We start from the raw sequence: 121,896 nt of genomic DNA on the forward strand, positions 1-121,896 counted from the left end.
CTAACGAGCAGGGGATTTTGCGTGATCAGTTTGTGGAGGGTGTGCGAGATGCTGCATTGAGGCGAGAGCTGCGTAAAATAATCAGGGAAAAGCCCTATTTGACCCTTCTTGAGATTCGTAATGAGGCCATTCTTTGGTCCATGGAAGAAAGCAGGCCTACCAGAGTAGCGAACAGTCGAGCGGTCCATTCAGAAGTGTTAAGGGAACCTGAAGGTACTTCTGTCGGGTCTGAGAATCAAAACTCTTCTGTGTTGAATGATATTTTACAGGTAATCTCCCGGCAAGACAAGCGAATAAGTGAGCAAGAGCAGACTATTTCAGAGCTCACTAAGGTAGTCAAAGAATTGACTGTGCAGCGGTCAGTGTCGGCTCTGCAGAATTTTGCGCCTTCATCAAAATCTCCTCCCAGGTTTACAGAAAAGGGAGAACCTATCTGTTTCAGGTGCAACGGGGTTGGGCATATCGCTAGACGCTGCACTGTGAGACGGGGTGGGAGACCTAAAAGTGCTACCCAGACCACTGAAGGTCAAGAAAAACAAGGTCCTTCTGTTGCGATGAGTCAGGCTGCACAAGGGGTAGTTTCTGGTTTACCGCCTGAGGGAACTAGTCGAGACCGTTTCTTGGAACGTGCAGTTGGAACATGCCCCATGGTAGAACTGAAAATCAAGTCTGTTCCAGTGTCATGTTTGCTCGACACTGGTAGTCAGGTCAGTACTATTACTGAGAATTTTTTCCGAGAGAACCTGTTTGGGGATGAGAGTGATGTGTTGTCTACTTCTAGCTGGCTGAAGATCACAGCAGCCAACGGTTTAGATATTCCCTATTTGGGTTACATGGAGCTGGACGTGGAGGTTATGGGGATGACCCTGCCCGAGTGTGGGTTCTTGGTCGTGAAAGAAGCTCCTAGCCATTCGTCTGTGGCTGTGCTCATCGGAATGAACATTATCAGTAAGTGCCGACAGATCGTTCACGCTGAATTTGACACCACGCTGGGTGGTAGGCTGGATTCTGACTGGAGGGCAGTCTTCCAGCAGGCACAATCAGTAGAGTTAGTTGAGCGAGTTTCATCTGCTCGGGTCGTGGGTAAGACTCCTGCTCATGTGCCAGCTTGGTCGGCAGCCACTGTCCTGATTAACGGGATTGAATGCAGTAAAAAGGATGGTTCTGTGTGGTTGGTAGAACCAGCAAATTTCCCCTTACCAGAAGGTTTGGTTGTAGTACCGACCTTGATCACGTCAGAGTTACCTGTGTGTCCAGTGAGAGTACTTAACCTGTCTCAGGAAGACCTTTGGCTTCAACCTAGGGCCCGTTTGGGTTTGCTGTCCCCGGTAGATGGTAACAGTGAGGGTTCGTCCTGCGAAGTAAGGTTTCAGCGAATCTCTGCAGACACAGAACAGGTCACTATGGGTGGAGGTCCTGTTTCTGAGCCTCAGGCCCAGTCAGTCTTGGATTATGTCAACATGGGAGGCACTGCTGAGCAGCAGGTTCAGTTAAAAGCTCTGCTGGGCAAGTATTCAAGTGTGTTTGCCCTGGAGGACGATGATTTGGGTTATACAGATAAGGTTCAGCACGAGATACATCTGACTGATGACATACCAGTGAATCAACCGTACCGACGAATTCCCCCAAATCAGTATCAAGAGGTTAGAGAGCACATAACTAAGTTACTGAAGAAGGGTGTCATTCAAGAGAGTGTGAGTGCTTACGCCTCGCCTGTGGTGCTGGTGCGCAAAACTGATGGGTCGCTACGGTTGTGCGTAGATTATCGCAAACTCAATGCCAAGACAAGGCGTGACGCATTTCCGCTACCCAGAATTGACGAGAGCTTTGATGCCCTCAGGGGAGCGAAGTTTTTCTCAACTGTGGACTTGGCCTCTGGGTATCATCAGATTGCGGTGAGTGGCAGGGATAGGGCCAAAACGGCGTTCACCACGCCTTTTGGTTTATTTGAGTACCGGAGGATGCCGTTTGGGGTCTGTAATGGACCGTCGACTTTTCAGCGGCTTATGCAGGCTGTTATGAGCGACTTGATCTTCCAGGTGTTGATTGTGTACCTAGATGACATTTTGCTGTTTTCACAGACATTTGGGGAACACCTAGAAAGATTAGAGATGGTGCTGAAACGGTTGGCTGAGACTGGTTTAAAGGTCAAGTTGGGCAAGTGCCGGTTTCTCCAAGACTCTGTGCGTTTCCTTGGTCACCAGGTGTCAGCGCAAGGGATTTCTCCTGACCCAGACAAGGTTGCTGCAGTCAGTAATTGGAAGACCCCAGAGACTGTCAAGGAGTTGAGGTCATTTCTAGGGTTTTGCAGCTATTATAGGAAGTTCATCGAGGGTTTTTCAAAGATAGCTGGACCCTTACATGACCTAGTAAATGCTTGTTTGAGTGAAGGCAGGTGTGTAAGGAGTGGTCGTCGCTTTTGCAGTCTGTGGTCTGCTGAATGTGACCATGCTTTCAATCAGTTGAAGAGGAAGCTGACGACAGCACCTGTACTCGGTTTCGCAGACTTCACTTGTCCTTTCATTCTCGAAACCGATGCAAGCCAGAATGGCTTAGGAGCCGTCCTGTACCAGAAACAGGGTGACGAGAAGAGGGTCATTGCGTACGCCAGCCGTAGGTTGCGTAATGCAGAGCGAAATGATCGTAATTACAGTAGCATGAAGCTCGAGCTGCTAGCTCTTAAGTGGGCTGTAGTCGAGAAATTTCGCGGCTACTTACTTGGGTCTTGGTTCGAGGTGATTACTGATAATAATCCGCTCTGTCACTTGCAAACTGCCAAGTTAGGAGCGATCGAACAGAGATGGGTAGCACAGCTGTCGGTATTCAACTTCGAGGTGAAGTATAGACCGGGCAAGAGTAATGCTGCAGCTGATGCTCTGTCTAGGCAGGAGTTTGCAGGGGAGCCTGAACCTGATCCAGACGCTGACTGGGATGAGTGTGTAGCAATTTGCGGTGTGATAAGGCGAGGTACCACCTTGGAACCTGAACTTGCATTGAAGGGTGTTGAATGCAGTAGGTTGAGGCAAATTCGTGCGTTGGAGGCTGGGGAAGAAGACATCACTACTCTCCAAGGTAACACTCATACACTTCCCGGTTACACCAGGGAACAGTTGGTTGAGTTTCAGAAAAGTGACCCTGTTCTGCGAGTGTTTCGAGGTTTCTGGGATAAAAAGAAGAAACCAGTTCACCTGGAAAGACAGTCTCTGTCCAGGTCTGTGAAATGTCTTCTGAAGCAGTGGAGCCTCATAAAAGAACGAAATGGGTTGCTGTATCGAGTTGTAGATGTCCCTTCTGAGGAGAGCTGCTGGCAACTGTTGTTGCCAGGGTGTTTAAAGGAACAAGTGCTGCGAAGTGTGCACGATGATCTGGGGCACCAGGGCATTGAACGGACATTGGGGTTGTTGAAGCAGAGGTGTTTTTGGTCCGGTATGTATGAGGACGTGGAGGAATGGGTAAAGAAATGTCAGCGGTGCATCCTCACAAAGATGCCTCAGCCCAAAGTTCGTGCCCCTGTGAGAGCGTTTTTGGCTTCCAGACCCCTGGAAGTGATTGCGGTGGACTTCACAGTCTTAGAACCCGCTTCGGACGGCCGTGAAAATGTTTTGGTTGTTACCGACGTTTTCACAAAGTTTACACAGGCATTTCCCACAAAAGATCAAAAGGCTGATACCACAGCAAAGGTCTTGTTAAAGGAGTGGTTTATGAAATACGGCGTCCCAGAGAGGTTGCACTCCGATCAAGGTCGAAACTTTGAAAGTGAGGTAATCGCCGAGCTGTGCAGACTCTATGGGGTGAAAAAGACCCGTACAACCCCGTATAGGCCGCAGGGAAATGCTCAATGTGAACGGTACAACCGAACACTTCACAACCTGTTACGTTCATTACCGCCAGAACGTAAGCGCCGTTGGCCTGAGTACTTGCCGGAGTTAGTACATGCGTATAATGTGACTCCGCATGCCACTACAGGGTTTTCCCCTTATTATCTTCTTTTTGGGGTACTACCACATCTGCCCATTGATGCATTGTTAGGTGGTGAGGACGTCTCTGAGCAGAAACAAGACTGGTTGTCTGTGCATCAGGAAAGGCTCAGATATGCCCATGAGAAAGCTAGGGAGTATTCTGAAGAGAAAGCTCTAGAGAGAGTGACACGTCTGAATGAAAAGACCTTTTGTCCCCAGGTCAGTGTGGGCGAGTTGGTATATCTGCGCCAGCGGCCTCCAGGCCGGAACAAAATTCAAGATGCCTGGAGCCCGACTGTGTACCGAGTTGTAGAAATAGTAGGCACAACTTACACTGTGGAACCTTTAGAGGGAGGGCCGTCGAAGAGGGTTCATAGGTCGGAGTTGCGTCCAGGTGCCGTACCCATTCCTAAGCCTAGGAGTAAGGAAAAATCTCAGCCAGATATAAAGCCTATCATCATGAATGAGAATGGGATGTCTGAGCCAGATTTTGTGGTGGTAGAGGAGGTTGTGCAACCCTCTGTGGGGGTGGCCGCAAACAGTCCATTGGACTCGGAAGCATCCGGTACTTCGGGGTTAGGAGGTGAGAGCTCTGAAGATATCCAAGTACGAGCATCAGTGGATACTGGTAGAGACTCTGCAGAATATGATGATATGGTCCCGAGGGCTACTGGTGAACATGGCCAGTTGGAGGAGCTAGAGACTGGTGACATGAGTAACTCTGATTTTAGAGAAGTACCAGTTCCAGCTGTGCGCAGAAGCAAACGGTCAACTGCGGGTGTTCACACAAATCCTTTTCATGCACCCAGGTCTGCTTGTCATGCAGTGAGCGTCAGCACAGATATGGTGTCTCAGGTGTTGACCAGTATTGGCACCGCATTGTTCGAGAAGGCATTACAAGGTGCCATGAATGCCGAAATTTGTGATTGAATGAGTCATCGAGGACGCTGACTTATTGCAGGGGAGAATGTAACCGGGTGGTAAATAACCTTAAAGTTCTTTCTCTCCTTACATGTTAAAAATCTATTATTTTCTGATTCTCATTATTTTCAGTGTATTAAGTTAAGATAAACAGTAGTTGCATGTATTTTCCTGGAGTGGTCAGCAGGTGGCACTGTGTGTGTTGCGTATGAGACAGTGCGCATGCGCTCTCACTCTGAAATATCCTGTTGAGATTGCGAGGTGTGCAAGCAGTGCAAGTATTGCGTGTTCTCTGGAGATTGTGGTCATCTATGGGTAAATATACTGATTTGTGATTAAATTTTAGTTAAATACCCATTTTAGGTGTATATTTTGTTATGTTGATTTGGAGAACTGTCGTATTTGAAACGATATGTCGTATATAATGTCCATGCTGTTATGACGTCATACCATGCGGTTTAGCCCGTTTCATTTAACTTTACTAAAATGTTATGCACTTTATTTTTTTATATGTTGTTGTGTTTTTCATGTGATGTGTATTTAATGTGATTCCTTACACAGTGAACAACATATGTTGGGGATTTTAGCCTTTGTAAAAGGTGAACGTGATGTTATTTAGGAGCTCATCGTTATGTGAGTGTTATTTTCTCTCATTTTACTCAAATGGTGTAAGTGGGTAATATAAAAATGTACTTATGTCATTTTGTTCTTTTTGTACAGTATTCCCACTGCCGTATTGTATTGTATTGTAACATTTTGATTTGTGTTGCATTACTCATAAAGGGTTATATTGTGTTTCACTAATTCTGTTTCACTTTTCGAGATCTTTTTGTGAACTTTCTTCTCCATTAAATTGAGAAGCTGCTTTTGATGGTTAATAATGGTCTCGAAAACACTAAATGAATAAACAACAAAATGAGTAGAACCCCTCAATGTGTTCCTGGTGGTGAATTTAAATCCCCGGTCACATATATTAAATCAATATTTGGTGTTAACACCCTTGGTGTTTAAAACAGCTTTTGTTGAAGGTACACTTACACATTTACAGGCAGCTTTGCAGGTTGCTTTCTTTCTAAGTTTATTCTGTTTCATTTTGTAATCCCAGATCCCTAAATGATGTGATCAAGTGTGGATCACTGACTGTTGTCAGACTCCTTGTGCATACAATTTCACAGGTTTATTACATTTAACAGCAAAAGGAATGTTACGAAATGCAAAAAGTAATATTTCATGCTGATACATTTCAAAAGTTATAAATGGCTTAAATAATATGAATGTGCCTAAGACTTTTAAAAAGTAATTTGCAACAAAAGTACTGGCTCATGCTCATGAAATTATACCACCACACTGGCGGTTTCCTTTCAATTTTTAGAAAAGTAATGTAAATAGTAGTGTAAGTACTGTTGCCAGAAAGTAATAAGTAATTATATTACTTTGAAAGGAGTAAATATTAATGAGTAATACATTTTTTTTTTTTTGAGTAACTAGCCCAACACTGATGCTGCTGCAAGAATAGCATATATAATAACCCTGTAGCAAGTTGGGAAAGGTGGAGGGTGTCAGAGGAAACCTAAAGGAGCAAGCCTATTGGCTGCATATGTAACATGAACCAATCAGCTTGTGCCGAGTAGTTAATGCTGTGAATATTTTCCGATTGTGTTAAGGACCATCAAATCTAGAGTTTAATGACTGAACTGCATATTTAACAGATTGAATCTGTGTAAGTACATATAAATATCAATTTTGACGCAGCATATGAGATTCAAAGATGGATTTTGTTAATACTGATTTCATTTGATAACAGCCTTGTTGTGTCTGGTTATTAAAACTGAATTTATTGGTTATATTTAAAATACTTGGATAAAAGATGACTAAGATTGCCTATTGGAAAAAGTTTATTTCTGTCACTGCCTCATATTTACTAAGACTCAGTAGTTATAGTATTTGACCACTTTCCTGTCTGACAACTAAATGTAAGTCTCTGTTATCTGTTTAGGGTTAATAATGGCATACAATGTATTCATTTTCTCTCATGTCTCTTTAGAATACCATGTACCAATACCAATTACACTTCTACTGGTGATCCTGATTCATATGCTGTGGACATAATTAGGCTCCAGGCTCTATGTGCCTACTGTAAGTATCCAGTAAGTATCGCTTTATACTATAAAGGTTGAAACACTGTGGTCACATGACCTGTTTTAAATGTCTTTACAAGCTTTCTGGGCCTTGAAAAAGGGAGTGCTATAGCTGGCAATGCAGGACTCATTTATTTATTTATGATTTAATGCCATATCAGCAGCAATGGCTTTATTCATGGCAATCAGCAGTATCACTTCAATACATTGTTTACAATAATTTAACAATTTTGTCTTAAAAACAATCCCTATAAAAAATCAGGCATATATACCAATAACAACTACATTAATAATAACAAAAATTAAATAGTCTTTCAATTGAATATTGGGCAGAAATTATAAAATTACTCCAGGAGAAACCTATTTTAAAATGTCCATTAATGTGTTCTCTGTATAAAACCGTTGTCTAATATTACTTAAAAAAGCACATTCAATTAAAATATGTTTTACACTTAAATTCTTACACAAATCACAGACCGGTTTCTCTTCCACCTTCAATAAATATGAATGAGTGAGTCTTGAATGTCCAATTCGACATCTCGTATATACAACCTGGTCGTATCTGTTTTCAAAATAATAACTTATAAGTCCTTGATTTAAAACTGGATTCACCTTATATAATTTGTTATTTACCTATTCGTTCCATTTCATTTGCCATTTATTGTAAATGTACAGGTTCAATAAGGTTTAACGTCTGATGCTGGTATTTTGCTTCCTTTGCTGCTTTATCTGCTTGTTTATTACCAGTCAATCCTATATAGCCTGGTATCCAACAAAAAACAACATTAACATCTTGTTTATTTAAAGAGTCCACTTTTCCTATTATGCTGATAATTATAGGATGTTCAGTTTTCAAAGAATCTAAGTGCTTGTAGGCAGGATTTAGAATCTGTGCAAATTAAAAAATTATGTTGTTGTTCCTTCTCCATTTGTTCAAGAGCTAGAACTAATGCACAAACTTCAGCTGTGGAAATTGAACTATGTCCAGAAATACACTTGCCATAGCGTTTTGACCCAATCACTATTGCGGCAGATACCCGACTGTCTGACTTTGATCCATCTGTGTACACAGGTACATGAGTTGGTAAGCTGTGTCTTACCAATGCAGGCCTCACTGCCTCACCATCAGATTCAATCAACAATATCTTAATTTGTGTTCAGAAGGTCTTACGGCTGTGGAATTACATGAGGGTGAGTAATTAATGACAGAAATTTCATTTTTGGGTGAACTAACCCTTTTATATTCTCCCATTATGATTCCTTGTGCATGTTTATACAAAAATCATAGCGATGTTGAATTATTAATGATTAATGATTTGTGTTTTCACAGGGCAGGAATAATTTGTTCCATAATATCAACATTCATGCACAAAGGAGGACAGCATGCTGTGGCAAATAGAAATCTGGTTATTTAAGACCAGATTAACAGGGCAAATTATCATTAGAGCTTAATTCCATAAACATGCCGATGGGGGAAATTCTGCAAGGCAAGTGATTTACTGACAACACACACATTGTATAACACAGACGCAGATAGATAATTTTCATAATGACCTCCACCTTCTCAGTGCTAGTTCTTCACTGCATTTCTTTAGTAAATCCTGACAGTAGTTTTTAATGGCTAGCTTATGCTGTTAGTAATTCTGGCCCTTAGTTTTAGTAGGTAAAAACAAAAAACAAAAAAACAAAAAAAAATCTCTCTCTCTCTCTATATATATATATATAACCCAATTAGTGTTGATGCATAAAAATGTATTGAAATGATGGATTGTATAAAAGAATACTTTGTATAAGAATGATGTTAATTGCTATTATGTATGCATGCATACTTAACCATGTTGAAGTAGCTTGTATATGGCTGCTTTACTTTACTATGTGTTTGTTAAAAAGAAATATTAAACTGTAGTGTATAGTACGGAATAACAGTTACCTGTACTTAGAGTAGAGAATATTTATGTATTAAATACAAGGAAATTGTAATGCTGTAGATAAGGCATATTTTACAGGCGAAATGAAGACAGACACAAAGAAGAGCCAAGAGGAGAGCTAACAGGAGAAAACACAGGCTACGTCAGAAACACCTTAAAAGAATTGTGGAAGACTTGGCAACTCTCCAGCTGATGACAGAAGAGAATTTAACATCAGCAGTGAACTGTTTGAGTATAAAAGACTGATGAGAAGACTGGCTAGACAGATACTGATTGAGCAGTGTCTCTCGACATTGAAACTTTGCTTTGTTTTGTTAACTTTGTTAGCCATTATTTTTGGTAAATTTTCATTAAAATGATTAAATTGCAAATATTTTTGCAAATTTGTTTTTTATATATAATAATAATGAATGTTTCTTGAGCATCAAATCATCATATATTAATTTCTGAAGGATCATGTGACACTGAAGACTGAAAATTGCTGAAAATTCAGCTTTGATCACAGGAATAAATTACACTTTACTGTATATTGACATAGAAAACAGCTGTTTTAAATAGGAATAATATTTCACAATATTACTGTTTTATCTGTATTTTTATTCAAATAAATGCAGGCTTGGCAAGCAGAAGATACTTCTTTTGAAACATAAAAAAAAAAAAAAAAAATCTTACTGACCCGAAACTTTTGAACGGTATATATATATTGACAGCCATAAGGAAGCATGTCACCTGCAACACCTTGGAGAGCACCAGCAGAGCCACCCAGTGACATTCAGGACCAGGGATAGCTCCAACACAGGTGTACACAGTTTCCCTTTTGGCAGGGGGCCTCAGCTGCGAGCTGTTGGGCCTAATTAGCAGCCACATAAAAAGAGAACAACAAAGTCACAGGGAGAAGAGCAGGGGAGGTGAACAGACACAGTGTGCTGAGTGTGCCCCAGCCCAGGCTTTGGACAAGTACTAACCAGGACGAGCTTGTGGGGGTAGAAGGACGTCACATATGGTGGAGAATGCGGGCATGAGTTGAGCCTCGCATACGATTCAGACAGTGCACTGGGCAGGAAAGAAACAACAAGAAGATGGAGGAGGCCCTGACCGCCATCCTGCAGGCGCAAACCACACTGAATGCAGCCGTCACCGAGCTCTGCCGGAGGACTGAGGCACAGGGTAGGAGACCCCAAGAATATCTGGCCAAAATGACTAGAGACGATGATGTTGAAACCTATCTTGGTCTCTTTGAAAAGACGGCCCAACGAGAAAGGTGGCCTAGGGCAGACTGGGCAAACCTGATTCTCCCTCTGTTAACCGGGGAGGCACAGAAGGCCTGCCGCGACCTAACCGTTCATGAAGCAACCAATTATGAAGTGGTGAAGAGAGCAATCCTCGCCCAATATGGGCTCAGCCTGCCTGCCAAAGGCCAGCGGGTCCATAGCTGGGAATACCATGCAACACTTCCAGCACGAGCCCAAGTAACCACCTTAACCCACATGGTGAGGAGCTGGCTAGAGGAAGGAGATGGGCCACTGGCTGTGGAAAGAGTGGTGATCGATCGATGCATACGGGGCCTCCCTGCAGATGCAAAAAAGTATGTGGCTCAACAAGGACCACAAACCGTAGATGCCTTAATTGCACTTCTGGAAAACCACCAGGTAACTGTGAGCTTGATGAAACATGAGGTAAACAGAACCCCGTCTTGGAAACCGAGGCCAGAGCGAGAGCCTCCTAAGAAGTACCCCGAAGCCGCCCAAACAAGGCCCCTGAGAGCTCAAGGAAACTGGAGAAATGAGGGGCCTTTGCGAAATCCCGTTCCGCTCCGTTGCTTCACATGTGGAAGGGAGGGACACCTGGCTCGGGATTGCCCAGGCCGAGAGGAACTCATGCCCACGGCCAGTGCCTCAGATTCATCAAAGCTCCCCTGCCATTTCCTTACCACCTGCTGGGCCCATGAAGGGGCAGTCGCCCCTAGGGTCCCTTTCAAGATTGGGGGCAGGGACACAGAAGCTCTCATAGACTCAGGGAGTATGGTGACTGATCCGACCAGAGTACGCAGGGCCGATCATGGGGAGAGAGATCTCAGTATCCTGTATTCACAGGGACACCCGGAATTATCAAACTGCAAGAGTCAGCATGGTCACTCCCCGGGGCCAGTTTCAAGTACAAGCAGGCATTGTGGAACACTTGCCAGTCCCTGTCCTGATTGGCAGAGACTGTCAAGCATTTTCTGCCTACTGGACAGGCCCAGCTGCAGACAGGAAGAGTCCTACCCGGCGCAGGCATAGAGATCCTCTATCTGGCCACCGACCTTCTCTGACCACTGAAGAGATCACGGACGCAGAAGCAACCAGCCCTGAGGAACCCCTCAATGTTGATGGAGGTGAGGAGGATCGCTCTGACCCCACAGCCACCGCCTCAGAAGATCCCGAAGGTGTACAGGTACTTGATGACATAGAATCCCATGATGTTTTTTCTGAATTTCCCCCTGCAGAGACCCTCCAGGGAGGGAGGCTGGGTCGGTTCAGCTCTGCTCAACTGCAAGACCCGCTGTTGAGCCAAGCATGGCGGAATGCACAGGTGGTTGAAGGCCAGTTACAAACTGGGGTGAGTAGACTCAGTTATCCACATTTCATGATAAAGAATAAATTGTTGTATAGAATGGATTTGCGCAGGGGTGAAGTCGTGGAACAATTGCTGGTTCCCAAGCCATATACCTCTAAGGTGTTGTACTTAGCCCACACTCACCTGCTGGGAGGCCACTTGGGGCCCAAAAAACCTACGAAAGGATCCTCACAGGTTTCTACTGGCCCGGTGTTAAGAAGGCGGTTGAAGACAATTGTCGTCACTGTCCGGAATGTCAGCTTCATAGCCCCAAGATAACATACCGAAATCCCCTTATTCCTCTGCCGATCATTGAGACCCCTTTCAGCAGGATTGCGCTGGACGTCGTAGGACCCCTGCCAAAATCCAACCGGGGACACCGATACAGTCTGGTCATCCTTGACTACGCCACCCGATTCCCTGAAGCGGTCCCTCTCCGATCAGCCACCTCCAAGGCCGTGGCCAGAGAACTGGTCCAACTCTTCAGCTGGGTGGGGATAGCAGATGAGATCCTTACAGACCAAGGCTCGTGCTTCATGTCGACTGTGATGAAAGAGACCTGCCGACAACTGAAGGTGAAGCAACTCAGAACCTCCATATTTCACCCCCAGACTGACGGGCTTGTAGAGAGGTTTAACAAAACTCTTAAACAAATGTTGAAGAAAGTTATTGATGTTGAGGGAAAAAATTGGGATCAATTGCTACCATATGTCTTGTTCTCTGTTCGAGAAGTCCCACAGAGTTCCACTGGTTTCTCACCCTTTGAACTCCTCTATGGGCGACGACCTCGAGGAATGCTGGATCTCGCCAAGGAGAGCTGGGAACAGCAGCCATCGCCACATCGCAGCATCATTGAGCATGTCGAACAGATGCATGACCGAATGGCAAGAGTCTGGCCAATCGTAAGGGAACACATGCAGCAGGCCCAACAACAGCAGGCCAAGATATACAACCGAGGGGCACAGGTACGAGAGTTCCATCCTGGAACTAAAACTCTTAACATTTAAAAACGTTCAACCTATAGCATGCACTACAGGTTCACAATAATGCAACAAGCTCAAAGGTAATTTAAGAACAGTTCAAAGCCATTTGACTACAGGCAACATGAACAATTTATATAGTTTAATGTACTGTAGGCTGCACCAAAACAATGGGGATATTTCACAATTAAAAGTCTAAAATGGATGTCCAACATAACCAGAACAAAATTCAAGTTAATGTTTTATGCATAAAATATATGTCCGTTTAAATGGAAAGGGGAAAAATAGTACATTATATTAAATGTATGAGGAAGGTCTATTAACACATTATAACAAGCAATGTAATTGAGGTAACAAGGAAAACAGTATGTTTTCTACAGCATTAAGTGAACAAATTAAAGTGCTTTTTACTTTAAGCATGCGTGTGTACGATGAATGTAAGTGTATGTAAATGTTACTATGTTCAGGCCATGAAAAACAGGTACCATGAGTGCTGGTCATAAATCATTTCAGTCACTAAATTATGTCCATGACCCAGACATTGCTTTCTAGGACTTTATTCATTTTTGATCTGAAATCTGGGTAATTGTTGTAGTGCACTGAAAGCATTAGGAAACAGCCACAGGTATGTGCCACTGGTCTTCTCTCAAACCCTTTAAGGTCTGTGAAATCAACTGTTATAGTTTTGCCTAAAAACAAATCTGATCCGGTACAGAATCTCAGAAACAGAGACTGTCATTTTGCATCACACTCCCGCAAGTACGCTGACAAATGCTTTGAAATGTCCTTCTGGTGCGTATTCATTGTTTCGGGGAATTTGAGAGATCTCACGATTTTCCTCACTGTTGGATTTAATGCACTGTACACATCTTTGATTTCCCCAAGGTCCTTGCTCAGAGGTCCAAGTATGCTTGTCCACTGTTCAAGAACATAAGCAGGCTCTTGAATCAAAGTCTTGTGTGCCAGTTCTTGCAAGATTTGTGTGAAGTTTTCTTCAGTGGGTATTCTCCAACAACTGTAGTTGTCCAAGATCTCAAGCAATTCTTCCTGGTCTGCACCACAAAAGTCTGTTCTGCAGCCTTCTAAAACCACACGCTCATTTTCCGCGACATACAACAAAAAGTTGTCAATTAGATCACTTTTTACAGAGCCTTGTATTGCCTGCTCAAAGAAGACGGGTGCAAGTTTGATTGGGAGGTGTTTCTCTTTTTTCCATCCAAAGAGAATTATTCTGGCAACACTTTCCCACTTTTCTTTACCAAAATCATGACGAAGAAAGGGAACTTTAAAACAGTTTCCCAGTGTGCACTGGTCATAAAATTCTTGCCAAAATTCTGACAAGCAATCCCTGAAGACTCCACCGACGTCATGGCCCATCTCAAACTGCCCATTTGGCAGGAGTAACTTCACTTCTACTTCACTTTGTGCATTTTCCAGTGTTTTATCACAGAAATGTGAAAGAAGTTCAGAAAATATCTGTCCACGATGAACAACAAGAATTTTTTTGTAATGGACGGGGGGTTCTGGGCTTAGAGGCAAAGTGTCATCTAAGATTTGTTCATCTAGTTCAGTGAGGTTTCCACTGAATGCTGTCACTACATTGCTTGTGTCCAAATCATCTGGTGAGAACTTTGAAAAGGAACATTCAGATCATCGGAATCCTGCAGATCCTCTGTGGAATGTAAGGGAGACACACTGTATGCACTTTCCACAAAAATTACATCATTGTCTGAAGTCTTGATTGAAGTCAGTCATTTTGCTGGAAGAAGTGGGAAGGCTTTGATCCTGATTTTTATTGTGCAAGTCCTCCGTTGTGTCTGAATCTGATATTTCCACTTCACTTTCCGTTTCAGCTTCCCTGTCCCGCTTTTTTGTTGCGAGATAGAACCTCATCATGGTGAGTTTTGATACATCATACATTTCTACCACTGTGCTTTTTTCGTCTAATGACACTTCCTGATAGTTTGTTAGATCCAACTCGAATTCTGAAAGGCTGCCAAGAGAATTCTTTTCATTTGGGAAAAAGAAACAAATTGCCTCCTCCATCAGTTCTTTTCTTTTCCAATCTTTTGGCACACTCAGCTTCCTTGTTCCTCCTCCTTTTTTTGCTCTCATTTGAACAAAGCCCTGTCCATCATAGTTCATCCACCCAATTTCGACTTTTCTCACAGTGCGCTGAGAAGCTTTTGTTCTAGTTGTTTGGTTTAGGCTTTCAGTTTCCGAATTATTTGTTTTTTGTCTTTTGTTCAGTTTAGATTTGAGACGTTCAAACAGCTTTGACTTTCTGTAGGCTGGCTCTCTTTCTTGTCTTCGACAAAACCCCTTCACTGCCAGTCTATCTCCGTACGAGGGAAAATAGTTTCTCATCTGGTCATCAGTCATTAGCAGGAGGACATTGACATCAATCTGAAAATAAACAAATTGTTTTGTCTTATTATACTGGTTTTCTCATGACAGCACAAACCACATGGAATCTGATCTTTTCAATTCCAAATTTTGTCACTTCCATATGTACTACTAAATCCGATACAGGTGAGATGTTTTGCAATGCAACCACCATCCGAATATGGGGGCATTTTTGTTCCAGAATTCCAAATAGATTAAATAGACCCAAAAATAAACGTAAAGAGATTCATAAAAAAAAAAAAAAAAATTGTATGCACAAATACAAAGAATGAGAGCCACAAATATATGTTAGGACTTTCACAAAAATTTAATTCACCAAAAAAAAAAAAAAAAAAAAAGATATTTGCTAATAAAAAAAACCTTTCACAAATGCACAAATCTTCCTGGCATTAATTTGTGACTCACCACCTGTACACTTGTGAATCACTTTCTCCACCCACTGACTACTCTAGCCATTCAGATCATGGTCACATTACACTGACCAATTACATTTTGTTTTACAACCAGGCTGGAACAGATTCATTTCAAAGAGATTCAAAAGAGGGGTGGTTAGTTGGAATTGAGCTGAAGTACTGTATGTGGTTAAAAACTTTTTTCGTAAACAGACTTTGTATTTAATCTTCCAATTTGTTTTGTACATATTTTAAGGGTTTAAGTATGGTTTGAATCATCTCCCTTTCAAAAGTCTTCGGAATTATACTGATCATGGCAATAATGAACAGTAGAGTGTGCAAATTATTAGTTTTCTTATGGATATAACATTTACAAGTACCTCTCGGAAAAGGCATAAACTTATGCAGATTGTGGAGTTAAAAATTTACATTTCTTGGTTGCTGATGTTGCTGTCATGAAACTCATCAGTAAAATGCTGGCAATTACTCGGACAGGGTCCACAACACAAAAGTTTTTTTTTTTTTTTGGATTTTAATGCTTCTTTATATTGCCTACAGGATCAGTAAATGAGGTTAACATGAATTAAAATCATTCACAGATCCCGACTCCCAAGCTATAACATTCTCTAGCAGATGCGAGCGGCCTGGCGCTATGCAGAAAATAGTAGACATTATTATCATAATAAAAATAAACGGTTTACGTTAATAGGGTCATGTAAATACAGCTTGTTAAGAATGAGTGAGATGCGACACTGGCAGAAGAGAGGACCCATTCTACTCCTGAAATACAGTATTCCACACTTGCACAATACCATAATACCAAGTATTAACCCGAATGACCATCAGTGATGTGTCAGTATGAGACTCAGCATAACTGCAGCGTGTTTATGGTTTTTGTGATTGGATGCAAATAAAATCATTGTAATGCAGAAAAATACATTTTGTATTTATTTTGCATGCTGTAGGTAACTTTTACAATCAAAAACAATTAAGTCAGATTCATTTGAAATATTATTTGTGTAATCATTCAGTGTTTGACTGCTGGAAAATGAAGTGCTAAATGAAATGCATAATCTATTTGGAATTCAACAACCTGTCAAGTTTAAAAACAACCCACGTAGGCCATCTTCTCAACAAACAATGATAACACAACAAACTCAGTGTCACACTCAGTTACTGAGGCCTGTACCATGAAGCGGGATTAGCTGGCTAGCCAGGTAAGTTTCAGATTAGTTTGTGGCAATTCTGGGTTTTAGGTACCATGACAGTGACTAGCAGTGTTCATCGCCATGGTAACTTGCACTCCACAGCTAACCTGCTCCGGGGCAGGTTATGTTCTGGGTTAGAGATCTCAAACTGAAATTGGACAAATCAGATATAAGCTAAGTGACACTGACACACCCAACACAAAGTCACTCCCCCAGTTTCTCTTCCTCCAAATTCATTGTATAGTAAAAACAAATATGTAAGGCTGGAATTGTCTGGTTTTAATGATAATTACAATTATTTTATAATTTATATATGATTTGTATAATTATATGATCTATATTTTTATTTAATCCATTACACACACACACACACACACACACACACACACACACACACACACACACACACACACACACACACACACACACACACACAAGTTTAGTTTAACAGTTGTTATTAAGCACTTCGTTTCAATTGATATACAGTCCAGTCCAAAAGTTTGGAACCACTAAGATTTTTAATGTTTTTAAAAGAAGTTTCGTCTGCTCACCAAGGCTACATTTATTTGATTAAAAATACAGTAAAAAAACAGTAATATTGTGAAATATTACTACAATTTTAAAATAACTGTTTATTTTAATATATTTGACAAAGTAATTTATTCCTGTGATCAAAGCTGAATTTTCAGCATCATTACTCCAGTCTTCAGTGTCACATGATCCTTCAGAAATCATTCTAATATGCTGATCTGCTGCTCAAGAAACATTTATGATTATTTTCAATGTTGAAAACAGTTGTGTACTTTTTTTTCAGGATTCCTTGATGAATAGAAAGTTCAAAAGTACAGCATTTATCTGAAATACAAAGCTTCTGTAGCATTATACACTACCGTTCAAAAGTTTGGGGTCAGTAAGAATTTTTATTTTTATTTTTTTGAAAAGAAATTAAAGAAATGAATACTTTTATTCAGCAAGGATGCATTAAATCAATCAAAAGTGGCAGTAAAGACATTTATAATGTTACAAAAGATTAGATTTCAGATAAACACTGTTCTTTTGAACTTTCTATTCATCAAATAATCCTGAAAAAAAATATTGTACACAAATATTTTGTACAATTGTACACATTAAATGTTTCTTGAGCAGCAGATCATCATATTAGAATGATTTCTGAAGGATCATGTGACACTGAAGACTGGAGTAATGATGCTGAAAATTCAGCTTTGATCACAGGAATAAATTACTTTGTCAATTATATTCAAATAGTAAACAGTTATTTTAAATTGTAATAATATTTCACAATATTACTGTTTTTTACTGTATTTTTAATTAAATAAATGTAGCCTTGGTGAGCAGACGAAACTTCTTTTAAAAACATTAAAAATCTTAGTGGTTCCAAACTTTTGGACTGGACTGTATATTTTATATAAAAGGTGTAAATATACTCTATAAATATGACTACATGACTTTTTATGTTTGAGTCTATATCGCTAAACATCATCAACTATATAAAATAACTTCACAACTTTCAATTGCAATGATAGAGAAAGATCATTTATTTTATTTGTCCTCTTTCACAGACAAGTATTTTCCATTAGTGTAAATGTGTTTAAATTCTTCAAATTCTTCTGTTACAAGGCATGCGGTTGGCTGTTTGTCACTGATGTCACGGATTCATGTGCACACACTCCACAAACTCAGGATCAAAGCCTGAGTTGACAGAGAAAGTTGATGATCAGCATCATGGTACCAACAAAGCCGGAGTGGAGTGGTTTGGTTTTGTCAACTTGAAACTAATCCTATGAGACTGAGTTTGTTCAGCTACCATCATGGTACAGGCCCCTGGAGGGCTGCATAATGCATGTAGATGGGCCTGCATGTTTTAGTTCCTTTCAATTAAGTCTGAAGGACTTGATTAGCTAAATCAGGTGCATTTAATTAGGGCTGGAACTAAACTCTGCAGGGCTGTGGCCCTCCAGGAACTGAGTTTGATAAAATGCTGTTTAAAATGTTTCATTAAATGTTTTAAAAATTATTTAAGCCCCCAATGTTTAACAGCTAGCATGCTGCTCATATTGGTCATTAAAGCCGAGTTCAGACTGCACGATTTTCAAAGTAGTCGGGTCACTGTTCTTTTCACACTGCATGACTATCTTGGCCAGCATTCAGTCGCTGCTGTGTTCAAACTGCACGATGGATTGGCGACAGAAGGTTTCACACTGCATGACTTTACAATAGGAAGAATCGCAGACAACTCTGTCTGGCACGCAAACTACGTTTCACAACCAAACACACTCGAGATGTGACAAGGAAATAACGCAATATCATGCGTGCAGGACCGGAGTTATTATTATTATTAAAAACGGTAGCCTGCAAGAAGCTTGCAATACGAATTGCCTGTGCGCCGATTTGCAGCGAAAACAAGAAAAGAAGAATATGGAGGAGGAAATGGTTGGGGAGACTGTGGATTGTGTGTTCTGCAACAAGAGTTGGAGGTAAATACATAGCTTTTCAATGTGTTGCTGTTGCAGATGGTCAAGCAAATGTTTGTATTTTGTTTCCGTTTGATAGAATTGTAATGTTTATGTGAATGAAGCCATGCTTGCCGATATTGTGATTGTCACTCGCGTGAACGAGCACCGATTTGCCTGTGATTTCGGGCATTTGTCGGCGATTTCTCAACCTGTGGGCGAGCCAAAATCGGGGCTAAAATCGTGCAGTCTGAACTCGGCATAAAATGTTTGACTGATAAACGGAAATGCTGTCGGCTGTTGTGCGATAATCTATTTTCATGATCTATCGTGTTTATCACAAAGTTTAGTCCAGTTAAGTAAATAATTGATGATTTCTGTTCAAGCCAGAATAACGTGACACTTCAATAATGCGTCGGTATGTGATATAGCATTGCTCCCAATAACAGAGAGCACTGTTTCTCTAGCATTTTGCACAAATGGTGCATAAAATATAATACTTTGGCTTGGCCTGACATAGTGTAATGGTCTAACACAGGGGTGGGCAACCTTTTTCCTGGATGGCCGCTGTCCCTGCAGAGTTTTGCTCCAACCCTAATCAAACACACCTGAACCAGCTAATCAAGGTATTGAGGATTACAAGCAGGTGAGTTTTATCAGGGTTGCAGCTAAACTCTGCGGGACAGTGGCCCTCCAGGACGAGTTTGCCCACCCCGATCTAACAAAATCAAAATCTTAAACTTTTTCTTTACCAATGTTTAAGAACCCCATACTTCATATTACAACAAATGCAGGATGAGACCGCCTGAGACTGTAAAGCAAAATGTGATTGACTGTATTGAGAATGTGCTGCGATTGGTCATCGTAATCTGACCGTTATCTGATTGGCTACAGTAGTTAGTGGGTGGAGTCGACCTATTTGTGGGTTTGTCTGCAGCCTTGATGCTGGAATTATTTCAAAATCCATAAACGCACAGAAAGCAATTCACAAGTGTACAGGTGGTGATTTACACATGAATGTAGGCAGAGTTGTGCTTATGATATAAAATCATGTTTTTTTGTTTTTTTTCAAATATAATTTTATTTATTTGTGATTTCAAATAACTTTTGTTCAACTCCTAACATATTTGTGGATATCTTTCTATTTACTTGTGCATACATTTTTTCCCCTTTACATTTATTTGTGGGTCATAATCCATTTATTTGGAATTACAAAACAAGTACCACCCTATTCTAAACAGTCGTATCAAAATTTATTTGACTTGTACATCACTCCAGATCAACATTCATCACAAATCAGTGTTCATGGGAGCCACTTCAAACATTTTACATACCCAGTGCCATCAAGACAGGTATGTGTCAGAACACATCAAGCAAAACATTAGGGATCATAACATAAGTTTCAAAAAACATTTGTCATATCTTTGTCTTTGTTTTTCACTATAAACAATCAAAACTCAATTGCTTAAAACCTGATAATGTTGGTAAATATCAAAATTCTTTACGTTTCTGGACATTCCTTTTGCCATTAATTGTAATAATCCAGTGAGATTTATGTGTACACAAGGAGTCTGACAGCACTTAGTGCTCCACAGAGATCTGATCTCACCATCATCCATCTAAGATTACATCAAGTAACAGAAAAAAATAAAATGCTTGACACTTGAAGAAACTTACATGCAAAGCTACCTGTAAAACTGCACTGGTGTACCTTGGACAAAAGCTTTTTTACCCTCACATTACTGTAATTTTACACAAGTGCCTAAAAATTCACACATTTCAGTTGGTTTGCAGGCAGCTTTCTTTGTCTTGGAGACATTGCTACAGTTGTTCTAGATTTAGTCTGTCTCAGTTTATTTCTGCTTATTCATGCAGTGGTGTGTTGTAACAAAGAAATAATATTTTGTTACAGTCCTTTTAGTATGTTTTGGGAGATTCTGTGCTTCAGTTAAGGTTTATATTTCTGTCAACTTTCACTTTTACTTCACTAGATTTCCTTAGTAAAATGTACTAAAATGTATACATTTTCTCTGAATTACAATCATTACTTACTAGTTGGATAAACAGACTGCAAGAAAGCAGGTTTGATGAATCAGTGGTTTGGCATTTGAAAGTTAGAATCTGCGGATTTGCGCATACACAAACAAGTGCTCGCCTAATCGCGGTTTATTTTATTTTCCACTCAAGTCAAGGCTGAGATGAGCAGTATTGTGTTATTTTAACTATATGTGCAATCTGACATTATCAAGCATATCACAAAAAAAAAAAAAAAAACACCAGAGAGTGTACACATACACTGATTTAGTCTATTAATATGCATTTTTGAATGCCCATAAATTCAAGATAAGAGGAAATGAGGCCTCCGTATATCTTTTATACAACATAATATAGTTGATCTATAAAGAGTGCCGTTTTTCTCAAGATATCAGCATAATCACAAATATAAAATGTAATTAAGTTAGAATTAACTTTTTTTTTTACATTTTAGATACAATATTGCTGCATTTTGGCCACAAAGATAGTTCCAAATGGCACAGCGTTTCCCTTTGGTGAATGAATCCTTTTGAATGAAATGGTTGAATGAATGATTCAGTTCACTCACTCATTAAAACAGTCAAGTGTGTAACTCCGAAATGATTCAACCAATTAAATTAGTCAATTTAATCTCTGTGGCATTGTTTATGCATTTGTAACTGCAGGTTAAATGCATCCATATCCCTCTGATCTGTATTAAAGAGTTAGTTCACCCAAATATGAAATTTCTGTCATTTATTACCCTCATGCCGTTACAGACCATAAGACCTTTGTTAATCTTCTTAACACAAATTAAGATATTTTAGTTGAAATCCGATGGCTCAGTGAGGCCTGCATAGCCAGCAATGACATTTCCTCTCTCAAGATCCATTAATGTACTAAAAACATATTTAAATCAGTTCATGCGAGTACAGTGTTTCAATATTAATATTATAAAGAATAAAGTAAAATATAATAAATAACTTTAGTTATGGCAGATTTCAAAACACTGCTTCATGAAGCTTCGGAGCGTTATGAATCAGCGTATCAAATCATGATTCGGATCGCGTGTCAAACCGCCAAACTGCTGAAATCACGTGACTTTGGCACTCCGAACCGCTGATTCTACATGCTGATTCATTACGCTCCGAAGCTTCCTGAAGCAGTGTTTTGAAATCAGCCATCACTATATAAGTCGTTATTTTTGTTTTTTTGGAGCACCAAAAATATTCTTGTCGCTTTATAATATTAATATTGAACGACTGTACTCACGAGCTGATTTAAAGGTGATAGAGATGATTTTTTCATCGACTGAGAATCCAAAGACTGTTACGGAGTTCAAATGAGCGCATGCGAAAGAACAACCCCCCTCCTTTACAGCTCATTTCAAAGGAACGCCTCCCAAAACTCGTGCACGAGTATTGGAACACGAGTGTTTTCCACCAGCATTCGCTGTGTCGTGTTTTTTGGATTCATTATGTCGGACTCACCGCAGGTAACTCATAATCTGCAGTTGTTACTCCTGTCTCCGGACAAAAACATTGCATGCGGCGCCTGTGGAGTGTGGAAAGTTACTGGAGCGCGCAGCCGCGCTCGTCTCTCACAAGGAACGTCACGGCAGTGATTGACAAGCCAGAGGGCCAATCGTTTACATGATGATCGCGTAAACGATTGGATGATGTTTTTAAGGCCCAACATCGTGCACAGATGATGTATATTAATATTATTACTTTCAGTGCACCTAATAAATAGTCTTTTATCAGTTAGTAAAGACAGTTTCAAGTAATATTGCAAAAATTTATAAAACATCATCTTTAACACCTTTAAATATGTTTTTACTACATTACTGGATCTTGAGAGAGGAAATGTCATTGTTGGCTATGCAGGCCTCACCGAGACATCGGATTTCAACTAAAATATCTTAATTTGTGTTACGAAGATTAACGAAGGTCTTACAGGTGTGGAAAGGCATGAGGGAGAATAATAAATGACAGAACTTTTATTTTTGGGTGAACTAACCCTTTAAACAGTCTGTGCAAATGAATCTAAATGCCTATTCAGATTCCATATTTGCAAAAAATGTTTTCTTATGTACACAATCTTGCTGCTCAAACTGTGTTTAGAGCAATGTTTTATTATTTATTTGCTCCTTTTCTATTTTGAATTGAAAAAAAAAAAACAACTTTTACTAATATTATATTCTAAATATTCTAATATTCTAAACAGTGACTTTAACTTGCACCAAAGTTACTGTTTTAAAGACCTCTGTGTGGAGCACCAGCTGTTGTCAGAAATCTCACTGGATTATTACAATTAATGTCAAAGGGAATGTCTGCAAATGTAAACTGATTTCTAACACACACAACACACACTACAAAAGATATAAATAACTGGCTTAAAACAGTTTAATACTAACATGCCTAAGACAAGCAAAAAAACAAAACTTATATTAAACATATGGAGAAGCCTAACAGTTGTACAAATTAACTCTGGTATATATGGAGCCATATTTGTGTTTGTTGCTGCCGCGTTGTTTGAGCCAGAGCTCCGTCGAGCTGATTCCTAATTGTTTGTTTTTGCCTCGTAAAGTCTAACTTATAATCTATCACTCTTTCTTTTTCAGTGGGGGAACACATCCCCAACATTATTTTATATAAAAAACATTTGGATTACCTTGATATCGCTAGTTTTATCCGACTTCCCGAACTTTCGCTACTAGCTTTAGCCCGTTAGCATTAGCGGCGTGCCACGCCCACGCTACGCTAGCGTTTGTACTCTTCTCTCTCACAATATTATTGTTTCATCTAAGCTACTCTAATGGCGAGTGTATTGGATGTTTCTCTACCTTTGTGTGCAGGTGAGGACACGTTTGAGCTGCATGCGGTGCAGTTGGAACTGGAGGCCGTGGAGCGGCAGATCCGGATCCTTCTCGAGAAGCAGGCCGAGCTACGCGAGCGGCAGACAGCGCTGGAAACTTCTCGCGCTGGCGCTCACCAACCCTCGGTAAGTTTGCAGCGCGATATTAACACTCCTGCTTCCTCTACGCCGTGTGTTTCTCTGCACAGGGCCCGAGCACCAACGCGTTCATCCCAGCCCTCGTTCACTCCGGTGCCGTCACACCAGGGACCTTGGGTGCCTCAGCAGCGGAAGACGCGAGCCAGGCCTCGGACCAGGACCTCTCCTCCTCCGCCGCCCCCGGTCTTCGACGTCTCGACACGGAACCGCTTCTACCCTCTTCGCGAGGCAGAACGCGACGCTGTGGTCATTGGAGACTCCATCGTCCGCCACGTCAACGCTACCACAGCCAAAGGTAAGGTGCGCAGTCACTGTTTTCCTGGTGCTCGTGTTCTCGATGTCCCGCGATCCTCAACGGTGCTGAGACCATCGGAGCTGTAGTGCTGCACGCGGGGGTGAACGACACCAGGCTGCGGCAGACGGAGGTGCTGAAGCAGGACTTCAGAAGCCTGATCGAGACGGTATGAGCCACATCGCCCGCGACGAAGATCATCGTGTCCGGACCGCTTCCGACGTACCGACGAGGACATGAAAGGTTCAGTAGATTATTTGCTCTAAATGAATGGTTGATGTCTTGGTGTAATGAACAGAAGCTGCTCTTTGTAAATAATTGGAATCTTTTCTGGGAGCGTCCTAGGCTTTTCCGTGCTGATGGCCTGCACCCCAGCAGCATCGGAGCTGATCTTCTGTCAGAGAACATCTCCAAGACGCTTCGCACCATATGACTAGTAAGTCAAACCTCAAATCACAGCCTGTGTTCTGCCCACTTCATTGATAGAAATGTGAGTGTAGTACAGTCTATAGAAACTCAGTCTATAGATAGTGTCTATTCCCCGAATAGTGAGGTCTAACAATAAAAATAAAGGATCTAGAAAAAACCTAATCGTGATCAAACCAGATTTTTTGTAAAATTACTGAACAAAAACAATCTCTAAAGCTAGGGCTACTAAACATTAGATCGCTGACACCGAAGGCAGTTATCATAAATGAAATTATCACCGATAATAGTCTTGATGTAATTTGCCTTACTGAAACATGGCTTAAAGCAAATGATTATTTTGGTCTTAATGAGTCTTGTCCACCTGGCTACCGTTATAAAAATAAATACCGCCTGATTGGCCGTGGCGGTGGTGTAGCAACAATCTATAGAGAGATACTTAATGTTACTCAGAGAACAAACTATAGGTTTAATTCATTTGAAATTCTTATGCTAAATGTTACACTCTCAGATATAAGTAAAAAGTCGCTACTATCTCTTGCTTTGGCTACCATTTATAGACCTCCAGGGCCTTATGCTGATTTCCTAAAAGAGTTTGCAGACTTTCTCTCAGACCTTTTGGTCAACGTCGATAAAGCACTGATTGTTGGAGATTTTAACATTCATGTAGACAATATAAATGATGTGTTAGGGGCTGCGTTTACTGATTTACTAAACTCATTTGGGGTCGAACAAAACGTCACTGGACCCACTCACCATCTTAATCATACTCTAGATTTAATTATATCACATGGAATAAATCCTACCGATATAGAAATTCTACCGCAAAGTGATGACGTCTCTGATCACTATCTTGTAACATGCGTACTGCATACTGATGATATTTGTCAAATTGCGCCACGATATCGACTAGGCAGAACAATTCTCCCGACAACTATAGATAAATTCACAAATAATCTGCCTGATCTGTCTCAGCTGCTCATCGTACCCGAACACGCAAATGATCTTGAGGAAATGACTAGCAGCATGTGCACCATTTTTACTTGTACATTAGATACTGTTGCACCGATGAGATTAAAAAAGGTTAGAGAGAAAAATACTGTACCTTGGTACAACGGTATTACTTGCGCTATGAAAAGAGAAACTCGTAATCTAGAACGCAAATGAAGACAAACTCGTTTAGAGGTCTTCAGAATCGCATGGAAAGACAGTTCGTCCCGCTATAGAAAGACTCTAAAAGCAGCCAGGGCCGAGAATCTCCGCAAACTCATAGAAAATAACCAAAACAATCCACGGTTCTTATTTAGTACAGTAGCTAGATTAACAAATAAACAGATATCACCAGAACAAAATGTTTCATTACAGTTTAGTAGTGATGACTTTATGAATTTCTTTAATGAAAAAATCGAAAGTATCAGAAATAAAATTGTAAATGTACAACCTTTGACAGAGTTTTATGATTCAGCCTCATTTATCGCCCCTCAAGAACAGTTGCAGTGCTTTACAACTATAGGACAGGAAGAGCTAAATAAACTTATTACTGCGTCTAAACCAACAACATGTTTATTAGATCCAATACCCACTAAACTACTGAAAGAACTGTTACCTGTAGCAGAAGAGCCTCTTCTCAATATTATCAACTCGTCTTTATCTCTAGGTCACGTCCCACGACCGTTCAAGCTAGCAGTTATTAAGCCTCTCATTAAGAAACCACAATTACATCGAAACGTATTAGCAAATTACAGACCCATTTCAAATCTTCCATTTATGTCTAAAATACTAGAAAAAGTGGTGTCGGTCCAACTGTGCTCCTTCTTGCAAAAAAACCCTATCTATGAAAAATTTCAGTCAGGATTCAGATCTCATCATAGCACAGAAACTGCGCTCGTTAAAATTACAAACGACTTGCTTCTAGCTTCTGACCAAGGCTGTGTCTCAATGCTAGTGTTACTTGATCTCAGTGCTGCGTTTGACACTATAGATCATAAAATACTCCTAGACCGACTACAAAATTACACTGGTATTCAGGGACAGGCATTACGGTGGTTTAAGTCATACCTATCAGACCGTCACAATTTTGTTTATATAAACGGGGAAAAATCTAAGATAACGATAGTAAACTATGGAGTGCCGCAAGGATCTGTGTTAGGACCTCTGCTATTTTCAATCTACATGCTGCCACTCGGCAATATTATAAGAAAACATGGGATTAGTTTCCACTGCTATGCCGATGATACTCAGTTATATATCTCATCATGACCAGATGAAATCTCTAAATTATCCAAACTGACAGAGTGTGTTAAAGAAGTAAAACATTGGATGACTAGTAATTTTCTTCTATTAAATTCAGATAAGACTGAAGTATTACTTATTGGACCAAAAACCTGTACACAGAATCTCTCAGACTACAATCTGCATTTAGAAGGATGTACTGTTACTCCATCCTTGACAGTTAAAGACCTAGGTGTTATATTAGACAGCAACTTGTCCTTTGAAAATCATATTTCATATGTTACAAAAACAGCCTTCTTTCACCTCAGAAACATTGCTAAGATACGGAGTATGTTATCTATTTCTGATGCAGAAAAGTTAGTTCATGCTTTCATGACGTCTCGACTAGATTACTGTAATGCATTATTAGCTGGTTGTCCTGCTTCCTCAATAAACAAGCTACAATTAGTACAAAATGCAGCTGCTAGAGTTCTTACCAGGTCAAGAAAATATGATCATATAACACCAATCTTATCATCTCTACACTGGTTACCCATTAAGTTCCGTATCGATTATAAAGTATTGCTAATGACCTATAAGGCTCTAAATGGTTTAGCTCCTGTGTACTTAACTGATCTTCTATCGCCCTACAATCCTTCACGCTCTTTAAGATCACAAAACTCTGGACTTCTGGTTGTACCTAGGATATCTAAGTCCACTAAAGGAGGGAGAGCGTTTTCACATTTGGCTCCTAAAATCTGGAATAGCCTTCCTGATAATGTTCGGGGCTCAGACTCGCTCACCCAGTTTAAATCTAGATTAAAGACGCATCTCTTTAGCCGAGCATTCACATAACTCATCTCATACCAGATCAACTGCACATGACTATCTTTGCTTAAAGTTATGAACAGCAGCTACGCTAATTGTTCTCCTTTTTGCTTTTCTGTTTTACCTCGGGACACCCGCCCTGAGGTGACTAGAGAGTACATCAGCTTCAGTTTGGATCCAGCCTCTTAAGAAGACCTCAGATGACCATCACCTGTGAAGAGACGGCGCCAGCTCCTGCGAGGACTTCAGGAGACGCAATCATCTAGATCAACATTCACATTGCACAATCTCTATATCCTAATTTATTGTTAATGTAATTCATTTTCCAGGAGCTCATTACTTCTACCTTCAGTTAAACTGCTAACAGTGATTGTAATTACCTAAAGTATATTATTTGCTAACTACATTCTTTAAATTGTAATGTTGACATCCATTTTCTGTAAAGCTGCTTTGAAATGATATGTATCGTGAAAAGCGCTATACAAATAAATTTGAATTGAATTGAATATAATAAACCATGTGTTTGAAAGCAACATATTATTAGTAAATATTTTTCTGCCAGTTAGTGCATATGTTACACCATCTACATAATGCATGTACCACTCGAGATTGGAGGTACTACAACATACAGTAACATGCACTGCAACAATGTCAGTGGCACATGCCAATGAAAACCAGATGTGCCTAGCAGCATGTGCCTATGAATTCTGTGCATCAGATGCCATGCCACTCACTGTTAATAATATTTAAAAAATATTTAATTTTTAATTTTGTTTATTATTATTATAATTCAGTGTGTTTCACATTTTGATTAAATCTTACCTTATCCTCCTCCAGCCTTTCTATCGTTGTATTAGGAATGCTTCTCTCCCTCAAAAATGAGATTAAGTTGTCCATCCTGCAAAAACCCGTTTAATGAAAATTAACAAGAGCAAACACAGGCTGGTAGGCCTATTAGGCCAAGACACGAGTATATAAGCCAGGAAAAAAAATCATCAAAAACAATTTAAGAACTTAATAAAGAATCTCGTCTTGATGCAAACCTCTCTAGGTTTTGGTACAATATTAAACTATAGGATACGACATATATCACTCTCAATACACATAAAGCCAACACTTACACGATATAACATTAGATTACATAAAATTATAAGCACAAAACACTCGGTAAATCGTATACTTGTCAAAAGCATTTTAACACATTCAAACCGAGCAACATTATCAGGCTAAAATATAAACTTTCTTCATACCTTGTCGTCAAGAAACGCCGCAGAAAATAGGAAGGCTACTGCCATGTACTGCAGCTCTCACATAATGGTTTCCTATGATCTATGGTGTCCCACGCAATTCTGACTTTATATCTCAGAATTCTGACTTTATAACTCGCAATTGCGACTTTATATCTCAGAATTCTGACTTTTTATCACGCAATTGCGACTTTATATCTCAGAATTCTGACTTTATAACTCGCAATTGCGACTTTATATCTCAGAATTCTGACTTTATAACTCGCAATTGCGACTTTATATCTCAGAATTCTGACTTTATAACTCGCAATTGCGACTTTATATCTCAGAATTCTGACTTTATAACTCGCAATTGTGACTTTATATCTCAGAATTCTGACTTTATATCACGCAATTGTGACTTTATATCTCAGAATTCTGACTTTATATCACGCAATTGCGACTTTATATCTCAGAATTCTGACTTTATAACTCGCAATTGCGACTTTTTATCTCAGAATTCTGACTTTTTATCACGCAATTGCGACTTTATATCTCAGAATTCTGACTTTTTATCACGCAATTGCAACTTTATATCTCAGAATTCTGATTTTATAACTCGCAATTCTGAGATAAAAAGTCGCAATTAATCTTTTTTTTTTAGTGGCTTTTTTTTTTTTTAAGTGGAATTTTTTTTTTTTTTTTTTCTAGTGGCGGAAACGGGCTTCCATAGTAATTGGACATGCGACAAACTAAACAGTTAAATTATCATTTTAGGCAGCTTTTAATCATGCTAATGTTTGTTAAGTGTTCGTTCTTTATATAAGTTTGTTTTTAGTTATTTATTTGATGCTATAAAAACGCGGGTTTTAACGTCATGATTGACAGCTTCTCTGAGTGAAGTAGTCACTGAAGCACCAATGGACTTTTCTCTGGATCTTTGGGAGGAGATTGGAGCTTTAACTTTAATTTCTAAATTTCCAGAACTGTTTATTTCACACAGATATAATGAGTTGTTCTGCAGTATTTACCAGGACCTTGATATCGCGGCTCCACTTAGCGCTCACTACTGCGCAGACTCGGGCTCTAAGTTCACTATTCACCTTATTTTCGAACGCGGAAGTAAGTGCGATGACGTATTTCCTTTTCAGGTGCACAACATCCGTTTCAGTCGACTGCCGGCAGAAGATAATGGCGTGGGAGCATTCACAAAACTTGATAAAAAACCAATGTGGTAAGGAATTACCACACCTGCGACATATAATCAAGTGGGAGGATGATCTGAAGAAGTGGCCGGATATAACGTATGAAGATATGTTTAATTATTTCGTGTTGTCGCTCGGAGTTGACGGGTCTTCGATGCAAAACTACAAAAGCACAGAGGCATACCAGTACTTGTATAGTGGGAAAGTCGGTCGAGTATTTATTCATGAAACAGACCAAGAATTCGTCTTTTTAAAAGCGGACGTACATCCCAGTCAAAGTGGATCAAATATTCACTCTGCCTGGGTCCTTACCACAAAAAACGGGAGAATCGAGACTGCTGGTTGTTCTTGTATCGCAGGACAGGGCAAGTCCTGTAGTCATGCAGCTGCGATCCTCTGGAAGGTAAGTTTGCTTAATTAACTTACATTCTTAACCACTAAATATACACAGGGAATTTTAACTGCTACTTACATTATAATATAATTATTTGAATAGTGTTTATTTAGTTGTGCTAAATGTTTTATTCATAATCCCCATAAATGTCTGAATTTGTACGATGTTTAATGTTTAGTAGTTACTGTAGTAAAGTAAGTTAGGTAAATGTTTTAGGAGTTTAGCATCCAATTAACTGAAATAACTCATTCTACAATGGACATTTCTTAGACGTTGTGTAGGATGTTGTATCAGTTTGAAATGTTTGAAATGTATGTACATTTTAAAACCTTTTTATAAAAACGACTGTCAATGTTTAACTAACTTTTTTTCTTGTTTTCCTAATTATTAGAATGGTAATTCAACCTAGTCCAGGTAAGTACAAACTTTAATCACGTGTTAAGAGGCATCTTGGTCAAAGGTAAGTAAGCTAATACAAGTAAAAACTAATACTTAATTTTCATGAATTTGTATTATCCTAATATATACAATTAGTTGTATTAATCACATTAAAATTATAGTTAACGCAGCCATGACAATTCAGCCTTTCCACACATGTTGTTTCAAACCCATTTCCTTTTTTCAGTGGAACACAATTTCAACCTCAGTCACAATTTACTTAATTGTAATTGTTATTGTATGACAGTGTTTAACTATTTAATGTACTTTGGAAACAGTTTTTAATAACAGTGATCCATAAAAATGCCGAGTCTGTGAGTCCGCAATGATGATTGCCAGCTGTGACATGTATTATTATTATTAAATTACATGAGAGAAATCTCATTTTTGATGGACTATCATTAAGGTGAGTATAGATAAATGGGTAACACTTTACAATACGGTTCATTAGTTAACTACATTAGTTAACATGAACTAATAATGAACTGCACTTATACAGCATTTATTAATCTTTGTTAATGTCCATTTCAACAATTACTAATACTTTATTAAAGTTTTGTTGTTAACGTTAGGTAATGCACTGTGAACTAACATGAACAAAGATTTATAAATACTGTAACAAATGTATAGCTAATGGTTTGTTCATGTTAGTTAATACATTAACTAATGTTAACTACTAAACCTTATTGTAAAGTGTTGCAGATAAATGAAAAGTAATTGTTAATGAAACCATATCAGTCAAAGACCTGTTAAATAATTTCATGCAAACTGTATTAGTGCTGTTATTAACATGCATATCTATTATATTTACATTTGTTGGCAGGTTCAGAATGCAGTGTCAAAGGGACTGACAGGAAGTTCGTGCACAGACATCCAACGGCACTGGAACTCAGGGACACAGCGCAATTTAGCCCCAAAGAGGCTGACAGAGATCTGTTTTAAGCACCACAAACCTGTGGATGATTTGCCTGAGTTGCCAGCTGCTGTTTTTCCATCACTGCCACCAACACCTGCTTTCAAATCTCACAGTGAGCTGAGGAACGCCTTATCAGGTGTTCATATACCTCTTAGAAGCCTTCTCCACAAATCCATGTGTGCTGAACCAGCATTAATACCAGCAAACACCACAAAGCAGCTGGCATCACATGGTGAGCATGGCCCTGACATGCAATGCCAAAAATGCATGTCATTTTACAACAAATATGTCAACCTTGATGAGGATAGATTAGCCAGGTTGGAAGATGTCACTAAAACACAAAGCTGTAAGGAGCCATGGCTTTCTGCAAGTCCAGATGGCATTTTGAACTCATCAGAGCTGCTAGAAATCAAGTGTCCTTTTCTGAGCAAAAACTGCACACATCTGGCAGAACTGTTCTCTGGCAAGCTCACTGATTTAAAGATGGTGGATGGCGTTCCTAATCTACAACCCAAAGGTTCCCGTGGGTACTACCTCCAAGTGCAACTAGGTATGTTTTGCACTGGCTTAGAGAATTCTAAGCTGCTTGTTTGGGCTTCAACTGAGCAATTTCTTATTGATGTTCCATTTGACTGCCAATTTTGCTTTGATGTAATATCAAAATTGAAATCCTTCTACTTTACCCATATGCTTCCAAGAATTGTAGATGAGTTTGACTGAGTTAGACTTGTGCTTTGTCGTAAATATACAGACATGTGCAGGTAAGTACTGTTAAGTCTAAGATTAAAAAGTAGTCACGGGTCAATTTTCTGTTTGTACACCGATCAGCCATAACATTGACTACCTGCCTAATGCTGTGTAGGCTGTCTTGGTGTTAAAAGGGGGACCTACACAGTATTAGGCAAGTGGTCATAATGTTATGGCTGATCGGTGTATTTTAGTGTCATGAAGTTTACTGTCATTGTTTGCAGACTTTTACATTATTTTAGTTCTGACTCTTGTTGATAGTTTTGAAATAGTAATGAAATTGTTTTATTGTTTATTATCTGGAAGCTGTTTACAATAACTTATATTAAGTAATAAAAATGTTTATGATACTAAGTTTTAAAATAGTAAAAAAATGTTAATTGTGAATATCTAAAAGTTGCTTACAATACTAAGTTTATAAATAGAAATGAAACTGTTTACAATACCAAGTTTTAAAAAAGTAATGATTTTTTTTATTGTGTGTTTACAATACTATTAAGTATATAGAATGTTTACAGTAGTATTAAAAGATTTGTTTAAAATGGGTAACATTTCTGCTTTTTACATAACGCTGTGTTACTTTGTATACATTGTACACTGGATTATTATCAGTGAAAAAAATTTAATAAAATGCATTTTAAAATATTGAGTGTAGGTGTACATTTTTCAACCACTTTTAGGACACTAAGGTCTTTGTATTTACATAATGTACATAAGTTCAGTTAGAACAGGATTGATAGTGAACAAGATAGCACTTTTCATTCTGGATCTTCATGGATGATGTCACCCTGCATATTCACAAGCGCTGCACAGACTCTGAGAATTTTGTCCATTTTGTGTGACATATTAATAGGGACAGTCTGGGAGACAATTTTGAACACCTTGAGCCGTCGAATTACTCTTTCTACATGTATACGAACATTGGCTATCCTCCTTGTGCCTGTAACATCTTCATCAGATAATTGTCCACCTTTGTGAGTAAATGCTGGCATGACCAGGTTTACCCCTTTCTCAAACAGTAAATTACGAATTGTGAAGCCTCTGTCTGCCATCACTTCATCGCCAGGTTGAAGATAGTCCAGGAAGCCAGACTCTTGGGTAATGAACTTGTCACTACATCTCCCTCCAAAAGCGGGGGAGATAAACATAATAAGACCAGAGGGGGCAATAGCAACCAAATACTTGATTGTATTACTTGAATAATAGTGACTGTATGATTCCCCTCTCGAATCAAGATTGTGAGCTTTTTGTAAAATGGTTTCAGAGCAGTCAATAATGCAGGTGGTGTTAGGAATGTTTTCCATAAAGCACTGAGGCATTGTGGCACGGATTGTCTCTTGTGGCAGCCAGGGAATGTACACTTTCATGTGCTCCGCCATTGTGTCAATCCAGTAAGAAAGAATGCAGCTTACCACACCCTGTGACACATTAAAACGTTCAGCAAGGTCTCCCTGAAGTAAGTTCAACTTGAGCTTCATCATGGTCATCATTATTTGATCCATTGTGTGCATCTTAAAATTGGCTGTGTAGAACTGCTGCAGATATTTAACATGCTCTTTAAATACACCAATAGTGAAGCCTGTGTACAACAAAGAGCTAGTGTCATTCTTAAGAATATCAAGGGCTATGGGTTGTTCTTGATAGCACTGTGTTGCTTTGTGAGACACAATCACATTATCATCTGCAGCATAACTGTGGTTTGCTAATTGTCTGATCCTCATACTGAGTGCAGGCGTCCTGCTGTGGTGGAGATAATGTCTGTACAGTGTCGACATCACTTTCGACATAATTGTCACTGTCGACGTCACTTTGCTCAGCATCTGCAAGGTACAACACACGACATTACAAAAAGCTCTGAAAACATAATATTTTAAAAGTGCCTACTTAATTTTTGTCATTGTTTTTTTTTTCATGTTTTTACTTGATGTTGTTTGTCAATAAAAAACACATTAAATTTAGCAAAACATACATGTAGGTGGTTATCATTTATGTATTTGATGCAAATTAATAAAACTGATAAATTCCTATAACTACTAATACAACTAACGTCCTGAATTCATACAAAATTAACTTTTTAATGCACTGTGTGGGTTGAGCCTGTTATCAGAAACAATAGCGTAATGCTAGAATTAAATCATTTATGCCTAATCGATATGCCATGAATAAATGCAGAGATAAAGCTAAAGACAATAGCGATTATAAATGTTCAAGAAATGCTTAACCATGCATTTAATCGAGATGCTGTCCCAGCTAACCAAAATACGTGACTGTTACGTAACTGCAACGTAATTTGGTGACCAAACTTTCGTCGTGGCGACGTAACTAGTTACGTCGTGGCAACCGGAAAAGTGAAAGGTGCCTATACGTCGCCACAACGTAACTTTGTGACGTTGCCAGTTGGTAACTGCGACGTCGTGGCAACCTTATGGCGACCTCGTGGATCTATAATCGTGTGTTGGTAAGCAGTTCGTTATTTTAATTATTTAATCATACTATGGGTTGACGTCCCTATTTAACTTGTCCTCATTTTCCCAAAACTCTTTTAGAGGCATTTTCAAAGACATGAAAGACTCGAATTTGATTAATTCAGTTTGTTTATATATCAGATAAAGCATATAACAAAAACTGTAAACAGGTATAAACATGTAAATGAACAAAGTTTTTTTTTTTTTCATTGAACTGATCACTCCACCACATCTACTCCTCCGTCGTCTCCTCCTCCACGACGTGTCCCTAAAACAAGAAAAATGAAAAAGAAAGAACAGGTGAGTGTTTTCACATTTTAACATTAAAATACACAAGGCAGTTATCACTGAAAGAAGCAGCAATTTCTATTCATAGTTCATAGATGTTTGATGGAGAAATTCTCTTTTCATTCACGTGTTCATGCACGTGTTATGGGCCATTTTCGTTAGGATTTTATTTTATTGATACACTGCTTCTGTTTGGCTTTGCTGCACGATAAATCGCATGTGATTGTCATGCGCATCTTGTCAGTATAAACGGTTCCGTGATTAAATCTCCATCACCACTTTTATCCCTGGTATAAATCTGTTTTACCCATGTACATGCACTTGTTTTTTGTTGTTGTTTTCCCACTGTATACCCTGTTCTATTTCTTCTATTACTGTTGTGAGATGTATATGTACATAATTGCAAATAATAAAAAAAAAAATGTAAATTTCCATCACGTGCATTCAGAGCGGCAATTAATACGCAGAGCCGTAGATCGCTAGCAATATCCCGTTCATGATCGAATGCGATTCATCTGCGATTATGAACGCGATATTTCGTAGCTTGTCAGCGATCTACGGCTCTGCGTATTAAATGCCGCTCATCTGAATGCACGTGATGGAGATTTAATACGGAACCGGCTTTAATGACGAGATACGCATGACAATCACATGTGCATTAATTACAGAACATTCTCTGCTTTTCATACCTCAGCACTTTTATTAATGTGCGCCGGCGCATGTTTAAGAGTCTCTGCCATTAAACTTTCGATCTCCTTCTCTCCAAGACCAGCTTTATATTTCATGACGGCATCTGGAATTAAACAGAAGTGACAGCCGTTACAAGTACCAGAACGTTGTTCATGCTTGTTTTCATCAGTGTGTTTAATCATATGTTCATTCGTCTATAAATTATATATAAATGTCAAGTGTAATTGAAATACAATGTATACACTTATAAATTATTTAATCATACCATTTTGTCATACTATAAAAATCATACTAATTAAAGTATCTTTATAGAAATCTTTCCTCTGTCAAAAATGTAATGTTTAATTTTAGTAAAAAAAAAAGTGTGCCAGAAAATGCAGAAAGGAGAAAGTCAAAACAATCTGATGTAATGGCAGCTTTAATATTTCAGTGTCAAATTTGTAGCAAATTTGTCTCTAACTAATCTTTGTGACTCACGTGTGATAACTTTGCATGTTGTTGTTTTAATCAGAGCCAGCTTCTTTCGCTTCCCATGCAGGCTGTAGTGGCACCATACGTTGTTGGTGGCTACTGCCCGCATTACCCTCCTTACACACTCTCCTGGATTGGCCCCACCGATAAGGCTGAGATGGTGTGTCTGGAAGAAAATGTCATTTGTTGACATGCTAGTAACCAAAGGTAATAGTATACTCATTATGCCATAAAATGTTACAACAGTTTAATTATCTGTTATAACATCAATGATGACAGAATTTTCATTTTGGGGTGAACTAACACTTTAAGAGGTAAGATGTAAAATAAATTTATTTCAAACTAGTTTACCTAATGCTAAAAAAAAAATGAAATTGGTGTTGAAATAAAATCTGCAAAAAGAATGTATAATGATGTTGGATCATTTAGTTTTTTGTTCTCTGAATTAAAGGATTAGTCCACTTTTAAATACACTTTTCCTGATCATTTACTCACCCCCATGTCATCCAAGATGTTCATGTCTTTCTTTCTTCAGTCGAAAAGAAATGAAGGTTTTTGATGAAAACATTCCAGGATTTTTCTCCTTATAGTGGATTTCAATGGCTACCAACAGATTGAAGGTCCAAACTGCAGTTTCAGTGCAGCTTCAAGGGCTTTAAACGATACCATATGAGGAATAAGGGTCTTATCTAGCGAATCGATCGGTCATTTTCGAATAAAATACAACCGTTTATGATTTATAAACAAAATATCGCCTTGAACGTACTTTCCACTTCCGCGTTCTTCATAACGCTTACGCTGAATGTCCTACACCTTCCCTATTCTACTTACGGAAAAAAAAAAAAAAAACTGGCGCCGCGTTCGTTCCATAAGTAGAATAGGGAAGGCGTTATGAAGAATGCGGAAGCGGAAAGGTGATATTTTGTTTATAAATCATAAACGGTTGTATTTTTTTGTCTGGTATCGTTTAAAGCCCTTGAAGCTGCACTGAAACTGCAGTTTGGACCTTCAATCTGTTGGTAGCCATTGAAATGCACTATAAGGAGAAAATCCTGGAATGTTTTCATCAAAAACCTTCATTTCTTTTCGACTGAAGAAAGAAAGACATGAACATCTTGGATGACATGGGGGCAAGTAAATGATCAGGAAAAGTGTATTTAAAAGTGAACTAATCCTTTAAGTTGGCACCCACCACTTTCTTTCTAAATTCAGGGTCCTTAAGGTGGTTCTCAAGCTCCTCCAACTCCTCCTTGCACTGAGCTGTCTTGAGATCCAAGATATCGTCCTCCCTTTGACGACCCTGGTTCCTCCGCAGTAGAAGTAGAATTTCTCTCTGGGAGGCTGCCAGGCTGTCTACTTTCTGCAGCAGCGACTGCAGTGTTTCTGCAATAAAGGTTTTTTTTTTTTTTTTTTTTTTTTTTTTATAATTCAAGTATTAAAAAATGTAACTTTTATGTTATATATGAACAGAATAATAAAAAAATAAATAAAATAAATAAATAATTTAACCATGTAGGTAAACGCATTTGTTGTACACCTATTTAATCGTATTTAAACACATCTTGTATCTTTTACCTTTGAGGTTGTTCGGCATTGAAACATCTCTAGGAGGCCTTGTCCATGGTTGTCTCTCCACTGAAAAGGTAACATCACAATTCTGTTAGACCATTATGCAGACAATTTAATTCTTGAAGTACAGAATAGGTGAAAAACAGTAAGTTTGGGGGTTAAAAAGCGACAGTTACATTTTGTCCATTGTTGTTACTTAGGGTATGACTCTTTGTACAAAATAAGTTATTTTGGGTATTTTTGGCTTCTAAATAAGCTGTTCTGCATTACAGATGTTTTCATGTAGTCAATACAAAATAATGTTTAAAAAATGACTTGTGTTAAAAGTTCATGAGTTCCTTGTTTTTTTTTTTTTTTCTGAGCGGTCAAACAGAACAGAATAGTCCTGCACCTGCTTTTTTGCTTTTTTGTTTTGTTTTTCAGCATCTTCTGCAAGTTTGAACCCTTTCCAATAGTGATGATACATTAAACTTATGTTTTCTGGGAAGCTTGCATTTTATGTAGCTTAAGAATAACATAACTAATTGAACAAATGAGATTTAAAATGATAGTTCACCTAAAATGAAAATTCTTATTTACTACTTTAGCCATCCTAGGTGTATATGACTTGGCTTTCAGAAAAACACAGTCGTAGTTATATTAAAAAATAATGTATATAATGGTAGTGAATGGGTGTTGGATGGGCTTCAAAATCCATCACTCCACATGACTCCAGGGGAGTTAATTCAGTTGTTACGTCTGACGTCACGCGGCAGCGCTTCCGGGTCCAAACGCTCTATCTCATACCACAAGAAAACAACAAATGGTGCTAATATACACACGTAATACTACAAAAAAATATACAATTATAACCTTTATCTCCATACCAATATTCCAGATGCCCAGACAATTCATCTTTTATAATTCGTTAAAATATTAATAGCTCTGACGCTGTGAGCATGGAGACTGTTGTGTAGACTGTAAGTATTTAAAATGATTAACTTTTTAAAATGATTGATGTTTAATATGAATAAATAGCGCTCATAAACAGCCGTCGATGGCATTTGCCAGGGAAACGAGTCGAGGCTATGACCCGGAAACGGCATTCCTTACGTCACGACTTAACAAGTGGATAAAGGCCTTCTGAAGTGAAGTGATGGGTTTTTGTAAGAAATTATCCATATTTAAAACTTTGTAAAACCTTATAAATTAGCTTCCAGCAAACCACTACACAAAGTGAGTTACTGTGGAAGAGTAAACTTTGACCCGATGTATGAAGAAGTAAGTTCCGGTTGGATTTGTCTAAAAATGTTAAAGTTGTATTCACCTAGGATCACATGAGGGTGAGGAAATCATGGGGTAAATTTAATGTTTGAGTGAACTATCCCTTTAAACATAATTTACATATCCTGTTCAAATGTATACACACTCTGACTCTTAATGCATTCAGGTTGCCTTCTAACCCTAAACGTTCTGGATTAGAGATCACAAACCAAAAATTTACCAATCAGCTGTGAGCAAAGTGGCAAATCTCTGATGTTAAAATGACACCCCTCCAGTTTCTCTTGTTCCAAATTGAAGGTCACTATACAGTAGCGATCCATTCCAAATTTGTATTCCGTTCACTTGCTAACTTCCCTACACATTGTGGACTGAGGTGTATGTCCTGATTGCACTGCAAAGGTTTAAATGGAATTGCACTAAGCCTCATTAAAAATGCAACATAAAATCAATGGCTGTTAATGGTCAGCATAAGATAGCTACAGATATTATGTGATTATATTTTAAAATAATACACACATTCGTTTGGGGTGGGGGGTAAATTAAGCATGATCTGTTGTGATGTCACAACAAAGGTTATTGAAATTATGAAATTACCTAAATGCTTTTTTGAATACATGTGTCATCACAGATTTAAAGTATGTAATTTATAGATTATTTTGGACAGCACTGTAGGAGCTTGCAGCTATGGACGGGACACTCTTAGCACCTTTTTGAAATCTTGGCATCTTAACTAAAGTTCAAATAACCAAATGTTAGTTAAAAGTGGGCATTGAAATGGTGCTACTTGACTTGAATTGTAAATAAAATGTAAAAAACAACAACAACCCTCTTATTTTGTTAAAATTAACATCTTGCATGTTCTGCCACTGCTTGAATGAACTACACAATGCACTTGATCTGTAACAAGTTGTGTGTACGTTACAGTAGTGAACTTGCATGTCTTATATGTAGTATAAAAATAACTTTAATACATATGCTACTCTGTTGTTTGCTCTGAACTGATTCTTGACAAATTTATCTACAGATTTCTTTACCATTTGCATGTTCTGTTGCTGCCACTGAGGATCGTCTGGGAGGCTCTTCAACATCTGCAAGCAAGATGAATACACAGTTGTTAAGCTTAAGTTGGAGACCACATATTCTTCAGTCACATTGATTGAAATTCTACCTTCAGGTAAATCTTGTGATGTGGGAACTGAAGGGTCACAGGTGGGATGGTGGGAAGGTTCTGTGAGGGTTTTAGATATTTCAGTTTGTAGAGTAAATTACTAGTATTTGCATACAGTTAGGGGTGTGTGATTGTGTTGTCTATGACAATACTATTATTGTTGTTTTTAACCATGTGTGAGCTTGGATATATTTCAAAAAGCAAGGTGAACTTACCATCACACATACCTTAAACCTCCCATGTGTTTAAATTATCGGTAATTTGGAATCCAAAATTCTACATAAATCCTTATCCCAACAAGGTGTAGACGCCAGTCAGGTTTATTCATTATGATTATGACAGAAGGTCTCACAAAAGTGGCAATTTTCTCTGATCTGACAGCTTCATTGATTTATAAAGGTAGCACTCTTTACTTGCTTTCTATGTTATTCAATTGCAGATAAGTTTTTCATTAGACTTGGACTTTTCCTATTTAATACTTGTGCACAGAGAGCACTAACATTTAACATTTAAATGTTATAATAGTGACTTTATAATGTCTAAATGTAAATTCAAAAGCAAAATGTAAAAAAATATATATTAGGTAGTTGAAATGGCTGATAAGCCAATAAATGCTGCTTTGCTTTTCGCTATCTTTGAAAGGCATCTCAGGCATGCAAGTGCAGATTCTATCTCTTTGAATGGAGAAACATCAAATTCTTCAAAGCTGTTCACCAAGCTTACAATTAAATGTCTCTTTGAAATCACAGATAAAGTCTTTGCTACAGATCATGGTTTTGGAACCTAAATCCCATGAGAAAGGTTTGGGTCAATCAAAAAAAAAAAGAGTTCATGGTATATGTGATGGTTAACCTTGATTTCTGGAATGCATTACTTTTCCCAAATCTTCACTTGCGTCTCACCCATTTTTGTAGGCAGATTATAAATAAAAATTGAATCAAGTGCTACGAGAGCTGTAGCTGAACACTAATGTTGAAAAGCCTCTTTCATTTTACATAACATTATGGAAAGATATTCTGGACAATTTATAAAAGGAATAGCAAATTTTATTTTCAATTATGCTTTCCATATGTGGACGCATTAAATTGACATAATCCAAACATAATTGCAAATTTTGCATTACCGTTTGTGTTTTCGCTTTCGCATATGCATACGCACAGTGACATGACATGTTATGTCATTTTACAAGATCTTTTCTCATTAAAAGACATCTTTTCTCGTAATGATATGTTTTCTTGTTAAGATGGCATCTTTTCTCATAAAAGGATTTGCAATTTCGTTTGTATTGTCACAATGTATGCGTCCACATAAAGAAAAAGCAATTGAAAGTACAATTTGCAATTCCTTTTGAAAATCGTCCAGAACTTCCTTCCATATAATATACCTCTGTAAATACAATTTAAATTCATGTCTTGCACACTTTAATGCCCTTTGAATGGAACATATACGTTCACTTCAATCTGGAATCATGGCAGAATATCCTGTAAAGTCCACTTCACTGGGCACTTACAGTTGAATAGAACAAACGTCTAAGTGATAAGAGATACATACAAAATATGCAGAGCGGGGGGGCATGAAGGACAGAATTAAGAACCGCTTATTTTAATGTATTCCATTTAAATTCTTAGCACATTAAGGCACTTTTAAATAACAATTTGATTTCCATTGTTCCACTGTTTTTACTGTGCACAGAATATGAAGAATATCAAAAGCTTACTAGCACAAAAACGCTAAAATACTGTCTTATCAACAAAATCCCATTAAAATTACAACTGTATATCACACACCCCTAAAGTGTATTTCCTTTTCATATGGTGCTTTATTTTCTGTGATATTTGTAAAAAGAAAGTAAATTTTTTTTTTACTTGGGTGCAGTTTGGGTGGATCTGGAAGTTTAGCTGCTTCTGCTGTTAAAACATAAATTGATTTTTTTTCATTAGATGAAACTTAACATCAGCAATTCAGTATTCTCTTATCATATATTTATATATTATCATATATAAAATGAAACTTCAATCAGTGAGAATTTTTTTTGTAGTGTATTTCATACATAAGGATTTTATGTCTCATAGTATAAAATAGGAAACTATCGTAATATAAAATAGGTCCAAACTTAGCAAAAATGTTCAATATAGCGCATTTGCTGATAATTAAATGGCTAAAATGTGAGATGAAACTCTGAGCTCATGTAACTTTTTTTCATTTAAAAAAAAAAAAAAAAAACTTTTCATGAGTCTGAATTTATGTCAGAACGGCTTTACAAATGATTTACATACATCCATTCTGCTTATAATTCATGAATGAGGCCCAGTGAACTAGAGGGACATTTCAGGGTAGGAGATGGAGTTTAAAGGGATAGTTCACCCAAAAATTTTAATTCTGTCATTAATTACTCACTCTCATGTTGTTCCAAACCCGCAAAACCTTTGTACATCTTTGGAACACAAATTAAGATATTTTTAATGAAATCCGAGAGCTCTCCTACCCTCCATAGACAGCTACTATGGTCAAGGCACAGAAACATAGTAAGGATATTGTTAAAATAGTCCATGTGACAGCAGTGGTTCAATCATAATTTTATGAAGCTATGAGAATGAATCATTTAATGATTTCTTCTCTCCTGGGAGAGTCTGCTAGTTTGCCAGTAAACAAGGTGCAGCAGCAGCACCACATACATGCGTCATGGTAGTCTTGTTAATGGCGGCAAACTCTCCCGGGAGAGAAGAAATCATTGAATACAGTTATTTCTGTTTTCTTTGTGCACAAAAAGTATTCTCATAGCTTCATAAAATTACAATCGAACCACTGCTGTCACATGGACTATTTTAACAATATCCTTACTATGTTTCTGTACCTTGACCATGGTATGACCCTTGCGGAGGGTCAGTGAGCTCTTGGATTTCATTAAAAAAAAAAAAAATCTTAATTTGTGTTCCTAAGGTGAACAAAGGTCTTACAGGTTTGGAACAACATGAAGGTGAATAATTAATGACAGAATCCTTTAAAATGAACTTTGAAATCTACTACTATATTCTAAACTACGTTCTATTTATAATACTATTTATTAAATGTCCTTTTTTTTTTGATAACTTGTGATTTATTGAATAGGGTTTAAGAAATTATAATTTGATCAGCCTAAGGTTAAGCACACAATGTACAATTATATTTTCCATGTAAAGGTGAGTATTGGAAAAATATTATACCTTTGTCTGGCCTTTTTCTTACAGCTGTTGCCTTGAGGCGAGGAAAGGGTTCATCTAAATGGCAAGCACAATATTAATTACTTTAATGCTGGAGCTGAATTTAATAATTTGAAATTTGCAGATGTACCTTGTCGCTTTCTCTTTAAGTTAGGCATCCAGGTGGCATTTCCCCACTCATCTAAAGCAATAAAAAAATAAATAAATAAATAAAAATGATTACTTCATTCACTTATTGAAAAGAAAGGGGTAGTTCTCACAAAATAAAAAAAAAAAAATCTGTCATAGTTTTCTCACCTTCAAGTTGTTTTTTTCTTTGTTCTGCTGAATACAAAATAAGATATTTTGAAGAATGTTGGCAACAGTTTCTGGTCCCCATTGACTCCCATGGTATTTTTTTTTTCATACTTAGAAAGTCAGTGAAACCCAGCAAATGTTTCATTACCAACATTCTCTAAAATATCATATTTTGTGTTCACCAGAACAAAGTAACTAATACATGTTTAGAACAACTTTAAGGTGAGTAAATGATGACAGAATTTTCATTTTTGGGTGAACTGTCCCTTTAATGTGACATGTTTTTCATTTTTAGCCATTTATCTGGGCTTATAATGTCTTATACCATCGCTGCTGTCTTCGAATCTGCTTGGTTTTCTGGTTGGCCTCTTAAAGTTATTACCAGTGTCACTTTCTACAGAGGAATTCAATTCAGCATTTTTACTCCACCTTAATGCCTTCTCGAAATCATCTAGGGATGAGATGTTAATGGAATTAGGAAATCAAAATGTCTTCACAATTTATTTAAGTAATAATCTGAAAATATCCTGCCATAAATTAAACTTTACCAGTTTTGGCAAAAACACGGATTTTTCGTGTGATCCATGTCTCTTCGTCAGGGATTTCTTCTTTTTTTGCCCGTTTTGTCTGATTGTTCGGAGGCCAGTAACTTAATTGTTGCTGAAATTTGTAAAGAAAGTCAAAAGTTAACTGTTACCTAATTAGGAAAATTTTAACTTTCAAGATTAAATTATTTATGTGGGTTGGACTTGTGAAAGGTTATACCCCATCATCTTCAAATGTCCAGCACTCTGCTACAATTCCAACCAATGATTCTTCTAAAAATTCTACAATATAGTACATGCTATGAGAAAAAACAAAACAATGTTAATTTATTGAAAATATCACTTATTACACATTTCTTAAAGAATATATGAGACCCTGGACCACAAAACCAGTCATAAGTAGCATGGGTATATTTGTAGCAATAGCCAAAAATGCATTGTTTAGGTCAAAATTATACATTTTTCTTTTATGCCAGAAATCATTAGGATATTAAGTAAAGAGCATGTTCCATTTGAGATTTCATAAAAATTTTCCAATGTAAATATATTAAAATGTAATTTTTGAATAGTAATATACATTGCTAAGAACTTCATTTGGACAAATCTTAAGGTGATTTTCTCAACATTAAGATTTTTTTTTTTTACCCTCATAGCCCAGATTTTCAAATAGTTGTATCTCAGCCAAATATTGTCTTATCCTAACTATACTTCAATGGAAAGCTTAATTATTCAGATTTCAGATGATGTATAAATCTAATTTTCCGAAAATTTACCCTTGTGACTGGTTTTGTGGTCCAGGGGTCATGTATGTATGTGCATATAAATCTCACATTATCAATGTCAGAAATTCAATGTTGATGCAAGATGGCCATGAACGTTACTGTGTCCCCATGATTGATTCTGATTGCTCTCTTCTCCACTTGTTCTCTGGGGATCCATCTCATTGATGTTTGTTTTTTGTTGTAATTGTATACTCCCACAAGAAAGGAGTGGCATGGCTCGACAAACATTGGTAGAGGATTATGATAAACCCTGCAAAGGACTTCTCCATCTTTCTCCATTTCATCTGTGATCTCACAGCCATTCTCATGCAGCAAGAATGCTTTGTCCTTGGCACTAACAGTTTTTCGCTCTCTGTGTTTTTCAAGAGGAGATGACTGCCTTTCCTCTATTCTCTTGGCGACCTGTCTCAAAGGGTGTTTTCCACTTCGCACCATCCTCTTCATGGTATGCAGGTATGATTCGAATTTGAATGCGCTGCAGTTGTCAAGCCCATTAAATTGCACAGCGTCATCAGTGATGTGGAGCATAGAGTGGATGTTGTACACTATAAACTCCTCACCATAAAGCTCTCGTCCTCTACAGACAAAGTAGTGCAGCAGGTTTCCTGCATACTCCGAATGACTCTTGACTAGTGTTGGTGACACCAGCAAGCACATGGCCACACTGAAAGCCAGAAAATGTTGATACAGGTCATCCTCAAGGATTCCTTTCAGCACCAGCTTGCCTGTGTATAACATAAATTGTCGAAATTCTGTAGCCTTCCACCTCTCAATCTCACCAAGGCTTCGAGGTGTGCGAGAAAAGATGGATGGTATTTCATTTTTGATTTGAAGAAGCCTATTGCTCACTTCTAGTTTTTGAGTGCTGGAGAGCCTCACTCCTCTCGCTCCACTGGTCCATCTAAGTAGCAGCTTTTTCATCACTCCCAGGCACGATTGATGCATGTAATCAATCGGAAAGCTTTTGACCATATCAATGGAAAGCTGGGCCAGTGGTGTGCTGACTTTGTGATGTTCAGGCTGAACCTGGCTTCTGAATGATGCATCTGTTCTTAGAGTTAGGTTTTCAGTGTCCTGAAAGGTCACTCTGTTAAACCATTCTCCCTTTTGGTCACACTTATCACAGCCATAATAGCCAGAGTATAGCTTTGTGCCCCGGACAAAAGCCTTCGCTGGAGCATCGCAGACTATGCAGAGAACATTTATGCTATGTATTTTACCTTTGCATTGAATGCCGTTTGACAGAAGGACTTCGAGGTCTGCTACAAAATCCTCTAAAAAATGCAGATCATTTGGCCGGTTGTTTCCACAAGTTAATGTGGTTGGGAAAACAACAGTGGGATTGAGATGGATGGCACAGAGGACAGGCCACATAGCTTTCCCTGAGCTCTTGAATAGTGGTAGGCCGTCAACATTAAAAGACAAATCGATGGTGTCATGGTTATGCAGCTCTTCAACAGGGTACTTTTCCAGGTGTTCCAGTAGCTTTTGGTGGAGGGGGTAGTGGAAATATTCCATTCCAGATTTTTGTATGGTTGCTACATGCCTTGGTGTTTTCAACAAAGTACGGGCAGTGGATGGAAGGTCAGTGTGGCCGTGTTGCTGAAGGACCTTTAACAGATGGTCAACGGCATTATTTTTGACTTGGAATTTGGATGCCCAGGTTGCCAGATCTGTTGCCAGTGATGATTTGTCTTCCATGTCAGTCAGGTCTTCCTGGTCAGTCGTGTCATTTTCATCAAGGTCCATGTCTTCCACGAAGTTATCATCCCAGTCACTTTCTTCCCATGCATATGATGTTCCAGTGGACAGGTGGTCTTCCATAGAACTTAATGCATCATCAGAGTCAGTCTGACACACTGGGACTTGTTCTGGATGATTTACTTCTGTGTTTTGTTTTTCTATTTTTTTAAAAACACGTTTGGCAGCTCTCCAAGATCTCAGATATTGCCTTTCTTTCTCTCTCTTTTCCTCACTCATTGTGTAATGTCTAAAATTACAAAATAATACAATCATGTGTTCCTAATGGCAAACTGAATCCCTTACAATAAATACAATGCTCTACCTGTTAAAGTGTGTTTTATTTACCTCAGTCAGGCAGTTTGATAATGTCTATGAAAAGATCAGACTGCAGAGGCTGAGATGGGGGCTGCAAAAAAAACAAAACAATGGGGAATGGGTGGACATACAGTATTGTTGAACACAAGTCAAAGTTTATTTATAAAGCTTTTTTTTTTTAGAAACAAGTTTTCGCCAAAGTGCTGTACAAGCCTGAATAAGACAATATCACAAATAGAATAATAAAATAAAAAATATTATAAAATATTATAGAATTAGATTAGTGTTAGAATTGTCACCATATACTTTCTTTGAATCAGGTCTCAGTGATTAATAAAGGGTAGTAAATGAGTAATGTCTATTTTATTATTGAAATATGTCATTTACTCAGCCCTGAGTTGTTCCAAACCTGTATACATTTCTTTGATCTGCTGAACACAAAAAAAAGGTATTTTTAAGAATGCTTGTGACCAAGCAGTTTCCAGGTACCATTCACTTCCATGGTATTTTTTTTTTTTTTTTTTTTTTTTTTTTTTGTGGTGCCCAAAAACTGTTTGGTTACAAGCATTCTTCAAAATATCTTTCTGTGTGTTCAGCAGAACAAAGAGGAACAATTCAGGGGTGAGTAAATGATGACAGAAATTTTTAAGCAAATACTTTGTCAGAAATGGATATGCTATTTCAATCATCCTTTAAAAATTCTTTTAAAAAAACCTGTCATATTGTATATCATATTGTTTTTACATGTTTTTTTTATGCTAATACAATTAACCCATTTAATCCTATAGTTCACAATAGTGACCAAAAAGGTTTTCATTTATAAAGCTCTAAAAATGTGACTGACTGTTGTTTTAGAGAATTTCCTGCCAATATGGAAAAAAATAAAGGGTCTCAATTAAATATGTGCAGTGTCACATGGTTAGTGCAAATACTTCCTGTTTGCACCATGAGAAGATGATGGCTGCATCAAAGCTCCAAAACAAAACACTAGTAAAGTACACTATATTGACGACAAGTATTAGGACACTCACTTCTAATAAACAGATTTGACTACTTAAGTAATTTCCTTGAGCACAAATCTTAATGTTAAAGCATATAATGATATTCTAGGGGATTGTGTGCTTCTAATTTTATAGCAACAGTTTGGACAGGACCCTTTTATATTCTGAGACAATGCCTCTTGAATAAGGCAAGGTTCAAAAAGAAATTAAGTCAGTGTGGAAAAACTTGACTGATCTGCAGAAAGAAAAGTCCTAATTCCAACTGAACACCTCCAGTGTGATATTTAAATGCAGACCTTGTGCCAAAAACACATCATCAAGCACCAATGACTTGAACATATGAATACAGTCATTTTAGACACTTCCAAAAATGTTGCAACAGAAATTGAAATACAATTTTTAAATATATGAATTCTGTTTCCATCTTTGTTGCCACAGTTTTGGAAGTGACTTTTCTGTTCTAAATTAGGGGGAGTCACAATATTTTTGTCCATATAGTGAATGCACAAGTCACTGGTGTTTGGTGATGAGTTTTTGGCTCAAGGTTTGCATTTAAAGTCTTACCAGAGGTGTTCAGTTGGGATTAGGACTTTGCTTTCTGCACACCAGTAAAGTTCTTCCACACTGACTGATTTGAATCATTTCTTTTTGAACCATGACTTATACACAGAGACATTCTCATGTTAGAATAGTAAAGGGTCCTGTAAAATTGGAAGCACACAATTCCCTAGAATATCATTATATGCTTCAATATTAAGATTTGTACTCATGGAAATTACCATAAACCTGTTCATTAGAAGGGGGTGTACCAACACTTTTGACAATATAGTGTATTTTAACATAAAATTGTGTCAAAGATTTTTGGTACACATAATTTTAAAGGAGTTACTTCCCTCGGGTTGCCGATTAGTGGCCCCAAGATGGAAAAACAAGACGCTACAGGAATACTTTTGGTCCTGCGGCAATTGAGGTTTTATATAATAAGAAGAGAGATGTTTTAGTATATGCAATAGTTAGTTAAATGCAAGAAGGGATATGCATGTGTTTGGTGCAGCCTGTCATGATGTTATTAACCGGTATGTTTGTTGTAAATGTTGTCTTGTATGTGTTTTCTTTCTGCAAAACAATTTTACCTGCGGGTACGAAATGAAGATACCTTGACCTAAATTTATTTTGGTTTTATGGGAATTACATGTGTTTTGAACCAAGCTGTGTAAATTAATTAAAGTAAGTAAAAAAAAAAAAAAAAAAAATTGGTTCCCTGCGCATGCGCAGTTGCGCACACAGTTGGTTTGGCGCCTTTCCAGTCAGCTTACTCGGTATGAGACAAGTTGAACTTGAAGGGTTTCATCTGTTTCATCATTCGACCAATTTGCACAGTAAGTAATATTTCATCTTATGCATTACTATTTATCACAATAACTAGTTTGTTGACTGACTCAAAAGAATATAAAATGCTCGGGTTTAGAACGCATCTATTGGACAAATTTCAGCGACTAATCATACTTGGCGCGACTGCACTAAGGCCTAATTTTACAGATTTTATGTCACGCAACGGAATGTACTTTTAAGATATTTTTTGGAAAGAATGTTGCTTTATAAACGCCAATATGCTGCTTGTTCATAAAGAAAGCTCCTATTTAAAAATTGCTTCAACGGTTCTGAGCTCCAGCCGTCATCGGCCGTTTCCGCCGAGAACAGCTTTAACGTTACCCCCGTTAGTACCAGTAACGTTACAGCTGGGCGTTATTAGCCGAGCGCCTGCCGTATTTAGTGGCTGAAAAACACTGGTGACACACGGCCTAAAACATAAACACGCCAGTTTAGCGTGTGTTTATATAGAAAAACAATTGAATGGACAACGCGTTCTGTGTGAAAGGCCTCTAATCGTTACATCTGCATGTTACCAAAAAAATAAAACTTTAGTTGCGATTTATGGGTTTGAGTGAGGGGGAGATTGAGCTTTCTTTTTTTTTGTCAGTCAACGACTGATTATGTGTTTTTGCTCTGTGATATTGTATAAATTGTGGATAATTTCCACAGATTTCCTATTCACAACACGTTGAAATTCTGAATGTTTTTAGTGATACACGTCAGGGATCCTGTAATTATGATCCTGCAAATATCTTTACTACTGAAACTCTTCATTTTGCTAGCTTTAATAGTGTGGTAAATGTATCCAGAACGAACAATAATCATTGTGTGCTTGCTTTCATTTGAGGTGTTCTCTCTACATGCATGTGACTACAGACGGAGTTCCCAGGTTCACATTTGTAGCCCAGACCCAGAGTTTTGTTCCAACAATTTGCACTGTAAGTAATATTTCAATGTGGAGCATCATTTAATACAGTAAACAATCTATTGACTCAAAATAGTGGTTATGAAGCATATGTTCAATGCTGAAACATTTACATATGGTTGAGAATGTTTTTTTAATCTTTACTACTGAGACATCTCTTCTTTTTGCTAGCTTTATTAGTGTAGTATGTAAATGAATATGTCCAGAATGAACAACAATAATCATTGTGTGCTTGCTTTCATTTGAGGTATTCTCTGTGCATGCATGTGACTACAGACAACGTTTCCAGGTTCACATTTGTAGTCCGGACCCAGAGTTTTGTTCCAACAATTTGCACTGCAAGTAATATTTCATTATGGAACATCATTTAAAATACAGTAAACAATCTGTTGACTGATTACAAATGTTTTTTTTTTTTTGTGTTCTTTTATCCGCCTTGATACTGAAAGTTGTCATAGGAGGTTTTGTCTCTTAGTCCCACTTTTTGCTCTTTCAGTCATGTAGATTACGCGCTTACATTCCATCTCCATTATAACGAAACCCACGACACACAACAACTCCGATCACGGCATTTTCCACTCACGGCTTTTTAGTGTTTATAAATTCTGCGCTTAAAGATATCACTGTTGTTCACTATCGTCTGTGATAAAAATTGTAATTGTTGTTTTAAAGGGATAGTTCACCCAAAAATGAAAATTTGATGTTTATCTGCTTACTCCTAGGGCATCCAAGATGTAGGTGACTTTGTTTCTTCAGTAGAACACAAATGCTGATTTTAACTCCAACTGCTGCCGTCTGTCAGTCTCATAATACGTGTCAATGGTAACACAATTTATAAGAGTCAAAAAATATGCATAGACAAATCTAAATTAAACCCTGTGGCTCGTGACGACACATTGATGTCCTAAGACATGAAACGATCGGTTTGTGCGAGAAACCAAAAAGTATTTATATCTTTTTAGCACTAATACACCACTATGTCCAACTGCAGACAACGGCAGCGATGTCTAGCACTCATTAAAGTATAAGCACGAGACATCACTGCCATCGTGAGACATCACTGCTGTCAGAGCACAAACCTATCGTTTCGTTTCTTAGGACATCAATGTGTCGTCACGAGCCACAGGGTTTAATTTGGATTTCTCTATGCATATTTTTTGACTCTTATAAATTGTGTTACCATTGACATGCATTATGAGACTGACAGACGGCAAGGGTTGGAGTTAAAATCATCATTTGTGTTTAGGGCTGTGACGGTAGGCATGACAACCGCGCCACCGCGGTGGTGAAGTTGCCACAGCGGTCGTGGAGTGTCACCGGCGGTAGTGTGACGTCATATATAATATAATATAATATATGATATATATTTCAGAGATCGCGATAACTGAAAATTTTCTGTCTTTAATGGAATTTGTTTAGCAGTGACAGGAAAAAATCTGCAGCCCGTCTGTCATTTTGACAGATTATGTAGTTTGTAAGTAAGCTTGTTGTAATTCCCACCCCTGTCCAGTAGGTGGTGAGCGCGCTCCAGTGTGGCAGCAGAGCGCGAGTTCAGTCTCCAGAATAAAATGAAAACGATGTGCTTGATTACACACAGACGAGCACCCAGTTTAAGTAAATTGTATAATGATTGAGGCCCCGTTTACACGTACATGGTTATTTTGAAAAACGGAGACATTTCCCTTCGTTTGCGCCCTTCATTTACACGCAAACGGAGAATTCACCTCTGAAAACGAGTCTTTTTAAAAACTCCGGCCAGAGTGGAGATTTTGAAATTCTTCGTTTGCACGTTTGCATGTAAACTGAGACAAACGGGTGTTTAGACAGCCAACGTCACAGTATACGATAGAGCTCGCACATATGTCAAAAGTGCGACTTATGTTTACATGTGACCATGGAAGCGTTTAGAGTAGCAGTCGCATTTATGTTGGTGCAAACTCTTCTCGTGTGTTTGCATTCACAAATACAGCTGCTCTATTATGTCGAGGAGCAGAGACGAACGAGTGCTCGGAAATCAGCATTTTTGCAACAACTTCAAATCACTTCAAGAGGAATTCTGGATTTTTTTCGGGATTCTGAGTGGCTTACGTGGGCTTGAACTGCTCGTTACACTCTTGACGTCATACATACACGGGTACGTGTAAATCAAAACTTTTCTGAAAACTGACATGTGTGCACGATGTTATTTTTGAAACCGGAGAGGTTGACGTTTATGAAAATAGCCGCCCATGTGTAAACGTAGCCAAAGTTACTTATGCATTCTTAAGTTTTTTTATTTTTCTTGCTGACTAAGTTTATGGTCAACGAATGGCTTTTCTGAGGTATAATGGTACGTGACATTGGCTTAATTGACGTGATACAGATTTCGGTAAGCTACTGTATCTTTCAACATTTTTTTTTTATTTTCATTCATGTTTATTTCGTTCTGTACAGGAGAGGAAAGGATGATCGCATTCATTTACAATCTGTAACGAGTTCAATATGAAAACTGAAAGTGACGCAGCTTGTCTTTGATCAACTTTCTTTTCATAGTATAAATAAATGCAAGCCTATGCCTATTTGCTTACCCTGTAAGTTCGTAAGGTCTTATCATTAAAATATAAATTATGATGGATTTTTTTTTTTACGATCCTGTCCATCAAAATGATGGCTAAACGCAAGTCTAACACAACCTCTAATTAATATATATGTATGTTTTTCCCTTCGGACCCCACCACCGCAACACCGGCGGTTGTTGGCGATTTACCACCGCGGTAGTAAAAATTTGCCACCGTCACAGCCTTATTTGTGTTCTACTGAAGAAACAAAGTCACCTATATCTTGGATGCCCTGGGGGTAAGCAGATAAACATATTATATAGCGAATGTTTGTCTTGTTTATAATTCAAAGACAGCATGTTACAAATAGAAACCCCTTTTTTTTTCTTTGGGATTTAAAAAAAATTCTCATAATATGACTATGCAATGTTTTTTGATTACTTTATACATTTTATGTAGTATTTCTTGTGCTTGAAGTTTTTAGGTAGGTCTTTCGTCTGTCTTTGTTCTTTTGTGGTTTGTTTTCTTTACTCTTTTTTGGTTTGTTTTCTTTGCTCTTTTTTATCAATGTTTATATGTCTTCAGTTTGAGGGTTTAAGGCTAGTATTAGTTTTTTTTTTTTTTTATCTGTATAATATTGAATATTGAAATTTGTGATAAGAATTATGAAATGTAAATGGAAATAAAAATATATATCAATCTTATTTAAAGCAAAAATAACTATATCATTATCATGATATAAAATTACTCATATCGTGATAAAAGATTTTGGTCATCGCCCACCCCTACTTGTCAAACAGTTATGAATCACAAACAATGTTTAATAACAATGTCTAATAACAGTTTCTTTTTATCTAAATATAGGACAGTCAAAGAGAAGACTTCTTGAGAGACACGACAAACATTGCTATGGGCACGTGCGTGATTAAAAATGATTAAAAACGGACATTATGATGATTTTGGAATTGTTGTTCAAGTAATTCTTTAGCAGATCAAATCTGTTGCACAGGCCTGTGTATTGATGCTGGGTGTAATATATGTTCTTAAAGGATTAGTTCACTTTCAAATAAAATTTGGTTGAATTTCGGTTGAAGGTCAAAATGATAGTTTTGTTAGCTTGTAGTTTTAGTTAGTAGTTAGTTTTTTTTGTAGTTAGTTTTGATAGCTGGTATGTCCTACACCTTCCCTATTGTACTTGTGGAACAACCGCCGCCAGTTCTGTTTTTTCTGTAGGTAGAATAGGGAAGGAGTAGGACATATAGCGTAAGCTTTTTGAAGAATGCAGAAATTCGGTTTTGGCGGAAGCATGTGCAAGGCGTTCATTTGTTTATATAAATCATATACAGTTTTTTTTTTTTTTTTTTTTTTTTAGAAAATGACCGCTTGTTTTTTCTAGATAAGACCTTTATTCCTTGTCTGATATCGTATCGTACACTTTGAAGCTGCACTGAAACTGTAATTTTGACCTTCAACTGTTTGGAGGCCATTGAAGTCCACTATATGGAGAAAAATCCTGTAATGTTTTCTTCAAAAACCTTAATTTCTTTTCGACTGAAGAAAGAAAGACATGGACATCTTGGATGACATGGGGGTGAGTAAATTATCAGGAAAATTTTATTTGAAAGTGAACTAATCCTTTAATTTGGCATACCCAAAAGAACTCAAATCCTGGATCATCAGAAAATCTTAGATTTGTAAAGTACCGCAGCAGTCTCTGAGGGGTTAAATATTTTTTACTAGCTGAAATGAATTAAATTAAATTTCTGATATCAAGAATTTGATTTCTTTGAGTAATGATGTCATTGTAAGTCGCTTTGGATAAAAATGTCTGCTAAATGAGTAAATGTAATTAGTATGTTATGATGAAACCTCATAACAAATCAGAGATGTTGGATGCTAGTTTATTTATTTATATGCTCATTTACTTAAAAATAAATAAATATATTAATAAGAACCAACCCCCTTAATGTCTTAAGATATTACTAACATGCTGCATGATGTTGCTTTAATTGATCTAAGCTCAAATACTGAGTTATTTGACAGTCAGTCAAAATGTATACTTACAAAGCCAAAGACGCTCTCGTAATGTGGCTCTTAAAAGAGCCTTTGGGTCTATGTAGCTGCTGAAGACACAAGCGAAAGAAAAAAGAAAGAGGACTGAATATGAGTCTTATGTCTGTACAAATTAAAATGTTTTCAGTTTCATCGGTGATTATTGAGGAATTAGTATGTTATGATGAAACTGGCAAATCAGAGATGCTGGATGCTAGTTTATTTATTTATATGCTCATTTACTTAAAAATAAATAAATATATTAATAAGAACCAACCCCCTTAATGTCTTAAGATATTACTAAAATGCTGCATGATGTTGCTTTAATTGATCTAAGCTCAAATACTGAGTTATTTGACAGTCAGTCAAAATGTATACTTACAAAGCCAAAGACGCTCTCGTGATGTGGCTCTTAAAAGAGCCTTTGGGTCTATGTAGCTGCTGAAGACACAAGCGAAAGAAAGAAAAAGAAAAGAAAGAGGACTGAATATGAGTCTTAAGTCTTTAAAAATAAAAATGTTTTCGGTGATTATTGAGAAATTAGTATGTTATGATGAAACTGGCAAATCAGAGATGTAGGTTGGCTTCTACTATTTTCACTTACAACAATCAGAGGGCAATCAACACTGAAAAAAAGAGAGAAGAGAATAATTATTTTCATTGTATAAATTCCCAACGTTTTTAAAGGCTCTGATGAATTGTGTAAAATCTGATAATATCAAAATGAGCAGAATACAGAGCAATGTATTTGATGAGACCTTACAGCCCACTACAAATAAGCCACATTAAAATGCTTTTTCATTTTTGAGAATAACATTATTATCATTATTAATAATAATATGTTCTATTATATTTTTTGTTGTTACAAAATGAGGAATAAAAGATTTCACACAGGTGTAAAGGCTTATGAGTCTCTTATGTCTCTTCCCTCTTTAGGTGCACGCGCCAGCTTGTGAGAGAGAGACGGAGCTCACGCGCTCGCTGTCAAACCTGTGACAACGCACTACTTTCCATACAAATATGAATAACGAAGACATTATTAAGAATAATTGGTTAAAAAAATACTCTTATACTCTTTTTAAGTAACGTTAACAGTAGATAACTGAAACGAAAGAGCGTCTCTCAAACGGAGCGGATTGGCTCCATAAGCGGTGACGTCACCTTGCTGTAACGGCATTTAACGGCGAAAGTCGTTGTCTGTGTGTCTTTTTCGGTAAATATACTACACATTTACCCAAAAAGACAGTCCCTTTTTTATTACAATTTAATGGGTTTCATGAATGAAAACGGCCGCTATTTATTTTAGTGAAGGTTTCCCTCAGAAAAACGAACTATTCCCTCAGACTGTTTATTAACTTATTATAATTACATTTTATTACTTTTTTTCTGAATAGTTTTAAATATCATTTACTTTTATTGTCGGCCTTTACTTATACAAAGTAATTTAACTAAATTGGTTAAGTAATAAAGTAATTTACCTCAGGAAAACGCACTGATGGTGATGTCCACTCAAAGGGCAGTCAGGCTGTGCGCGCGGTGGGCACAGACCCCGGCTTATATATGCCCGCTGCCCGGTTTCGCGGGCTTAGCACGCGAGTAAGAATTTAAGTATTAAGAGAAAAGTTTATTTATTTTCATTTTTTAAAAAAATTATATACATTTATATAATGACTCATTGCATTAACTTAGCAATAAACGTCAAAAAAGATGTTTTTTTATATAATGCCGGGTTTGTATTTTACTATACTATATTTAAAGCAATGGTGTTATCAAAAATATGACAGTCATATATATATATAAAAATATATACTATGTTTTCTTCCCAGTTTGAGAGTCCCCCTTTGTTAAATATAACTGAGCAACCCTATAGGTGGCGATGTACGCCCGCGAGTCGCCAATAAGCCAATGGATGAAGAAGAGCCAGTCACGCTGACCGTGAGTCTCTTGTATGCTTGAGAGGTAAGCATAGTATAATATGTGGAAATGTAGGCCTATGGTTTTATGATAGTATGTTTTTCATTGGTGGGATTGTAACATTTTTAAAAGTGAACTAATTTTGATCAGTTCTACCCGACCATATGTTGTAGCTCAGTTTACCAACCAACCGCGGTGCATAGCCTACAGTTAGCAACAGATACATTTAAAAAAAAAAAAAAAAAAAAAAAATATATATATATATATATATATATATATATATATATATATGCAGATGCAGAATATTCAATTTATTTAGTTTTATAATAAATTTATAATTCTTATAAAGAAATTTAAATGTATGCAATTAAATTCATTAGATTACAAACTCATGTGCAATATAGAGAATATTATTCAGAATAATGCCTTTTGATATAATAAGGATATTTTCTTGAATATTTCACTATTAGTGCGTCATAATGTCATATTAAATTGCTTTGATTTATAGGGATTACACTAATAATTATTATTAATTTTACCATTTGTTTTATTAATGTTTATTTACAGTGCAATTTATTCTGCTTACCTGACTCATGCAGAATCCTGATGTTTGGCTGTGGTCCCTCCATCATCCAGACACTTTTTGGCAACTGGTCTGTGTATGGAGGCCCCCATGATCTATATAGATCCAGTGTTCTTTTCTCCCACAAACTCCACTTTCAGGTATGTTTTTTGCTCTTTCTCCTCTGTTAAAACGTACTGAACTGTCATATCTCATAGCTGATGTTGTGTTGTTCCGCCATACAGTTAACCAGATTAACCTTACCAATATTACTTCTCTGTCATGTAAATGTTGATTTTAGGAGCTCCTGTAAGCTGGTGGCCATATTGGTGAATGAGAATAGAGGGGATTTGCAGACCACCATTGAGATGTTTCTCTTCTTTCGTAGGTATAAAAGGTATAACTGTATTAGGGGTGTAATGGTTTGAATTATGGTTTGGTTTGTATCATGTTTTTAGGGTTGCAATTTCGGCACAGTTTGATATGTGCTATTCTCAGGGAAAAAGGACTAATGTCAAATAAAAATAAAGAAAAAAAGAACAAATATACAAACTACAAGCAATAGCACACATAAACATTCGAGCAAGGATGGAAATTAAACAGTGCGTTTAGGTATTTCAGGTAATCAAATGTAAAATAACACTGCATATAATCTTCACCTAATAAATTAAATAAAAAGTAATCCTTAAGTTACAAATGTTATTCAGTTTATAGCAGCTTCTTTTTTGTTTAACATTAAAAACAGACAGAAGTCTAATATCCATGCTACTGTCATTTTAAGACCTAATTCATAGACTCAGTATACTAATATTTCAAATAAATTCAGTGATGCTCGACTCTGTATTAAGCTACAAATAAATTACAAAGTTTCAAAGAATGCCTAAAAAAGTAGTGTTTATATACACATAATGGCTAGCCAGGGAAACAAATACATTTATGCTCTTCCAAAGAATCATCTACTGTCAGAGATTGAAACTGAATTTTCATTAGCACATCTTTTTTTTTTTTTTTTCTCAGACCATTATATATCATAATGTGATATACATTTGCAAATTTAATTTAATAAATTTAATATAATTTATTTATTTGTTGGCCATGAAAATAGCCACAGAAGCTGATATGGCATTAAACACAAATAAACAAACAAACCATCATTTTATAGTTTAGGATGTTGATATAAACACTGATCTACCCCCACTGTTATATTAATTATATTTGTGCAGGTTGTAAAAATTAAAATTCTGTCATTTGCACACCTCAAAAGTTGTTTTAAACAATACTCTTGTATTTTCAGAGCAAAGTTTCTTTGCTCTGTTGACTTCCATAGTATGAAAAAAGAGAGAGCCATGCTAAACTGTAGCACACCAACAGGAAATGTGATGTCAACACATTTATAAACTAACATTTGTTCATGTGAAATGAATGTGGAGCACATACATTGACAGAAACGTACATTAGTGAAACTGCTTTGCTGAACAGTGGTTGGGGATTTATTTTTTATTTATTTATTTTTTAACGGAGAACTATTACACCTCTAATGTGTACAATGACATTAAAAACAAAAGTGTGCAGTGACTGAAATATATAATTGTGTACAAGTAAGGGATTATCCATGGCTAGCTGTGCATAAATGATTTTTAATGCATGACATGAAGGCAAAGAACCAACCAACATGAAAAAGAGGCTGGTTCCCTCTGCAGAGTGCATCCAAATCATTAAAGGGATAGATCACCCAAAAATAATAAAGCAAGTCATCATTTACTCACCCTGGTGTTATAACAGTTATCTTATGGACCATGACCAAAGGCCAATATCAGGACTTTCATTAAATGCATAAAATTTCATATCCAGCAGATTTTTTTTTTTAATTCTCTTTTTGTGGTCCATAAAAGAAAGAAAGAAAGGGATAGGGGATTTAAACAGTATATTAAATTGCTTTTCATTTTAAGATAGATTTCCTTTAATGCACAGCTAGCCATGGATTATTCCTGCTTACGCCTTGGTCAGTTGTCAGCAATGACAACTTAAAGCTATTATTGATGTTTGCAGCACCATTTTTATTTATTTAGTCAATTATGGCTCATTAGATCTACATTTCTGTCTACTTTGAATGAGACAGAGAATACAGTAGTGTGTATTATTATTATTATTTTAATGAATAAATGAATTAGAACATTTATTTGAAATAATTATCGAGAGAGAAAAAGATATAAATAAATAAACTTACTTTAAGATGTGCTTAAATGGTACAGTGTCACAAAATGCATGCAAACTAGTCAACACAAGCTAACCTTGAATGGAAAAAACAAATTACACACTGTAGCACCATTATATAATGGGTGTCTGCTGATGTTTGATAAAAAAAAAAAATTGTAGAGGCATGTCACCTTTACCATGAGGGCACAGTAAAAAAAAAAAAAAACTCATCAGGGATGGGAGACCATTAAAGGTGCCATCAAACGTTTTTTTACAAGATGTAATATAAGTCTAAGGTGTCCCCTGAATGTGTCTGTGAAGTTTCAGCTCAAAATACCCTATAGATTTTTTTAAATTAATTTTTTTAACTGTCTATTTTGGGGCATCATTAACTGTGCACCGATTCAGGGGCTACTGGCCCTTTAAATCTTGTGCTCCCTGCCCATCGAGCTCGCAACTCTATAATACAGTGCATTTACAAAGTTCACACAGCTAATATAACCCTCAAATGGATCTTTACAAGATGTTTGTCATGCATGCTGCATGCATGCTTCGGGTCATGTGAGTATAGTATTTATTTGGGTGTTTATATTTGATTCTGAATGAGTTTGATAGTGCTTCGTGGCTAAAGCTAACATTACACACTGTTGGAGAGATTTATAAAGAATGAAGTTGTGTTTATGCATTATACAGACTGCAAGTGTTTAAAATGAAAATAGCGACGGCTCTTGTCTCCGTGAATACAGTAATAAACGATGGTAACTTTAACCACATTTAACAGTACATTAGCAACATGCTAACGAAACATTTAGAAAGACAATTCACAAATATCACTAAAAATATCATGTTATCATGGATCATGTCAGTTATTATTGCTCCATCTGCCATTTTTCGCTGTTGTTCTTGCTTGCTTACCTAGTCTAATGATTCAGCTGTGCACAGATCCAGACGTTAATACTGGCTGCCCTTGTGTAATGCCTTGAACACGGGCTGGCATATGCAAATATTGGGGTGTACACCCCGACTGTTACGTAACAGTCGGTGTTATGTTGAGATTCGCCAGTTCTTCGGAGGTCTTTTAAACAAATGAGATTTATATAAGGAGGAGGAAACAATGGAGTTTGAGACTCACTGTATGTCATTTCCATGTACTGAACTCTTGTTATTCAACTATGTCCAGGTAAATTCAGTTTTTAATTCTAGGTCACCTTTAAGAATTTTAAAACACTTCTTTGTATAAATATTTATGTTTTACTTCTTTAAAAAAAATTTTTTTTTAAATATTATAGATATTATAAATTTTTTAGATATTGAATTCTGATTGGCTGGCAGGTATGCAGTAAAACCGTTTAATGCACAAGTAGTTCCAATTCAGTTTAATCACCGTTCTATATTAATACGCTGCTTTAATTGATGCACACTAGAGAGAGAGAGAGGTCGGAGATCGCATTGCGCTGTACACATACATAATCTTGTTGTCAGCGCTTCCATGATTCTTATTAATAAAATAGCCATGCAGGTCCTAAAGTTGAGTAGCAAATATGGTAAAGTCAACAGAGCTCTCACAAAAGTTATAGAGAAGAAATAGTTTCATTATATTAGAAAGTTTAAGGTTACATTTTAAGGCTTCTAAGCACTTCCAAGCAACGTTTATTGGTGGCTTTAAAGAATAAAAGCTTCTGCACCAAATTTTACTTTTAGGGGTTGAATAATTTTGAACATGAACATTTAGAGCCATTTTGATTTCATTATTCATCAACTGCGTTCTCAGAATTACTCAAATGTGTATTAGAAATGTGTACTGATGCCTTTGTTGGATTGGTTTCACAAAATTTTGTTCTCTGCAGCAAAATATCTTGCAGGTCAAGGAGGTTGAATAATTTTGATTGCAACTGTATGAAAAACACAAACTTAGATTTTTCCAAACCCCCACCATCTAATATACATGTTAATTAAAGAAGAAATTTGTTAAGAGAGCAATCCTGTATATTTCTTTTTTTTTTTTCTAAATAAGAAATAAAATTGAACTCAATATTGAAATGCATCAAGATCAACACGAAAGTCACTTAAACATACACAGTCTTATTTCTGTGCATTAAACTGAGTAACTAAACTAAATATTCCAGCCTGTCAAGCAAAACATACTTACTTGTCTCCTTTTTTCTTTTTCAGTGCTCTGATTACAGATGTTTCACTGCTGTCATTGGCATGCTTGTCATCTGACAAGGATTTTGTGAATAATTGAATAATAATAAATGGATAATTTCTATTCTTGTGCCATGATTGTCCTTTAAATATTTGTATTCATTTGTTCTAGTTGTGTTTTTCACCAGTGTCCTTTTTTAATACATATTAGTTAATAATTTTCTATACTGCTGTAGTATTTAGACATTTTGAGCATTGCATATCACAAATCAGTGACTTTGTTTTGTTTTGTTTAAATGTTTAATGGGTTTGAAACCATAGATATAATTATGTGATTACTTGTAGATAATACATAAGGACAGTTATGCACTTGTTTTGTCTTAATTGTAATTTATGATACTGCATTTTACAAATGGGAGAAAACTCTTTTTTCTTTGACCAGCAGTGCTTGGACACTTACCTGTGATTATCATAAATAACTTAAAAATAATATAGATAATAAGGGATTGAGTAAGTCTGAGCTTTTTTGCAAAGCACAACACAACTGTTGCAGGTGGGTTAAGAATATAGTGAAAGCTTGGATGTCTGATACATAAAAGTGTGTTTTGTCTTTATCCTATTTTGCACATAGCAAATTTATGGAATTAACGGAGATGTCTCCCTTTTTAGGGAGGATTTTTGTCTCCCAGAAATGAATTTTATTAAAAGTCAAAATAATTAATAATTAATAATTGTTCCTTTTTGTAAAATTATATTTTCTCACAAACGTACCACGAAGCAATAAAATCTTTTAAAGAAATGCAGTTTGTTAATTAAATTATGAGGTATGACGTCGCAGACTAAAAACGCACGGAACACACTAGGACATGTAGCCTACTGGTAATGAAATTACGGGCCAGTGACGTTGTAGCTACGTTGCCAGTAAGTCATGAAATTACCAAGTTATTACGAATAGAGTACCTATCTGGGACGTTGTTGGTTATCTTGTTACGTTAGGAGGACGTACTGACGACGTTGTGAGTTGGTGATGGGATGGTAATGGAATTACGAGCACATGACGTCGTGGTTACGTTGTCTGTTGGTAAGTCACGAAATTACCAAAAAGTACGAATACGTTACGTAACGGTTACGTCGTGTGTTAGCAGGGGTAAGTTACCTGTTCGAGCATATGTCCTGACGAGACGTCGCCTCGGAGTCTTTACCGGAGCATCATATACGGTTGTTTTGGCGGTCGCTTTAAGTTTAAAGCTTTTAACCAAAGCCGACGAGCTTCTTCACCTTTCGGAGGTTGATGCAGATCATACGGTGCGCCACAGCCGCATTCCGCTCTGGTCCGTGGATTATGGTCAAAACAAACGTTTTTAAGAAATGCACGGCGTTTGTACCAGTTATTATGGCAACCTCTGACTGCACAATGTGTACCTGACCTTCTAGATTCCATAATATATATGAATAGGCCAGTCAAAAAGGCACACTCGCAATGCGGCTACCATAGGTTTAGTGTCTGACCGGAAGTCTTACACCGAACAGCTCAAAGATGGCAGCGCCCGGGTTTACGTCAAAAATAAGGTGAATACGCAGACTCGAGACTCACTTACTAGAATGGAAGAGAGTGAAGGTGCAGCACCATCCATCTTTTTTAACAGTCTATGATTGTTACATGTGGCCTTAGGGTGGCCTTAGGGTCCAGAAACCCTAGCGGCACCCCAATAATAATAATACTAAACTTTATTTATATAGCACTTTTCATGCATAGGATGCAGTTCAAAGTGCTTTACATAAAAATGATAGTCAAATATCAAACATCATCACTTTCAAACATATTCATCAAACATGTTAAAAAGGATTTAAAAAAAAATACAAAATAGAATACTAATATACTAATACATAAGAGAAACAAACAAAATTAAAAGTAATCAATTACAACACATCTAACAAAAAAAGCTAAAACATATAAACGGCAATTTATAAGCACAATTCAGATTACTAATTAAATGCCAGAGTAAAGAAATAGTATTTTTAAAAGAAAGTTAAAAACATAAGTGTACTAGCTTCTCTAATATCTGATGGTTGTGTATTCCATAAATTTGCAAAGGCTGCATCACCGGTTTTCTTTCATCTATAGCTGGAAACCTCCAATAAACCTGCATTAGATGATCTTAAGGTTCTTGGTGGAATATAATTGACGAGAGAACTGCTAATATAGTTAGGTCTTTTTCCATTACAAGCTTTGTTTGTGATGAGGAGAACTTTAAAGGTGCCCTAGAACGCTTTTTCACAAGATGTAATATAAGTCCCTGAATGTGTCTCTGAAGTTTCAGCTCAAAATACCTCATAGATTTTTTTATTATTCAATTTTTTAACCCTCTGGAGTCTGAGGCTGATTTGGGGCCTGGAGAAGTTTTGACATGCCCTGACATTTGTGCTTTTTTCAGTTGTTCATAAACATATTAATGGAAAAAGTGTCATTACACTGTATTCAGCACAAACTAGGCTACAATAATATGTGAGGAACATGTATGTACATGTTTGTGTTTTTGAAGGAATAACGTTTATGCGTGGTTATTGAAAAAACAAAAAACTTAAGTCACTGAAAAAAGGCCAAAAAAAGTATAGTAAATCTGTGTTTACAATACTTTAGGGTATTGGAGGTTGTAGACTAGAGTTTTTGCTTCAAAATTATGTAAAAATTATGCTGCCTACTCCTTCATATAAAACAATATATTGATTTAGTTTTTGTAAGATACTTTTTGCCAAGAAACACAGTATGCAAGGAGGCGTGAATCACCACTGAAAATGGGCCATTCTCACCTGAGAAGACAAAAGAATTGGATAGTAATGAGCTGAAATGACTTGCATATTAATGAGGCATTTCAGTCAGGTAGGCTGTGAAAAAAAACCTTCTGTGATGTCTCAAGCTCATTATGATATATGAAACATACAGAAAAATATTATTACAATATAAAATAATGGTTTTATATTATACTTTAAAATATAATGTATTTCTGTGATGCAAAGAGTCTGAATATAGGCTTTTAGTTTAAAAGCATGCACATTTGGAGAAATATTGGATTCTCATATGCTTATGTCAATTTTCTATACAGAGGAGTTATTTTTATTTAATATTCATTGTCATTACTATGAGCGCTGGTGTTTTCAATTCATCCTTGAAGTCGGAGGGCGCTATGTGCATTTTTAGTCCACAAATTCATCTAAAAGAAGAAGAGGCTATTCCATGAATGGAGTTTCCAATTCATACTGCAGCCGGAGGGCGCTAAAGAAACAAAAACTTTTTTATTAATCTGTAGAAGAAAAGTAAACAGGAACTAACTGCATGTCTTCTAGAGATCGCTAACCATGACTTTTACATCCAGATAAACACTTTTCAAGACAATAAATACACGATTGAGACGATGAATGCATGTATTGACTGAATTTGTGTCTGAATAGATCTCCCTCCGTGGACGTGGCCGCATTAGCGGATAATGACCTGAATCACGGACTTCTGACATGGCTCTCTTTTCATACAGATTACATAAACACAGAAGGTTTGTTTTCGATTTGACTTACATGATTTAAAACCTGACATCTTAACGTTTTTTAAGACATAAGTTTAATTTTTCTGTGATTAGTATTCACTAAGTTACAGTTAATTTTCTGAGAACTATCAGATTGGACTTCGTTCAGAGGGAGAGAAGAGATCACGCATCATGTTAGTTTTCTTTATTTTACAAAAAGCACAACATTTTGTTTTTACTTTGAGTGTACACAAATAAAAGAAAATATTCTATAGTTTCAATTGATATATTACTTATGTCTCTATGACAAAAAATGACGGAGTATTTTAAGTCTGTTTTGCTGCAATGTGAAAAAAACCCTGCAAAACACGCCGGCGCGTTTTCAGACCTCAGAGTGTTAACTGCCTATTTAGGTCTAGGTATGATCGCGCTCTGACAACGGAAGTGATGTCTAGCACTCAAGCGTTAGACATCACTGCCGCTGTCAGAGCGCGATCAGACCTCACTAAGCGAGTGCTGAACGCAGTTGGACATATAAATACTGTTCGGTTTCTCGCACAAACTGATCGTTTCATGTCTTAGGACATTGTGTCGTCACGAGCCGCAGGGTTTAATTTGGATTTGTCTATGCAAGTTTTATTTAATCTTATAGGCAAAGTTCCCACTTACATGCATTATAAGACTGACAGACATCAACGGTTGAAGTTAAAAATCATCATTTGTGTTCTACTGAAGAAACAAAGTCACCTACATCTTGGATGCCCTGGGGGTAAGCAGATAAACAACATTTTCATTTTTGGGTGAACTATCCCTTTAAGTCTGCTCTTTAAAACAAGGAAAAGAAGTAATGTAGGAGAATAGTGTTTGCAAACAGCAGGAAACTCAGTATATTCATACAGTATGTGCATGACAAAAAATCAATTCGGATTTGAAGCTTGTGACACATAAACATGACATATAACTTTATTTAGCGTTCATGTAAACACTATATTTGGATTCATCAGTTGGAACTGTGTGAAATAGGTCAGTGTTGACAAAGCAATAAACAAGTGTATTATAAAAGCATATAGATTAATAAAAGTAAAAAAAACATGGACATATTTTACATATATTATTACAATTAACAACAACATAAAAAGACAAAGTAAATGGACTTTTCAAGTGTTGATTTCATTTCATTAATATAGATATTAAATAGAGTCAGGCTGAGACCGCAGGTTTGATGGACTCCTTTAGTCTGACTGAAATCATCAGGCTGTTTGTCACTGATTTTAACACAGCATTTGTTCCCACTGTGGTCTTCACTGCTTTCAGTTCCTCTGCTGGTTTCAATCTCTTCCTCTATCCAGGGCTTTCTTTCTCTGCCACCCTCCTCTTACTTCTCTCTCTGCTAGTTCCTGTTTCTCTCTCCCTGGGCATTTTTTCCCCACATTTGTCCCTATCTGAACTATCATTGTTCTAAGAGGTCAAAAAACAGAAATAATACTCTTAATGTTGAACCCTGTAGCATGTTATGATCTGTTTCCTTTTCATGTAAAGCACTTTGAATTACCGTTGTGTATGAAATGTCCTATATGAATAAACTTGCCTTGCCTATGAAGTTAATGTAACTATACACTGTCATACACTGTATATAATCATAGTATTATTGGAGCCTGGTAGAAATTTTCATGGTTTATAAAATAATAACAATTTCCAGAAAAGTGTGGAAACTCTTTTAGACATTACCTTTCAGCAAGCAATTAATGTAAACACATATTATTGTTAAATTGCAATCTACAAATAGGATGTGTTTATTTCTGATAACTGACAGTTTATTTGCCAAAGCCCCTATAGTTATCTTTGCTGCAAATTCAGTACAGAAGTACATAGGCTTGGTGATTCGGACAGGGAGATTAAAAGCATACTTGACCTTTTCATTGTCAAATTCATTTTTATTCAAAAGTGGCCGTTCTTTCTTGAATGGATGTATATGAAGTAGATGACTCCTGCTTATCTCAGACAAAAAAGAGAACTAAACCCTGAGGTTTCCGTAAACAACAATATAACCCAACATTTTTGGGGGCCATGACCCAATGAACTGAGACAAATGAGGTTATGATTCAAGGTTAAGTGGTCAAGGAGAAAAAAAAAATAAATAAAAAATTACACTTGTGGTCTTTGTGGTCCAAAATGAAATAGGGGGAAAATACAGAAAATATTTGTGTACAATCTGCAAATCATCCACAATGCAGAAAAAAATGCACAGCAATGAAGAGTGACACTCTAAAACATCAAGAGTAGAAACATACAAACGGATGTTATTGTAAGAAGTGAAATAATAATTCTGCCAGTGCAGACAGCAAGGAAAGGATTACACTCTAAAACACTGAGTGTGCAAAATAGGCACACCCATTCACACACTAATGTAATGGTAAGATCTGCAGGCAAACAATTCTAAATTATGGACATTCAGAGAAAACAAGGAGGAAAAACAGTAAAGATAATTAAAATGAAATATTATTAGCAATAATAAGTTGCTGAATAAAAGTAAAAGTCTCAGCTGCTCATTGTACCTAAACACTCAAATGAACTTGAGGAAATGAACTAGCAGTATGTGCACCACTTTCACTAATACATTAGATACTGTTGCACCCATCAGATTAAAAAGGTTAGAGAGAAAAGTACTGCATCATGGTACAACAGTATTACTAGAGCACAAACAAGTTTCATTGATAAGGGAAGGAGGTGGGAACTGGTGAACGTTCAACATAAACTTTAATCCAAAAATAAACAAACAACAAAACAAAAGCAGCGGCCCCACACCGATGACTGCTGCCTATAAACATAATAAAACAACAACATAAATAGTCCACCCTACTGCACAATAATCAGCCACTGCACAAGTCATAACCTGCCTGAATACTGAGGTAAATTCCATCTGTTGTTATCTGTGTTTGTGTCTCTGTAAATAAACTACCATCTGACTTTTACTTCTCTGTCTCCGTCTGAGTTTGACAGTAAGGGCCCCTGGGTTAGTATGGTGGCATGTTAAATGGTTGTGGTGGTGAAAAACTGGTTCTATTAGTTTTCTGAAAAAGTTCTGATAAAACAAGTTCTGAAGAAAACTCCTCCTACACAGTCCTTTATGAAAATGCAGAATTGAAAGGAGTTTCTTAATAACTTCTGCTCAAGACAGTTCAAGTTCAATGGAGGAACAATTCACATCGTCATTATTCATGGTTAGTAAAAACTACTTCATAAAATACTGACATATATAGATTTAAAAGTGTCGTGTATCGATTCACATTGATCTAGACTTAACAAACAGCACTGACATATTGTTCATAACTTTTTTTTTAATGCTAACAAAACTCAAAGCAATTATTTGCTGTGCAGATTTAAACAACTCAGCTTTTTGGTGCCTCGCGTCTCTCAACTCAGATTTTATCTCTGTCTCTCTTCATAAATAGCCACATTCACCTCACAACTTATATTTCAACTCATTTAGATTATTGCTGTCACAATATCAGATTTTTCATTACACAATTTTCGGTGTAAATGTAAATGTAGTGAAAAACTTTAGTTTTATTGAAAACGTTACTTTGTTTGTTTTTTTTTGTTTTATCTATTTATTAACCTTTAACATTATTCTCACAATGGCACTAAATTATTCGTAATTCATTGATTCTGTTTGTTTGTTATATTTTTAAAAAATTTCCTTTCTGAAAAAGACTACTGCTTGTGTAAGTTCAGAAGTTCTTCCATGTTTGTGAAATTGCACTCAGCCACTAGTCATGAACCAATCACTGAAAACTTCAAACCAGGCCCACAGCGTTTGATCACTGGATTTACACAAATCATTTCATTTTTAAGAAGTCTTTTCATTGCAAATCTAATCAGCGCCTGATGAACACATTATTATTTGAATTATAACTCAGTGAGTCATTTAACCTTGTATTACTGTATCTGTAAGAGTTTTATCTTTTAAACATGTTAAAATGTACAAATTCATATTTCATATTTATTCTGGGAAAACCTGACTCAATATTTAAAACACTTATAAAGAATGGAGTACATTTATATATATGTAATGGATAATCTAGATTGATCTAGAAGATTTTTTGTCATGTAAATTGTAGTCAGTAACTGCCTACAATTTGCAAGTAATCTACCCAGCACTGTGGGTCAGGGTTGAAAGGAGTTCTAGGGTAGGGTAGGGTTAGTCAAATCTAGCCTAAATCATAAAGTACTCACCAGCTGGCAGGTTGAAGCCCTCCAGGAATTACGTAGAAGACTCCCTTGTGGTTGTTCTTTATTGAGGCTCAGTTTGTAGTTATAAGTAAACTCTCATGGAAGACAATCGTAACAATGAAATATCTCTTTTATTGGTTACAATACAAAGCAATTAATGCAAAATAAAACAAAACAAAACCTAAATCGGCTTAAGCTAAAAAGCTCTATAACCTTGCTTTATCCAGCAATATTGGAGATGCTGTTAAGCGCCTCTCGTTAGGGTATCAGATGTTCTTCTACGCTTAATGCAGGCAGCATCTGGGAATTTCAGCTTCATAATACTCATCAGTTGTTTGGCGTATTCGTCTCTGTATCTCTTGCTTACTAAGCCGGATGTCCTTCTTCTGTTGTCTTCTTCTAGCACTCTTCCTCTTCTTCACCAAAGTCTTTGTCTGGCTCACCTCCGCTTGAGGTTGCAACATGCTCTCTTCATCCTCATGTGCCTTCTTGTTAAACTTTCAGGTTGGTTACAATCAGTTCATGAACTTCAACTTTCACAACATTCTTCACATTTCATCTTATCTAAATTACACACAGGATGCAACATCATCCTGAGTTGCAGTTCACACAACATAGCATTTTTTGCAAGCATATTTGGTATTCTTGAGGGTGAGTAAATCATGGGCCATTTTTTCATACATTTAATGTTTCTGGATTCTTTGATGAATAGAAAGTTAAATGAAGACCATTTATTTGCACTGTCACTTTTGATAGATTTAATGTATCCTTGATTAATAAAAGTATTAATTTCTCTCTTTTTGTAATCTTACCTCAAATGTTTGAATGGTATGGTTTCCACAAAAATATAAAACAGCACAACTATTTTCAACAGTGTTGTGATTTTTACTTTGTCCATCCAAGGACGCAAAGTAAAATAGGGGTTGGTACTAAAGTCACCGCTGACGTTGTGATTTTTGAACACATGTCTCTTAAGGTGTGGTTATGAGTACATCAGATGACCACTTCCCTCTCCTTTCCCTAGTTCAGGGCACGAGTCAGGGTCTTTCACTCCCTACAGGGGCTTTCATTCATTTAGAATTAATGTAAAGTGGTCAGCTGATTTATTTGAAAGATTGAAAGATGAAATTGCTAACTTGTAGAGCCTTTTCTGTATTATCAGCACAAGGAAGTACAAGTGTAATAAAATAAATTTTATTAACAAAAAGATAAACAAGAATAACTAACACAACTACTAAATGAATACCATGAATGATAAAGGAATAAAGTGCATAAGATACATAGAATACAAGTGATTAAGTTGAGTGTGGCTATGGAAGAGTTACGTTATCTTAGGGAAAGATAAACTGTTTCTCTGAAAATAATAAGGTGGAGAACCTTATTATGCAACAAACAAATAAACGAGAGATTATTTGTTATTGACTAACATCAGCTATATTACATCTAATGGAAATTAGGAAATTATATACTGATAAAATACAACAATGCCAAGGTCTCTGGAAAGAGGTTTGGTTAAGTGATATTTACGTTCCACTTGGTCGAGTCCGATGATGGTGACGTCTTCCACTGGTTGTGCCGGGTGACAATGCAGTGGGGAGAGGAGCCAGAATCTGTTTCAACAGTCTTGAACACGAAGCTCTGTGGGATGCTGATCTCCTAGAGCACCAAAGGGTCCTAAAATCTGGAACACGCAGACGAGGCCCTGGCGTGGGTGCAGAAGGTCCTTAACAATCTGGAACACGCAGACGAAGGTGCCTTGAAGGGAAGGTTTGCTCTCCTGAGCTTAACCTTGTTGCAGATGTCGTCACTGTCTCGCTGGACGGAAATTTTGAACGTAGTGTTGGTTAATGTCTCTTTCCTCAAAAGCTGGAGGCTTAGAACGTGGTCATCTCTGTTGTCTCTCTGGATGGACCAGAGGCTCAGAACGGTATATCTGTTAATGTCTCACTCCTTACAGAGTTAAGACCCAGAACCGTGTATCTGTTGTGTCTCAGCTTCGCAAGCCGGGACTCAGAACAATATCTGTTATCTCACCCGATGGGAGACTCAGAACAATATCTGTTATGTCTTTCCCTGTTTGAAGGGCAGACTCAGAACAAGGAGTGTCGGTAGAAAGGGTACCTTTATCCCTTTCCGATGAGGAGGAGATTGCATTTTGGCGCTTCTCCATTCGAGTGCTGTGATTGGCTGCTGGCATCAGAGGGGACACACACAGTGTGGCCCACCCTTCTCTCCCCTGTGGAACTCATTTGCATGAAGCACAAAGTTGGAAGTCTTTACAGTGTCTTTAAAGTTTACCAATGAATTTCTCACTTTCCAAACCACCACCAGAATACCTTTGGCAATATTCTAAACAAATAGAGACTAAACATGATGGAAAAAGATTGAACTGTCATTCAATTGTACATTAACAGCTGTATTTGTATCAGATGTTGCACTACAAACGACTGTCACTGAGAATACTTTCATACTTATTCTGTGAATAAGTGTGAAATGGATGTGTAGTTTGCATCAGTTCTAAGGTTTTCAAACATAGTTTTGAATGGATTTGGATGGACCTTTGTGATCTCTCTTTGTTTCACCCATTTCTGCTACGGTCCCAAGGAATTTTTATGGCAGTCTCTGGCCAACTTTAGGAAGTAATGACTAGATGGGTGAAGGGCAGTAACTGACTGTGGACCAATGAGAAGCCTTGTCCTTCTCAGGCTTGGTACAAGAGGTCTTCTTCTTACCCTCTAAGAGAGGTCTGGATGTTGTCCTTCCATCTTTTTCTGATGGCGTTGGACAGTTTGTTTGTGTTAGGCCACCAAGATCCAATCAAAATGTAGCAAACGTTTGTCCGCTGTTCCGGACAGAGAGGGGCCCGGCCATAAACTGGGCCCTAGAATGTGCTGTTCAGTACAACAGAAATGTTTCTTGAGCAACAAATAAGCATATTAGAATAATTTCTAATGGTGCTGAAAATTAAGCTTTGAAGACGTACATAGTACAACATAATCACATGGGAGAGGCCCTGCAATTTCCCAGTACCTACCACTCAAAAGCCCTCAGCTATTATGCCTGTTCATGTCATGCCTGTTGAGCCAGAGTCTTAAGTGTGAACTGAAAGTAAAGAAATAAACTTTAAGAAAGTAACCATACATTGGTGGTTTATGTTCTTTCCTTTCATATTTGACTTCATAATAATTTATACTCATTAGTCTTTTATGTAGTTGTCATTTTATCATTTAATCATTTTATTATTATTCATGTTGAATTTAGTTTTTTTTTTTAATAATTTATATTACTTATTTTACTTAATTCCTTGCTCTTGCAATGCTTGCTATAGTTGTTTCATCCTATGGTTGTATGGATTGAAAGGATGTTTGTCTTCATGAGTAGGAGATAAGAGAATGTCTCTATTTCAAGATTTTTAACGTCACAGGATGATGTTGTGAAGCAGTAATTTTCCATTGTTTTCCCTTGATATAATAATACTTGTTGGAATTGTACTGGTCAGACAAAGTGTAACATCTAGATGAGCATTGAAATGAACACAACTAAGATTATTCAAATAAACAGTTTTTTTACTATCATCATTTAATATTATACTTCCAGTCTTCTCTGGCTTTCTCAAACTCTCAAAAGAAGGCATATCTTCTGGCAGGGATTTGGCGTCCGGGGTCGAATCAATATTTGATATTTCTGACCTTGAGATTCATCCGATCTAACATTTTGGCACAATCTAACACCATCCAAAGATTTGGAAAGCTTAAATACATTTAATTAAAATACTGCCCATTTCTCATGTCCTGCTCACAGACTGCGATGACCGCCATAATGGCAGTTCTGTCTGTCTCTTAAAGGTGCAGTGTGTAAAATTTAGGATGACCTATTAATAGAAATTCATCATACACCGCAGGTCCCCCTCCATGTCAAGTCGTCATTTTTTTTAATGCCGGTATGTTTCTACAGTAACCCTAAATGATTGAAGTTTGTGAAGGCAATACAGTCTATCAGAAAAATAGATAGATACATGGATGGTTTCTATGTGGTTGCTAGGGTACACTAGTGTGTTACTAGGGTGTCGCTATGCACTTCGCTAGGGTATTCTGGGTGGTTGCTAAGGTACTTATTGCTAGCATGTTTTATGCCATGCAAAAATGAGCATTAAAGAACATTTTTAACAGATGAGCTTGGATGAGGTAACTGAGAGCTCGATCCGATCACAGCTTCATTTCATAATCCAAATAACATTTGAGTGCTTAGGTCCACATGTTAAGAGTGTAACTACTTCAGATCTTTTTCTTTTTGTCCTGCAGCTGTGAAGTTGTGAAGGGTGATGGCATCTGTTGAAGATCTGCTCAAGAATTCACTGGAGAATCTGGTGAAAGATGATCTGAAAGAGTTTCAGTGGCACTTAAAGAAAGATCATAAGTACATATCAAATTCGGAAATGGAGAATGCAGGCATATTAGACACAGTAGATAAATTGATGGACTGTTTTGGACCAGAAAAAGCTGTGAAGATCACGATAGAGATCCTGAGGAAGATGAACCAGAATAATCTGGCTGAGCAGTTAGAGAAAAATCACAAGCAAGGTAACTTTTAATTCACAGTGACTGTTTACCAATGTGATGGTTTGACTTAATCTTTCACTCACGGGTCAGTCTGAAAGCAGTATAAAGATATGCCACTGTTGGAGCTCATTCAAAAGAGATATGTGGTAAATAACAATCATTGCCTGTACATGAAAACAAGAGAAAATATAACAAGCAAGCAACAATTACAGGGCCAAGAAGAATAGCAGCAGATCTTAGACAAGTATATTTGTTCTGTACCCTGGGTTAATTTTGTTCTGTGGCTGCCATCTAGTGGTCCTTTTGGGAAGCTGCAGGTAGTAGATAGCAGTAAGTGAGCAGCTAGACACATGACCTTGTATATGTTGCTCAGTCAGTATGCCTTCTTGAATAATCCTTAGTGATGGGCAAAGCAAGGCTTCGTGAAACACTTAAACAGTTGAAACAATTGTGCCGTATTGTGTCAAGGCTTCGAAACGAACCGACACCTGTCTCCACGGTGACACCTAGTGGTCAATTGCTTGTTATCTGAAACAACCTTGACAACAAGCCATTTAAAAAATAAAAAATAAATTGTGAGTTTTTGTTAATGTGGTGACTTTTTAACATCTGTCTGACAACTACATGATGTTGGTTATGTAACCTTTCTCACATTGAATAACTAGGTTATTTTTGGTCATGAAAAATGAAGATTAATAAGAGAAATCAAGCCACAATGTCTCACATTTGTTACATATCAAGATTTTTATCCAAAAATATGAATTGCTCTGCTGTGGAAGGACTTAGCCTTCTTCTTTTTAACAGATAATTTCTCCAGCCTTCGAAAAAATCCTCTCACAAGGGACACTTGTTGCTGGCATGCACAGATATTTTTTAGCAAGGACATACAAATGAGGAAAGATTACTGCTCTCTCTTTCCAGTAAGTTAGTGGATCATGAGTTCTGGGCAAAAAAATGCATATTTGAGGTACTTTTTCACTTCTACTGCTGGAGCACTGTGTATCGTCTGGGTTTCACAGATACGATTATCAAAACATTCCCATAAACTGTCCTGGGTTTCTGCCGGTCTTGTTGTTGTTGAATGATGATGATAGGCCTGATGTTGACTGTGGCCCTGAATGAAAATAAAAACAACAATTAGTTACAAAGCATAAACTGACAGCATATATGAAGTATAAGTCACATAATTATTCAGATGACATAACTCCATAACGTTAGATGAAGACTAAAACTGCTCACCAGGAGTTGCTGTGTTTGAACGCATCAGCCAAGCACACTTGAGTGTGATGTGATTTTCAGCCTTCTGGGCTTTGGCAGGATTTCCAAAAACCATATTTTTGAACCTTGGGTCCAACAGTGTAGCCACTGCCAAGGCTCTGAATGACTCAGACCAAACATCTATGCTTTGGGATCTCGACACTGCGTCGAAACGTCAGTTTCACTTCTGCCATCCCTAATAATCCTCATCAGTCCTTGCTATTGGAAGTTTAAAAGAGCAATAGCTGTATGTTTTCTTTATCTACTTGCTTTGGGTAACACAGAAGGATGTTTTTGACATCAACTTTTAGGTAATTAGAAAAAAATGTTGTAATCTAAGCGTCTTATTTTAAGGTATTCAAAGCCAATGATAAATATTCATGAAGATATATAAAAAATCTACTTTAACATGCAAATGTGCATAATATCAACAGCATTTCTGTAATCTTTATATTATCATTTGTGTTATTTGAAGCTATGTTTTTATTTCTTTTATTTTAGTTTCACTCTGATCCGTATTAGAGTTGTGAGATCAAGATATAATAAATGCTGGAATTTCAACCTAAATTTTTTGACTCTGTAATGGATGGAGTTTAACTTGCTTATAGATTATACATGAAGGGAGGACAGTACAATATTTAATAGAACAGAGTGTCATGATTTTACAATGGGTAAATGGTTTACAAGGGCCTTAAATCCTGAATTAAAACTTCTGCAAGGTACATTTGAAGGGTCATTGAAATAACCCCAACCTAACCCTTATACAGTCTCATGTTTTGTTTGGTGTGTTAGATGTCAATGTTTAATCAAAAGCTTTTAATAAATTTGGTCAACATGGCCTTAAGTTGATCTGAGTCCTATAGTGATAATTCAATATAATAAAATGTAAACCAATTGCATTAATCAAGGCAGTTCCATCACCATATGTTATCAACCTCAGCATAATCAGTGTAAAATGTGCATGTAAACACTATTGCGGTAAGAGTGTGATTAATTTGAATAGTAGATGCATGGATTTTTGAAAAACACAATCACTTAGTCTTTGCTGTCTTTTTCCCTCTTTCTTTAAGGTTCAACTGCAGACGAGAGTCAAGCTACTGTTCAAGATTACACAAAGACCAGCCGCAGACTGAAGAACAAATTAAAACAGGACTACGAGCAGATATTGGTTGGTAATTCACAGACGGGTCATCGGAAATACCTGAACGATATCTACACTGATTTATATGTGGTGGAGAATGAGACTGGAGGAAGAGTGAACGACCATGAGGTGATGCAGATTGAATCAAATCACAACCCACTGACTGCCAAGGAGAAGCCAATCAAGTGTAATGACATGTTTAAAGTCCAGTGTGACACAGGTCGACGAAACAGAAAAGTGCTGACAATGGGGATTGCAGGAGTGGGAAAAACTGTCTCTGTCAATAAATTCATCTTTGACTGGGCTGAGGGAAGAGAAAATCAGGATATAGTCTTCATATTTTCACTTCCATTCCGTAGATTGAATTTGATTGAAGAAGAGTACAGTCTCATGGGACTGCTTAACAAATACTTCTTTAGTAGTTCTGAAGAACTTCTCTCTCTTCCTGAAGGTGATGGTAAAGTTATGTTCATCTTTGATGGGCTGGATGAATGTCGGTTTCCTTTGAGCTTTAAAGGAGATGACATATTTACAAGTGTAAATGAAAAAACAACAGTGAGTAAGATAATAATAAACCTTATCAAAAGACATCTGGTTCCCTCTGCTCTCATCTGGATCACATCTAGACCAGCAGCAGCCAGTCTGATACCCCGTGACTACATTGATCAGGTGACTGAGGTGCGTGGATTCAACAATGAACAGAAAGAGCAATACTTCATCAAAAACAGTCCTGAGGTTTCTGAAAACATTATCCGTCACATCAGGAAATTCAGGAGTCTGTACATCATGTGCCATATCCCTGTCTTCTGCTGGATCTCTCTTACTGTTCTTCAGCCTCTACTTGCTCGAGAAAGCAATGACAAAACTCCCACAACTCTCACAGAGTTGTACACAAGCTTCTTAATTTCTCAGCAGCAACAGATGGAAGAAAAATACTGTGATGACCCTGAACCTAAAGCCAATGCAAGGTGCTTTGATGAGATTATTCTGAAGCTTGGGAAACTGGCCTTTCATCAGCTGGAGAAAGGAAACCTGATTTTCTACAAAGAAGATCTTGAGGAATGTGGACTAGATGTCAGCGAAGGATCTGTGTACTCTGGGTTATGCACTCGAATGTTTCAGGAGGAGAAGGTTTCAAAAAGAAACATTTACAGCTTCATACATCTCAGCGTACAGGAATTCCTTGCTGCTCTTTATGTGTTTTTAATTAGCAAAGACAAGAAAACAAACCCATTTCTTGAATCCTGGATAGAAAAACTGAAATGCAATCTGTCCAAAAAGCCACTGTTTAGACTTCATAAGGCTGCAATCAACAAGGCTTTACAAAGTGAGAACGGACACCTGGACCTTTTCCTCCGGTTCCTTCTGGGTCTCTCACTGGATTCTAATCAGAGTGACCTGAAGGAACTGCTGCCAAAACTGAAACTGAAAACAGAGAATGTTAAAGACACTGTTGACTATATTAAACAGACAATAGAGACAGAGAAATCAGTGGAAAGAACCATCAATCTCTTCTATTGTCTGAGCGAGCTAAGAGATGACTTTGTGAAAGAAATACAGAAGAACCTTAGCTCAGGAAATCTTTCAGCACATAATCTCTCCTCTGCTCAGTGGTCTGGTCTGGTGTTTGTGCTCCTCATGTCAGAAGAGACTCAAGAGAAGTTTGAACTGCAGAAATACAGAAGATCTGAGGAAGCACTGATGAGACTGCTGCCAGTGATCAAAAACACTAGAAGAGCACTGTGAGGATCTTTGCATTCATTTATATACATTGTTAGTCTTTTGTAATTGGGCCTTCATTTTACATAGGTGACTTGCTAGCCTAGACCGTTCAGAAAAATTAATAAATGAAATATGTGTGATCATATAAATACTGGTTTGATATTTTATGAAGAGGAAATTGTTTTACCTTTGCTTACATCACCACAGTCAAAGGTTTTTTTTTTAAAGCTCTAGATTATAAATGCTATCAAATTTATTGTTGCTGTTTGTGTTGTTTACACAGGCTACAGTGCTGTAATCTCACTGCTCAGTCCTGTGAAAGTTTTTCTTCAGTATTAAAATCCTCAAAATCTGTCCTGAGAGAGCTGGACCTGAGTAACAATGACCTGCAGGATTCAGGAGTGAAGCTTCTTTCTGATGGACTGAAGAGTCCAAACTGTCTGTTGGAGATACTGAGGTTTAAGTTGAAATGCTTGACTTTTTTGCAATAAGATAATTATTAAAAATCACACTAAGATTTATTCTGTATGCAGTTACATTATTTTTTCTTCTTCAGATTTCCAACATGTAATCTCACTTCTCAATGTTGTGAGAGTTTGTCTTCAGCTCTACAATCCTCAAACTCTGTCTTGAGAGAGCTGGACCTGAGTAACAATGACTTGCAGGATTCTGGAGTGAAGCTTCTTTCTGATGGACTGAAGAGTCCAAACTGTTTGCTGGAGATACTAAGGTTTGTGTTCAAATACTTTTTTCTCCCCCAAAAAGCTAATTTTTAAAAATAACACCAAGATTTATTCTGTATGCAATTACATTGTTTTTTCTTCTTCAGATTTCAAACATGTAATCTCACTGCTCAGTGTTGTGAGAGTTTGTCTTCAGCTCTGCAATCCTCAAACACTGTCCTGAGAGAGCTGGACCTGAGTAACAATGACCTGCAGAATTCTGGAGTGAAGCTTCTTTCTCATGTACTGAAGAATCCAAACTGTCCACTGGAGATACTGAGGTTCAAGTTTAAATCCTTTTTTTTTGTTTTGTATTGTTTTGTTTTTTTTGCAAGAAGTTAATTAATTAAAAAATCCCACTGCTAAGATTTATTCTGTATACAACTACATTGTTTTTCTTCTTCAGATTTCAGACATGTAATCTCACTGCTCATTGTTGTGAGAGTTTGTCTTCAGCTCTACAATCCTCAAACTCTGTCCTGAGAGAGCTGGACCTGAGTAACAATGACCTGCAGGATTCTGGAGTGAAGCTTCTTTCTGATGGACTGAAGAGTCCAAACTGTCAGCTGGAGATAATGAGGTGAATGGTTTTAAAATAATTAACTATGCTGTAATCACAGACAGATCTAACAATAAGCGAAGTGGCCATTGAGGGCTCTGATTTGGCAAAACATATTTAGCAAGTACTCTACGGGTCTGTTCTTCATACCTCACTTATTACATCTGAGATAATTTGACAGATGCCAGATATTCTAATCACTATAACTGACCACTAGCTAATTTGGTTCTAATTTGTTTCTCTGCCTCAGTTCAATCTGGCCACCGCTCTTGTAACAACCTCCACTAACTCCTCATATGCTTGTGTGTGTGGTGGCGACTCATCACTTTCACTTTGATCGATACTAACAACGTCCAGTTCCTCGGAACTGGAGCGCTGCAGCATCGGCGCTTCACCAGGGGCAGAAGAAACTGCAGACCATGCTTCTGCCTCCTGAAATGAAGGGCTGGGTCCCGCAGGTAAAAGCAGAGAAAGTGCGGGGCCCGTCTCTAACCCCTCAGCGAGATCCATTTGCGAGCCCCATGACGCAAGCCTTCGCTGTGCCTCGGCAGCAGCGGGACCCGAGCCGTGGGGAGCGCGAACCGAACCACTTTCCTCGAAAAGCACCCGGCAGGAGCGGAGCATCTTCATTGACATTTGCTCGCAGTGTACACAGCCAGCTCCCTCAAGAGCTGACTGTGCATGCTCCACTCCCAGGCAAACAACACAAAGCTCGTGTGCATCTCCCGCCGTGATGTAGCGAGGACAAGGAGGTTCACACGGCCTAAATTGCTGCACTTGCTCAGTCGCCATAATGTCTTAAATGTGTGTGCTTGAATGACTTGGTAGACAAACAACAGTAAATAAGACAGGCAGTTTCACATATAGCGCTTACTGAAGACATAGAAGCTAACTCTGTTTGGGTCAGGTGGGCTTTATAGTTTCCTGGTCATGACGTCACACGCCTATGCGCTATTGGACAGATTTTACATGTGCTTCACGATGCAATCACGCAGAGGCGTTCCCAAAGCGCTTGACACAGCGCGAGTTCCCTTGAAAGGGAACTTGATTCTGGTGTGAGTCTTTCTGTGCATCGCGTGACAGGACAATCAGACAGCGCATTCTCTTTTTCTCTTTTGGCATGCTTTAATGGTTTAAAAGCATTTGCATGAATAAGAATGTGATCATATATTGTAACGCTAGGCAAAGGATGACAGAAAAAAACGGATGCTGCGTTAATTGTGTTCAATTTTTTAACTTTGTTAAACTGAAAAAAATGTTTCTTGTCTAAATGTAACTGATATATTTTCAATTCCAAATAATGAAATTTAAAGAAATAAGTAATCACTTGAAATTACTGCTGGTTACTTTTTCCATTTTTTTCTTTTAAACAATTAAATAAAAAATACCTAATAAAAAGCTGAACTAGGTATAAATGTTCAAATAATTTTTATAATGCAAATAAGTATAAATGTTTCTGAACTTAACTATTTGTAAAAATGTAAATGAATATATTTACTCTAGTACACTACCACAGACACTTTTGTATCTTTTGTGACTGAATCTACAGAAAATAACATCTGCAAATAAAAACTCCACAGATCAGGCTGTAATAATCATGTCTGATTGCCAACCCAATGTCATGTGGACTGTTGCTGTATGTCTTTGTAGATTGTCTGGCTGTATGGTGACAGAGGAAGGCTGTGATTATGTGTCTTCAGCTCTGAGTTCAAACCCTTCATACCTGAGAGAGCTGGATCTGAGCTACAATCACCCAGGAGATTCAGGAGTCAAGCTTCTCACTGATAAACTCAACCATTTGGACTACAGACTGGATAAACTCAAGTATGTAGTTCTCCAAAAACAAAAAAACATCTTTAAAAACAGCATTAAAGCCTTATTACAAACCAGATATACTTTATTTCTTTCATAAATTTACAAACTTTTTTATTGAGAATTTACAGAGGTTTGACTGTAGTTATACTACATGCTGTTAAATGCTTCATTCTGATTGGATGACAAACATTCTACAGTGTGCAATTATTTCCAGTGAACGCACAGCTAAAGAAGTTCCAGGCAGGTCTTGACTACATTACAGTTCCATATCACTTCAAAAGACATGATTTCAGAATAACAGTACATACAGTACAGACACACACATAGGGCTGATATGAGATTGAGAATGAGATTATGTACATACAGAAGAGAAATTAGCATGCTGGTATGCAAGGCACATTACCAATAACATGAATCATGTCTGTTTATAACAAAAATATAGCAATAATCTCAATATACACTTTACTTTAATCTGCACAACACTTAAAAGCACTATTTAGTATAAAATTTAGGACTTACAGACATATATTTCAAAGGCCTAAACAATGGAATCAATAGCCAATAGGAACTGTGTGCACGTTCTTCTTGACTGCGTTCACTGAGAGAAACCGAAAGTAAATGGTAAAATATAGTGTAGTACCTTAAAAGTCCAGTAGGAGGCAGAAAAGAAACAGACATAACCAACAGCACATCAGTCAATATCGATAATTATCAAAAATAAATGTCACATTTTCATTTTATTCAAATTTAAAGGCAGATTTTTGCTCCTAAGTGAAAGTTGCAGAAACCAGACTGTTCATTGTGGTTCTAAACTTCTCTTTATTGTCAGAACATGACAAACACTTCACATTTTTTATATTACGACATCATATTTTAATCACAAGATATTCCTCACGGAGGAACGATTTTAAAAATGCCTATTGTCAATGGCTAAACAAGGGCTAAACAAAAGGATACCTTGGTTACAAATGCTGTAACTTTTGATTACTTTATGCTATCACCAAAGTTTTCTTTCAAGTGATACCAACCTTCAGACTCTGCTTGCTACATAAATTGCTACTTCCTTGCTATAGTTTTGGAGTTATGAGTCTTTACTTATGTCTCTCAGAAAAAAACAACAACTCTGAAAATACTTCCAGGGCTTAACGGGTTAAAAAAACCATTACAGTAATGTAAAATGTATTGAGCTCTATATGCTGTAGCATTACTATATTTGAAATGTAACTCACCAAGGTAAGAATTTGATATCTTATTCAAACAAGGAAGTTCATTCACAGTGCTTTGATGCTTCGTATCGAGCCAGATCAGTCTCAAAAATAACATTTACAAAACAAAATTCATAAATGCACAGCACAAGTCACATTTACAAAAAACAATTTATAAATTCAAAACACAATTCTTAAGTACACAAGTAAAAGCAAAAAATATTTACCCAAATGCTCACACAAATGCATCTTACCTAAATAAAGTTGTTTACACACACACACACACACACACACATATATATCTCGGGTTCTTGAATTAATTTCCATTGCACATTTATGAATGATGTTACATGTATTTATGGATCATTGAATCTGCATTTGCAAATCATCACACTTGCATGGACTGCTTTGAATTTGTGTGTGGTATTTTTGAGACCTTCCTGGCATGTTAAGCTTTATAAATAACTTTTTTTGGAGGATGTTCTGTTTAGCCAATCGCGGTGAGCTTTTAATCCACCAATCAAAATGCATTGTTCCATGATTGGGTCTTTTATGAGATTTCATAGAGATTTCAGCATGGAGGATGAAAACCAGACTCAATGAGCAAGTAAAGTCTTTTTTTTTTTTTTATCTGATGGCATTTTCTTATGATTAAAGGTTGTTTTAGTTAATGAAGTGTGCAGTTTGCAGTGTCACAAGTTGTTAATCCACGGCAGCATTCTTTAGGATGAATGGGTGATAAACAATCAATAAAACAATGTGCCAGATCTCTGGCGTGTGGTGTTTGGCTGTGAAAACAAAAAAATAAATAAATAAAAATTTACATTTACAAAAAAAATTGTTGATATCACGTTCAAGTTCAAGAGTTCACCTAGCAATGGTATAAGAGGAACACAGCTTTCACTCTCAACCAAACTAACATTACTAGCCAATCAGAAGTAGAATGGGGCAGGTTTTGGAAAACGTGTGGTTGAGATCCAGCTGCGGATCCAGCTCCAAGTGTGTGTGTTTACTGATTAACCTTGACACTGTGTGTGTTTTGTAGTGTGGATCATGGAGGAGAGATCAGGATTACAGCAGGAGTACGCAAATGTACGTCGACGCACAGACTCACTCTCTTTCTCTCTCACTCAAACACACAGATCTGGTAAACTGTACTGAGACACTGCTGATATATTGAACATGAATAGTTATACATTAAACAGTTATACATTAAAACAGTGGTTCCCAAACCTGTCCTGAAGTCCTGACCCCCAGCACTGCACATTTTGTATGTCGCCCTTATCTGACACTCCTACTTCAGGTCTTGCAGTCTCTACTAATGAGCTGATGAGTTGAATCAGGTGTGTAAGATGAGAAATATATCCAAAATGTGCAATTCTGGGGGTCCTCCAGGACAGTTTTGGGAACCACTGCATTAAAAGATTAGACAGATTCATAATTCCTGATTCTGTATTACAGAAAGATCTTGGGCCTCTTTTATAAAGTGTGCATATGCACAGATTTGATCTTGGAGTGTGTACGCATAAATCCACGGCAACACTCATATTTATAAAAACGATCTGACGCGGAAAAGTTCTTAGTGCTACATCTAGGGTGACCACCCGTCCCACTTTGCGTTGTACCGCACAGCATTTTGACTCCTTGTCCCGCACGTCGCATATTGAGAAATTGTCCAGCATTTTCAGCAGTCTGTTGGTTTTTAATTATAATATAAAGAAAACGTGCATGCGTTATTTTGACTTTTTAAGAAAGCATTACATTTTTTTTTTTTTTTTTTGCTGCGTAGTTTTTCACCTACCAGCGCTTCGACAGAAGTAACATCCCAACAGCCGTTTTTTAAATCCAATCCAGTGGGTGAAAACAAAAAGGAGTAAACACGGTCACTAGTAGGTTGTGACGGCTGTCAATCCAAATGTGGAGCGGAGTTGGACTGTTTCAAGAACTGTTTCAAAAATAGGGTGACCAGACCTGTTTTTGGTGTTCTGTCCCCTGAAATGTCCCCATTTTACAGCTCGTTCAAACCAACCCGCATATACATTGCAAAAAGACCGACGAGCATACAGCAGCCTGCTGGAGAAATTGTGTAGTAATCATGTTCTCCAAGAGGGGGCTGATAGCTACACTTGGTCGCGCGCGCGCCGCTACTTCATGAGGAACGTAATCTGGATCCGGAACAGAGCAAAGCGCCATTATCATCAAATATCAAAAAAAACATCGTTATCAGTTTCAAGGTTAGTAACATACTAACTATATTCATACTGTTTGTATGTTTTATAACAGGGCCTCAACAGGATGCGAGATTGTTTTGCACAATTTTAAACGTCCACATAAGTTCCGTCACAACGCAGCAATTTCCACACAGACGTGAGTGTACACACGTGGTGAAGGTACACTCAGATATCAATAAATATAAAATAAAATAAAATAAAATAATACATGTACTTTGTGCTTAAAATGAGTCTAAAATGCAGAATAATAGTTCAAAATAGTTAAAAGTTAAAACAGTTGTAATTACTGTATACAGCTAAAAACAGCTTGTGAAAATTAAAATATTAAATTCAATAATGTTAAAAAATACTTGTTAAATGCTGTAAAATATATATAAAAAAATATAAAATCCTAATAATAAAACTAAATCATAATTATTAATGTAATAATAGCCTATAAGGAACCCACAACAATTAAAAACAAAAACATTCAAAAATGTATTGTCCCAGTTTTTTAAATAGATAATAACAAATGAGATTTTGGTGATATTTTGACCTCTCGAATATGAAATTTCCCCAGTTTCCATTTCAGAAATCTGGTCACCTTATTAAAAATAGTTATCTGCATGATGCCTGCTGCCTTTAGGGTCAGTTATGTTTAATTTAAATTACATGTAAAATAAAGACATGTTATGTTATATTGTGATGTAATGGTGTTTTCTGGAAGGGACTAAAGAACAAAGTATTTTTATCAGCAGAAAGGCAAAATACAAATGTTGTTAATAAGGTAGATAGACATTATATAACAGCTTCAGGTTGTGTTTTAGTGTTGGTAACATGTCCCACATTGTCCCACACAAACTTAGTAATCGTCCCACATTTGGTTTGTTTGACAGTGGTCACCCTAGCCACATCAGACGTCAGGGTCTGAACAAACATGAGCACTTTTCCTTGTCAGATTACTACAGGTTTTTGGAAATCTAAGCTATTCTAGCCATTTTAAATTAAAGGATTTGGAAGATGATTGGTGATGTAAATGTTAATTAGGTGTCGTTTACAATGCGGAGAACTGAAACTATTGAGCTGCTTACAAGTTGAAGATCATTTGCGATTTATAGATCTCACATCTGAGAGGCGTATGCTCATTTTCTGTGTGTACGTTCATTCTATGAATCACATGTACGCACATCTCTGAAATGATCATAAGATCAAATTTAGGACAGTTACTGCACAACATTTTATAAACAAGGCTACTTATCTTTATAATCTTATCTGTTTGGTAACCTTGGCAATTTCAGTCATAACTTCATTTAGGACAAAAGAATGCAATTTCTTAAGTGCATTTTTATCGTTGATTGCTTGGTAACAGACCTGAGATTTCCGTACTCAGAGTACCAAACTCAGTCTCCAAACTACAGATGAGAATTTGTAAGATCTTAAATCAAGTTATGATTTGCTTCTGTAATATGAATTTGTGAAAAATCCTAAATGAAAGTCCCCGTGAACCGGAAGTTGTGACGTATTTCCAAGTGAAACAGAATATTGAATAGAGGGCAGGGTTTTACTTTAGCGCTCCACCTCTCCGTCTCTCGCTCAAAGCAGACTAACGGTTGGAGGGGAGTGGTTTACGCATTTTCAACCCAAGCCGTCAAACTGACATCATCTTGGAAGGAATGTCATTTCAGACCAGAAGTAACTTTTCAGATTTTGATTTAAGATTACCATGACAAACAATTTTTTTCTTTGTAATAACTTGCATGGATTAATTGTTTACCACAAGACTAGTAATATGCATTATCAAAGTAAACAGGGTCCATTTTGATTTCATGCCGACTTTAACTTGTTAGATCTGAACTTAAGACAGAGTTTCTGTAATACTGACACCACTGATGTGTTTTATCTCCATCAGATTCCCATCAGCTCACTCTGGATCCAAACACAGCACATAAACTCCTCCGACTGTCTGAGGGGAACAGAGTGATTGCTGACACTGACACAGATCAGTCGTATCCTGATCATCCAGACAGATTTGATTGTTATCAGCAGGTGTTGTGTAGAGAGAGTGTGTGTGGACGCTGTTACTGGGAGATTGAGTGGAGTGGATTTGTGGATATCTCAGTGTCATATAAGAGCATCAGGAGGAAGGGATCGGATAAAGAGTGTTGGTTTGGATCTAATGATCAGTCCTGGAGTTTGTACTGCTCTTCCTACAGTTACTCATTCATTCATAATAACATAAAGACTCTTCTCCCTGTAAAGTCCATCATCAGCAGTAGAATAGGAGTGTATGTGGATCACAGTGCAGGAACTCTGTCCTTCTACAGTGTCTCTGGAGACACAATGATCCTCATCCACACAGTCCAGACCACATTCACTCAACCACTCTATCCTGGGTTTGGGGTTTATTCTCGATCATCAGTGAAACTGTGTTGAAGAGAACAGACTGTAGAGAGATTCTACCCACAATGCTTTGAGCTCATGATGAATCAGTGACTGTCACATACCAGCTTGACTAGATGATCCAAGATAAGAGGCTCGACGCAGAAAGTCGATGAACACTTTTATTTAATAAACACTAGCACAAAACGTTAACACAAGACAATGAACATAAGATGACTGAGGGTTTAAATACACTAGATAACAAAGAGACTGATGGTGATGAGTTGTCATGGTTACAAATGAGGGTTGCTATGGAAATGAGCAAGACAACAATGGAAACACAGGAACTAAAACAGGAATTGTGAAAACAAGACAAAAGGAATTTAAAATAAAAGTCCATGAACACAGAGACTACAGGTAATGGTAACAGTAACAATGAGATGTTATAGAGTCTCTACATTACATTAATACTAGAGCTGAACTTCTGATCGAGCGCTAGAGTCGTATGGTTAAGCAAACAATGAGCTCTCTTAAAGTTTATGTAATATACCCTGCTAAATAAAAAGAAAAGTCAGAGAAGGTTTAAGGAGAAGTTATGGAGACAAGGTGAAGAGCAAGAGAAACCCAGAAAAACAGTCAATGATGCTAACAGAGAAGAGAGAGGAAATATGAGACAGAAGAAGATGGAGACACAATGATACTCACTGTGAGTATCATTGTGTCTCCATCTTCTTCTGTCTCATATTTCCTCTCTCTTCTCTGTTAGCATCATTGACCAATTCCTGTTTAAGTGAAGGATCTAATGATATCAAACCTGTGTGTTACTACATCCATACATCTGTGTTGTGCTTCATTTTGTTCAGTTCAAATCATTAGTCATGTATGTAGTTGTCATTTTATTTACAGCATTTATCATGCTATTATTATTTTCAGGGTTAAAGGGTTAGTTCACCCAAAAATCCCTCCACACCCATAAGACCTTCGTTCATCTTCGGAAGACAAATTAAGATATTTTAGATCAAATCTGAGGGTATCTAATCCACACATAGGCAGCAACGTCATTGCACCTTTTGAGGTCCAGAAAGGTACTAAAGACAATGTTAAAACTGGCGACGTGACTACAGTGGTTCAACCCTATTATGAAGCAACGAGAAAATGTGCACAAAAACAAAACAAAAATAATGACTTAATTCAACAAATTCTTGCTACCTATGTGTGAATCACATTTCATCAAAAATATCTTAATTTGTGTTCCGAAGACAGACAAAGGTTTGGGATGACATGAGGGTGAGTGCTTAATGACAGAACTTTCTTTTTTGGGTGAACAAACCCTTTCAGTTAAATGTCTACTGATTACATTTGCTGTATCATAGTAAAATGTACTTTATATAATATGAAGTTATGTTTCCATAGAACTACGTAGTAACTGAATAGAGTAGTGTAACCTTTTATTGACTATTAAATGGTTGTGTGACAGTATGTGTGATGTATATTGAAGGCAAAAGAGAGAGGGGCGAAAGTGTTCCAAGAAAGAGAAGAAGAAGCTCCAGGACAAAGTGAAAGAGCTACAAGAGGCCTTAGCAGCTGAAAAAAGATTAAAAAGAGCAATATAAAAAAAGGTTCCAAATGATGTGTGCTGATGAGATCAAGGTCTCCAGCAATAAAAGCGAGAAATGCAAGGCCAAGAAACACTCCAAGTGCAAGGATAGCCCTGTACCATGAGGCATTGATTGGAGACCAACATCAACACATTCAACAAGCAGGTAATAGTCAGGAACAAAGACTGATCAGTAACCTGGTGACAGAGAACATTGTACAGAAATATGCCCTAAGTACCCTTGGCTTCACCCGAAGGCGATGGAAGTCAGTAGGAGGGAATCCATACTCTTTCTCAAGAAAGAAATGTGTCCGCATAGAAGAGGCATTCAAAAACGATTTAAGAGCCTTTTACACCAAAGACGACGTGTGACAAAGGGGAAAAAACAGACCATAACATAAGCCAAGGTCAGGATGCAAAAGAGGGTGTCATGTAGACACCCTGAAGAACCTGCACAAAAAATACTTGGTAGAGAATCCAAGGAAACTGCAAAGAGAAGGAGTTCACCTTACTCAGAGAGAATGAAGGCTCCACCCAGGTGGTATACATGCAGTGGGTCACAGAGGACACAAAAGGACAATCACAGGACAACATTGAAACAACTTTCAAGAAGGCAGTCAAAAAGAAGGTTGAGACTACGCTAGATGACCTCCAACAAAGACTTTCACAAAAAAGTTGCATGGAAATGCTGGCAGTGGAGTGGCATGACGAGCGCAATGCCCACATGCTGAAAACATTCCACTCAGCAGAGATATCAGCCTATGGAAAGATAGACCACATTGGGGATGAGAAAATAAAACCACAATGTGTGCTGGACACAAGTAAGAAAATGGGTGCTGTGGATATGTGGATACAAACCTGTTGATATGATGGACAGTTTTGAATTGTTCCATTTTGTGCACCTTGCAGTACACAATGCATTCATTACCACTATTATTGTTATTATATTAAGCTGTATGCCAATGATTTACAAAAGTGATGCAAGTTATCTTAAATAGTAAATCATGAAATAGATCAAACAGATCATTAGTAGATGGTTGATAAGTTATCAGTTGATATATGATTAATTACTTGATATGTCAATTGTTTTAGCATCTTAATAAACAATGGTTAATCATGAACAAACCATTATTAAATGATCAGTATATAATTTGATGTATCATGAAGTTGTTAGGTGGTCAGTGCTGAAAAGCATAAACGTGCAACAATATTAAAGCAGTGTTTTAAAGAAGAGTAATTTATTTGCTTTAAAGGGAATAAACATTTATAAATGACTTGTTGGGGGATTTCAGTGGGTAATGTTATATCCATTTACTCATCAGCACAGACTCTGGTTCTATGTGGGATCTAGTGGTAATGTGAACCGTTTTTACCTTCCACTGAAGCTCACATCAGGTGCACAGTGTTTAAAAAGTCTCTGTATGTGTGTCAGGGAAGACAGCTGTCTATACCCTCACCAGTCAGCACTTACATTGCAGTACAAACTATACAGTGTTCAACACTTTTTATACATAATGTGTAAATGTATGAATAAAACATTATACTAAGCTTTCAGAATCCCCTAACCTAAAGTCAAAACTTAATTGCACATAAATATGTTTCATATCACTTATAGAGATTCCTGTTACAAGTTATGTGTAACGTGATCTCATGAGCGTATTAGTAAATAAAGATGGTCTGGCATACTTGCATTTGCATAAACACTAACGTACATCAAGGGTGTATGTACAGCTTCTACATTAGTTTTACAACTTCAGAAATGTACAAATGCTTACTTTTATTTATTCTACTTCTCTCCAGAATGAATTCTTCTCATGTGGACTTTAAGGTTTCCATCTTGATTGAAACTCTTTCCACACTGTTGGCATGTGAAAGGCTTTTTCCCGGAGTGAACGTTTATGTGTTTTTTAAGGTTTCCTTTCTGAGTGAAACGTAATCCACACTGTTGGCATGTGAATGGACTCTCTCCAGTGTGAACTCTCATGTGGACTTTAAGGTTTCCTTGTGTACTGAAGCTCTTTCCACACTCTTGGCATGTGTAAGGCTTCTCTCCAGTGTGAATTCTCATATGGACTTTAAGGTTTCCTTGTTGATTGAAAATTACTCCACAATGTTGGCAGGGGTAAAACTTCCTTCCCGTGTGAACTCTCATGTGTACTTCAAGGTTTCCATGCTTATTGAATCTTAGTCCACACAGTTGGCAGGTGAAATTACCTATTGTCCCTCTCTTTTGAGCCCTTTTTTGTGAGGAAGTTTTTTCAGTCTCTGAGCAACTAAAAGATTTTTCTTCAGTTATGGCATAATGAAGTGTCTTGTACTGATCTTTCTTTTCCATTTGATTAAGATCTTGACTCTCCTCTTTTAATGGCATCAGGTCTAAGGTGAAAAAAGACATAGAAGTTAATCCCAGTTTAGTGTCACAAAGCAACAGGCATCAAAACATTTAGACACGTAAAACATTAAAACTAATAATATGTATGCTAGATCCTATACACCAGGGATGCCAAACTCAGATCTTGGTGGGTTTCCTGGTTGGATTTGCACCACCAATATGAACTCTGAAGTCCTGGTTCTCTGGTTTTTGTGTGGGGAGTTTATATCTTAACTCTGACCTTAGAAAAATGTTCTGTTGTCAGAATTGGCCCTTCGCAAAGACCCACCCCCCTTAGTTACTGTTGCTTTGTCCGACAAGCCATGGCACTGTCATGCCATACGCAGTGAAAAATACATTGCAGAGCAAAGAGGACACTGACACGTTGACAGACAAGACAGAGCTGGGGCCTGTACCATGATGGTAGATGAACAAACTCAGGGTTATAGGATTAGTTTCGAGTTGACAAAACCAAACCACTCCAATTCGGCTTTGTTGGTACCATGATGCTGATCATCAACTTTCTCTGTCAACTCAGGCTTTGATCCTGAGTCTGTGAAGTGTGTGCACATGAATCTGTGACATCAGTGGTGAACAGCCAATCACATGCCTTGCAACAGAAATAAACTGTGATTCACTTCTCACGAGAGAGCCAGCGAGATTCAATTAACTGAAAATTAAGAATTTAAACGCATTTACACTAATGGAAAATACTTATCTTTGAAAGAGGACAAATAAAAGAAATGATCTTTCTCTATCAGTCCAAGTGAAGTTAGTTTATATGGTTAATAATATATAGCGATAGAGACTCAAACATACAAGCTCACATGTAGTCATATTTAAATAGTATATTTACACCTTATTTATATTAGCCTACATATGATCAATATTCATTGAAACTAAGTGCTTAATAACAACTGTTAAACTAAACTTGCATGTGTGTAATGGATTAATAAAAATATAGATCATATACAAATCATATATAAATTATATTATCATTAAAACCAGACAATTTCATCATTAAATATTTGTTTTTACTATATAATGACCTTTAATTTGGAGGAAGAGAAACTGGGGGAGTGACTTTATTGCGTTGGGTGTGTCAGTGTCACTTAGCTTACACCTGATTGGTCCAATTTCAGTTTGAGATCTCTAACCCTGAACATAACCTGCCCCGGAGCAGGTTAGCCGTGGAGCGTAAGTTACCATGGCGATGAACACCGCTAAAAGCCAAGTCACTTTCATGGTACCTAAAACCCAGGATTGGTGCAAACTAATCTGAAACTTACCTGGCTAGCCAGCTAATCCAGCTTCATGGTACAGGCCCCAGGTTACTTATGATATTAAACAAAGTCCCAGCTTTCAAATTGTGTAATTTAAGAAATTTGAATAATAAAAACTGTTCTGTTTTGTGGCTCTTTAATGTGTAGTTACAGATTGCTGTAGCACCTCAGCTCAAGCGGCTCGTAAACCAATCATCTCTTCCTACTAGTTCAATTAATGCATCAAATAAACATGAATGAACATCAGAAGGTATGTTGTTTCAAATGTGGAAAGACGTCAGTACTAGGGATGGGCTTCGTTAAGGTTTTAACGGTATTACTACTCTTACCGATACTGCTTATCGATCCGGTACTTTAACGGTATTCTTATCGGTACTTAAAGGTCCCGTTCTTCGTGATCCCATGTTTCAAACTTTAGCTAGTGTGTAATGTTGTTGTTACAGTATAAATAAAATCTGTAAAATTTTAAAGCTCAAAGTTCAGTGCCAAGCGAGATATTTTATTTAACAGAAGTCGCCTACATCGAACGGCCAGTTTGGACTACATCCCTCTACTTCCTTCTTTAATGACGTCACTAAAAAGTTTTTTGACTAACCTCCGCCCACAGGAATACACAAGAGTTGCGTTTGTAGAGTGTGTTTGTTGCCATGTCGTCGAAACACTGTTATTTTCATCCCGCAGTCCAATCACCGGGTCTGATTCCGGCTCAAATTGATAGGGTAAAATTAAAGACATGTTTACAATTACACTGAGCGCGTGCATCTCCACGTTATGGTAAGAGGCGTGACCTTTCCGGGCAAGGTTCGCTAAGCTGCTGTCGAATCACAACACAGGAACCGCTGGCAGAATCAGAACTTGTTACGTATTTCTGAAGGAGGGACTTCATAGAACAAGGAAGTCATCAGCCCGTTTTTATGACAGTGGAAACAGCGGTATACAGATAAGTAAATTATGTGAAAAATACTGTTTTTTTTTACACGCGAAACATGAACATGTTATATTGCACACTATAAACGCAATCAAAGCTTCAAAAAACCACGAAAAACGGGACCTTTAACTTTGCTTTATATTATATGGTGTCTGGCATTTTTGTTTTATATAATATACAGTAAGAACATGAACAAAGAAACAAAGTAAAACAAACTGACAAATACAATAAAACAAAGATACAAATGAAATAAAGTGCTTTCATTTGTTCATGTGTTCAGGTAAGTAATATAGGCCTAGCCTATAAAAGAAATCGAAGTAAAGTAACCAAATGTAAAATAACACTGCATGGTTTTCCCAGTATAAATTAATAGATTAATGCTTATTAAAGCTAACTATATTCAGATGAAGAGCTGTTGAGTGATTTTCTCTTTGCATATCATTGCACTGTTGCAGCCATGATACGGCATCAAAGTTCCTTGATTATTACGCCGGAATGAGAGTATAGTTCCTAGCCATATCAGCCTAGAAAATCACAACTTTTCATTTTCCGTTGGTGTTAGTACACGATTTAACTACAGAAGAGTCAAGTTTTAAATAGGAAAAATATCGAAACTCTTTGGTGATTTTTAAGTGCGATGCTAACGGTCTAATCAGATTCAATGAACTATGCTAAAAGTGGTACCGCCAGAACCGGAGATCGGCTGAATGGATTCGAAAACGGTAAAACTCAACTGTTTAACTCTAGGGGAGTTGGAAAATGAGCCTATTTTCAAAAAAAGTGGAGTGTTCCTTTAAGTTCTTGTTATTTGCTCTTGACACTAACACTCACGCAACTTATAAACACAGATGACCATGTTGTTTTTTGTTTTACAGATGTTAATCAATCAATGTTTATGCAACCATGAAGTTTTCACTGTGTGCCATTTGTCACAGCTTTAAGCAAGCAAATTTTTGTTTCCAAGTTGTTCCAAACTCTTTCCAAACTGTTGCCATGCGTGAGGCTTCTCACCAGTGTGAATTTTCAAGTGCCTGTAAACATCTTGGTGCCAGATACCACAGCACAGCTTCAGGGGTCTAGTGGAGTCCATGGATCAACGGGTCAGGGCTGTTTTGGCAGCAAAAGGGGGACCAACACAATATTAGGAAGGCGGTCATAATGTTATGCCTGATTAGAGGTCTGCTACCCAACCCAAGCAAGACGGGTCCTGAAGAACTTACGGCTTTCAGGTCGGGTTAAGGTTTCACTAACGGGTTTGGGTCTGTAACTGAGAAAAAGTATATAGGCTATTACAAGGGTGTCCATCCCTGCTCCTGGAGAACTACCATGCTGCAGATTTTAGTTCCAACCCTGCTCCAACACACCTGTCTGTAATTATCATGTTGCCCTGAACACCATGATTAGCTGGTTCAGGTGTGTTTGATTTGGGTTGGAGCTGAAATCTGCAGGGAGGTAGCCCTCCAGGACCAGGGTTGGACAACCCTGGGCTATTATATAAGCCTTGCTTGCCATCTCCTGTACATTTAAAATTCACATTATATATGAACTGTTTTGGGCATGTGCTCCCATTCTTGTGTGCTCTTTCGGTCATAACATGGCACTCAAACCTCTAACTCAAGGGTGCCTAACCCTGTTCCTGGAGATCTACCAACCTGTAAAGTTTAGCTCCAACCTTGATAAAACACACCTGTTTGTTTGTTTATTAAGTTTTTACACCATGTTAACATCATGGCTATTTACAAGGCAAACAAAAAGGTCAATATCATCCATAAAATTTACATTATTATATAAACATTTCAACTTAACATAGGATAGAATATCTAAAATGCATTCAGGTGATACATTTTGAAATATTTTCTTGCAGCATCATAAAAATTACAGTTCAACAGAATATGCTTACATGAGAGACATAAAGGAAGAACTTCACCTATTAATAAAAACCCATGGTTAAGTCTTGAAAGCCCCAGTCTACACCTAGTGAAGACGACTTGATCATGTCTTCATTTAAAGTTATGGAAGGTACTTCTTTTTATACTAGAGTTTATTTCATACAGCTTATTTTTATTTTCATCTCATTCTTTCTGCCACTTGTTAGTGATAAATAAATTAATTATTGGTTCAAAATCAGAAGGTGGTATTTGACAGTCAGATGCATGTATTATAAATACATTGTGTGTATGTGACTATTCAGGCACAAAAAGAACTGATCGGGCATGTGACAGAACGCTTCTGTTGTGTCATTCTGTCTATCCCACATTCATCGATAACGAATTGTGATTGAATTGTAATTTTGTGCTACAAAAAGCTTGGCTACCTATGATTGGGCTGTAGGCTGAAATTATATTCAACCCGCCAAAGTGTCTAGTGGGAGTGGCTGTCTTACCCGCCACAGCTGAAATCTACCCACATTTGGTGGATTGACGGGTGTTAACGCATATATAATGTGGACACATACATATACATGAACATGATGGTTATTCTAGTCTAGTACTAGACTAAATGTGAGAATACATTTACTTCTACTTTCCATAAAAAGTAACTAACGCAATTCGTTTAGTCCTTTCTAGGGAGTAACACAATTACTTTTGGTATAGCACTTTTAAGGATGTCTGTCCACATGATGTGATAGGATCAAATTACAGAGTTCAGCTTTGAGAATGAAACCAACCTGTTTGTTCCTCAGTTTCTTCATGTTTGACTCTGAATGTTTCTTCAATCCTCAGGTCTTCACTCTCCTCTTTAATAAACGCTGTCTTTATTTGTTCCTCAGTTTCTTCATGTTTGACTTTGAATGTGTCTTCTATCTTCACGTCTTCACTCTCTTCTTTAATAATCGCCATCTTTATAAAAGTGTGTCACGAGGATCTGTTGCTTCACCAGGAGTTTTTCTGTTTTTAAGATGAGAATAATTAACAAAGAAAAATGAATGCAAACTAAATCTCTGAGTGCATTCAATCAGCTCTAGTTCAGTAGATCAGTATACTGGTGAGAGAGTCAGAGTAGGCCTGGGCAATACAACAGTTTCTGTATTTATGATGAGGATGTAAGGGTCATTGTTGTATTTTAACGTTTTGTTAGCCTATCCAGTTGAACCCACGAGATATGGCGCTGCTTCGCTGTTCAATGCTGGGATCTTAGTTACGTCAACTGAAACCAAGCCATTCAACTGCATATTTTGCACATTTTCATTGCTTTAAACGAACAATTTAATGTGGTATAGTAATTTTTTTTTTAATTTTTAAATTTTAATTTTTTTTGCTCATTGTCTTGTGGCCTGAGGAGACAAGCCAAAAGCTTAACACTTTTTAAATCTTCGAACAATGTATAAGAAAGAATGTTTTAATTTTATGTTGTGTTTGACTAAAATTATTTGTTATTTGCATTAATAAATTGGGCAAATTAAAAGCACAGTGGTTAAAATAAAAACTTTTTCTATTGGTCTTTGTTTAAAAAGGTTATTTTCATAGATACCAAATGAATGAAACACTTTATCATGATAAGATTTTTAGCTGTATCACCCAGCCCTAATGGACTTTTATATACATACATAGACACACACACCTAATATAGCCAAAAACACTCAAAATTAGCACTACAAACTAATAAAAGAACACACATTACACAAACTTAATACAGTTTAGGTTATGTAACGATTTGTAGAAATGGAGATATAAATAGAGTGCTTTGAATCAGTGAATCAAATGGTTTGTTTACTCAACTTCTCCATCACTACTCTCCAGTGACTGAGTTCAAGTTAATGATTTCTAATTCACGATTAAGGAGCGAAATGAGACACATCTTTAGTTACTCGGTGTTTCTATTATGTTATTTTGCTCACACAACGTCAAAATATGTTAGATAAAGAAATGCAATGTTACATTGAATATAATTAAACTCACTTTGAAAGCTGCTGAACGGTTTCTATCGTTTCAAACGCTTTAAACACAAACCTTTATTCAGCCGAATCACAACAAATGCAGGAGTGTGGCGCGTCCATATGACGTCACACCGGGAGACCAAAATAAAAGTCTGGCTTAAAATAATTTTATTTCTGTATTTTTTAAATACATTTACATATGAACATATAATGACAGTGTATTTATTGAACAAAAAAATCCTTTTGTTTATCAAATTTTGATAAATTTGATAAACAAACTTTGCTAAATTGATTGTTGAACAAGTATATTAGACATTATTTAAAATATTATTTTAGCTAAAGTATTTGTATCAATACTTTGTCTTTAGCCTCATGCTGGTGGGGTAAAAGGCCCCTCTCACCACCTCAAACATTTTATAAGATTTTTAAACAAACCACTTTTATGATTTTCACACAAAATATATTGCTTCATAAATGTTCAATACAAACATATATATTTTTATTATCATACACTTTAGGAGTAGTGAAAAGCATTTTTTTCTTAAGGTGTGCCTTTAGCACCGTTGTACTCAGAAAACACATTAAAAAAATAATAATAATGAAAAAATACCATAACTTCAAGTAACAGGGTTTTTGTAAGTCCTTAAAAAAGTATTCAATTTGGTTTGATCAAATTTAAGACCATAAAAAGTCTTAAATATAAAAACAAAACTTAAATAATAATTTTAATAGGCCTTAAATCTGGGGATGGAAAAACAGAGACACTGTGGTCTGGATATGTGCAAATATGTTGTTTGAGAGTCCTACCAGAGTTGAGCTCCAACCCTCAAACAAAAGCTTTTTTTTCTTATGGTTTATGTCTACTTTATCATGTTTAACATTATTTATTAGTTTATAACTTTAATTATTTTAATGACAAATGTCGAGAGCGCATTATGTACCACAAGAGCACATCCATGTAACAAATCTCTCCAATCACAGGCAGATTTATTTTATTCTTGCACAAAACTGGATACGCGCTTTCAAATACAGATTTTACATGTGCACACTCAAACTTTGTCCTGATCTCTACTTTCTTTCTCTAGAATTGTCTTCTCTACTGGATTTAACATTGTCAGGAGCTTTCAACCACCAGACTTTCATGATTGACTGATGCAATAACACAGTGTAGGCCTACCTTTAAATTGAAAAGAAATGATTATTATGATTATGGTGTGTGGGCAAAAACACTGGGAAAACATGTATTTAAATATGTATTTCACCAATACATGCAACTCAGAATTCATCTCTTTTTATCTTTTGTATATAATTTTTCTATGTAAATATGTGAACAGGACTTTTATTTTGGTCTGCCGGTGTCATGATGTCATGAGGCTGCGCCACACTCCTGCATCTGTTGTGATTCTGAAAGAAAAAACTGTTGTGATTCTGCTGAAGAAAGGTCCAAGCGTTTAAGGTGTGTAAACCTGGATCTATTTCTCTTTGTCTCAAAGATGGCGTTTATTAAAGAGGAGAGTGAAGATGTGAAGATTGAAGAAACATTCAGAGTGAAGCATGAAGATGCTGAGGAACAAACAGGTTGGTTTCATTCACAGTCATTTGATTAGTTTTATTAGTGTATTTGTTAAAAATATGCTTTCATTGCTTTAAAATTTGTTCAATCTTAATAGACTTTTATATAGTAATCCTAAATTTAAATGACATTGATTTTCTTACAAATATATTACTAATATACTAGTTATAAGTACATTTTCCCCCAGGTGAAAAAAGTGCAGGAGAATACACTTTATTTTAGTACACAGTACACTTCTATACTTCAAGTACTCTATTTCCATGCACTTATTTTTTAATATACTAAAAGCTCATCTTTAGTACTTCTTAATATAATCTTAAGAACATCTAAGTGTACTCAACTGTGCTATTCTGAGACACCATGAATTTGAAATAAAATGTGCTTTTAATATACTATCTCTGTATTTACATTTTTTTTTATTTAGTTACCACTTGTAGTACACTTGAACCCACCTTTCATACACCTTTAAATGTACTCATCAGACATAGGAAATACACTTATGAAGTACTTAAAATATAAGATATATGATAAATATATACAAAACGTATTCATAATGTTGTAGGCAATAAATTATAAATACATTTTGTATATATTCATTATATATTAGTCTTATATTTGAAATACATCATAAGTCTATTTTAAAAGTGTTTGAAAGATGGGTTCAAGTGTACTACAAGTGGTAACTAAAATACAGAGATATTAGTATTTTAAAAGCACACTTTAGATCAAATTCATGGTGTCTCGAAATAGCACAGTTGAGTACACTTAGATGTTCTTAAGATGATCTTAAGAAGTACTAAAGAAGAGCTTTTAGTATATTAAAAAAATAAGTGCATGGAAGAGAGCACTTTTAGTACATTATGGAAGAGTACTAAAAAAGTGTATTTTACTGCACTTTTTTCACCTGGGTAGAGACTCCGACACTTTCCGTTTGCATTAAGTTTATTTTTATTACCACACTGGCAGATATTGATAATTTTACTTAAGTAAAATGCACTTAATTTAGATTCCCCCAGAAAACAAGACTAAATATCTTATATTATTTTCTTATATAAAAAATCCATCTTGATTTAAGAATTTTTAGATATTTGTACTTGAAATAGGATGAAAAATACTCAGTACGAAAAGCATTTTTGCAGTGTGAATGAATGAGTTAACTATTTAAATATCACTTGCACTTTAAAAAGGGGGAGGAGATCGAAGGAAACTCTGGGTTTACCGAAGAAAACCTGCTCCTGACCAGGTTAGGTTCACAGAGTAAGTTACCATGGTAACTGACTCTGAGTAGACGTTACCTCTCTTTCAGAAACAGGCTTGACTTACCCTGCTTTTTCGGGTTTGACATACCTCCCATTCTGAAACAGAAAGTTTCAACAGAGTTTCCCTCATTTCAGGGTTAACATACTCAGAGTTTTCACTTAACCTCCTTTCTGAAACGGGCCCAAGAGCAGCAGGATCTTAGTGATGGCTTACACAACTTCTGAGTTCATATTGGTGGAGGGAATGCAACTAGGAAAACAGCCCTATAGGGGAAAATTCAGTTATCGGGGGGACTGTCCTAGTGGCTAATTCCTATAACTGAGTTCCGTTAACTACCCAGTGCAAAAGCCCCTATACTTGTAGTTAAACCTAAAGTACTCAAATAGGTGGATCAGGTGCATTTAATTAAAGTTAAAGCTAAACTCTACAGGACTGAGGCCCTGCAAGAAGTGTATTAGGATCTAGCATACTTGTTGTTTATGATTTATGTGTCAAAATCTTTTGATGTCTGTTGTTTTGTGGTGTTATACTGAGATTAACCTTTGCCTTCTTTTACTTTAGATTTGATGCCATTGAAAGGAGAGAGTCAAGATCTGAATGAAACAAAAGAGAAAGATCAGTACAAGACACATTGTGATGTTGTAGCTGAAGAAAAATATTTTAGTTGCTCACAGAATGAAATTTCCCCACGAAAAAGGACTAAAAAGACTGGAATTAGAACGTATTTCACCTGCCAACTGTGTGGAATAAGTTTCAATCAGCCTGCAAAGCTTGAAGTGCACATGAGGGTTCACACTGGAGAGAAGCCGTTCACATGCCAACAGTGTGGAAAGAGCTTCGATCTACAAGGAAACCTTAAAGTCCATATGAGAATTCACACTGGAGAGAGTCCTTACACCTGTCAACAGTGTGGAATAAGTTTCAGACAAAAAGGAAACCTTAATAACCACATGAGAATTCACACTGGAGAGAAGCCTTTCACATGCCAACAGTGTGGAAAGAGTTTTAATCAAGATGGAAATCTTAAAGTCCACATGAGAATTCACACCGGAGAGAAGCCTTACATATGCTCTCAGTGTGGAAAGAGTTTCGATCTACATGGAAACCTTAAAGTCCACATGCGAATTCACACTGGAGAGAGTCCTTACACCTGCCAACAGTGTGGAGTAAGTTTCACTCAAAAAGGACACCTGAACAGTCACATGAAAGTTCATTCTGGGGAGAAGCCATACAAGTGCCAACAGTGTGGAAAGAGTTTCGACCTACAAGGAAACCTTAAAGTCCACATGAGAATTCACACTGGAGAGACCCCTTACACCTGCCAACAGTGTGGAGTAAGTTTCAAACAAAAAGGAAGCCTTAACAGGCACATGAGAATTCACACTGGAGAGAAGCCTTTTACCTGCCAACAGTGTGGAAAGAGTTTCAGCCGAAAAGGAATTCTTAATTACCACATGAAGGTTCACACTTAACAGAGACATTTTACCTGCCAACAATGTGGAAAAAGTTTAGATCTACAAGGAAACATTAGAGTCCATATGAGAATTCACACTGAAGAGAGCTCTTACACCTGCCAACATTGTGGAGTAAGTTTCAGACAAGAGCGGAACTGCTGTTTATGTCTCTCTTTAAAATAACTAAAATATGCATAAACGAACTAATTTTACATTCTGGCAATTATGTGCTGTTACCTTCCGCCCTTATTCACATGGGGATTTAAAAGAGAACTTTTAGAGATTTTGTTCCCCTTTGTACTGAGTTCAAATTAGGTATGATAGAACTGTTGCAATTAATTTATTTTGACAACTAATAAAATGTTAAACATTTAGTGTTCACTTTTTTGGTTGCAAGTTTTTGAAACAGACATTGCAGTGAAACTAAGAATTGTTGAATATTCTATTGAGTTTTCAGCTACAGAAAATCCACAAGAGAGCAGTTAAACAGGCATGCCTATGACACCTTTACGTGGCCTTCATGTCACTTTCACAGGTTTGGTAAGTTTATATACAGGCACTTTCTGTGTATAGATGAGGCAGGTACAACAGTAAGGTGCCCAAGCATTTTTTTTCCAACCGGGACAAAATTATTTGGGTTTGTTAAAGTCTTTGTGAACTGGAAGTTGCAAACGACTTTTCTCCAGTGTTGTGACGTATTTCCAAGCGCTCCTCCTCTCCATCTCTCGCTCATAGCAGACTAACAGTTGGAGGGGAGTGGTTTCAGCATTTTCAACCCAAGCCGTCAAACTGAAGTCATCCAGTCATTCCAGACCGGAAGTAACTTGTCAGATTTTGAAGATAACCGCAACAAAAAAAAATTGTGTATAAACTTGCACGGATTAATTGTTCACCACAAGACTAGTAATATGCACTAACAAAGTAAATGGGGTCAATTTTGATTTCATGCCGATTTTAAAGATGAGAAAAATGTGTTCTTTTTTCCTCAAAGCACTGATTAATAGCATAACACTAGTTTCCTAGATCTGCTGCAAAGAATGTATCAACCTTAACAGGTGTGTTATCTGTCACCGTCACTACATGTGAATTCCTCTTTCTCTCTTTTGAGTTGACACAAATTAATGTTTTCATTCTGTACAATTGCTTTATTGCAGTAGGTAACAAATAGCCCTATGTCTATGTGCTCTGCTAGACTATGAAGAGCTCTGTCAACTGAGTACAGCATCTGAATCAAGTGTTACTTTAGAACCCCCTCCCTGTGTAGTGACCTGACCTCATCACACTTGATGGCTTTCTGCACTCATGTGGGATTTACCAGATCATCAAAAGTTAAAATGCATTCAGGGGAAGCACAAGAATGTAATTTCTTTGCATATAGATGAAGGGCACTCCCCCAATAGAAAAGTTTTTGAAATTTGCAAAAGGACACTTTGAGTACTCTTGATCATTTTGAGAATGCTTTGAGTGTACAACTTAAATGCGAAGACTGAAGCCCTTTTCAAGCAGAAATTTTGCATTCAAGGGCACGTTCTGGACTGATCCCAGCGATGTTACTAGGTCCCACTACTGGGATCGATCCTGAAATCAATCCCGGGACGTGTTTGCAATCATACAGAAGGCACTCTGGCAATTTTATGGCAATTTTCTGGGATCAACGTGTTGTGTTGAAAGGGGCTTGAGTGACCCCATAATGGACCCCAGTGTCTTGTGTCAAACGAAGGCAGAGGTGGACATTGCAAGACCTGTATTGTAAACCCTACAGAATCTCCATTTCATTCATAAATTATCTAAGCAGGGCTTCTGCTTCTGAGACCTGCTGTAAAGTGACTCTTTCAGAAAAGTGCTTTGCCAAAACTTTCCCAAATGTAGTCCAATGTCATAGTTAACGTGTGGTACAATCCCTTTAAGTTTAAGCCACATGTATCATTCATGAGCTTTCCAGTACTTTTCTCATTCAGTGATCTGGGGACTCTGGAAACACAAGATGGCAGTTGGATTTCCAAAAGTTTAGCATCAATATCTGAGATATTTGTTCAATGGTTGTCACTTCCAGCCCACATACAGGTCTTGCCTCACTAAGGTGGTAGGCATGCATGTAATCAGGTACACAGCCTTGAAAAAGGTCAAAAGATGGCATTAAAGACAAAACAGAAGGTCCTTACACCTTTTGTAAGGGCTTGTCAGGGGTTCACCAGCATATTTTAAAAACCAGCTGTGACTTCTCAATTCACTATCTGCTCAAGCATGACCTTGAACTTGTAGTATGACTTTGCATATCCACCTTATTCAGTATATCAAAGAAAATACAGAAATGATCAGATAGCGTTACATCCTGTAACAATGGATGAAATGTTAGAACATCTTCCATATTTGAGACACCCAATTCAGGTCTTGCAGTCTCTACTAATGAGCTGATGACTTGAATCAGTGATGAAGTTACACCTGTCCATTAATATGCCCAACCTTAGAAACTGTAGGAATATCTGAGCATTTCACCTCAACAAGCCCAAGACAGGGATCTGCATTAGTGTCATAAACTTTGGCATCAAGACTGGCACCAAGGTAGGATCCATCTGGGCATACTACAAAACCACAAGGTGAGACATTCACAATGAACAGTTCAGAGTAATGTTCCAGCACCTTAGGTTCCCTGTTAAGGGTTTTCATTGCTCTAGTTTGCTTTACATCCTTGAGTATCTGCCTTGCCAGTGCCTGTCCAGATGTATCTCCTCACACATGAGAAACCTCATACAATCTGCTAGAGGTCACTCTAAGCTTGTGCATTTCCTTCCACAGTGGACACTCTGATTTCTCCTCCATTTCTCTGCCAACTCCTGTGAACTGGTGGCAGTTAGGGATGAAGTGCATGCTCCATGGAAATATAGAACCATTAATAGAGAGTTTTGGGAACAAAGGATCATCTGGGTGTTGTTTTTGGTCATAAGAGGAAGGCACTGGTTGGACAGCACTGAACCTTGGGGCACAGGACCAAATCTGGAGTCCACCAAAGACAGTTCTGATGAATAGTTAAGGATGCAGAAAATCAGAGGTTGAGGATGATCGCCTTCCAGAATTCTTCAAAAAGCTTACGCTGTATGTCCTACACCTTCCCTATTCAACTTACGGAACGAACGCAGTGCCAGTTCCATTTGTTCCATAAGTAGAATAGGGAAGGCGTAGGACATGCAGCGTAAGCCTTTTGAAGAATACAAAAGTGCAGTTTTGGCAGAACCATTTGGAAGGCGACCATTTGTTTATATAAAGCATATACATTTAAATTTTTTCGAAAATTACAGATTGTTTCGCTAGATAAGACCCTTATTCCTCATCTGGTATCGTTTAAAGCCCTTTGAAACTGCACAGAAACTAATTTTGACCTTCAACCGTTTGGAGGCCATTGAAGTCCTCTATAAGGAGAATAATCCTGGAATGTTTTCATCAAAAACCTTCATTTCTTTTCGACTGAAGAAAGAAGGACATAGACATCTTGGATGACATGAGGGTGAGTAAATTATCAGGAAAATTTTATTTGAAAGTGATCTAAACCTTTAATAAAAGTCTTTCTCATTAATGAGGTTTTCACAAAAATGAGTCAATTAAAGCCCCCTTATCTAGCAATCCCAGTGCTCCAAATAGCAATTAGAAAACTTAAAGATACTTTTAGATGTTTAAGAGGAGTACCTTTCCTTTGTCCAAGAAAAATGCCATTTTTCTCTACCTGCTTCTGGACGACTGGTGCTTCCCTCAGCACAAGTTTGGTATTGTTCCAACCTCGTTGTGAAGATTCGATGTTACCCCTAATTACCCACATTTCTTGTGTGTATACCCTGTTTATTGTTGGTTTATATTTGTTTGGTTTATTTGCATAAATGTTTGTTGTTTAAAAATTACTTTTTTCGTAGTCTAATGTAACGTGTATATTTTATATATATATATATATATATATATATATATATATATAGAAATGGTAGATGAAAATAAGGGACCAATATCAGAAGAACGAACCTCAACTCCGGGAGGAAAATGGTGTGTTCAATGAAACAAACACAAGGTTGCAGTACTCAATGGTGAAATATATTACAATGAAATAAGTTGACAACATTTACAATATTTACATATACACATAGATAGTATTGAATTCAAAATTATGAACAATTCACATGATTCGAAGATTCAAGTGCTGCAATTGTATATATACCACACACAATGAGCAAGTTCAGCAATCCAGAGGGAAAAAAAAAAAAAAAAAAAAAAGAGTCCATAAAGTCATATGAATGTGCATGAAAGTTTGTAATAAAGATGTTTGAACGTGTATGAGTGTATAATGGTGTGTGAGGGGAGCAGCTGCAGTGCCTCCTACCACACCGGCAGATGCTTGCACTCTCAATCTTTGGTTCAGGGCCTAGTAGCTCGCCATCAATACAAAAAACCTGGCCTGTAAACAGGACTAAGCAATAAATAACACTTTACATAAATCACATAATCATACAATATCATAATGTCATATTGTCATATTCCATCTTTATCATGTACATGATTCAAAATTATCCTGCATATAGCAACATCATTCAACGATCTACAAGAGTACTCTATAATTAACATATAAATAGTTTCAACTTTCATCTCAATATTAAATAGTAAACCATTTTATAATCAGTAACATCAATATTGCGATAGCTATAAAATGTCAATAGTAGTGCATTGTTCATATAAAATCGATATAATTAAGCACATAATATCAATACAATAACAACCACAGCCAGCACCAGCACCGGCTAACAGATTCATATGCCATACACAAAAGTGCTAACATTAACACCGTATAGTACAAACAATGACACTCACCAGTTCTTGTATCATTAAATCACTCAACACAGCCTCAACCAAACCGGAGGCATCTAAAAAAAGTTGGCAGGCATAACAGTTCAAAACCGACAGTCTAATGAGTCAATATAAAACATTTACAAGGTTAAACGCCTACCTGCAGCACACGCGCGCACGCGCACACACACACACACACACACACACACACACACACACACACACACACACACACACACACACACACACACACACACACACACACACACACACACACACACACACACACACACACACACACACACACACACACACACACACACACACACACAAAATAGCGCGCCGTCATTTTTAAAGGGAAATGACGCGGCCTCTGTCAAATCTCGCGATAGCGTGAACTGGGGAGTAGTGAGAAGAGAAAGTAAAAGCAGGAAAAAAACAGGGTTACACTAAGGTGCACATTAGACGACAGAAAAAAGGACACCAGTTTTCTTTCTTTCTTTTATTTATAGTTTACAAACTTCCATTTTCTTACCTTTTGTTTCTGGGAGCATGGCTGCAGCATGGTTCCAGGGGTGGGGGTTTAAGAGGAAGTGCGGCCTTCCCGTTTCCTTTTTTTATGTATCCCAGAGGAATTATGGGTAGTGTAGGCATAGTCTACTTAATAGTACTAGCAGGGGGGGTCATTGTTTCATTGTGTTTATTTGAATGTATGTACAAATGTGGTATTTTATTTATTTATTTATTTTTTTGTATTTATTTGGGTATTATTGATTGTTAATTTATTTTGAATTTGATATTCAATTATTGAGTTTATTTATGTGTTTATGTATATGTATGATTGACTCTTGAGTTTTAAATGGATCCCTGTGCTTGCTAGAGTCAGTTCTGGTTGGGGCCTCCATGAGGAGGGTCAACATTAGTGTCCCGGGTTTCTTCTTCTTCTTCTGTTGAGTCAATAAATACAACATATTGACTTCAAGCAGTGTCTCCCCGCCTTTACTCTGGCCATGTCCCTACATTATGGTGGCAGCGGTGGAATATTCCAGAAGAGGAGCATTGCTGTGTCAAATCTTTAGGTGTGATGGCACCAAAACGGGCACGTACTGAGAAACCAGTGCAGATGGATCCTGGAGAGGATGGGAAAGAACTACAAGGGGCTAGTGGAGGTGTCATGGAACCAGATCCCTCTGGGAGTTCTTCTAAGGATATTGCTGAGCTCAAGGATATGTTCCAGAAATTCCTGGTGGATCAAAGAGAAAGGCAAGTCCGTCAAGAACAGGAAAATGCACACCAAGAAACAAGATTGAAGTCCTTGCAACATCAGTTTCGCCTACTGCAGGGAGAAGTAAGTCAACATACCTCACTGGGTCACCTGCCACAAGGGGAGAGTGAGGGCCCAGGTACTTCCAGATATTCTGATGGAGTTCGATATCCAACTGCTGGGGGTCCATTGAAAGAGCCAAAGATGCAGCGGCTGAGTGAGATGGATGACATCGAGCATTATCTGACTACTTGAGCGAATTGCTACAGTGTGCAAATGGCCTCCAGAAGATTGGGCCATTCGACTAGTTCCTCTACTCACTGGTAAGGCCCGGGCTGCTTATGTGGCTATGGATGTGGAAGAAGCGACCGACTATGGGCAGGTGAGAGAGGCAATATTGAAGAATATTCATTGCATATTCATAGCGAATTCTCAATGGCATGAGTCTGAACTAATTATTTATGAATGATTTGGACTTGGCTTGTGCCAAGTTTGGTGTTTTTAATAAACTGAAATTATCATTATTATATGGTTGTCCAGAAAAATATCACATTTATTCCAAGCATTAAAAAAAAAAAAACTAACTGTCATGCATTGCATAAAGCCAGGCACTGATTGCTCTGCAAAGCCTGCATGCAAGTAAAGTCAAACAGAGCAGCAAGGTTGTATGCGTTTTAGTGGTACTAAACTTGCATTATTGTGAACCAGAATGGTTTAATTATCGGCAAGAGGAAACCAGACAGCAGTACTATTTAAAAAAAATAAAAATAATAATAATAATAATAATAATAATAATTTAAAGTCAGCATGAAACTGGAGTTTGTCTTTTGTCTTCAAGCACTGCTTAAACAGAATTTATTATATAAAACATAATAATGCTGATGTAAAGTATAAGCATTTGTGTGCACAGTGGTGAAACATCTACTGAAACATGGTAAATTATTGTCAGAAAAAAATATATTGCAGTTTGTCTATTAAGGCCTCTTGGGTTGTTTTATTGAACTCATTTAGGTTTAGATAAGCTACATTAGATAAGCCCAAGGTTAAACCTCACCAATAGACTAATGAGATACAAAATGCAATGATAGTCAGAATCTCAATGATTGAAGTGACAGGAAATCAAATCAAACACTCAACTGAAAACTTCATCTCACAAGTCCTGACAAACTCTCCATCAGTAGAACATTTTTAAATGATGTGTCATGAGTCTATGCTGTATTATAATGAACAAGATCACAAAAATGCAATGTATGAAATGTACATAATGACATTAACCAATATAGCAATACATTCATTTTAATTCAGTGACTTCAGTCTTCTGACTGCTTTGTTTTTGTTATATGATCATATTAAAGGTAGACTTGCTGTTGTTCTGAATTGCACCTTTGGTCTGGTACAAAAATAAGTCACAACTGGGTCATGATAGTGAATGTGATATTGTTCGATCGTTGTAGATTATTAACCAGCAGCACCACTGACATGAGAGTAGTGACTCTATCAGAAGAGATTTCTCAGACATAAGCGGATTAAGTCAGAATTACTGACAATATACTGCTAGAAACAGATGGAAATGTAATAGAAAACCTCATCAGTAACTGTTTTCTGTTTTCATTGTCCAGGTAATATGATTTTTTTCCTTTGGAGAAAAAAAAATCCTTATGTAAACCTCAAAAGGCCTTGCATTATTGTTACTATTATTATTCATGTCTTTTTGTCATAATCATTACTGAAATGTTTTTTAATCTTGATTTTTTTCTTGGTCTGGGTGTGACAAATACTTTTTATGTGCATTAAAAATAATCTATTTTTAGTGTCCGATACACAGGAGGGAGGATCAGACTTTATTTGCCACAGACAGGCAAGTGACACTACATTGTACAAAGATGATTGACAGATGCAGATTAAACGACTGAGTCGAACATCACAAGAACAAAATAATGCATGAGCACAAAGGGCTTTCAAATGAAGAAATGATAGTGTTTTCAGTTAAAGGTGCAATATGTAATATTTTTGCAGTAAAATTCAAAATCCAAAAAACACAAAAACACCAAATACATAACACTAGTGTTATGTATTTTGTTCAGTTGAGTACTTACAATATCCCAAATGTTTCCAACTGTTTGTAAATTATGAGAAAATGTCAATTTTAACCAAGGATCTGGGAATTGTGAGGAGTCGCTTATCACTGGCATCATGCCCGCGTTACCCTCGGTTTCCAGTTTTATTTTGTAGAAACCATGGAAACACCAAAGATTTAATATATTACACATTTTAATAGACAAGGGAACAACTGTATATATATATATATTTATAGACAGAAAACAACTTATTGTTATATAGCTCAACACGTTTAGTCCTATTGTTTAAATCTAATTTTCTTGATTTTTTGTGAGTACCATGCTTTACCATGCCTCGGAGAAAAACACTATTTTGTGAAGAAGCTAACATAGCATACCCAGCCAGCAATGACACGTGGGGCCCAGATGGGTTAACTACGGGTTCCATGGGTACTGTGTGGGCATGGGCTTTGGCTGGGTGAAATCAGCGGGTCCCATGTAGGTTTTGTAGTACGAGTCCCACATAGGAAGCCCATATGAGCTGATTACATGGGCCCCATAAGCGACAGGCATGGGCCAAGTGGGCATGGGTTTGAACTGGGAACACATATATGGGTCTTGAATGGCATATTTATGGGTCAAGTGGGCATGGGTTTGAACTGGGAACACATATATGGGTCTTGCATGATATATTTATGGGCCAAGTGGGCATGGGTTTGATCTGGGAACACATATATGGGTCTTGAATGGCATATTTATGGGTCAAGTGGGCATGGGTTTGATCTGGGAACACATATATGGGTATTGAATGGCATATTTATGGGCCAAGTGGACATGGGTTTGAACTGGGAACACATATATGGGTCTTGCATGACATATTTATGGGCCAAGTGGGCATGGGTTTGATCTGGGAACACATATATGGGTCTTGAATGGCATATTTATGGGTCAAGTGGGCATGGGTTTGAACTGGGAACACATATATGGGTCTTGCATGATATATTTATGGGCCAAGTGGGCATGGGTTTGATCTGGGAACACATATATGGGTCTTGAATGGCATATTTATGGGTCAAGTGGGCATGGGTTTGATCTGGGAACACATATATGGGTATTGAATGGCATATTTATGGGCCAAGTGGACATGGGTTTGAACTGGGAACACATATATGGGTCTTGCATGACATATTTATGGGCCAAGTGGGCATGGGTTTGATCTGGGAACACATATATGGGTCTTGAATGGCATATTTATGGGCCAAGTGGACATGGGTTTGAACTGGGAACACATATATGGGTCTTGCATGACATATTTATGGGCCAAGTGGGCATGGGTTTGAACTGGGAACACATATATGGGTCTTGCATGACATATTTATGGGCCAAGTGGGCATGGGTTTGATCTGGGAACACATATATGGGTCTTGAATGGCATATTTATGGGCCAAGTGGACATGGGTTTGAACTGGGAATGCACATATGGGTCCTGCATAGAAATTTTATGGGCCAAGTGGGCATGGGTTTGAACTGGGAATACATATATGGGTCTTGAATGGCATATTTATGGGTCAAGTGGGCATGGGTTTGATCTGGGAACACATATATGGGTCTTGCATGACATATTTATGGGCCAAGTGGGCATGGGTTTGAACTGGGAACACATATATGGGTCTTGCATGACATATTTATGGGCCAAGTGGGCATGGGTTTGATCTGGGAACACATATATGGGTCTTGCATGACATATTTATGGGCCAAGTGGGCATGGGTTTGATCTGGGAACACATATATGGGTCTTGAATGGCATATTTATGGGCCAAGTGGACATGGGTTTGAACTGGGAATGCACATATGGGTCCTGCATAGAAATTTTATGGGCCAAGTGGGCATGGGTTTGAACTGGGAATACATATATGGGTCTTGAATGGCATATTTATGGGTCAAGTGGGCATGGGTTTGATCTGGGAACACATATATGGGTCTTGTATGACATATTTATTGGCCAAGTGGGCATGGGTTTGATCTGGGAACACATATATGGGTCTTGAATGGCATATTTATGGGCCAAGTGGACATGGGTTTGAACTGGGAATGCACATATGGGTCCTGCATAGAAATTTTATGGGCCAAGTGGGCATGGGTTTGAACTGGGAATACATATATGGGTCTTGAATGGCATATTTATGGGTCAAGTGGGCATGGGTTTGATCTGGGAACACATATATGGGTCTTGTATGACATATTTATTGGCCAAGTGGGCATGGGTTTGATCTGGGAACACATATATGGGTCTTGAATGGCATATTTATGGGCCAAGTGGGCATGGGTTTGATCTGGGAACACATATATGGGTCTTGAATGGCATATTTATGGGCCAAGTGGGCATGGGTTTGAACTGGGAATGCACATATGGGTCCTGCATAGAAATTTTATAGGCCAAGTGGGCATGGGTTTGAACTGGGAACACATATATGGGTCTTGAATGACATATTTATGGGCCAAGTGGGCATGGGTTTGATCTGGGAACACATATATGGGTCTTGAATGGCATATTTATGGGCCAAGTGGACATGGGTTTGAACTGGGAATGCACATATGGGTCCTGCATAGAAATTTTATGGGCCAAGTGGGCATGGGTTTGATCTGGGAACACATATATGGGTCTTGCATGACATATTTATGGGCCAAGTGGGCATGGGTTTGATCTGGGAACACATATATGGGTCTTGAATGGCATATTTATGGGCCAAGTGGACATGGGTTTGAACTGGGAATGCACATATGGGTCCTGCATAGAAATTTTATAGGCCAAGTGGGCATGGGTTTGATCTGGGAACACATATATGGGTCTTGCATGACATATTTATGGGCCAAGTGGGCATGGGTTTGATCTGGGAACACATATATGGGTCTTGAATGGCATATTTATGGGTCAAGTGGGCATGGGTTTGATCTGGGAACACATATATGGGTCTTGCATGGCATATTTATGGGCCAAGTGGGCATGGCTTTGATCTGGGAACACATATATGGGTCCTGCATGGCATATTTATTGGCCAAGTGGCCATGGGTTTGAGTGATTGGTTCAGGTCCAGCAATATTATGTAATGCTCATCTACAAACAAGCATCAAAAATAAAATAAAATAAAATAAGCTTAACTTAGGATATCAAGGGGAGCCTTATCATTCAAGCTCCTCTTGGCAAAGCAAAATCTGCTCGTCACAACATGGCAGACAGAGCATCATTCTGCTTGCTTCGATGCTGGACAGGACAAGAGGAAAAAAGAAAAAAAAGAAAAAAAGACTTGCAGGAGGCCTCATCATCAATCTGTCTGCCACTTCTGTGTTGTTAGATGTCCTTGGACCAAGGAGTAGCATGTGTTTCTATCAAGGTGTAGCTCATACACCAACAATGACTGATGTGTTGGCTGTAAAAGGTACAGTAGATCTGTTTGGTTAGGCTATCTGAAGATCTTCAGGATGCATTGACATATACATGGTTTATGGTACTGCCCGCTCAACCAAATGGTAGAGCACATTTTGAGTCACTATATTTCACTGAGAGGAGTACCTAACTTAACTCAAGCTGATTGAGCCATCTCTACCATCTGGTTGAGGTATGTTATGCCAAAAAAATCCACTAGATGTCAGAGTGTTTTTTAGCTTAGCCTGACAGTCAGCCTGCCCTGGACCAGATTAATTTAACAGCATTTTAACTATTTTAAGTTGCTTTATGAAACAGAATCCACTGACAATAAGTCTGACCAACCAAAATAAGCCTGGCTTGTATTCTATGTGTGATTAATTTGTGTTCACATTGCTCAAATATCATGTTTAGCAAGCTATAGAAAAAATGGTGTAAAGCAGATTTTGTGAGCAGTGCGGAGGTGTAATGACAATTTACAATAAAATGTGTAAGTTTGTTTCCAAACAAACCAAACAAATGGGTGACCCCTTGAACTTTAAATAGAATATCCATTTACCATCCTGAAAATTTTTTTATTTTTGCTAATTTTAGTAAACTTTCACATTAGCGTGCACATCTTACGCTGTTATTAATACGGGGATCAGCTGGAAATAGCGACCTCTCCTGGATTGATTTAGTATTAACATTATATTTACATTAATTTCTTTTCAGATGCTTTAAAATTGCTCACCCAAGTGATCCAGCGGGCATATTATGAATATTTTTACTTGTAAATCACATTTGTTTGCATTTTAATGCTGGTAGAAATGGTTTCTACACCCAGACAGTTTTGCCTTTTAGACAGAATCTCACATGTCTCTTTCATTAGTAGTTCTTAACATTTTCAGTACATCATTGGACAATGTATTTAAATATGTATTTCACCAAGAAATCAACTCTGAACTCCTCTAATATCTATTTTAAATTTTCTGTACACTTTTGTGATTGAAAACACCAGCAGCCTGTGATCAGGACTTTTATTTTGATCTGCTGGTATTACGTCATAAGGCTGCGTCGTGCTCGTGCATCTGTTATGATTTGGCTGAAGAAAGGTTTGTTTTAAGCGTGTTTAAGTGTGTATTTTAGTCTGTCCTCAGCATGAGAACACAATGCAAAATGACCAAACAAAGTGTTTAAAAATGCAACAAATAATAATAAAAAATACATTTATATTGAGATCTGTAGTATATCAAACAATACAAAGTGCAAGTCTTGAATTATATTTTCCATAAAAAAATTCTATCAAAGCTGTGTCCTCACTTTGCGTCAACTCTACCTGATTTATTCAGAATTAAAACAAATCCAGACAATGTCAGGGTCAGCTTTAACTCTAGCTAACTCTAGCTTTAACTAGGACCCCTTTCCTTTTTCTTTTAATATTTTATTAAAACAATGTTGAAGTCTCTGCAGTCTCAGATTTAACATGTCAACTCCATCCTAGTGTAACAGTTTCTGTAAACAGTTGTGGGATAAATCTGGCCATTTTTGATCTGTTTATTAAGGCCGCTACAACTGAAAAAAAAATTGCTCCACTGTACAACATGTTAAGGTGGAAAAATGTTCACTTTTGTCAACTCCGCCAGGTTTTATGTCTGATGGTTGACAAGTGCTCTCAAAAAGTCTAAATAATGTGTTACGTCCAAGGACGAAATGTATTTATTATTTGAATTGTTTGTATCTTGTGTTGTGTTTTCCTTTGTTTTTTCTGTTTCTCTCTCTGCGCTATTAACAGGTTGAGGGGTACCACCTGTGCTTCATTAGTCATGTGAGAGCTGTGTGCGCACTGACTGGTGTATTTCCTGATTACCATCGTATAAAACTGCAGAAAGCGCCGTGATGAAGGAGAGAGACAACGCGGCATGTGAGGATTTGTTTACTCTTCAGTCCCAGACGGTAGCGCTGGTCGCGCTTCTGTTGTTCTTTGTTGCGTTGGGTTGTAATATATTATGTGTTTTGAGTGGATAATTTTTTTTATATATACATTTATGGGTAAAGTAGGGTGGAGGATTCCGATATCTTTTCTCCTGGTTATGGTTTAGTTAAGGAGGGAGGGAAGTTAATTGTTGTTTTGTTGTTTTCTTTTGGTGACAGGTAATTTAGTATTAATTCTTTTAGGTAGAGGTTTCATTCTTTCTCCTTTTATATGGGTCCTCCACCTGAGGTAATGTTTTGTTTGTTTTCTCCTATTTTGTGTGGAACATTTTTTCATGATTATTCTTTATTTCATAGCCTACTCCTGCATTACAAAATAAAAGGCAAACCTGCCACTTAAACTGCAACCCAGCATTTAGTTTTTTTTTCAATTGTGACTCTGGGAGTGAAGAGTAAGAGATCCTCCAAGTCTCTCCACTTTTATTTGTTCGTTCGACCCCTATTTACCGGGGATAGAAAAGGGAGAACGTAACAAATGTGATTTAATGTTTTTTTTTATTATTATTATTTTGGATATAGGGCATTCTTCTAATGTTGTTTCAAAGGATTAGTTCACTTTGAAATGAAAATTAGCTCAAGCTTTACTTACCCTTCAGCCATCCTAGGTGTATATGACTTTCTTCTTTCTGATGAACACAGTTGGAGAAATATTAATAAATATCCTGACGCACCCGAGCTTTATAACGGCAGTGATCAAGACTAACAAGTGTGAGCTGAAGAAAGTGCATCTATCCACATCCATCCATCATAAACTCCACACAACTCCGGAGGAAGCAATGCGTTTAAGAAAATTATTCATATTTAACAAGTTATTAAGTAAAATATCTAGCTTCCGTTAGATCGCTTTCTATATTTAACTATCACCAGTGCACTAAACTACTGAGCTATATCTGATTGAGACACTCATAGATTTAGATTGGATTAATTTTTCTTCTTATTTATTCTCATCTGAAACACAGTAAAACTCCTGGTGAAGCGACTGAGATCCACCTGACACTATTATGAAGATGGCGATTATTAAAGAGGAGAGTGAAGATGTGAAGATTGAAGAAAAATTCAGAGTGAAACATGAAGAAACTGAGGAACAAACAGGTTGGTTTCATTCTCAAAGCTGAACTCAGTCATTTGATCCTCATTTAGAGCTGGACATTTTAATAAATTAATGATATTTTTGAGGAATGTCATACGCACAATTCCCAGATTCATTCTTGAACGAATCAGCCATTTGAATGAACCGTTTAAATGAATGACTCATTTATTAAGACGGTTACTTGACGCCACCCACTGATGGTTTAGTCTAATTGTTTAATCATTTTCCACAACATTTCTTACAATCCCATAACATTAATTAATGCAGTTGTTTTTTTTATTATAAATTTGTAAATTATTTAATTTGATTGGTAACAACCCTTTGCATCTTAATCTAATTAAATTCATTGATCGAATTTAAGAATTTAAAATAAAAGATGAATCATACATTGTTCATGAATCGTACAAGTGAATGACAAGGCTTAATGTCGAGCCCTGTATGTAGTCTTAATGGGCCGCGTTTCAGTCACCATTTCATATTGTCTGACAACAAAAACAGAAAAATATATAAATGAAACAATTTTATTGGGAATTTGGCTGTATTAAAATATATTATGTGAGCAAAAAGGGTAGCAGCAGAGATGCAAACAAATGTAAAGGGCTGACACTTGGCAGAATGTGAATACAACAATGACATGATGAATATTCTAATTCCCATATGACATCATCTATCAACATTAGATCATCTATCGACATTTGCCAACATATATATATATATATATATATATATATATATATATATATATATATATATATATATAAATATTATATGTTGGTGAATGTTGATAGATGATCTAATTTAGTGCTATGGCAAAAAAAAAATGAATTAGATTTGATGAAACCTGTTGAAACTCTGTGTAAGAGCTTAAAAAACGCAGTCCAAGTGTGCATTAAAATATTATTCATAAACTCTCTCTCTTATTATCATCACCATACACAGTGAAGTACACAGAAACACTTGTTACAACTAATAGTAAACAAATATATAAAGACCTTATGCCTTTTCAGGTGGTGCTTAATAAACTGGTACATTTTATATCTGTTATCAACTCTGATGAACTGTAATAAAGGGCTCTCACCTTCATTACTGCCATATCCAGTATAACTCTGGAGGCTGTAAGCTGGATCAGAACAGTTTGAACTGATCTATCCTTGAGTAGCACATTTTTAGCACAAACTGTTTTGTATTGTCTCTGTGTATTGACATTCGTTCACAAAGCAGTCCGGTGTGAAATGATTCGCGCAGACAAACAAATTTTTGCAGAGCAGAGGGAGCTCTTTCTTACTAAATCCACCTCATCTTCAGTGGCTCAGATTTAGGGAGTAAATTGAGAGAGCTCTGTGGATTAATCCATCCAGCTACAGAACACCGAAAATGCTTGGGAGACATTCTCATCAGTGCAGCAATGGCAGACTGTGTAAACTTGCTGAAGAACTTTTACTGCTATATTGGAGAACTCTTAGTGGTAAGATAAAATGTTTAGTGAATACGGCCCCTGATGTATGTCACTTTTTGCCATTAAACTGCCATTAACATTTGTTTGTCTTTTTTCGCTTTAGACCTGATGGCACTGATAGAGGAGGATCAAGAACTGAAAGAAATAGAAGAGAAAGAACAATATAAGAGACGTGATTTCATGGATGTAGAGAAATCCATTCTGACTGAAACAACTTCTTCGTGGAAGAAAAATCAGAAAACCGAGTCTACCTGCTCTCAATGTGGAAAAAGTTTCATTAAAAAACATAACCTTAAAATCCACATGAGAATTCACACTGAAGAGAAGCCTTATCAATGCCAACAGTGTGGAATGAGTTTCAAACAGAAAACAAACCTTAATTCCCACATGAAGATTCACACTGGAGAGAAGCCGTTCACATGTCAACAATGTGGAAAGAGTTTCACTAAAAAAGGAAACCTTAAAAAACACATGAACATTCACACTGGAGAGACACCTTTTACATGTGATCAGTGTGGAACGAGTTTCAAATATAAAGAAACTCTTAATTCCCACATGAACATTCACACTGGAGAGAAGCCGTTTGCCTGTGATCAGTGTGGAAAGAGTTTCCTACGTAAAGTAACCCTTAATGTCCACATAAAGAGAAAACACTCAGGTGAGAACTGTTTTATTTGTCATTAGTGTGGAAAGAGTTTAAGACATAAAGCAACTCATGATTCATACATGAAGTTAGACAGGTAGAGTCCTTACACAGGCAAACTGTGTGGGACCTGCAGAGGACCTATTACTGAGCCCTGTTGCACTCCATACTTGTTTTTGATGAAACGTCCATTTGTTTACACAAATTATTGTCAGTTGGATAGATTTGACCTAAACAGTGCTAATGCTTATTGGCAAATAACAAAATAATTCTCAAACTTTCCAAAAGAATGTAGTGATCTGTTGTCAGAAGAGCTAGTAGCACTAAATGCAGTCATTATTAGATGCCAAATGCAGGTCACAAATCATTTAAATAATAAAATACTGACTGAAACTGTTCACGAGTACCATTGCATAGTGAAGAGGACTCTAATTTTCGAATATTTTTGACCTGAATGGAAGATTCAGTATTGATCTATAACAATGCAGTTGTGTTGCACAATGTTTGTTTTTATGCCTGTTGCTTTGAGTCTAAATATTAAATTTCAAATGTCATTAACTTTTGTCAATTTTCTCTTTAGACCTGATGGCAAAAAAAGAGGAGAAACAAGAACAGAAAGAAATAGAAGAGAAAGATCAATATAAGAGACATGATTTCATTGATGTAGATAAATCCATTCAGACTGAAATGTCTTCACTAAATAAAGTTCAGAAGACTGAATCTAACAGGAACTTCACCTGCTCTCATTGCGGAAAGAGTTTCAATCAAAAACAAAACCTTAAATGCCACATGAATATTCACACTGAAGAGAAGCCTTTCACATGTCAACAGTGTGGAAAGAGCTTCATTCACAGAGGAAACCTTAATTCCCACATGAGAGTTCACACTGGAGAGAAGCCGTTCACATGTGAATGGTGTGGAAAGAGTTTCAAAAATAGAGGATCCCTTAATTCCCACATGCAGAGAGAACACCCAGGAGAGAACGGAGTAAGCCTCAACATTCAAAAACCTTTCACCTGCAAACAGTGTGAGAAGAGCTTCACATATAAAGCACAACTTGATTCCCACATGAGATGTCACACTGGAGAGAAGCCTTTCACGTGTGATCAGTGTGGGACTAGCTTCTCGCACAAAGGAACTCTTAAGACTCACATGACCATTCACACTGGAGAGAAGCCATTCAAATGTGATCAGTGTGGAAAGAGTTTCAGAATTAAATCAATCCTTAATTCACACATAAAAAGTCACAGTGTGAAGAATACTTACACCTGCAAACAGTGTGGGAAGAGCTTCTCATATAAGAAAACATTTAATGCCCACAGAAGTGTTCACAATGCTGAGAACCCATACACCTGCCAACAGTGTGGGAAGAGTTTCTCAAACAAAGGAAATCTTACGGCTCACATGAAAACTCACACAGGAGAGAAGCCATTCATGTGTCTTGAGTGTGGAAAATGTTTTACACGTGAAATAACCCTTACTTACCACATGAGGCTTCATTCAAGAGGGAACTCTTTTAATTGTCAGCAGTGTGGAACGAGTTTCCAAGACAAGAGACGCCTTAACTGGCACTTAAAAATTCACTCCCGAGAGATGTCTTTCAAGTGCCATGACTGTGGAAAGAGTTTCAGATTTAAAGGAAACCTCAAGACTCACATGAGAGTTCACACCGGAGAGAAACCTTACACCTGCACTCAGTGTGGGAAGAGTTTCAGTCAGAAAGTAACACTTGACATTCACATGAGAGTTCACACCGGAGAGAAACCTTTCACATGTGTTCAGTGTAAGAAGAGTTTCACATATAAAAGAGACCTGAAACGTCATTTGCAAAAACGTTGTGGAAAGAAGTCGAAGTGCTCTGAGAGTGGAAAGAGGATTAGAAAAAGGAGCAATATCAAAAATGTTCAGTGCATTCAATCTGTAGAAAGGCCATTTAGTTGTGATCATTGTAATAAAAAATTTATTTTGCCATCACACTTACAGATACACCAGAAAAGTCATGCAGATGTGAGAAAACATTTGTGTTCATTGTGTGGAAAGAGATTTAAATGGCTCGGTGGTTTAAAATGGCACCAGAAAATTTGTATCTGTGTTAAATTAAGGTTACATTCACGCCGCAGCTGAATGTGGCCCAAATGTGATTGTCCACCTTAATGACAATTTACATTCTTCACTTTTTTTTATAATTTAGGCTTATTTATATTTTTGTCTTCATACATGCACTGTATTGCTAAACGTTTTGGGACGTCTGCCTTTATGTGCACATGATCTTTGATGACATCCCATTCTTAATCCATAGTATGGAGTATGTTCGGCTCACACTTTGCAGCTATAACAGCTTCATCTCTTCTGGGAAGGATTTCCACAAGGTTTAGGAGTGTGTTTATGGGAATATTTGACCATTCTTCTAGAAGCGTATTTGTGAGGTCAGTCAGTGATTTTGGCAAGAAGGTCTGGCTTGCACTCTCCGCTTTAATTCATCTCAAAGGTGTTGTATCGGGTTGAGATCAGGACTCTGTGCAGGCCAGTCAAGTTCCTCCACACCAAACTTGCTCATCGATGTCTTTATGGACCTTGCTTTGTGCACTGGTGCGCAGTCATGTTGAAACAGGAAGGGGCCATTCCCTAACTGTTCCAAAATGTCTTTTCTATGCTGAAGCATTAAGAGTTCCTTTCACTGAGTAGTGAGGAAATTTCACAAATGGACTTATTGCACAGGTGGCAATCTATCACGGTACCACACTTGAATTCACTGAGCTCCTGAGAGCGACCCATTCTTTCACAAATGTTTGTAGAAGCAGTCTGCATGCCTAGGCTTGATTTTATACACCTGTGGCCATGGAAGTGATTTGGAACACCTGAATTCAGTGATTTGGAGGAGTGTCCCAATACTTTTGGCAATATAGTGTATGAACTCCTGTGGTTGCACCTGACCATCTGCTTTTTTTTTCTTTTTTTTTTTTTCTTTTTTTTTAGCTCAGTTCGTTTTTGTTTCAAGGCACACATTTGTGAATTTATGAAATTCATCTTTGATTTTTTTCACAGATTTTTACATTCACAAATGGTTATATTTCACCCTTCTGTCTTTCTGTGATAAATGCTGCAATGTGAATGAACGATTGTAAATAAAATGACATGAGAGAAATAATGAATGTTGAAATGTGCATTATTTGATTGACTAACATGAATGCATACATAAACACAAACTTCATCACTGCACCTGTTAGTGGGTGGATATATTAGGCAGCGAGTGATGTGTTAGAAGCAGGAAAAATGGGCAAGCGGAAGTATTT

At 37.3% G+C, this 121,896-nt stretch overlaps 3 protein-coding genes and 1 long non-coding RNA gene across 11 annotated transcripts; 3 read left to right on the forward strand and 1 right to left on the reverse strand.

Annotated features, from left to right (window-relative positions):
* Positions 1-57,289: 57,289 nt before the first annotated feature.
* LOC137024779 (uncharacterized) lies at positions 57,290-62,347 on the forward strand. 2 transcript variants are annotated; one of them, XR_010895752.1, is made up of 4 exons: positions 57,290-57,353; positions 57,876-58,031; positions 58,172-58,254; positions 62,239-62,347. It is a non-coding gene; the product is annotated as an uncharacterized lncRNA (long non-coding RNA). The 2 variants fall into 2 exon arrangements; XR_010895751.1 differs by having other exon boundaries at positions 58,172-58,258; positions 62,239-62,344.
* A 6,471-nt stretch (positions 62,348-68,818) lies between these two features.
* On the forward strand, positions 68,819-90,376 carry LOC137024717 (NACHT, LRR and PYD domains-containing protein 12-like). Of its 5 annotated transcripts, XR_010895740.1 has the most exons (11): positions 68,883-68,950; positions 74,264-74,542; positions 76,849-78,661; positions 78,925-79,098; positions 79,198-79,371; positions 79,471-79,644; positions 79,770-79,943; positions 81,573-81,746; positions 83,988-84,034; positions 87,062-87,948; positions 89,030-90,376. XR_010895740.1 is itself a non-coding variant. In XM_067392559.1 (10 exons), the coding sequence occupies exons 2-10, from the start codon at positions 74,284-74,286 to the stop codon at positions 87,583-87,585; spliced, it is 3,513 nt and encodes a 1,170-aa protein (XP_067248660.1). In that variant the 5' UTR covers positions 68,883-68,950; positions 74,264-74,283; the 3' UTR covers positions 87,586-88,209. The 5 variants fall into 5 exon arrangements, 4 of the variants coding, with proteins under 4 accessions (XP_067248663.1, XP_067248660.1, XP_067248662.1 ...); XM_067392559.1 differs by lacking the exon at positions 89,030-90,376 and having other exon boundaries at positions 87,062-88,209; XM_067392561.1 differs by lacking the exons at positions 74,264-74,542; positions 89,030-90,376 and adding an exon at positions 70,366-70,466 and having other exon boundaries at positions 68,911-68,950; positions 87,062-88,209.
* Positions 90,377-90,571: 195 nt separating this feature from the next.
* On the reverse strand, positions 90,572-97,712 carry LOC137024771 (zinc finger protein 239-like). 3 transcript variants are annotated; one of them, XM_067392649.1, is made up of 3 exons: positions 97,661-97,712; positions 96,379-96,598; positions 90,572-91,504 (listed from the first exon to the last, which is right to left on the reverse strand). In XM_067392649.1, exons 2-3 carry the CDS (start codon positions 96,548-96,550, stop codon positions 90,915-90,917), a joined length of 762 nt encoding a protein of 253 aa, XP_067248750.1. In that variant the 5' UTR covers positions 96,551-96,598; positions 97,661-97,712; the 3' UTR covers positions 90,572-90,914. The 3 variants fall into 3 exon arrangements, with proteins under 3 accessions (XP_067248750.1, XP_067248749.1, XP_067248751.1); XM_067392648.1 differs by having other exon boundaries at positions 97,610-97,708; XM_067392650.1 differs by lacking the exons at positions 96,379-96,598; positions 97,661-97,712 and adding an exon at positions 94,722-94,823.
* Positions 97,713-99,023: 1,311 nt separating this feature from the next.
* Positions 99,024-121,636, forward strand: LOC137024775 (zinc finger protein 585A-like). Its single transcript, XM_067392658.1, has 4 exons — positions 99,024-99,165; positions 100,982-101,880; positions 118,189-118,618; positions 119,184-121,636. Exons 1-4 carry the CDS (start codon positions 99,081-99,083, stop codon positions 120,725-120,727), a joined length of 2,958 nt encoding a protein of 985 aa, XP_067248759.1. The 5' UTR covers positions 99,024-99,080; the 3' UTR covers positions 120,728-121,636.
* The last annotated feature ends 260 nt before the right edge of the window (positions 121,637-121,896 follow it).

This window comes from Chanodichthys erythropterus, chromosome 8 (genome assembly GCF_024489055.1).
Source record: "Chanodichthys erythropterus isolate Z2021 chromosome 8, ASM2448905v1, whole genome shotgun sequence".
Taxonomy (NCBI): Eukaryota; Metazoa; Chordata; class Actinopteri; order Cypriniformes; family Xenocyprididae; genus Chanodichthys; species Chanodichthys erythropterus.

Coding starts and splice junctions, on each gene's coding strand:
- LOC137024717 (XM_067392559.1), top strand. CDS start 74,284: ATGGCATCTGTTGAAGATCTGCTCAAGAATTCACTGGAGAATCTGGTG. Junction 78,662..78,924: donor AAAAACACTAGAAGAGCACT/GTGAGGATCTTT, acceptor TTGTTTACACAG/GCTACAGTGCTGTAATCTCA. Junction 84,035..87,061: donor TACAGCAGGAGTACGCAAAT/GTACGTCGACGC, acceptor TATCTCCATCAG/ATTCCCATCAGCTCACTCTG.
- LOC137024771 (XM_067392649.1), bottom strand. CDS start 96,550: ATGGCGATTATTAAAGAAGAGAGTGAAGACGTGAAGATAGAAGACACA. Junction 91,505..96,378: donor AGAAACTGAGGAACAAACAG/GTTGGTTTCATT, acceptor TTTTCACCTTAG/ACCTGATGCCATTAAAAGAG.
- LOC137024775 (XM_067392658.1), top strand. CDS start 99,081: ATGGCGTTTATTAAAGAGGAGAGTGAAGATGTGAAGATTGAAGAAACA. Junction 101,881..118,188: donor TTCTTAATTACCACATGAAG/GTTCACACTTAA, acceptor TCTTCGTGGAAG/AAAAATCAGAAAACCGAGTC. Junction 118,619..119,183: donor CATAAAGAGAAAACACTCAG/GTGAGAACTGTT, acceptor TTTTCTCTTTAG/ACCTGATGGCAAAAAAAGAG.